The sequence below is a fragment of the Globicephala melas genome, chromosome 3 (assembly GCF_963455315.2).
Source record: "Globicephala melas chromosome 3, mGloMel1.2, whole genome shotgun sequence".
In the NCBI taxonomy this organism is placed as follows: domain Eukaryota; kingdom Metazoa; phylum Chordata; class Mammalia; order Artiodactyla; family Delphinidae; genus Globicephala; species Globicephala melas.
In genome coordinates this window covers 82,502,674-82,646,852 of record NC_083316.1, presented here as the reverse complement: position 1 = coordinate 82,646,852, position 144,179 = coordinate 82,502,674, and the positions used below count along the sequence as shown (strand labels likewise).

General features: G+C 36.3%; 1 protein-coding gene across 1 annotated transcript; it reads left to right on the top strand.

Annotated features, from left to right (window-relative positions):
• Window positions 1–26,508: 26,508 nt before the first annotated feature.
• Window positions 26,509–131,431, top strand: SLCO6A1 (solute carrier organic anion transporter family member 6A1). The gene is made up of 14 exons (XM_030843084.2): window positions 26,509–26,836; window positions 38,407–38,667; window positions 42,908–43,093; window positions 44,993–45,089; window positions 51,619–51,740; window positions 52,597–52,709; window positions 70,952–71,096; window positions 85,116–85,311; window positions 102,819–102,972; window positions 109,155–109,342; window positions 124,278–124,342; window positions 126,622–126,759; window positions 129,984–130,130; window positions 131,311–131,431. Coding segments are annotated over exons 1-14 (2,142 nt in total). The 3' UTR covers window positions 131,313–131,431.
• Window positions 131,432–144,179: the final 12,748 nt, after the last annotated feature.

The window sequence follows — 144,179 nt, the reverse complement described above, 5'->3', positions numbered from 1 at the left end:
GTAAGCACAACCTCAGTTGTCAGAACTCTTATTCTCAGTTGAACCAGGCACGTAGAGGCATTGATAGTTTTCTCTTTTCCTTTATGTTCTCTCGATCAGCTGTTGCTTTTCTTTCCTACATGGTCTGTGGATTTTAGTTTTTCAATGGCTTAGCAACTGTTATCTAAGTTTACAGACCATGTACCTGTGTGGAGAACTCAGGTTCTAGGTGGTAAATGCCATACTAAATACAGTGACAAACAGAAGATATGAAAGTTATACTATAATTTCAGAAACATCTGGGTAAAATTCTCCAAAGTATATTTTAATTTAAGGAATATTAAAAGTATACATTTGTTGTGGTTTTATTTTTGTTTCTTGTGTGATATTCTGGACAGGTTTTTCTCTTTTTCTTTCTAGTTCATGATCCATGATACCTATTTTAGCTTTATCTCTTATTTTTATCCCAATAAGTCAGGCCAAATTGAACATGTCATTAAATTCATAAGATATAGTCTGTATATCTTATTGTAATTTCTTACAAGTCTTCTTAGCTCCTGTGCTACAGTCTTTTGCTTTGCAAAAAACAAAACAAAACAGTAAGACATAAGTAAAAATAACCTATATCAAAATTTCAAAATTTATTTCCTTGAAACTCTATTTGCAAGATGATAAAAATTATGGAATGCAAGAAGACTTGGTAAAATCTCATATAATGCTCTTCTCAGTCCTAGTGAGGAACAGTAACCGTTCCATAAATTCACTTTGCTTCTATCAGCATCCTTACGTCAGGTTAAAGAGGAAATGTGCTAATCTTTAAGTTCCACAGTTTGCCCAAATAATTTGTTAAAAGGCACAATATTATTTGGTTTAGGGTATGATATATAGACTATATAAAATATCACAGAGTGGCCACTCAGTAAACATTTTTAATGAGCTTGTTTTGAAAATAAGAGTTGCGCAGCCCCTGTTGGCCTGTTGTTTTCCTTGCCCAGGAGGTATAGCCTGGCAGACTCAGGGCAGCTAATCAGGAGGTTTGTTCAGCCCTTTGTCCTTTCTTCTGGGAGATAATTCACATCTCTCCACAGCACTTACCAATGCAGTAAGGCATACCAACTACAATCAGGTTGGGAGGCTCCAGTGTGTCATTCTGGCTGCAAACATTTGTTTCTACTTGGGAACACATGAGGGGCAACAAACTAGGAACCCTCTTTTGATCCTTCCTCAGATTGGGCTTAAGGGAGTTTAAATCCTCCCCTGTCAGTGACCAAGAGTCACTGATTCCCTGTTCCCCTTTTTTCCTTAGTGTGATGGTTCTTTCAAACTTGGTTTAAGGATTCCATGGAGATGAGAAGATCAAGATAAAGTACTGGAAATTATACTTGAAAGGGTCTAAGTGGAAGAAGGAAGTTTTTAAGAATCCAGTATTTGTCCCAGATACAGAAACGTGGACAAAACTTAATGTTGAAGAAATTGTAGCAGAGGCTACAAAGCAAACAGTAAGCAAACAGTAAGATAGCAACTGGTTACTTTTTAAAAAAATTTTATTTTATATTGGAGTATAGTTGGTTTACAAATGTTGTGTTAGTTTCAGGTGTACAGCAAAGTGATTCAGTTACACGTATACATGTATCTATTCTTTTTCAAATTCTTTTCCCGTTTAGGTTATTACAGAATATTGAGTAGAGTTCCCTGTGCTATACAGTAGGTCCTCGTTGGTTATCTATTTTAAATATAGTAGTATGTATATGTCAATTCCAAACTCCCAGTTTACCATGCCCTGGTACCTTTCCCCTTTGGTAACCATAAGTTTGTTTTCTAAGTCTGTAAGTTTGTTTCTGTTTGGTAAATAAGTTCATTTGTATTTTGTTTTTTAGATTCCACATATAAGCGATATCACATGATATTTGTCTTTCTCTGACTTCACTTAGTATGATAGTCTCCAGGTCCATCCATGTTGCTGCAAATAGCATTATTTAATTATTTTTAATGGCTGAGCAATATTCCATTGTATATATGTACCACATCTTTATCCATTCATCTGCTGATGGACCTTAAGGTTGCTTCCATGTCTTGGCTATTGTAAACAGCACTGCAACGAACATTGGGGTGCATGTATCTTTTTGAACTATGGTTTTCTGTGGATATATACCCACAGGAATGGGATTGCTGAATCATAGGGTAGCTCAATTTTTAGTTTTTTAAGGAACTTCCATACTGTTCTCCATAGTGGCTTTACCAATTTATATTCCTACCAACAGCGTCCTACCACACCCTCTCCAGCATTTATTATTTGTAGACTTTTTGATGATGGCCATTCCGACCTGTGTGAGGTGATACCTCATTGTGGTTTTGATTTGCATTTCTCTAATAACTGTGATGTTGAGCATCTTTTCATGTGTGTCTAGATGAGTCACACAGAACGTTATTTTTTATAGAGAAGCAATACAAAGCTATGTGAAATGTATAGTTCAGGTTTTAAGACAGTGGTTCTTAGCCCTGGCTGCACATTAGAAATATCTGGGGAGCTTTTAAAATCCCTGATGCCCAGATTACACCCCACACCTATTAAATCAGAATCTCTGAAGATGCAATCCATGCATCTGTATTTTTTTTAAAGCTCTCTAGATGATTACACTGGTCATAACTGAGAACCACTCCTTCAGGAATAAACTGAGTTGCCTGCAGTAGTATGTCACTTAGAAAAACAATATAGTATTCCAGAATGTGTAAAACAAACAACCCCCCAACCAAAGAAATAGGTAAATATCATGTCTTAGACTTTTTTGTTAAAGAGGCTGTTTCTGTGTGGTGGTGGTAAAGGTTACACTAACACATTTGAAACCATCTTAGTAGTCAATATTACATTTAATGCCTTGCCAGTTCTACATTTGCTCTTGTTTTTCTGCCAGAAATAGGTAATTTTGAGCTTCAAGTTTTGTGATATTTCTGACTCATGAAACATCTACATTGATTAAGCATATTGAATAATCAGTATTGTTAAAGAACAGAGTTTTTTATTAATTTGACAGGATTTTCAGCTTGTAATATTAGAATGCACTTCTAGTAATTATCACTGGGTTATTTTTCATTAGAACTTGTGTTGTCTTTAATCAATTAATAATTTAATGATATTTATAAGTATCCATTTGGTTAAGCTTGGGCTTTTGTGTTGGACTTGTTTAGGTACTTCTTTTGCCCATGTAAAAAAATTAACAAATAGAAACCTCAATTAAATAGAGCTGGGAGACCAGAAGGGGGAGCGCTCATGCCCTCTGTGATAGCAGAGCCCAAAAGAAAGAAGAAAGACTCCTCTTCTTTCCTGGCAAGGACTCAGCCAACGAAAAGCCATAGATTTTTTGTTTGCTATAGCCCTCCCAACTTCCTTTTTTCCCTAGTGCATGTGGGGACTTGTATGCGGCTTGCCATGGTTGTAGACCCTAAGTGGTAATTCTCTGCTGCTACTGAATAAACCCATCTTTGCTGGAGAAATATCTGGCAGCTTATTTGTTTTAGGTCAACACCTCCTTTCCTTTATATCTGTGAAATCAGGATAATATGCGTGACTTATTCATAGATTATAGGATTAAATGACAAAGCACATGAGAAGTGCTTTGCACGGTGCCTGATAAATAGTAAGCACTAAGTAATAGCTATTATTTAATTTTAATAATATTATGCACATTGGGATAATCAGGAGTAAGTAAGGTTCTCATTTCTATATATCAAAGAAAGGAATGGGTATTTATTACGTATTTTGAGTAGCTAGAATATATCCAACTTTGGGCCAGAAGGCTTGTATAGATTTCTCATTTCATCCTCTTTGTGTGAAGTAGATCTTATTATCCCAGCTTTACAAATGGGAACTCTGATGGCAAGGAAGTTTAACAATTTATACTAATTTTATTCCAGTGAGCACATTTATTTAGCAACCACCTTAATAATGAGTCCCCCAAACCCCTTGCTCTTATATTAATTTAAATAGTAGAAAACGGTCATTGTATATTGTGGTCATTGTATGTTGTGGATTATTATTTTTTCTTTTTGTAGTTCTCTTTGTGATATTTAAACTTGGAACCCAGGACAAGAAAAGTCCAGCAAGTATGGGAATATCTCTATGAGTACCATTAGGTGTTATTTTTTCCCCCTTTGGGAAACAGAAGAGAAAGGGATGTGGAAATGTTTAGAATTCAGAAAAGGGGCACCATATATACAATAGACCCAGGAAACCCTGTACTGGCCAGAATGACCTAATCAGAGAAATAGTTTGATTTCTAATTTTAGTATTCTTTTTTCCTAAGAAAAGTAGTTCAAACGGACCAATAATAATTAGACCTGCTTGCTCTTTTTTTTTTTTTTTTTGCGGTACGCGGGCCTCTCACTGTTGTGGCCTCTCCCGTTGCGGAGCACAGGCTCCAGACGCGCAGGCTCAGCGGCCATGGCTCACGGGCCTAGCCGCTCCGCGGCACGTGGGATCCTCCTGGACCAGGGCACGAACCCGTGTCCCCTGCATCGGCAGGCAGACTCTCAACCACTGCGCCACCAGGGAAGACCCTGCTTGCTCTTTTAACTGTATCTTAAATGAGCAAAGAGAAATAACAGTCCCTTTGTGCTCCGGCTCCTTTTTTCTCTTTCTACTTTGTCTGCCTTAAAAGAGAATATCCATCACAAGCAGGCTTATTTTAAGTAATAGGAGTTAGGAGACAGTATGTGCAGGGGAAGCACAACATGTGTCTAGAAGTGGGGTGGTATGGAGAATATTTTACTTGATCTAATTATGCTTTGAGGCCCTACTTTTATGCTAGTAGATTATTCTCTGTAAAAACAAGATAAATCATTACTATGGAAGTCCAGTGTAGACTGGTTTTTGCCTAAGAGGCTCATAAACATAGTACTCATCACTATCCCATCTATCCTGAGGAAGAATATCCAGATGGTGAAATTCATTCTCCTGTGACTACAACCGTGAATACTTTCTGCCATTTCTATCTTTTTGTTTTATCCACAACACCTAAATAATGAGTCTCTTTTCTTTACTAGTGCTAGTACTTGATATTAAAGCTTCTTAATTTAGTTGAAATTTGATCTCATATAATTCTTCAGTTAGTCCATATCTTCATCTGAGACATTCTAGAAAGCAGAGCCAGAAAAAAAGGGTTTGTGTGCCGTGGTTATTTAGAAGGCAGACTTGAGACGAAGGTCAGACAAGGAGGCAGGAGAAACCAAGATGAAGGTAAGTTACTGAGATGGTCAGTGCTGTAGGTAACAGGGCTCCATCCTTCTGAGGAGGGTATAGAATACCTCTGAGCTGTCCTGAGGGTGTGCCTGAGGAAGCACTTGCCGTTAGCTCTCGTCCCGCATTGAGTGAGGCTTACCCCGTGTTATTACTCCCTAGTTGCCCTTGTGTGTGTGTGTGTGTGTGTGTGTGTATATGTGTGTGTGTGTGTGTGTGTGTTTGTGTGTGATGGGATCCTGCAGAACTTTCAGGGCACAGAATTGGAAAGGCCTGGGGCTGTCAACTTGACACAAGACACTGTCAGTACCAAGTGAGTCAAAGCAAGCCCTTCGCTGATCGCTAGTGCCAAGCATGGACTCAGAGGTAAGGCCTGAGGAAAGTGAGGTTGGGCATCTGAGTTAAGGCAAACTGAAACATTTTTGTGACAGACCAACCTGGATTTGAATCTGGACTCCATCACTTGCTCTGTGAGTCATTCTGAACCAGTTATTTATCATTACTATGTTTCAGTATACTCCTTGCAAAATGAAAAAAGTACGTGCTTCATAGCAAGGCTCTGATAATTAGCACTACTATAGGAAAAGTGTTTGGTGCAAATTGCCTGGAAGATACTAAGGCATATAGAAGAGGTGTTTTGCAATCACATCACATAACTTTAAAAAAGACAGATCAAAATTATTTCTGTTAAACCATACAGCAATCTTTACATTAAATAGGGCAAACATTGTATTTATTTCATGAGTAAGGACCTTGATACACAGAGAAATTATATGTTTTAACTAACATCTCTTACCTGCTAAGGGACAATGCTAGTTTTCTGCCTCTACTTCTAAGTGTTTAATTTCTTTCATTAATTTTTAGCAAATATTGAAACAGCTAAGTTGGTCTTCAGTTTGCAAATTATAATTTACTTACAAATACAATTTATGGGTCAAGGCTTAATTGCAGTGGACTAATATCTGTTTACTTACTGAACTTGGTAAGTAGCTCATTTCCTATCATTGATTTTACCGTTGAAAACTGCGCAAGGCTTTGCCATGTCATTTTCCCATGTCAGAGTTCACTGTGAAAGGGCCAGTTTAATTTTCTCCACTGACTTCTAGCTCTTAAGTAAATTACTGATTCCTGTAGTCGTCCTTAAATAAAGTTCTTAGTAAGCAATTTAGTTGTCAAATGATTCAGATTAAGTGTTCATATTTTTTAATATAAATTTATTTATTTATTCATATTTTTATTTTTGGCTGCGTTGGGTCTTTGTTGCTGCGCACCAGCTTACTCTTCGTTGCGATGCATGGGCTTCTCATTGCAGTGGCTTCTCTTGTTGTGGAGCACGGGCTCTAGGCACGTGGGCTTCAGTAGTTGTGGCACGAGGGCTCAGTAGTTGTGGCTCATGGGCTTTAGAGTGCAGGCTCAGTAGTTGCGGCACACGGGCTTAGTTGCTCCTAGGCATGTGGGATCTTCCTGGACCAGGGCTCGAAACTCATGTCCCCTGCATTGGCAGGCGGATTCTTAACCACTGCGCCACCAGGGAAGTCCCTAAGTGTTCACATTTAGATGTTATTTTAAAAAATACCTAAGTAGGGGCTTCCCTCGTGGCGCAGTGGTTGAGAGTCCGCCTGCTGATGCAGGGGACGTGGGTTCGTGCCCCGGTCCGGGAGGATCCCACATGCCGCAAAGCGGCTGGGCCTGTGAGCCACGGCCGCTGAGCCTGTGTGTCCGGAGCCTGTGCTCTGCAACGGAAGAGGCCACAACAGTGAAAGGCCTGTGTAACGCAAAAATAAATAAATAAATAAAAATACCTAAGTAACTGAAAAAAGTATATAAAAATAGCTTATAATTCAAAGAATCAGCGACAGAGTTATATAAACTTCATTAATCCAAAATTTACCATTTAACAGAAATGTTGTTAGTGACCACAATAACTTTATAAAGATTATTCTTTGAATTTGTTTATTTAATGAAAAGTATACTGTTGCTCTATACCACAGCTTAAAAATAGCATCATATTCTCTTAAACATTTGTATAGTGTTTATTATACTCCCAGCACTGCTCTAAGCTTCTTACATATACTAACACATTTAACCTTCATAATACCCTTACAAGATAAGAGCAGTTACTATACCCATTTTATAGAAGAGGAAACGGAGGCATAAAGAGGTTAGGTGACTTGCTCAAGGTCACATAGCTGGTAAGTGGCAAAACCTTGTTCAAATCCTTGTGATATGGCTCTGAAATCTATCACCTAATCACCTTGCGTATTTCCTCACATGATTCCTAAAAGAAAAAAAGAATTTATAATGAGTTTACCAAGCACAGGTAATGCTAATTAGGGACAGGAATTTTTGCTTCTCCCAAGACCCTATTAAGTAAGTATATATAGAACTTTCTATTGAAATGTTTAACAAGATATATGAAATGACTACTACAGATAAAATGTTCAGAGATGCTTGTGTTATTTTGTCTATTCAGTTGTCTTGATCATAATTTTCGTGTTCTAGATCATCTGTATTATATTTTGGTTGCTAGAGGCAGAAGTTCAACTAAATTGGTTTAACAAGAGAATGAAATTTACTGGCAAATATAACTGACAATCTTAATGGATAGTGCTGGTTTAAGACTGACTCTATCCAGGACATTTTTTCTTTTTCTCTTTCCATCTTTTGGCTCTGCTTTCCTCTATATTGGCTTCAGTCAGGCTTTCTGTATGTGGCATCAATATTGACCCTGGAAACACCAGAGTTAATAATCTTTAGAGCTCCCGATATCAGAAGGAGAGCTCCTTTCATCTAGAGTTTATATTTATTGTCAGAAAAGAACTGATTAGCCCTGCTTGGGTCAAGTGTCTGCTACTGGACTAGTCATTAATTCCAGAGGCATGTGGCCAACCTGGGCTGGTTGGGACTGATACATTGTTAGAATCACATCAAATAGGTGAAAAGCAATTCCCAAAAGAAAAAGAGGATTCAGTTACCAGAAAAGGAAAAGCAATCTGTGTCACTGGTAAGTCATGGCTGCTTGAGATTACAAAATCTTCAGGTCCCTTCCGATACTTCATGACAATGGCAATTATAATAGACATGGCTGGCCCTGTGTTCTTATTTCCCCAGAGAGCAAGATACTTAGGATGAATCATAGAGACACTTCCTTATTTACCATCTCCATTAAAGGGTCAGAATAACATGTTTTTTATTATTTATGGTGGATCCTAAATTGCTTGTGGTGATCTATGAAAGTATGCCATTTAATTTAAAATTAAAATACTATAATAACTCTTTGCAGCACATATAATCCTGTATATAAAACATGCCTAATGATATGTGTGAACTCACCTCTTCTTCTCTAGTCCCATTTTTTACTGTTGCTTTAGACTCACTTTATTCTAGTCATAGAAAAGTATTGGAAATTCCCCAAATGTGTTCCACCTTTTATACATTAGCATGCTTTTGTGTGTTGCTCTCTCTTCCTGCCATATCAATCTTTGTCTGCCACACACACTCTTGATCTAAGGAAATCTACCCAGTCCACAGCCCTTAGAGCCTTGCACTGACCTAACTCCTATTCCTATTCCCTCCCCCACCGCTCCAAAATAGCTTTTTAGACTAGGAAGGATGTGTGTCTCAATTAATATGGCAACCTCTCTGTGAGAGAGGCATGAATGTTATCCTTAAATTACATTTGAGGAAACCAAGGCACTGAAACATTACATGGAGCTGGTATATGACGTAGTCAAGATTCAGGCTGATTAATGTCCAAACTATGTTTTTAATCATTATATTATATTAACTCTTATTTAATGATGCTTATTGAATGAATGGATAAATGATTATTGAGAACCAGCCTGAATACTATGCCATGACTGACTGGAAAAAAAGAGTTAAAATTAAAAAGAAATCAACAGAGAAAACCATAATTCAAAAAGACACATGCACCCCAGTGTTCACTGTAGCACTATTTACAATAGCCAGGACTTGGAAACAACCTAAATGTCCATTAACAGAGGAATGGATAAAGATGTGGTACATATATACAATGGAATATTACTCAGCCATAAAAGGAACGAAATTGTGTCATTTTTAGAGACATGGATGGACCTAGAGACTGTCATACAGAGTGAAGTAAGTCAGAGAAAAACAAATATTGTATATTAACACATATGTGTGGAATCTGAAAACATTTGTATAGACGATCTTATTTACAAAGCAGAAATAGAGACACAGACTTAGAAAACAAACCTACAGATACCAAGGGGGAAAGGGGGAGTGGGATGAATCGGGAGATTGGGAATGACGTATATACACTATTGATACTATGTATAAAGTAGATAACTAATGAGAACCTACTGTATAGCACAGGGAACTCTACTCAGTGCTCTATGGTGACCTAAATGCGGAAGGAAATCCAAAAAAGTGGGGATATATGTATACGTATAGCTGATTCACTTTGCTGTACAGTATAAACTAACACAATATTGTAAAGCAGCTATACTCCAATTTAAAAACAAAGAAATCAAAATGGTTTCACTCAAAAAGAAGACGGAGTAGGCAACACTTTCACATTTCATTGATGTAATGTCTTTGGTCAAAGCCTTCAGAGTAACATGAGGATAGTTTTGTAGAGCAAGATATATGTTTCTGGAAAAAAATTTCCATCTATTAGAGTCATAGCATTTGATTTAAACACACACACACACACACACACATATACACACAATCACCTTTCCAGTATGTCCTATGAATTCAATATATACATTTAATATTTAATTTTTTCCTTGAGGCAACAAATTCATGGTAACCTACATGCATTTATTTTTTCTTGCACAAAGTGTCACTTAATGTTTGTTCTCTGACATTTTAGGAATAAGATCTTCTGACAGTGCTGCTGAATCTGTGTCTGCTTTGGCTGGAAATTCAACTGTGTGTAGTGAGGTGTGACACACAGCTGTCTGAAAACTGGCATGTGGTTACTTTTGCCAAATAACACTAACTTTCAAAGCAAACACTTGAAATGGATTGGATAATAATTAAGATGATAAGGAGTCTAAAGCAGAACCTAACACACCATTGTAAAGCAATTATACTCCAATAAAGATGTTAAAAAAAAGATTGTAAAGAATGGAAGTAAAAAAGAGATGATGGGTTCATGCAAAAAACAAAACCAAACCCATATCACCCTTAAAAGCAAGCCTCTGTAGGAGGAGGATTTTTGTCCAAAAGTCAATAAGGTTTAGACTCCAAATAGCAGAATTGTCAGCATATACCATATCTAGGATAACTTTTTCCTGTGTTCATTTAACAATTATCTTCATGAAATTCCAAATGTAATCTCATTTAAAAGATCATTATTCATCTTGATTTGTTGGCTCTTCCATAGTTAATGCTGGATATTCCTATTTTTATCTGAACTTTGCCAATTACCTTATGAATCTTTCACTGTCATTTCAAATGTATTATTCACTACCAAGAACTTCATTGCTTTTTCTTTATTCTTTAAATAAATCACTGTCTATTTTTGACTCTTCATATTATATTTTTTGAGATAAATTGCAAATAAGTAATTAAAGAAGAATAATTTTACTTAGGTGCTTTTTTCATCATCTTCATCAAATACTTAATATCAAGTCCTTAGAATCATGGTTCTAAACGCTTAACTTGTTGAAACTCAACATTTAAGGTCTCCTCGATCTGTTCACTTCACATAAGAGAAGCAGATATGAGAGAGACCCATGGAAAATTGTCGCCCAACACTCAGGGCTCTTTTTCCACTAAGTTCTCCAATGAATCCCTCATTATTTGGCTAATTCACCCCACTGCAAAGATATACTAGTACTGGTTGTCTGCACTATACTCACACATATATTCCTGTTTCAGTGCACTCACACTCCTTTCCCTATAGCATCATGGGTTTGTGACAATTCCAAGGATCCTGTTAAGGGTTGAATTTTATCTCACCCGTCACCAAATTCATATGTTGAAGTCCTAACCCGCAGTACCTCAGAATATTACCTTATTTGGAAATAGAGTCATTGCAGATGTAATTAATTAAGATGAGGTCATACTGCAATAGGGTAAACCCCTAATCCAGTGTGATTGGAGCCCTTATAAACATGGGTAATTTGGACACAGACATGCACAAAGAGAGAACATCATGTGAAAATGAAGGCAGAGATTGGGGTGAGGCTTTTACAAGCCAGCAAATGCCAAAGATTATGAACAATTAGATGCTAATGGAGAGCCATGGAATAGATCTTCTCACAGCCTCAGAAGAAACCTACTCTGCTGACACCTTGATCTCAGATTTCTAGTCTCCAGAACTGTGAGAAAGTACATTTCTGTTGCTTAAGTCACCTAGTTTATGGTGCTTCATTGCAGAAGCCCTAGAAAACTAATACAGACAGACCCACACAGACTTTTAGAAGACCTGATCTTAAGAGCACTGACACTTGATGGGAATCTTAAAGCCGTTCTCCAACCTGAGCTCATATTACCTCCCCACTGCTGCCCCTTGCCCCCTGGACTCACAGTGTTACCATTCGGTGAATCTCCCAAACTCAGCAGAGCCTGTACCTACAACCTAACAGCAAGAAAGTATATCACTAATCTCAAATGGCATTTTTAATGTTAGGATTTTAATGCTGAAGCAACTCCTCAGACCTGAACTATTAATATTATTTATGTGCCTCTCCTGAACTGCTGACTAAGTTTCCTTTGCTCTCAGCTCTTGTAAAACTCTGTCACAATTCTTCCCACTGCCTTCCTTTCCTGCATTTTATCTACTGGACTGTTCCTAAACCTTGCCTTAGTCATACTGTCATCATTATATAGTAAGATAGGTAGCCCTGGTTCTAGTGATCTGCACATGAACAAGGATGTGCACAGTAGAAAAATGACAAGGTGGAAGAGCTGGGCTACCATTTTTCCCTTCACAAAAGAACAAGGATTACTAATACATGGGTTCATGTGTGACAGACCCTGTGTGTCCAACTTAAATAACTTGAACAAGAAGTTCCCTGTCTCTAGAATAATAACAGCACCTTATGTACATTGAGTTCCAACTTTTTGTGTCATGTACTGCACCAGGTACTTTGCCTATGGATTTCTAGTTGATCCTAGTAATGTCCACCATTGTCGTCATTTACTGAGTACCTACAGTGTGTTTACACTGTAGTAGGTTGGTTTTTTTTTGCGGTACGTGGGCCTCTCACTGTTGTGGCCTCTCCTGTTGCGGAGCACAGGCTCCGGACGCACAGGCTCAGCGACCATGGCTCACGGGCCTAGCCGCTCCGCGGCATGTGGAATCTTCCCGGACCAGGGCACGAACCCGTGTCCCCTGCATCGGCAGGCGGACTCTCAACCACTGCGCCACCAGGGAAGCCCTGTAGTAGGTTTTATTACACTTAGTTTTAATTCATACCCAGTACAAAGTCAGCCAGGCATTATTCTCCACATTTTACAGATAAGGAAACAAGTTCAGAGATGTAAAATATTTACAGTGGCAAAGTGGGAATTTTGACTGACAAGATTAATGCTCTGACAATCTAGGACAAAGTTATAAACATGAAAAGACTACCCCCTCCCCCTCAAAAAGGAAATTTAATGGGCCATAGAAGTCTCTACTTACATTGTTTATAGTCAAAGGGATTTATTGCCCTATTGGACACACTAGTGATCAATACTATCTCAAATCTGAAAGTAATAGAAGAATGAGCTTGATTCTCTCTGTATATAACATGCTAAACTTTTAATGACACAGTTTCTCCACTTCAGGCTCAAAATGTTGTGTTTATTCCCTCTTTCTATCCCCAAGCATGGGCATGGTCATGGCCTGAAATGCCATGACAAGGGCAGACAGAATGTATAAGCAGTACTTACCAGTATGTGGCTCATACCGTTACTGTCCTTTTTCTTTTTTTCATTATCTCTGACAAGTGAGTCTTTACTGGAACTCTAAATGAGAGCTGATTTCTACCAAAAAATGTACAGTAGCCTGTTGAATTACTATTGAAATGCAACAGACTGTGGCTAAATCTACTGTCTTTGAGACTGTGGGAAATGGAGTTTCCTAAAGCTCATAAGGTTAATATTACTTGCAGTAAGATGATTTTCCCAGAGATGGTGTTTTTCTATGGAATACACTAGATTTATGGCACAGTTCCAATCTAGGTTTTGAATTCTTTCTACAGACACCCTCTTATAACTTTATGAATCAAAACACAAATTCAGAAATTAATGGAAACATGAACCTAAAGATCACAATTCCAAAAGCCAGCTTGTCTTTTCTTGTCATTCAGAAAAAAATAAATTACTCTCAGTGGGAATTTAGTTTAATTTACTGCTCAAGTATTCAATTCTAAGGATTAATGACTCTTTAAATGGATTCTTTCTAAAGTAGTTCATAAAAAATTTGTTGGGAGATTATTAAGAAAAATCAATAAATTAGATATGATACAAATGTAAGTAAAATGGTCATTTCTTATTTGAGAAGGAAAAATAGCAAGGAGCTGATCTACTTCTTTTCTTGTGAGTAAAAGAAAAAAAAATCTTCCAAGAATTGCAATAATATCGATTCAGGGATTCATATCTCCCAAAGACACTAATTGCACCTTTTCTTTATTTTTGCTCTTGAGACAGTGGAACAAATGTGAAACAAGAACTGGAAAAGAGAGATGCTGATTTGTGTTTGTGTTTTCCTTCCTGACAGCTTTTCCTGGTGCCAACAGGGAGGAAGTGTAAAAGATGTATTTTAGCAAATAGAAAAACTGTAAGCTCTAAAAATTATTACCAAAGGGTAGTACTAGAAAAACAGAGAAAAGTAAACCAAATGACATAATACTCCTGGTTACAAGTTTCTATGAATTAAATAAATATTAAATACATAGTATTAGATATTTAGAACAAATAATCTTTGAGATCATTAAAAATTTCCTTTACTCTGACTTAACATTAATTTTTCCTTACTAATTTTTTCTATGTGGCTTTAAAACAAGATGTTGTATATATGTATTTATTTGTATTTGTGATATGTGTAAGAGGTATTCAAGATAGTGCCTAAGAATGTGGGCTTTAGAGACAACTTGGATGTGAATCCTGGCTGTGCCATTTGGTAAGTTTGTGACCTTGGACAAGTGATGCTACATTTTTTTGTCCAAATGGTCTCATGAGTAAAATGGATTCATAACAGCAGCTACTTCATGGTGTTGTTCTAAGGAAAAAATAAGTTAATATGGTGGCCTAAACCAGGTGCATGAACACTTCAAAGAGTGTGGGCAGTTTTACAGGAATCACTTTCCAGATCCTGAACTCAACAGGGTTGTGCCTGAGAACTTGTGGCTGGAAAAGTGGTCATGTTAGAGCATCATGCCTGTTTTCTTCTCTTTTTTCACAACTCTTCTTTACCACATTCCGAAATAAGTACATTTCTTACCCTTCCAGAGTCTTACTGTGCTGCTTTCACTTAAAGTATAAATCCTCCAGTGCTAAATAAAGTGACTACAAGAAATAGTGTTAGTTCAGATAGTGAGTGGCACCAATGAGTAAAATTATGTTTTTTTGAAAGTCTGGTGATTTCCAGTTCTCTGTCTTCAACAAAACTGAAGGAAGACCTAATAGAGTTTTCAGCCGATAGATCGTTAGAAATAATTAAGGATAATAAGAACAGAGGATTCTTCCATTCCTATCTACCTCCGTCTGTGAACAAGTTTCTTAGCTTATGTGTCGTTGGTCACAATTTTAAAAATTATTTTAAATAAATAAACATATTATTTGTGTACACACACATGAATATGTATCTATTGAATTGGGTATGGTAGGTATCAAATTGCTTTATGACCTAGCCTCAGAAGGCAGACGGCGTCCCTCTATTGTAGTCATAGCCCACCCATATTCAAGGGGAAGATACATAGATTCCAACTCTAGGTGGAGAGCTGTGAATATCACATTGTGATGGAGCTTGTTGGGTTGGATGTATTTTTGCAATCATCATTGAAAAATACCTCATATTATGAAGGGGGAAATTCTACAATTTTAAAGTTGCAAGCAGTTTTTTTTTTTTTCTGTAAATGGAGAAGTTTGAATTTACCTTTGAAGTCAGCAGCCTTTATTTTAGACAAGAAATCTAAACAGTTTAATAGGGCTTTTCCTATGGGAATCCAATATCCCATTTTGAAGCGAAGAGATATAATACAGTGAGCAGTGAAATTGCTCTGCATTATAAATAAAAGTTTCTTTTTTTTTTACTTAAAAATGGAGTCACATCTCTGAAGTCCTTTCAGAATGAAAAACTCCCTGTTTTCTCCTTTTCTGTAGTCCTTGGGGAGTCCTAGTCTTAAATTCTGGGCAGGAGGGTCATGCTGAAGGACACATAGGTCAAGAGCTAAATCTAATGTGGCAGGGGGCTGGGGACTAAAAGAGAGATGTCCATAAGCACTTGCATTGGAATGGTTTGACCAGGGGATTCTAAGTAGTAGTTATATGTAATGTCTGGTTTTGTGTTCTTTGATAATTCTGTCTTCTGATATCCCAAAACTTCAGTAAAATTTTGGTTTATGTTACATTATATTGTTTTTTTTTTTCCTTTGTAGAATTAAGGGGATGGGTTTGTGTTAGGATAAACAGCTTGTCCTGATTTCCCCAGGATTTTCTGGTTTAATACTGAAGTCCCATGTCCCAGGAAACTCCTCAGATCCAGGCAAATAAGGATGGTTGGTCCCTCTAGCTGGAGTCTGCACTTGAAATTACTTGTTGGGAGTGAAGGGTAATAGCTTAGAGAAAGCTGGTTACAGGTCAGTTAGTGGTAACCTTCAAAGAGGTATGCCATATCTTCTTTGCTTGAATCAGGCAGCAATTTAGGTATCTAGTAAACGTTAAGAAAAAGTATCCAAATCTTAGAACTAGGTAAAAGAGATTACTAGGTATCTTTTCAGTGTCATGCTAATTATTGTCTAGCTGTTCCACAGAGGTATTATCTGAGTCTCTAGGAGTGAATAACTTTGTCTTTCTTGCTATTTTAATATTGATTAGGATATTTTATATCTCTGTAGAAATTATTAACTTGTAGAAGCTGACGCACATGATTATTTTCTGATAGCAATACAAATGAATTTTGTTTAAGGGATGAAATGATTTCTGGCTTGTAAAAAAGATGAACCTCAGAAGTTGTACTTTTATTGCCCTGTAGGATATTAACTAGTTTTGTATTTAAATTAGCGTTCTTATTTTACTATCTTTTCTATAAACCACTATAAATACTCTGATTTTTTCCAATTCTTTTTCAACCAGCCTCACCATCTTGCCGGTTCCCTCATTAATGAGGTAAAAAATACTTGACTTTATTTGGGTGAGTGATGCTTTTATTTTTTTGAAAATCATATTTGGATATTAGAGATTTGTAGAATGTGTTAATATTCCTTAAAAATATCCTAGAAGGGACTTCCTTGGCTGTCCAGTGGTTAAGACTTCACCTTTCAATGCAGGGGGTGTGGGTTCGATCCCTGCTTGGAGAGCTAAGATCCCACATGCCTTGCAGGCAAAAAACCAAAAAACATAAAACAAAAGCAATATTGTAACAAATTCAATAAAGGCTTTAAAAATGGTCCACATCAAAAAAAAATCTTTTTTAAAAAAAATATCCTAGATGGGGCTTCCCTTGTGGCACAATGGTTGAGAGTCCGCCTGCCGATGCAGGGGACACGGGTTCATGCCCCGGTCCGGGAAGATCCCACGTGCTGCGGAGTGACTGGGCCCATGAGCCATGGCCGCTGAGCCTGCGCGTCCGGAGCCTGTGCTCCACAATGGGAATGGGAGAGGCCCCAACAGTGAGAGGCCCACGTACCGCTAAAAAAAACAAAAAAAAAAAAACAAAAAAAAATCCTAGAAATTCTTGGAGGGAGTGAACCTGTAAAAGTCTGGGTTTACTACATCCTTTCTGCCTCCCAGGGTTGGGGAGACAATGAATATGATGAAGAGATGGGGTGTTCCTACAGTGAAGAAGCCTTCTGTCCCTCCATCTTCACTGTCAGTCCCCCCAGCCTTCTTCCATCTCCCCTATCTGCAGAGTCCCTCCTCTTAGTCAGTGGATTCTATTTAATATGGTGGGGTGAGGGATGGTGCAGATTCTTCAGAACATTCAAATCAAAATATCTTCCAGTCAAACCTTTCTCTTACCAAGATGGACCTCTTCTTAATGCTTATTTATACCACATTATGATCCCCAAAGAGTCTCTGTTACTTTCCTCAGTCTCACCAAAGATGCTTTCCTAGCAGGAAGTTGGTGATGGAATCAGAATCAGAAGCAAACTATATACACTCACCTATATGTGTATGCGTATATTGTATATGTTGTCAGGATCATAAGAGGAAAACATAACCCAGAGACCACTCTACAGTTTTTTTTAAAGAAGTTAATACCAGGAATTGGTCAAATAGGTTATGGAAACCAAACAGGGGACAGTGAGGCACTTCAGAAATTAGCAACAGAAGGAAGCTGCTCCACCCCTGGAGGGAGACAAGGAGAAGGCAGTGTTCCTGAAGCCCAGGGGCTGGAGTTAAATGGCAGAAACTGGATCGATGGGGAAGATGCAGCTGTTGCCAGAGAACTGCCAAGGCAGAGAGAGAAGGAGAAAAATATCGTGGTTTCTTCCTTCCTCCCACCTTCCCACTGGCCAAACCTAACGGGGAGCAGTGGATTACAAAGCCTGAGACTTGTAGCCTGCAGGGCCAGCGCCCTTGCGAGAAGAGAATAGCAGGCAGAGGAAGAAGGAGAGAGGAAATGGGCCAATACCAGTGCATTGTGTGGTCGGACACATAATAGGCCAACAAATGTTATATTTCTGTTCCTTCCAATTTTGTTTCATTGGCCTTTAGGTTCTTTATCTCACTACTAGAAGCTGTAAAGAAAAGTGCTTTTATAACATATTCCAGGATCTTGAATCAGGTCAAAAACTTTCTAAGAGTACAAAGGTCTGTCCTGCGCTGAATTTCTTGAAAATATCTGTATTTGAGGACAGTCAGCTTGGTTAAGCTAAATAAATGGTCACTCTCTCAGATCCTGCATTTACTTCAATACTTTTTCAGTAACTCTCTCTCTTGCTTGGCCTCCCAAAGATCTTCTTTCTCTATTTATGACTCATCCCCAAGAAAAAGAGAACTTCTACCATTGATTCCTCTTCCTCTAATTCAATTGTTGTCCTGTTCACACATACATACAGAAAACACTGGGCTTTGTGGTGGTACTAATTCCACCCCCCTTTGCCTTTGAGTTCTGAATACATTAAAAAAGATACAGAAGTGCAACACAAAGTAAAATACCAGCTGTACTACTGGAAAAGCTATATTGAAGAGCATAATTGGAACTTGAAAGTGAAATATACTTGTTCTTTCCACTGAATTGAGCTTACCATGTCATCATAGGTAGAGAGAACAGATAACTGCAGCCCAGTGTCCTGCAGGTTCAGTGTCCTTCCCCTATTTTCACCAGTTTGATAAATTAATCCTCCTTCTTGGGGGATAATCAAATAATGTGGTGATGGGAGTGACCAGAAGTAATCTTCAATGTTTCTTTCTGAGGAATATAGGAGACTTCTCTTTTTGTAGAAATGAAAGAAGAAGAGTAATAGATGTTTCCCCCAGTCAAATTACCACCTACATAAAATGTCAGTCAATCAGTTAAAAGCTAATTGTGGGCCAGTTTAGCCCCATTGGTTACCAATTTGTATGTAATCAATCCCTGCCTTAAAATTGTGCACATCAGGTATTCCTGATTAAAAGAATTTTAAAATACCGATTAAAATTTTTTCTTTAAAAATGTTTTGCTTTAAAACTCAAGTTTTACGAATATATTATGCACTGTTATAAAAGTTAGCATGGTATAAACAAAAATATACTGTTGTACCCTGAGTATAATCAGTAAGTCCAATTCAGCTCTCACAGAGTACTGGAGACATAATTAGGAACATTAAATCATTTTGTGGTTGAAAATATTTTCCTGAAAGAAAGGTAAGTAAAAAATGTAACAGCATGTTGAAGTCTATTTTAGATGTCTAAATACTTTCTTTTAAACTTAATATAAAAATGAAAGTATCTGCCCACTAGATGGCGGCAAATTAAATCTTTTAAAACGGCACTTCTGTTAAAGTAGAGGGGAAAGGAAGTCCCTGCTGGCAGTCAAGTTGTTAGGGAAGAAGTAGGAATTTAGACAGAAACCATGACTTGTAAAATGCACTGGCAAGTCAGATAAATTCTATCAACCAAATTGTGATTACAGACTATCTATATTGGTCTCCTAAGGTTAAATCTTTTTAACCCCAATTCCTTTGAACATATATGTTCTAAGAAAATAGCACAGAACAAACTGATCCAACTCCCCACAGTCTTCTGAGTTCTGAAAATACAGTCATTGACTGTGACAGAGACTGGCCCAATTTACAGATTCTACATAATGTTTGCCAAGATCACCCATGACTAACTCTTGCACCCCAAACCCTTTCTGTACACTTCCCTACCTCCCTCCTTTTGGTATTCATTCCCTCTTGCTTCAGTTAGACTTATAGAGGTGTTCCTGGTCATACTGGCTGATGAGCTTAAAGCTCATGTATCAATGAGACATGCTATTACCAAACTTACTAAGGAATTATTTTCAAAGTTGCTATAATATTGAAATAGATTTATTTCAGTAATGTAAGTCAAATGTTGTCAATAGGGAAGAAGCAAACCATTAAATATACATTCTGACGAAGACTCTCTCCTTGACCAAACTTTACACAAGTTCCTTTGTAGCACTCTTTTCAACTAGTCTAAGCCACTCTTAGTAAAGAATCTGCTAAGTCATCATCCTCCACCCTTGATATTTGATCACTTTTGGTATCTCATCAAGTTCCTCATCTGCACCTTTGATGTATAAATCCTTGGCCTTCCTTTAGCAAGAATCTTGTTAACAAGATACCCTTGATGCCTCCTTGGTAATTTTCCAACCACTGAAACCCTTAATCTACTCTTTGGATATAAATTCCCATTTGTCTTTGTCGTATTTGGAGTTGAGCTCAATTTCTTACCCCTATTACAGTAGTCTTGAATAGTCTTCCTTACTATTTTAACAATTGTGACAATAATTTAATAGTACATTTTAATTTTTTAATGTTTTACTTGTTTTCAAAAATTGCAATCTAGCAATTATTCTGAATGGCTTTAAACCTAAGTTATTTTTAAAGTGCTTTATTTCTAACAGGCATACATTTCTTTTTCTTCACCATCTCTCTTCTCATTCAGCTGTATATTACTTCACTCATTGACCTCTTAAATGATCTTCTAGTATCTTCAACTCCAATCCACTCAATCATCTTGAATTCCTAGGCTTCACTAGCTAATTAATAAAAAATTATATTCACTTTAACATAACACATTCTTAATCGAAGGGTCTCCGCTCTCCCAGATACTTCTGAGCACCTCTATTTCCACAAAAGTGTCAGTCAGGGAGTCATTCCCAGGTATCTACATATTCTTTTTTTCCAGGTCCTTCCCTGTCAGAGTAGTTTGCTGTTCTTAAAGCTGCTTCAGGGGACTTCCCTGGTGGCACAGTGGTTAAGAATCTGCCTGCCAATGCAGGGGATGTGGGTTCGATCCCTGGTCCGGGAAGATCCCACATGCTGCAGAGCAACTAAGCCCATGCACCACAACTACTGAACCTGCGCTCTAGAGCCCATGAGCCACAGCTACTGAGCCCACATGCCACAACTACTGAAGCCCACACGTCTACAGCCCAAGCTCCTCAACAGTAGAAGCCACCACAATGAGTAGCCCGCGCACCGCAACAAAGAGAGTAGACCCCCACTCGCCGCAACTAGAGAAAGCCGGTGCATAGCAACAAAGACCCAACACAGCCAAAAATAAATAAATAAAAATTTTAAAAGTAAAAATAATAAATAAAAGTCATCCAGTCTGTGTTTAAAAAAAAAAATCTGCTTCAGGAAACCTTAAAACTCATTGTTACAACTTTTTTTTTTTCGGTACATGGGCCTCTCACTGCCGTGGCCTCTCCCGTTACGGAGCACAGGCTCCAGACGTGCAGGCTCAGCGGCCATGGCTCATGGGCCCAGCCGCTCCGCGGCATGTGGGATCTTCCTGGACCGGGGCACGAACCTGTGTCCCCTGCATCGGCAGGCGGACTCTCAACCACTGCGCCACCAGGGAAGCCCTCACTGTTACAACTTTTAAGTTTCTTTCTAAATGTCTTAAACCTCATCTGTAATGTCTCTCACAGAAAACGTCAGTTTAGGCTATTCTGCTTCTTGAGAACATTATTACTTATTCTGCCACTTCTTTAAGGATAAGCTCAAGTGTTGCCCTCTCACTGTAGCCTTTTGTGAGAACATCTGCTCATAGATTCCCCCCTCAATTAAGTCAACTTCTATCCATTGATTGAGGTCTAACTTACAGAGGGCTACACATAGTAGGTACTTTTTAATATAAATGTTCATGATTCTAGTAACTTGATAAGTAATTATATTTGTTTGAATATCTACAATATGCCAAGAACTGTGCTAAACACTTTTAGTATGTTGCTTTTAATATTCACAATAATATATTAAATAGTATACTATCCTTCCTTTACAATTGAGGAACTAAGGGTCAGAATGTTTAAAAGACTTACCCCATACGTAATAACTAAGCAGAAGAGCTAGATCCAAAGTCTATGTTTCATTCACTATACATAATGCTTCTTTCATGCCACCTACCATTGTTTTCCTTTGGGTTTAAAAAATTATTTAGTGCTTCATTTATCCAGCAGTCACAGTCAGACTTCTAATCTCAGAAAACTAAAGAGATTCATGGGAAGCCAAAAAAAACAGTAAAATTTAAAAACCTGTAATCATTGAGAAAAGCAGTACTTATAGCACCTACATTTTTTTGTTTGTTTGTTTTGTTTTTTTGTGGTATGTGGGCCTCTGACTGTTGTGGCCTCTCCCGCTGCGGAGCACAAGCTCTGGACGCGCAGGCCCAGCGGCCGTGGCTCATGGGCCCAGCCACTCCGCGGCATGTGGGATCTTCCAGGACCGGGGCACGAACCCGTGTCCCCTGCATCGGCAGGCGGACTCTCAACCACTGCGCCACCAGGGAAGCCCAGCACCTACATTTTTAATATTTTTAGTGGTACGTTGCATTTATTTTCAGTGCAGAAACTGCAGATCTTAAATTTTGTGTAGAATATGTAATAAGTTTGATTACATAATTATGGGAGGCAACATATTAGAAACTGTAGCAAAAAGTCACTACTCTTAAGCAGAGAGGAAGCAAGAATCATTTACCAAGGCTAACCTAAGCAAATGACGGCAATTTACTGAAGGAGCAAACAGTTCTATATCCCTTAATAACTAAGGTCATTTCTGTATTAAACCACTTTACAGTAATTTGTACCATCATGTATATCTGCTTTATTGACTCATTTGGCAAAAAGAGTTTTATGAATTACTCTTAACAGGTTACTTTAGTGAGTAGTTCTTCCTATATACAAGTTTAGAGGTTTTAGCTGAAATAAATATTATATGGTGTATATTTAGCAGCACCTCATAAACATTCATTGTTTAATTCAAGCTGGTCTCGAAATATCTTAAGCTGTTGGATTGCTGAATTTATCAGGGACTGCTTTACTTGACATCTATATTTCAACGCCTATATTGAAATTTTATGCAATAGTCACTTGTTAACTTCTAGAAAATATGCAAAAGGATTTTAATATCCATACTTTTATAGATTCAAAGACAGTTTTTTCACATTTAGTATTTCCAAAATTGGGATATGTTTTATAAGTCTTATTTACATTTTCTATAAAAAGCTGTTTTAAATCAGTGATCTGTCTTTTAGGAAAATAGTCTACATATGAAGATGTTCATTTCAGAATTGTCAGAGCAAAAATTGGAAACAAGCCAATTTAATCAATATGGGAGTGCTTAAATAAATTATATTAAATTCATACGATGGAATTCTATGTAGACATTGTACCACCATATAAAGAGAATCAACGTGGATTGTTGAGTGTGATGTTTACTGAGGTTAAATGTGCAAGGCAAGAAAGAGCTACTATTTCTTCTTAAAAACTTAGGCTACAATTCTTGTAACTGAATGGCAGTGCCCCATTAGGTAATAAAAACCTTGTGATTAGACACTTCTCCACTTGAATAAGCACTACGATTAAAAAAGACACAACTAAATAATTTAGCTTGGCTTTAAAAAACAAATTTATTTATACAAATGGAAAAAGCCTCATTTTATAGTAAAATATAACAGATATAGAATGCCAAAGCATCAGTTAAATAATTAATAACTAAAAGAATTATTGTTAATTCTGTGATTTAAATAAATTCTAGTCCTAAAATTACTTACAGACTTAACTTTTTAAAACTAAAAGGAACCTCTGTCATTGCACTCTCCATTACAGTAGTTATCAGCCGCATGTAGCTTATTGAGCACTTGAAATGTGGCCAGTACAAACTGAGATATGCTCTCAGTGTAAAATACACACTAAATACTGAAGATTTAGTAGGAATGAAAGAATATAAAATATCTTATTATAGTTAATGGTTTTAAAATATTGATTACATGCTGAAATGACAATATTTTGAACATATTTGGTTAAAGAAAATATATAATTCAAATTAATTTGACCTGTTTTTATTTTTTATGGTGGGCACTAGAAAAATTTTAATTACACATGTGCTGACATTTTATATCTATTGGACAGCACCGCTCTAAAACTTTTATTTCTTAGAGACTTGGAAACTTCAAAGGTCTCAGTTCTGGCCAAAAGTAAAAAGAAGTTAGTAAGGAATCATTTATTACTTCTTTTTGATGCTCCTTTGGACTTAAAAAAAAAATTGTGATCAGAATAACAACCACAAAAAAGCCACGGGCAGAACTTCCCCGAGGACTTCATCTATCCCTCAGGATGCAGTTGTGCTAATAAGGTGTCATTGCAATGACCTTCTAACATATGCTGTCTCGTACAGTGAAAGGACATATCACTTTATGACTGTCACCTACTGCTTTCAGTAGTGATTTCCAGACTTAACATTCGTAAGGGGCTAAATCTTTTTTTTTCTCCATGGATACTTTAAACATCAGTGGGTATTTAAAATATGGCTACACGATCATACAGTTGTATCCTTGCATAAAGAATTACTCAGATGACCTTGGAAGCAAGTCAAAGATCAATAAATCAGAATCGGGAGGGGAGATCATCTCTGTCAGTTTCCTTGATAAGGTACTAGTGCTACCCAAGTAAGTAATGCAGTTGAGAATCTAGAAATATGCAGATATTAAAGGGTAAAATGTTATTTATAGAATCATAGCTGGAAGTTTAATACTTCTAGCTAAAAATGCTTCTTATAAAATCTTCTGTTCATGGAATGAATGTTCTTTGTTTTCTGCATAGGTTTCCCAGGGTAAATCAATCCAAGGACAATATTTCTCTGGTTTTATCTTTACCCTAGTAATATGCTCCATGCTCCTTTAAAGATTTCCCTAAGTATTACTAATAGTTTCCATTGGTTGTAGTCATTGTCTTCCTGTAGCAGCCAATTTTTAATTAGTTAATTAATTACTAATCAAATCTTAATAAAATTCTTTAAAGTGCTAAGCACTGTTCCCTCAAGATGTGTTCAGTTTGGTGGAGAAATATATATACAAATAACATGAGATGCTTGTTTTAATGGAGATTTATATGGTCAAAGTGAAATTGTAGCATGAAGTCTTTGGGAAGTCACAATGAACTGAGTAGAACTGGAACATGAAGACCAAAGTCATAATAAAGTCAGTCAGAAGGCAGTAGTCAAAGCATGAAGAGCCTTGCAAATTTCATCCTGAAAAATCACAGGTTTCCAAATAGTTTTTGAACTATGGAATCCTTTATTCAAATAAAATATTACATGGAGTCTCAGAGGGTAAGACAGGTAAATAGATTGCAGTACTGGAAATCCTCTTCTAACGCTGGGTCTGAAGAGTTCCCAAGAGTTAGGAAGAAAAATAAATTACAGATGACTACCAAGACTTCAGACTGAGAGGGTGATCATTGTATATGTATTTACGTATATTTGACAAATTAAGTTTCTTAGTATAGGCAAAATAACATTTCCATTCACCAATGGGCATATAGCTCTGCTGAAGAAAGCCCAGCCTCAGGTCAATGGTGGTGTCTCTGGTACCTTCCTTCCCAGTTCTTCTCGGTGATTTTTTTTCCCCTGGTCTACCAGCCCCAGTACCATTTTAGCAGCACAAAAACTTGTTGAAGAGCTGGATTGTTTTTGATAACACAACGTCTAATCCAGGGGAGGAAAGATAGTTTCATTTCTCCTGGAAAGTCATCCTCCCCATACATATGTCCTGAATAACTTGTATTTCTGCCTAAGAAAAGAAAACCGATAATAAATTGCATTTTTACATAAAAACACACGTTTCATATCCTGGTAATATTCTCTTACATTCTTTCTTTTCAGAAGGATTTTTGTGCCTGGGAAAGTATATTGTTTTTTCATCTTGCTGGTTTTCATCCATTTGCTGCTAAGTGAAGTGTTTTACACATAGAAATTATTGTCCTGGAAACTCTATCCCTAGTTAAAAACAGAAAGGATTATTATTTTCCTCCCTAAATAGGGGAATGGGAAAATGATTTACTTTCCCAAGTACAAAAACAACCCTACTCTAATGGAAAGGAAGTTTCTTTTTCATGTCTTCTGATTTCTCCTGGTCATTTAACAATTTTCAGGTTGTTTCTAGCGAGATCATCCAGTTCAAAAAACACCACGATAAAATAAGTCTGGGTAAACTGGGAGACAGTTCTACTGTCCCATTATTGAACATTTTTCTTTCCTTGCTTCCTAATGAGAAAGTATTAAATAAGTAGTAGCATCCTTTGATGCTAGTGGATCAAAATATCTAATGGATCCTTTGCATTAGAGTTCCTCTGGCGGCCCCTGTCTGTGTGAGCAGTTATCAAAATCTAGTCGTACTAGCTTTCGCTCCACCCCCCTCCCCCTCCCCACGTGGAAGCAAAGAAGGAAACAGCCCTGTAAGCTCTCCCAGGGCAACTGTCAGCCTCCCCGCGGGACGTTTGCCTCCTGCCCAAGGAGAAACGTTCCCTCTGGAGGTTTGGGTGGCCACCAGTTCCCCGACGTCCGGGCCCAGCAGGCTTTTCCGCTGAAGCAAGGAGAGCAGGCCGCACCGAGCCTGTGGGAACCGCAGCCCACGGCCCGCCCCGCCTGCGCCGCCCAGCGTCAGCCACGACCCCTGCCTCAGCGGGCCGCGGCGGAGCCATGCAAGAAGCCCTAGTGGAAGTGGAGCCCCGGGCTGCGCTGGCCCAACCTGCCGAGAACACTGTGCCCTCGGAGGCCGAGGCCGGGAAAGCCAGGGGAAAAAACCCGCTCTTCAGGATCTTTCCAGCTAACCTAATCAAGTTCGGAAGGTTCAGAGAAAGAGACCAGGCTGGGTCCACGCCTTCCAGTATCAAGAAGGTACGGGAAAAACAGAAAGAGAGTTTGGAGGGGCCCTGCGGCTTGGGCTGTATGACTTTTCCCCGCTGTCAGCGTTTCAACAACATCCGTTGCTTCCTGATTTTCTTCTGCATCCTGGTCATCTCTCAATGTAAGCCTGACGGGGGGCTGGGTAGAGGAGAGGTGGTTCTGGTGCGGGCCAATGCGGGGCGTCAGAGGGTTGCCTACGTTGGGGAGGCGGAAGAGGGACGAGGTGCGTGGGGAGAGCTACGTGTGGTGTGGTGGCCCCGCTTCGTGTGGCGGGACTCTCCAGCGTCCTCAAGGTACGTCTGGAATCAAAGCTGGTTAAACGGGCCACTGCCTGGTTTACTTCACCTCATCAGGCACCTGATGGACATAATCCCCCCTCCGTGTGTGAAGGGGGCCTGGCCTCCAGAGAGCCTGATGGAGGGAGGGTGGCGTTGAGTCGTTGAACCGTTGTTTGGTCACCAGCCCTGAGAAGCTCTGTCATTCAGGGCTGAATCACTTGGGAGATTAAAATAAAGTCGAAAACAGTATCTGTGATCACCAGGTTGTTTCTGCTTCTACCCACAATTTTGAGACACATTGGCCAAGCCACTTGTCTCCTGGATCTTGTTTCCTTATGTGTGGATTGAAGAGGTGGAGTGGGACCTCAAACTATATCAGAGAAACCAAACTCAAAGGTGTTTATCTTTGCCCACACAGTTTGAAGAAGAGTGTGAATTTGAATGCCTTTAGAGAAGGCATATATTTTCTACTTGGCCACAGCCCTCACCGCTCCCATTACACCTAGATTCTTTACTATCCTGTTTACACTGATGATATTGGAGTTTGCCAAACATGATCTGTTTTTGCTCTAAAATGCTGTGACTAAATAACTTCAATAAAAAGACTATATGTGATAAGTACCATATGAGAGGAACAAATAAATAGTCATCAGTTTGTCTTGAGAAATCATTAAAGAAGTTTCTTTGAGAAAGAAGCATTTGAATTATGCCTTGACAAATAGGTATAGTGATAGCTGGGGATGTAGAATATTTATTGAATAAGGAAATGAATGAAAGAGTGTTTTGGTAAGTAAACACTCAGTTACAGGAAAGCCTTGTTTTAGAATGGTGAGTGACAAGTTTGGCTGGATGATGGTTTCATCTAACCACCCAAACCGGTAATTATATTTATTTTATTCATCGTGTCTCCCCAGAACCTAATATAGTGACTGAGGCAGAAAAGACAATAAATATGTATTGAATACATAAGTAAATTAAAAAAGAAGAAAAAGACAAATTGTGGCCACATTATGAAGGTCTTTAAATATCTGACTGAGAATTCTGAAAGGATACTAAAAGTTGATTACTTCCCATTAATGTACTGGGTTAATAAGTCAGGTGCTTTACAAGCATCATCTCAATATAATCTCCCTATTCGGTGGGTAATGTGGAGCCAGTGAACGTTTTTAACAAGTGGTTGCAGTGAATGGTTTTTAGCTCTACTGCTTATTAACTGACTTCATACGGATCATTAGCACAGTTTGGGTATAAATACTGAGTCTTTCATTCATAAATGAATTTATGAATTTATTTAAATGAATTCTTCATTTTCCATTTATCAATTCATTTATTTACTGTTACATTTTAAACAATTTCAAACATACAGAAAGGGTGCAAAGGCAATACAAAGCATTCCTACCTCCCCTTCACCTAGATTCTCCAGTTGTTTACATTTTACCACATTTGTTCCTTCACCTTTTCTTTCCTATACTTATAGACTTTTTCAGACATGGTGCCCCATCACTGCTAAATACTCCAGTGTGCATCTTCCCAAAGTGAGGACATGCTGCTGCATAACCACCTTACACCCCTCCCAGTCAGGAATATCAGTGTGACACCACCATCATGTTATGAATTCGTACCCCCACTTACATATTGCCAACTGTCTCAATATTTTCTCCTTTCCCTTTTTGGTCCAAAATTCTATCCAGGAACACATGTTGCATTTAGTTGTCATACTTTAGACTTCCTCTTTAGTCTTCAACAGTTCCTCATTCTTTCCCTGTTTCTTATGTCCATGCCAGTCTTAAAGTATATGGGTCTTTCATTCTCTATGTTGAACTTTGACATGGTTTTTTTTGATCATTCCTTATGACCAGACTCAGGCCATACCTGCCTGCCTGCCACCCTCTCCCTCTCTCCCCGCAAATCTGTGATTTGCCTTTTCATTTTCTTGTGCCTTTTTGATGAAAAAGGTGTTCACTTTTGTTGAAGTCCAGTTTCTTAATTTTTTATGGTTCATTCTTTTTGGTTTCTATCTAAGAATGTATTGCCTAACTCAATGTCATGAAGATTTTCTGCTTTGTTGTTTTCTAGAATTTTTATGGTTTAGCCCTTATGTTTAGATCTCTGATCCATTTTGAATGATTTTTTTGTGTGTGTATGGAAAGAGTCAAAAATAATTTTTCTCCATATGGATACTTTATTCCAGCATGATTTATTAAACAGACTGTCTTTTGACCCATTGCATTACCTTGACACTGTTGTTGAAATTCTAATCTCTAGAGTCTTTTTCTAGCCTCTCTATTCTGTTTTATTGAACTAATATGTCTAACTTATGCAAATGCTGTATTGCATTGTTTACTCTGGTTTTCTTATATGTTTTGAAATCAGGTATTTTTATGACTTTGTTCTTTTTAAAAGTTGTTTTGGCTATCCTAGTTACTTTGCCTCTCCACATTAATTGTAGAATCAGTTTGTTTAATTCTGTAAAAAAACTTACTGGGATTTTAGTTGGGTATGCTTTGATTGTATAGGTTTGGAGAAAATTCACATCTTTTTTTCTTTTGATTTATTATAAGAAAGAATACAGAAATTACTATTGCTCAAAACAGTCATTCTACGGGAAACCTCAAATAGCAAATTAGAATTTTATATATATATATATAAAATTTTCTTTTTTTGAAAGATAGTTGCTAGGAGAGTAGATTTTCCAGACCCCAATGAAAGATTCATTTTGCAATCAGCTTAAGCCTATATATATATTTTTTAACATCTTTATTGGAGTATAATTGCTTTACAATGTTGTGTTAGTTTCTGCTGTATAACAAAGTGAATCAGCTGTATGTATACATATAACCCCATATCTCCTCCCTCTTGCATCTCCCTCCCACCCTCCCTATCCCACCCCTCTAGGTGGTCACAAAGCACCGAGCTGATCTCCCTGTGCTGTGCGGCTGCTTCCCCCTAACTATCTGTTTTACATTTGGGAGTGTGTATATGTCCATGCCACTCTCTCACTTCGTCCCAGCTTACCCTTCCCCCTCCCTGTGTCCTCAAGTCGATCCTCTACAGAAAACTGACATCTTAACAATACTGAGTGTTCTGATGCCTGACCATGGTGTATCTATTTAGGTCTTCTCTCCTGCAAGTTTGCTGTATTAATTTATTAGTTTTAGGAGGCTTTTGGCAGATTCCTTAGGATTTTTAACTACGTGATCATGTCAGCTGTGAATCAGGATGGTTTTACTTCTTTCTTCCCAGTCTGTATGCTTTTTATTTCTTTTTTTTGCTTTCTTGTACTGACTAGGACCTCCAGTACAATGTTGAATAGAAGTTCTGCAAAGAGATATTCATTTATTTTTCCTGATTTTAGGTAGAAATCATTTAGCCTTTCACAATTAAGTATGTTAACTGCAGGGTTTTTGTGGATACTCTTCACCAGTTTGTAGATGTTCCCTTTTATTCTTAGTTGGTTGGGAATTTTTGTCATCAATGGTGTTGAATTTTATCAAGTGTTTCTTTTCCTGTATCTACTGAGACCATGATATGGTTTTTCTTATTTATTCTATTAACATTATATATTGTGTTTTTTGATTTTTGGATTTTTAACCAACCTTGCATTCCTGGGATAAACCCTTATTGCTGGCCTATTATCTTTTTTTATAGATTGCTGGATTCAATTTGCCAAAATTTTGCTAAGAATTTTTTTTAATGAGAGTATTGGTTTGTAGTTTTCTTGGAATGTTTTTGTCTGTCTTTAGTATCAGGTTATACTGGCCTTATTAAATTAATTTGGATGCATTCCTTTCTCTTCTTTTTTCTGAAAGAGTTTATGTATGATTGGGTGCCTACACAAACTCTTTCAGAATTAGTTTGTCGATTTATTGCCTCTCTATATCAATATTAGTATCAGCTTTTTGCCTCTCAGCTCCAAACTCATCCTTTTTGCCTGCTCTGTGAAAATAGACCTGGGCCCTTTAAATATTTTTCTTTGTGAGCTGTCACAATGTTAAATTTTATCAGTAGAAGGTACTGGAGAGCCATTACACAGGAAATTTTACTTCTTGGTTCCAGTGTGTTTGCTTGACAAGCTCCTGCAGTGTATACAGATTTCTCTATCATCAAGCTGTTGCAGTGCTTGCATCTTCGCCAGTATCACTCTGCTGTAGTGCATGGTGTCCAGAAGCACTCAGTGGCTGGCAGCTTCCTTTGGCATTCCTGAGCTTTCCCCAGCACATAGAAGGAGAACTACCACAAAGTTTTAGAGTATAGATTTCCTGCCAGTTTTGTTAGCATGGCACCACAGTGACTTCTTGGTCGTTCAATAAGCCATGGCTATGCTCTCTTCAGCAAGGTGTGAATTTTAGCCCTTCAGTGCTCCCTTTCAGCCCTGGGGGAGTGGTTGTTCCTTATATGGGCTATTTCTATATTCTTTAGCATTCTCTTTACATCTAACTAGCTAATGCCTTGTTACACGAATCTCCTGTTATAGTTAATAATTCTTTATACTAAACTTTTCTTGTTCAAATTACTGTGTGGTTTCTCTCTTCTGATTGGATTCAGACTGTTATGGAATTGGTATCAGGAGTAGTCCCAGAAGATATACTCATAAAGTTGTAATTTTAGGATTGGTTTTGTTATGCCTTTAATCTTGAGTGAAGTGCTGAGCTCTTTGCCAGTGGAAGACGGGTAGTAGTTCTTGGCATGTAGTGGTATCATAACTAATCAAGCTATCACCTAGGCTTGATTGGGATGAAATGCCAAATGAAGCATGTACCTTGAAAGCTGAGTGGATGCTTAATTTACCTTATGGTAGTAATGATGACTATAAGGACTCTGGTGATGGATGGAATCTTTTGAATGCCCTTAAGCACTTATGAAGAGAAAATGACAAACTTAGGTTTGTTAACTCTCAGCTCATGTTATAGTCTGAGAATTCAAGGGCTCCCATCAAAGCCCTGAAGTAAGCTCTCATTTCTTTTAACCACAGAACAGATGTTTCTGGAAATCAAACGCAAAATGTAAATGTATGGATTGATGAATTATAATGACAGTTGAATTCAAAATCTTGTCAAATTTGCCCTGTGTCTTCCCCTCTCTTATGTATTCAAGAAGAGTGTTAATTTTTCAGTCTGTTCAGTTTGTTACTTACTAGGACATAGTGGTAACTTCTAAGCTCTTTACATGTGGAACTGAACTGTGTGTAAGTATTTGTGTGGACATATATTTTCATTTCTCTGGATTTATACCTAGGAGTGAAATTGCTCAGTCATACGATGCCTCTACAGTTTAATTTTTAAGTGTGCTCTATGTTTTCCATGTATGTACTTCAACGATTTGAAGAAGTTGCCTTTTATTCCTAGTTCATTGAGTGTTTTTATTATGAAAGGGGGTTAGATTTTGTCAAATGCTTTTTCTGCATTTTGATGTTCATGTAGCTTTTATTTTTTATTATATTAATTTAGTGAATTACAATGATTCATTTTGATATATTGAATTGAAATTAAGGAGGCCTGTGGCTTTGGGCACTTAAATTTGGTGAAACATTCAAAATAATCATAGAGACAACCTATTTAAAGAGGTTTGTCTTGTAAAGTATTTGTCAAAGAAAGATTCTCTGAATTGAGTATTTTGTCTGAAATATTTCAGTACAAAAATATAACTGAAGACATTATTTAGTAGTGTTTTCTTTGAGCTTATGGGATACTTGCACACTTATAAAGAGTGCTTTTTCAATGAAAATATTATGATCTGTAGTAAAGAGTCATTTGGAGGCTTTATCAACTTCAAATTTATTAACTATTATATTGGAGATGTCTAAGACCTCAGTCAGGCTAAATGATTCACTAGAAGGACTCAGAGAAAGATGTTATACTCATGGTTATGATTTATTATAGTGAAAGGATACAGATTGAAATTAACAAAGGGAAAAGACACATGAGACAAAGTCCAGAAAAAACCAGGCTAGGCTTCCATGTGTCCTTTTCCAGTGGAATTAATAGTAGGGATATGCTTTATACTCTCAGCAACAACGTGTGATAACACATATGCAAAGAGTTGCCAGCCAAGGAAGAGCATGTGAGCCTTGGTGTCCAGGGTTTTTGCTTTTGTTTTTGTTTTTGAGGGGGTGTCAGTCCTCTAGGCATGCAGCATCTGTGTGACTGACCTCAGCTACTCAGATTCTATTACTCCATCGCTCACACCCAACAAAAAAGGTATTCACCATAAAGCATGTTGTTAACATAAACTGTCTGACCAAAATGGAACTGTGTGGCTCAAGGCCTCCAGCATATAAAAGCACGCTTATATGGTAGAATATTCCAAGGGCTCAGAGTCATCTCCCAGGAGCCAACCAAAGACCAGTCTTGAAGACAGGCCTCTTTTTGAGCAACCCAGGCTTGAGTTAACTCTTTACTGCAAAACTATAAAAAGCAATTCTGAATTACAATTAATTTTTTTTTTTTTTTGCGGTACACGGGCCTCTCACTTTTGTGGCCTCTCCCATTGCGGAGCACAGGCTCTGGACGCGCAGGCTTAGCGGCCATGGCTCACGGGCCCAGCCACTCTGTGGCATGTGGGATCCTCCCAGACTGGGGCATGAACCCGTGTCCCCTCCATCGGCAGGCGGACTCCCAACCACTGCGCCACCAAGGAAGCCCCTACAATTAATTTTATAAGAACAATTAGAGATAAGATCATATTAAAATATATTCTTCAGAAAAAATATGAATTAACATTTTATTAGAGGTAAGTATGGCTAAGAAATTGGTTAAAGTATCTGAGTGTGTAACGAGAATAATATTCCTTTATTTTGTAAATATCATGATACATAGTATAAAGATATTTAAAAAGTTTTTGACCAAATTTTTACCTTCACTAATGTAATAAAACTAGTTGGTTTATAAATTACAAAAATTATGTGATTTTTTATGTAGTACTCCATACCAGGCATTGAACCAGGAAAAATACAAACAAAACAACCCTTAAAGATGGGAATCTGGAATTGGTTATCTCACCTGATTGGGCTTGAAAGCAATGAAAAAAGCAATATTTGTGCCTGTGGAAAATGGTACACTGGAAGTCAGTGGCATGTAGTGACTTAAAAGAGTTATTTAAAATGTTGCCTGGGATAAAGTTCTTACTAGAGGCAAGACTTTGGGAGACTAAGAGCTTCTGCAATTGAGTCCTATGGTGGAAGTTTTGACTACAGAGATTTTGGGGTTGATTGCTTCTCACTGCACTGAAAAATTCACAGAAAGAAAATGAGAAGTTTAGGGCATGATTAGAAATGCGTGAGCTTTTCTGATGGTGAATTTTCTGTGAGAATCTTATCACTTTTAGGCACATACTGCATATTTGGAACAGTACCAACCCGTATTCACACTTTCAGAATTACAACATAAGTTGAATTCATAAATTTATGAGATCACTTATGTGAGAATTGGGGCATTGATTGGAGAAGAGTGGAACCCTGAGAATTGGGACAAAGGCATTTGGGTGGAATTCTGTGAATCCGACAACTGTAAACTCTGAAATCCTGAACCTCCTTTCCCAGTAGGACCAACTATTCCTGCTATGTCTCAAAAAGAAACAATTCCTTGCTTGGAGACCCTGAATTTACTTCACCTGAGTTAAGGGAATGCTGATTGCCCTCATGACCCACCCTACCATCCCTGATTGCTACTAGACTCATAGCTAGAATCAGATTCCAGCCTTCCCAGAATGACTAACATAAAATCTGTCCTGGGAGATAATATCTTATATACCCAAAATTTGCCTGCCACTTCAGTGATGTCTCTAGGGACCAATTGGTATGGAGTGTGCAGGGCTACCTCTTCTCAAACGAAGGACAAGTTTTTCATTTCTACCACCCACTACTAAGAAAAAACATAACCTTTGGTGAACCTGTGGTTTTCTGAAGACGAAAGTCTGCTGTAGTATAATGCTATAGGAAGCATCATAGCCCTGAAAAACAGAGAAAAAAGGAAGTCCTTCCAGTGGGCAAAACATTGGAGAGTACATCTGATTGTCTGTATTGCCTAGATACCAGGCTGCCTTTGACTAATGGTTTGACCATTTGGTGATTAGGAAAGGGTTGTGTAAGTGATATGTCTCTGAATGGGCAAAGTTATCCTATGTGAATGTTCACCAAAAGAAATCCATTGCAGAGGAAGCTCTCAGTAATGAAGTAGATAGACAGCTATCCTGTGAATATTAATCAGCCTCTTTCCTCTGCCATTGTATGTCTTGTTCAGTGGGCTCATATTTATAGTGACAATCATATCAAAGATAAGAGTTTATATGAGAGCTGAATGCAAGGCTTTATCTTCACCAGAGCTGATCTGGCTATTGCATTTCGGAGTGCCTGAATTGCCACCAGGAAAATTCAACACAATCCAGGAAATAACTCCATTCCCTAGTGAAACCAACCAGCTATCTGGAAACAGGTTGATTATGTTATCTGCTTCTATTATAGAGTGGGCAATAACTTCTCATCACTGAAATAGATATTTATTTTAGATCTGGGTTCTTCTTTCATCACCACAGTTCTGCCAGAACAACTATAATTGGACTTAATGAATGCCTCATACACCATCATAATCATCTTATGTAGTATCACATTACTTTTAAGGAAGGAACTCGTTTTACAGCAAAAGAAGTACATCAGGAAGTTCATGTTCATGGAATTCACTGGTCTTACTACAGAGTTCAATAACCAGAAACTCTTGGCGTTATAGATAATTTTAATGTCCTATTGAAGACTCAGATAAGGCATCAGCTAGGAGACAGGAATCAAAAGTTTGGGTACTGTCCTGTAGAGTGAGGCATATGCTTTATGTTAGTAATCTATATATGTTATCTGAAATCAAGAGGAAGAAGAGAGGGTGAAATTTGGAAGGAGGAAGTTATAAATATCAACTGTAGTCTAATAACCATTTAGAGACATAAACACTGTAGCAACTATGCATTTTTCTCTTGTTTTAAATGTACGCACACACAAACATATATACATTTGTGTGTGTATGTATTTCAATTTTTAATTTTTTTCTCTTCCTCTTTCCCTTAATATTTTATAGAAGAGTATTGTGGAAGATAACTTTACAAATTTGTCTCTACAGAATATTCCTAAATTGGAAGAGGAATTAATACCCCAACCCAGAGACGGACACAGTTACTGACAGGACATTCTTTGCCTTGGCCAGTATCCTCCTTTGCCACATTTAAAATGAGAGTTGACAAAGTGAGAGAGTGGCATGGACATATATATATACTACCAAATGTAAAATAGATAGCTAGTGGGAAGCAGCCGCATAGCACAGGGAGATCAGCTTGCTGCTTTGTGACCACCTAGAGGGGTGGGATAGGGAGGGTGGGAGGGAGGGAGACGCAAGAGGGAAGAGATATGGGAACATATGTATATGTGTAAGTGATTCACTTTGTTATAAAGCGGAAACTAACACACCATTGTAAAGCAATTATACTCTAACAAAGATGTTAAAAAAAAAATGAAAGTTGAAGAAAATGCTTTTAGGTGCAGCAAAGTTTCTGTATCTTGTTTCTTGCTGGTTTTGGTCTGTTAAACTGCTGTGGTTCTGGGTCTGATTATGGTTTCTTCTGCAATACAGTTCCCTCACAGATTTAGTTAGGCCTACATCTTTGCTTAATTATTTATTTACTTATACCATTTATACCTTACAATTTAATTTTTATGTTAAAGAAAACCCATTCAGGTTTGTGATTCAACTAGAAGAAGGGTTAAAATTACCTTGAAATGGATATGGTGACTGATTGGACTATGTGTCTCCATTTTGGGGGAAAAAGTGAGAACATCTTTGTTTGTAAGAATGATAATCGCAACATGTTTGGCAGAAGCATGATTATGTTGCTGTTAATTTGGTATGGAAGTTTAAATATGGGAAGAAGGGTGAAAATGTGTCCTAAGTAGTCCAGAGGGTGAACTCTTCAAGTTATTTGTTGGCCATGCACTCCATTGTTGCCATTCTGGACTCACCCCTATTTCCAAGGGGACTGGCAGCCTGTAAACTACAGTTACCAGACTTCCTTGCCAGCTGGCTTCCACTTAGGTGTTGCCAGTAAGAGGCTGTGGCAGTACATTTGAAAAAGGGGCAATGGGAAGCCTCTCTTTTCTATCTCTACGCTGGTGATGATTTTGGCAGCAGCAGCAATACTGGGTAAGCGAAGGCTCCTGGATTTATAGTCAGGAATAAATAAAACTCCATCAGCAACAACAGTGGATGATGCAGCAGTACAGTGTTCATGGGCACTGGCTCAAGCAACTGCAAGAGCAGCAGAAACAGCAGGTGACTATGAGGTAGCTAAATTTCATAGCATTAATAGGTGTGTGGGTCCTGGCTTCCTACAAAGAGGTAGTGATTGCAGTTCCAACAGCAGTAGCAGCAGCAGTAGCTGTCACTACTCCAGCAACTTTAGTGGCATTTATATCATGAGTTTGGGGTTTTTTTGTTTTTTTTTTTTTTTCGGTACGGGGGCCTCTCACCGCTGTGGCCTCTCCCGCTGCGGAGCACAGGCTCCGGACGCGCAGGCTCAGCGGCCATGGCTCACGGGCCTAGCCACTCCGCGGCATCTGGGATCCTCCCGGACTGGGGCACGAACCCGCGTCCCCTGCATCGGCAGGCGGACCCTCACCCACTGCGCCACCAGGGAAGCCCTATCATGAGTTTTGATTAGTAACTATTTTTTCTTTTCACTCCAACAAATGTATTACTTTTGTAACCAACACCGATATCAATTTCTTTCTGTTTCAAATACTTAGTATGTTTATTTTTCCCAGTTGGATGCTGAATTATAGAAATACACATATATGATACCATTTACTTACTGTTCAAGAACACGACAAATGATACTCTATATTGTTAAAGGATGTATATATACATTGTCAAAAAAGTGTTAAAACGGCTCAGAAATGGTAAACTCCAAATATTGGATATGGGTTATAGAGTGAGAGAGAAGAATGTGTTTAGGGAGTGCATGTTGGGTTTCAACTATTTTGTTAACGTTTTATTTCCTATTCTAGATGGGAGATAAGCAAATATTCATTAGATTGTTATTTATTCATTTTTTAATAATTGAAACATAATACATTAAAATAAAGATCAGTACTGAGATGATTAAAAAGAGCATATTCTTCAGTATATTACTCATAAATATAGTTTAAAAATAGTTACAAAAATTCAATTAGCAAATATTTCATAGAGGTTAAGACATATTAGTGTTTTAGAAAAGGAACTATTATGTATTTATAGATCTTAAACATTCAGAGTAATGTAAAATAAACTTAAGTCATTGCAAATTGTTTTGTTTTTCAGTGATTATAATGATGATCTATTTTGTCTTTATAAAGATAATTTAATGCATATTATTGCTTTCTTTTTTTCTTTTTACATTTTAGGTATTGTGTTTGGTCTTGTAGATCTGAGCACTGGCAATTTTCAGAAGGAGAATCATCTGAAAACCACTGAGAATTTAGTGCTGTCATTGACCTATGATATTTCATTTTGCCTGGTAGTAGTGTTCATAGCATATTATGGAGGGAAAGGAAACATACTAGGATGGATTACAGTTTCCTCCTTTTTAGTAGGATCTGGATCACTTTTATTTGCTTTTCCATACTTTAGTGGTGGAAATTATAAAATGACGGTAGAAACTGAAGGTAAGATTTTAAAAGATACTATCATACATCAAATCATTATTCATTTAAGCCATTGGCTCTAGGAACTTAAAATAGACTGTGATATTTATGTGTCTGTACATTCATTCATCTGTATCTACTTATATGATCAAGTTTATTAAGCTAATTAATGGTAGCTCCCTGGTAACATGTATGTCATTCTCCCATCTTCTCATGATCATATACCCTTTCATCTAAGAGATGGGCCTAGTAACATGAAAGAATATTTTGGTTGATATTTGGGATAATATTTGGGATAATTATTTTGTGAAATTGGTTTTCTTTTATCAATTTTCATATATATTATAAATCTTTTGATTTATATCTTCCACAGTATACTTAAATTGATCCCTTTATTTTGACCTCAGCACACATATACACAAGTACAAAGGCAAAGATAACCAAACTTACACAGACACACACAAAAAGTCAGAACTTTTCTAGCTACTTCTGCCATTTCAAAATGGGTGCTGCCCTTTGACACAGGACTTCGAATCTGGAAAGATTGGAGGCTTCTTTGCTTTCTTCATTGTTTTTTTGATTTATTCCACAATTTTTTGCTACTCCCAGTAGATAAAAAGGCTATTTGAAGTCCGTAGCACTATTTCTGACACTTTTGTGTCAGGGACTTTCTTGTTATGCATAGGCTTATAAAAGTGTTGGAATGCATTTACCAGTTTTGGAAACTTTAAACTGGGCTTTAGCAAGAAATGATGGAAAAGGCATGAGGATGTCTCTATATGTGTGTATGTGTGTATATACATTTTTATGATGTTTAAAAGTATGTTTGTGATGTGTGTTTATGCTGTGTGTTTACAATGGAAATAAAAATAGTTCATATTAAATATAATTTATATAAGATATTTAGCTATATATACTATATAATTCATATTATAAATAATATACTGATATGTATATGATATATATCATATAATTTATGAAATCTAATATTCACATATATTTATGTTTATTATATTTGTAGACTATATGTAGAATAAATACATTTATTAATTTATAGAATATATTTGTAATATATTTATTATATTTGTATAATGGACAGCTAATTGAATTAGAAGATGACTTATGGGAAGAAGGGAATGGATAACACTTTACTCCTATCCTTCCCTTAATCCTTTTCTGGTGAGAAAAGGTGAAAAGTTAGGAAGCACTGCTTGAGACATTAAAAATGCTGCTTGATGAGTACTCAGGAGTAATGACAGTAGAAATAGTACAGTCTTTCTTCCTTTGTGTTTTCTTTATAGTATCTAGATTCTAGATATTTTATTTTCTGCTTGTGATTAAGAACGTGTAATTTATCTAACAACAAGCATTCAATGTATTTACTGGGTAACCCTCTGCTTGTTGTTAGAGAAGCAGAAATAGAGTAAATAAATGGTCTTTGCAGGTAGAAGTGCTTATTTCATACACACATCTATGCAGATATTTCACTCATTTTGTTGAAAAGTTTAGTTCTTACATAACTAATTTTCTACTCTATGTACATACTTCAGTTTATGTATGTATATATATTTAATTTCTGTATTTTCTTCTTTCATCCTTTTTTTGGGGGGGGTCCTTCTCTTATTCTTTTCTGAATATCCCTCCTATTCTATTCTCTATTTTCCCCAGTTACCTGCCATACCCATCTTCCTGTATGACTGGCCTGAACCTTGGAGCAGTCCATTTATCACCACCTTACACTCCCTTTCTCTGCCCCCTCAACCCCATCTCAGTTTTCTGTACTAATGACAAATTGGTCTTCAGTCCCTATGTGTCAACTAACATGTAGAAATCATAGTAAACCAAATCCTTGAGAAGTTAAAACTAATTTTCTCCTCTAGTTCATGCAAACAGTTGTATCACACTCTGATCTTTAGTTTCTAGATCTCTGCATATAACTGAACACCCAACATATCCATGGTTGCAGTGCACTGTCACATTACTAAGAACTTACTAAATATCTGTTATCTCACTGTCTGATTATATCCACTAATTCTTCTAACTCACTCATATAACAGAAACATCAGTTCTTTCCTTTCATTAGAACCTTTAGTGTATTGACATCTACTTTCTCCCTTTATCAGATTCTCCTTGTTGTTACTTTCTTTCATTTGTAGCTTATTTTATGTTCCTTAATATGACATGTTAGAATATTTCAGACATACTCTAATCATTATACTAAGCTCTCTGTCCCATTGTCCTTTCTTGTTCCTCGTCTGGAAAACTTTTGATCCAACCATATACCTTTCTTTTATATCTATATCTGGGCTGCTGATGAGTGTTTTAGAGAAAAATCACACAAGAGGACAGCTTAGTCCCACAATGAATTTGTTACTTTCAACCTCAATTATACTTTCAAATGGATCCATTCCCCTGATTTTTTTTTCAGTTCCCTTCTATAATTCACAACAAAGATTTTTGATTTTCCTCGTGTCTTAGTTAGTGTGGGCTGCTATAACAAAAATATCATAGACTGGTTGGTTTAAAAAACAGAAATTTATTTCTCACCGCTCTGAAGGCTGAGAGTCCAAGATCCAAGTGCCCTTCTTCACTTTAAAAAATCCCTTGTTTGGACTATAATTTCAAGAAGGGCACTAAAAGATTAGTTTTATCCTACTGGTAGAAGACATTTGTTTTCAAATGTTGGGCAGCAGGAATCTCAGGACCATGATCCTTAGGAGAAGGGAAACAAGTTGAATGTTTTTTTTTCTAGAAGGAGACAAGAGTAGTAGATTAGGGACATACTTGATTATCAGGAGGGTGAAGGACCTACCTGAGTTTAATAATCATGCATTCAAAGTGAGATTTGCATTGTTGTGTGTTTCCCTCCAGCCTCATTCAACTTTGAAAGCGTAGGTGTAGAGTAGGGAGAAGAGTTTAATTTGACCAGGGCTGAAGTTTTACTAAGGGATTGCATGATATGAAAGAGAACAAAGGATTTAAAAGTGTTAAGATGATAATGAGAGAAGTAAGGAGATAAAGGGGACATTGAGATCGTGAAAAGGAGCAGGATCAATGGACTGATTATAGGTCTTGGTGAGTTTTAAGGATTGTAGCAGCTGGGTTGCTAGAAGGAGTGATCTGGAAAAATAGAGTTTGAGTGTAGGATGCTTACAATTAAGGAAGGCTTGTAGTTATTGTTTCTGAAAGTTTAAAATGAGTAGCTAGGGTAAGTGGAATACAAGTACATGAACGGAGAGGAGTGCAAGGAACTAAGAAGCTAGGATGTTGGAAATATCAGATTGATACTGATATCACCACAAGTTAACATGTCTATATAAAATTGAATCAGTATTTTGGATCACAATTCTAGAGACCTCCTCGCATTTGACGTGGGATCAAGTTTCATTCTCTGTGGATACTGAACCACCTGAAAATTTCCATTTGTGTACTATTTTGCAGTCTATACTATTACCAGTTTTCCACTAATATTTTAAGAGCATTTGTTAAATTCCAATCAAAATAGACACAGTCAGAATGATCTAATTAGCATTACCTGGATCTACCAATCTAATGACAAATGTAATTCCAACAAACATTTATTTACTATTGATTTACAACCATGTGAATTTGAAAAAGCATAAGAAATACACTGTCACCTAAAGGAGTTTAAAATCTAGTACATTACCATATAATGACCAACAGAGAGAAAATTTTATTGTATAATGCCTTGTCTTTATGCACCTGTATTCTAGAAGTTAGTGGGTCTAAAATGGGAAACTATTTAGTAACACGAAGTTAATTTGAAGATTGCTGAAGAAGTGGATCTAGAACTAAACTCAGAAGGTAATCTTTAGTAATTCAGATAATTTAGGATGTTAGAAATACTTTTACCCTGGGGTCAAAACTCAGGGGTACCAGATGCCAAATTTAAGAGGAATATGTGTGTATGTGTGTGTATATACATATATGTATGTATATACTTATGCACACATAAGTATATATATACATATAATTATGCATACACATTTATATTTGGTTTATAATATGTGCATATTTTCCAGTATTCCCACAAATTTTCTTTTATCGTTGCTTTTTTTCTGAGAACATGATGATTGATTATAGAACTACTACATTCAATATACATGAGTGTTAACTAAAATAAAAGCATAATGGTGGAAATAGCTTATAAAAGGTAAAACATTTCATAGAAGATACTGCGTATTTGTTGTATGTTTAACTTTTGACTCATTTAACAAAAATATAATTATCTTTTCAAAAGATACTTGCCAAGAAATGAAGATGGTCAAGGCTTGCAAGAAAGCTTCATTATCATTCCAATCAAAATATATGACGTTCTTCATCCTTGGGCAGAGTGTGCAGGGAATAGCAGCTATACCTCTTTATGTCCTTGGAGTAACCTTTATTTATAACAGCGTTGCCACACACTCAGCTGGTATTTATCTAGGCAAGTTATTTCCCCTTCTAATATGATTTTTATATATTTTCATCCTATCAACCTATTTAGGCTGCAGTTCATTTCGCTGGGAAAAAAAATCTCAAATTACCAGATTAAATTGCTTGAGTAGTTGTATGTTTTAACTTTAAGGATACAGTGGGGTATCACTTCTCGGCCTTTTGGCTAATATCAAGGATATAGTGGGATGTTGCTGCCATAATATCCATAAGGGAGTAGAAATATTGTTTATGCTTGCTTAGAGCAAGATTCAGTGTGGTGCTGAAATAATCATTACTAAGCTCTTTACGTACATTAACACAATCGTTTTGGGGAGCTTTGATTTTTTTTTTTTTTTTTTTTTTTTTTTGTGGTATGCGGGCCTCTCACTGCTGTGGCCTCTCCCGTTGCGGAGCACAGGCTCTGGACGCGCAGGCTCAGCGGCCATGGCTCACGGGCCCAGCCGCTCAGCAGCATGTGGGATCCTCCTGGACCGGCACACGAACCCGTGTCCACTGCATCGGCAGGCGGACTCTCAACCACTGTGCCACCAGGGAAGCCCAGCTTTGATATTTTGAAGTTAATGAAAACATAATCTCATTCATCCTATCAAGGAGAGGAGTGATGTGCTATTTAATTAGCTACAGTGTAGTATCCTCTATTTATAATATTTCATGCTAGTGTATTGCACAATAAGTAGCCCTGGGGTACAGTAATCTGTACCTCTTTATATTGTAATAGCTTCTGGTCCTGGTAGATCATCTACTTATACAGGGTTATCTAACTATCATTTTTGGAAAAAAATTTAAAGTTGTTTTTACATACTTATTGTGAAGGTGACTTAACAGAAAATAACATTTTTCACCAAAATAATAATTTTTCCACCAGAGGTAAGGAAAGTCATATCAATGAACTAAAATAGATAATATTCATATTTATGTTTGTTTTTAGAAAAAAAATTGTAGCCATTCATTACCGTTGGCTGATGGTGGCAACAAATCTGTTTGTTTTACTTTTGATTCTATTGAATAGCAGTTAAAACACATGTATACACTACAGAGAGTAGCTTACTTTATTGCTACCTCCTGCCACCCTGGCAGCTAAAGTGAAGGATGCAAAGGTGATGTTTATGTTAAAGTATTATCTTGCTTTAGTACCACAAATTAAATTGAAATAAGACCCGTTGAATTTGTATTAAATATATGTGTATTTATTTATATTACATTAATATATAGATTAAATAAGGTACAGTGAATTACAAAATTATCTGAGTTTTTCTAATATGTGCATTGAATAATATGTATGATGATAAATTTTATGTGTCACCTTGGCTAGGTTATGGCAACCAGTTGTTTGGTCAAACACCAGTCTAGATGTTTCTGTGATAATTTTTAGATGTGACTAATATTTACAATCAGTAGACTTTGAGTCAAGCAGATTACCCTTCATAATATGCGTGAGCCTCTTCTAATCAGTTAAAGCCTTTCAGAACAGACTGAGGTTTCCCAAAGAAGCAATTCTGTCTCCAGACTACAGTGTAGAAACTCTGCCTGAGTTTTCCCATGCTGCTGGCGTGCCCTGTAGATTTAAGACTTAATTATGGACTCAAGACTATAACATTAGCTCTTACCTGGATTTCCAGCCTGCCAGCCTGCCCTACAAATTTGGATTTGCCAGCCCTACAATTTCATGAACCACTTCCTTAAAGTCTCTGCCTCGCTCTCTGACTCTCTGTCTCTCTCTGTTTCTGTCTCTCTGTTTCTCTCTCAATATCCTATTGGTTCTGTTTCTTTGGAGACTAATAGAATATTCCATGAAGCTTTCAGAAATAACTCATTGCAGTGAGATCATTTTTATCATTTTACAACAAAGTTGGGTTATGTAGTTTGATGTTCAGTATCCATTTTATAGGCCTTGTGGAAGCTGCAGGAATACTCGGATATGCTTTGGGATATGCAATAGGAGCACCCTTAATTAAGGCCTCTGTGAACAGTACTTTTGAGACAAGGTAGGCTGGTTTTTTTTTTCTCTTTTTTTTCTGTTTTACATTGTATAAAATATTTATTGGCTAGATACTGTAGCTTATAAATATATAATTTGTAATTACTATTTTAAAAATATGTAAATGTGACTGATATGCACATATGTATACATATAAATATATCTAAAATACACATTTTATCTTTGCTGTTTGAAATATAATTCAAAAAACAACTTATAATGACAACCATACTACTATTTCCACATATAGTTTTTTTTTTAATTGAGGTATAAAACACATAGTGTAAAATTTACCATCCTAACCATTTTTAAGTGTATAATATAGTAATGTTAACTATATGCATATTGTTGTGTAACGTATCTCTAGAATTTTTTCGTCTTGCAAAACTGAAACTCTATATCCATTATACAACAACTTGCCATTTCCCCCTTACCCCCAAGCCCTGGCAGTGATTCTTCTACTTTTTGTTTCTAAGAGTTTGACTATTTTAGACACCTCATATAAGTGGAATCATGAAGTAATTGTCTTTTTATGACTGGCTTATTTCACTTAACATAATGTCTTCAACGCTCATCCATGTTGTAACATATAACAGTATTTCCTTCTGTTTTAAGGCTAAGTAATATTTCATTGTATGTATAAACCACATTTTCTTTATCTATTCATCTGTCAGTTGACCTTTAGGTTACTTCAACCTCCTCTTGGCTATTGTGAATAATGCTACAATTAACATAGGTGTGCAAATATCTCTTTGAGACTCTATTTTCAATATTTTTGGGATATATACCCAGAATTGTTAGATGGTATGGTATTTCTGTTTTTAATTTTTTTGAGGAACTTCCATATTGGTTTTTTTTTAACAGCCATCCTAATAGGTATGTATGAGGTGATATCTCATTGTGGTTTTGATTTTCATTTCCCTGATGATTAGTGATGTTGAGCATCCTATCACATACTTGTGGGCCATTCATATATCTTCTTTGAAGAAATATCTATTCAAGTCCATTGCATATTTTTAAAATCAGATTTTTATTTTTGTTGAGTTGAGGCAGTTCTTTCTATATTCTGGATATTAGCCCTACTCCAGATACATGGTTTGCCAATATTTTCTCCCAGTCTATAGTTTTTCTGTTCACTCTGTTGATTGTTTCATTTGCTGTGCAGTTTTTAAGTTTGACGTAGTCCCATTTCTCTAATTTTTTTTGTTGCCTGTGCTTTTGATGTCATATCAAAAAATAATTGCCAAATCCAATGTCATGGAGCTTTCTTTGTATGTTGTTTTCTGGGAGCTTTATTGTTGCAGGTTTTATGTTTAGATCTTTAATCCATTTTGAGTTATTTTTGTATATATTATAAGGAAAGGGCCCAACTTCATTCTTTTGCACATGAATATCCAGTTTTTCCAGCACCATTTATTGAAAAGATTATCCTTTCCCTGTTGTGTATTCTTTTCATCCTTGTAAAAGATTATTTGTCCATATTTACGAGAATATATTTCTGGGATCTTTATTCTCTTCCACTGTTCTATATATCTGTCTTTATATCAGTACCATACTGTTCTGATCACTATAGCTTTGTAATATATTTTGAAACCAGGAAGTGTGAAGCCTTTGTCTTTATTTTTCTTTCTTGGGATTGTTTTGACTATTTGGGATCTTTTGAAATTCCATATGAAATTTTAGGATTTTTTTTTCTATTTCTGCAAAAAATTCTGTTGAGGTTTTGATAGGGATTGCATTGACTCTGTAGACCACTTTGGGTATTAAGGGCATTTTAACAATATTGAGTCTTCAAATCCATGAGCATGTATGTCTTTCCATTTATTTGTATCTTCCTTAATTCCTTCAGCAATGTTTTGAAGTTTTCAGTGTACAAGTCTTTGCCTTGCATGCTGCTCATTGTTAGTGTATAGAAACACACTTGATTTTTGTGTTGACTTTGTATCCTGCAACTTTGCTGAATTCATTTATTAGTTCTAACAGTTTTTTTGTTTGGAGTCTTTAGCATTTTCTAAATAGAAGATCATGCCATCTGCAAACAGAGGTAATTTTACCTCTTCCTTTCCAATATGGATGCCTTTTATTTCTTTCTCTTGCCTGATTGTTCTGGCTAGAATATCCAGTACTATGTTGAATAGAAGTGTTAAAAATAGGTAGGTGTCTTTGCCTTGTTCCAGATATTAGAGGGAGAGCTTTCAGTTTTTCACCATTGAGTGCAGTGTTAGCAGTGGGCTTTTCATATATGGCTGTTATTATGTTGGGTAATTTCCTTCTATTATCAGTTTGTTGAGAGTTTTTACAATGAAAGGGTGCTAAATTTTGTTGAATGCTTTTTCTGCATCGAGATGATCATGTGCTTTTGTCCTTCATTCTGTTAATGGGGTAAATCACATTAACTGATTTTCATATGTTGAACCATTCTTGTATTCCAGAATAAATCTCACTTGGTTATGATGTGTGATTCTCTTAATATGTTGTTGAATTTGGTTTGCTAGTATTTTGTTGATGAATTTTGCATCATTATTCATCAGGGATATTAGTGTGTAGTTTCCTTGTAGTATCTTTGTCTGATTTTGTTTTCAGGGTAATGCTGACCTCATGGAATGAGTTTGGAAGTATTCTTACCTCTTAATTTTTTGGGGAAAGTTTGAGAAGGATTGGTATTAATTCTTCTTTAAGTGTTTGGTGGTACTCTCCAGTGAAGCCATTTGGTCCTGGGATTTTCTTTGTTGGGAGGTTGTTTTTTTTTGTTGTTTTTGTTTTTTTTTTGCGGTACGCGGGCCTCTCACTGTTGTGGCCTCTCCCATTGCGGAGCACAGGCTCCGGACGCGCAGGCTCAGCGGCCATGGCTCACAGGCCCAGCCGCTCTGTGGCATATGGGATCTTCCCAGACCAGGGCACGAACTCGTGTTCCCTGCATCGGCAGGCGGACTCTCAACCACTGCGCCACCAGGGAAGCCCTGTTGGGAGGTTTTTGATTACTGATTTGCTCTCCTTATTGGTTCTGTGTCTGTTTAGATATTTTATTTTTTCATGATTCAGTCTTCATAGGTTATATGTCTCTAGAAATTTTTCCATTTATTCTAGGTTATCCAACTTGTTGGCATAAAATTGTTCATAGTATTTTCTTATGATCCTTTCTTATTTCTGTAACATCAGTTGTAATATCTTCTCTTTCATTTCTGATTTTTGTTATTTGAGTCTTTTTCTTGGTCTAAAAGTTGGTCAATTTTGTTGATTTTTTAAAAAAAATCAACTCTTAATTTAATTGATTTTCCCTATTGTTTTTCCATTCTATGTTTCATTTATTTCTTCTCTAGTCTTTACTATTTCCTTCTTTTTGCTATATAAATATGTATTTTAAAAAATTAATTAATTAATAATTTATTTTTGGCTGCATTGGGTCTTCGTTGCTGCACGCAGGCTTTCTCTAGTTGCAGCGAGCGGGGGCTACTCTTTGTTGTGGTGCGCAAGCTTCTCATTGCGCTGGCTTCTCTTGTTGCGGAGCACAGGCTCTAGGTAGTTGTGGCTCACGAGCTCTAGAGCGCAGGGTCAGTAGTTGTGGCACACGGGCTTAGTTGCACCAAGGCATGTGGGATGTTCCCGGACCAGGGCTTGAACCTGTATCCCCTGCATTGGCGGGTGGATTCTTAATCACTGTGCTACCAGGGAAGTCCCTAAATATGTATTTTTAAAGTTATATTTAATTATGTATTGGGAAGTGGTACTATAAGTGACTTATTGCCTTTTTTATTTCTCTCATTAAGATGACGGAGTTAATGAAGGAGATAAAAATCTACCACTACAAGAAAACAGAAAGGTCCACCCTCCATTTCTGAAACTCTGGTTTTATATAAACGTAGAACTAATTAAAACTGAGGTACAGAAGCCAACTAGCTCCTCTTATTTATTGCCAACTTGCCAACTATTTCCATAGTTATTTATTGCTACAGATAGTATGTGGAAGCTCTCCTCCTAGCTCCCCTGCCAGCTCATCTGGGTTCTTACCTAGCCATAGTGAAGTTTTGGTAGCTGGAAGGGGCAGGGTAGGTGGGCAGATAAAGTACCAGAGAATATGTGTTGGATGTATTTTTTTTGACTCTCTAAATTCACTTCCACCTTTCTAAAACCTTCTCTAGTCTCTTTTCTTCCCCAGGAGGCTATATTGAGAGCCTCAACATAATCCCTTGAACTCTGGATTTCAGTTGGATTTGGCCAATGAGAGGCACTGGCAAATGAGAGGGCAGGAGCAAATTAAGGCTAGGGTATTATCCTTCCAGTTTCTGCAGGAGTTGTATCCAGATTGGCTGTATTCCTATTCTAAAGATGACGCCTCCTTTGAGGCTTCCTTTTCCATTTATTAAGCAGTGTTCCACTTGACATTAAGGCTTGTCATAACAGTTTGCTACTGTACTGCTGACTCCATAATTTTGTGCTGTACCCTGTTCATTTCCCTAAACTCTGCCCACATCACTGGAAATGGTCTTCTTGTCCCTCTCTCTTCAAATTATCTCAGATGAGTACACCATCTGTTTCCTATCAGTATCCTGACTGATACTAAAAATAGTATCAGAAGTAGCTTTAGGATTCCAGAACTAGGTTGCATATTTGTATGCACAGATAACCTCCTTGCTGGGAGTACATTGAAGATAGTTACTAAAATGATCATAGGTTGTAGGATGGGATTAAGTTCAGGGAGGGCAAGACTAGGAAATTAAATAGTTGTATCATTTAATCACTGGAGGGACAGAAGTTATTTTAAGAGTTCTGGGTCATACAGCTTCTTTTAACAATACTAGAAAATATTCGCAGGGAAAAGGAAACATTTAATTGTGTGAATATTAAGTTCTCTCATTGAGATGAGAAAGGGGATGGCCACTATATTACAACTCCACTCAACAGTGGCCTTGAAATCAGGAGATCATTCTAGTGAGTAGAACTTCAGGCTGGTTGTCCACTTAGCATAGAAGGAGGGATGGCCTGAGGTATAAGTTTATACTAATTTATGGTTGGGTAGCCAAGGACTTAGAAAAAGATTTAAAAAAAAAGGTAACCAGGAGGATATGTGGATGAAACTCTTAGAACTGGCACATGAAAAGGGTATGTACTTTGGAAGAGGCTCTTTAATCAGCTGGACAAGATATCCCATCCTGTTAATGTTAGCCAGCCTCTCTCTTTTTTTTCTAACCACCCTAATTCTTCCTCAATAAGCTCATGTGAAAAGTGGCCATGGTGACAGTAATGGTGAGTTTGCATGAGTGCAGTAACATGGACTTCTTCACACTAAGGACAATCTCTCAACAAGAATATTTACTAGGATATGAGTATTCCTACTGCTGAGTATCCAATTCATCAGTAGTAGAGGTCAACCCTGAGTTCCCGATATGACACATTCATTGGGAGACAAGCTGTCATCAGGTTGATTACTTTGTTCTTAGGTTGGCCCTCTTTTAACATAGAGATTTGTCTTTATAGGGAAAGATACTTATTCTAGGCAGGAATTTTTCTTCTGTACTGTCTTAGTCCATTTGGGCAGCTGTAACAGAAATATTATACACTGGGCTTACAAAAACAGAAATTTACTTCTTGCAGTTCTGTATGCTGGGAAGTCCAAGATCAAGGTGCTGGCAAATTCAGTGTCTGGTGAGATCTTGCTTCCTGGTGTCCTTGCTTCTCCCTGTGTCCTTACATGGATGAAGGGGCAAGAAGTCTATCTGGGGTCATTAATCACATTCATGCAGACTCTACCCTCATGACCTAATCACCTCCTAAAGGCCCCACTTCCTAATACCATTACATTGATACAAAATAATGTCACAGCTGAGAAAATCCCCCACAAAATTATGGCCTGAGCATTACTGGAGACAAAGGATGTTGAAACTGCAAAAGAACTGTGAGTAAAAAGGGAAAAATCAACAAATCCCAGCAGAGGATCCTTCACATTTCCATCTCACCCTGCCCACTGCAAGGCTTTGTAGTTTGCAAAGGCCAACCAAGAAAAACCACAAGGAAGAAAGAAGACAAAGTTCTATCAAAGCATGATTAGGTATGATCACTAGAAGGGTAATACACACTCAATATGAGAGTTCAGAGAAGGGACTATAAGAAAAAGATTACCAAGTATATGTGATTTAAAGGGTCACGTACCCAGATACAGTGTTAGTTGTGCAACTTAAAGGGCCAGGCTTATCCTAAAGAATTGGGCACATGATTTAAAGGGGTAGGAATGATTTCAAAAAAGAGATGAGATTTAGAGTGATGTCTTCTAAATTCATAGCTTCTGTTGGAGAAACAAGTTTAAAAGGAACAGAGAATTACTCTTCGCCACGTGTATGGACAGGGGAAAAGTGGGGAAAGGAAAAAATTTAGTATCCTGCAGGACAAAAGAGAACCACATAATTGGAGAACTCACAACCACTCAATTTCAGCAAAACAATAACAAATTAACAGAAAATGCTCTTTCTTGCTCTGTTTAATCATGGCTTTGTTTGTATTAAAATATACAAAGTTGAAAATTTTCATTTTCTCTATTAAAGTGTTGAAGACAGTGATGATAATGAACGCTGGCAGCAGAGTTGGTGGATTCATTTTGTTATTATTGCAGTTATTGCATGGTCTACATTAATACCATTTTCATGCTTTCCACATGGTATTCGAGGTGACTATAAAAATATAATTCATTAAATTAAAGGACAGTATATTCTTCATCCCTACCAATTCTCAGAATATGGCTGAACTGCATTTCTTTCTGTGTACATTTCGTTCTGTCATGGACATACAGTGACATGTGCTAGTATTATTTGAACAAATAAAGCCGCATGTAGCCAAGTATTATTTATGTACCAGGCTTTCATTAGTACATGTTCTTGCTTCTTGTCATTCCTCTTTAAAAATGCTTTATATCTAAAATTCAGAAGTTTTCTTAAAGAAAGAAGCATATTTAAACCTATTTACCTATCATGATTTAAGGCATGTATTACCCCATAGCATTGTTGTAAGATAGAGTAATAACTATTAAAATTCTTCTGGAAACACTAAAATATACATGTAACGTTAGAGAAATCGAATACTCTCCTAATGGTAGTACATTTCATTGGCACAAAATATTTTTAATAATATCAAAGTTTGTGCTTTTATATTTTAGGTCTATGCTGTCAAATACTGTAGTCACCATATGTGGCTATTTAAGTTTTAAATTAAATTAAAAATCCATTTACTCAGTAGTAGGAGCTACATTTCAAGTATTTAACAACCACAGTACAGCTAATGGCTACAGTACTGGAGAGTACAGAAGAGTACAGATATGGGAAATTTTCCTTATCATAGAATTTTCTTTAGTACAGCACTGTTTTAGAAGAATGTGCCTTTTAGTTAGATTGACTTTAGCATGTTCAAAAACAGCTCACTTGCCATTTCAAGACAAACTGGGTGTATTGGGATGTGTATGTATGTTTATAATATGTGTTTTAGTTATTTGAACATGTCATAAGATTCTTTTACTTGTTAACATATAGGCACAGTGAGGATAAAAGCCGGAGAACGTAAACAGCCTCATTTGTTGGACAGAGAGCAAACAAAAGATCAGGAGTTTGGAGCTAGTATCAAGGATTTATTTGCTACTTTTGGGGTAAAGTAAAATTTTACATAAACAAGCAAATTAAATTGACATGTACAATTCTTTTGTAGTGGATTTAAGAAAATAACTATAAAGTATTCAGCTTAAATCTGAGTGGAACTTTTGAAGTCTTAACCTACTCATTTTATAGGTAATGGAAAATAGAACCCATTTCACCTAAGTGGCATCACCAAGAACTTGATTAGTGTCAAAGACTGGTACCAAGTATTTTTCTTTCTTCTATTGCTTTTAATTTGACTTTTATATTATATTGAGTTTATTTTCTCCCTGCATAAATAAATAAGCCATTTAATAAGATGACAAAGGGGGCTTCCCTGGTGGTGCAGTGGTTAAGAATCCCCCTGCCAATGCAGAGGACATGGGTTCGATCCCTGGTCTGGGAAGATCCTACATGCCGTGGGGCAACTAAGCCCATGCACCACAACTACTGAGCCTGCACTTTAGAGCCCGCGAGCCACAACTACTGAAGCCCTTGGGCTTAGAGCCTGTGCTCTGCAACAAGAGAAGCCACTGCAATGAGAAGCCTGCGCACCGCAATGAAGACCCAACACAGCCAAAAATAAATAAATTAAATAAATAAATTTTTAAAAAACGACAGAGGTATTAACGTTATCTTTTTACTATATTTAAATAACTTAGAAAAGAACTTTAGAAGTTAACAAATCTTCTCACAAACATCTTTTTTTTTCATTTAGAAATGTTTATCTTTATTTCAGAATGACGTATAGGAAGGACCTTACCCAGATAAAGGTCCTGTCAGCCCTTCTCACAGGTTATGACTGAGTTTTGCTTCTATGGACCCACCAGTCAAAGCAGCAAAACTAATGAACATCTTATTTTATAGAAAATAATCTCATCTGAGTATCAAATGGAGAAGAACTCTTCGTTTTCTGGGTGAGAAACACAGCCTACAGTACAGACATAGTGGGGTTAAAAAAAAGCAACTTCTAGTGATTCTTTATTCAATTTGGTTTTTCTTTTCCTATTCATAACTTCATCCTTTATGTTGTCTGAAGAACTGTGTTTCTCACATGTAGGTTTTATCAAGTCATTTTCCACAGTACTTGGCAGGTGAATTTCACACTCTTTCACTGGGACTTTGAAGACCCTTCACAATACCATCAACTGAATTTTCCTACCTCATCTCAGAAATTTATCCCTATCTCCCCCACTTGCTCTTTCCTGGATATATTGGGTACTTTTATAATTCTCTACCTTTGTAGATGTAAATCTCTCTACTTCAAATGTTCTTCTCTCTCTTCTCCATTTGAGAAAAGCTCTTTGTCAAATCTTACCTTACATTCCTAGGCAAAATGAGTTCCTCTCTCCTTAATGCTTTCATAGATGTTTGTTCAAAATATCATATATAAATGTATATATTGGATGTGTACAGATAGTACTTTTTATTATAATAGTTTAATTCTTAAAATGAATAGATTTGTTGTATAAAATCAGAAATTTTGTTTACTTGTTTTCATTCAAACACAAAAGTGTTTATTTTTTATCAAATCATGAACTCTTCCCAGTAATGGATTATATTTCATTCAGATTTTTATTTAATTTTAATTTTTACAAAATATTTCATGTGTATATTTTAACAGTACTGAAATAAGTTGGGTATAACTTTTTCACATTGTTAAAAATTAAAATACAGTTGTTAAAATATACTTTTCAGAAAATTTAAACATGATTTTTTTTTTTAAATTATTGCCAGGCAAGAAACAAAAACAAGCCAATTCCAATATTTCTTTCTTGGAAATAGAGTGCTTTGATTGCTAGTGTTAGGATACAAAATAATATAATGTCCAGTTAACAGTCTTAGACTTCTAACACCTGTCTGGGTGGGTAACTAGAAGATATCTTAATCTTTTTAAAAGTTTATTAGAAAGGACTTCCAGAATGTCAGAGTGAGGAGCTTAGAAATTCTTAAGCTCCAAAAAGCAGTAATTGAAACTGGCAAAATTGTCAACAACCATTTCAAAACTCTGGAAATTAGGATTACACTTTGAAAATCACTGATTTATCAAAGATTTTTCTACTTACCCTAATTCTGAAAGCACAGTTACAGAGCAGGTTCTGCACATGTCGTTGGCTTGTAAACTTAGTTTCTGATAGGTGCCTGTTCTAGGAAGAAGGAAGGTTACAAAAACCGAAAAGCACCTTGTGATATTCCTAACACACTGCCACAAAGTGGCCAAGAGCAAAACAGTAGTCAAAATGAAGTTTCCTTGCTTTGAGCCCACCTGGACTTCATATAAATAATAATTTGAAAAATTCTCATTTTCATTTATCAAGTACAAATTGGTGTGTAATTTAAATGGAATAACTTGTTACTCTTTTAAAAAGTTAAACTATTTTTTTTGTTACAACCTGATAGAACCATACCCATTTAATTTTTAAATGATTACAAGTTAACTGTTGTTGAAGCCCACCATTTAAAATGATTCTTAAATAGTTTTGGGGACGTTTATGTGCCTTAGTTTCTCTTCTATAAAATAATGGTAATAGTAGTGCATATCTTATATACATACTTAGAATTAAACGTATTAATAGATGTAAGGTGCTTAGAACAGTGCCTGGCGCATAGTAGTACAATATAACGGATTGTTATTTTAGTTTTTCTTATTCATCTCTTTTTAATTGTGTAGTGTCACTGTGTTTGGTATTTGTATGGTCAGGCCACTTAAGGTGGCTGTTCTCTGGCTCTCTGTACATTCCTCTGCTCCACCAGTGCCTGCTTCACCTAAACCCTACTCACCTGACTGACCTTTCTACACACTTGCCCCAGGCCCAGCTAGTGATTATTCTTATCAAAGGGGCAGTGAGAGGTGTGCCGCTCTGCTAGTTTCCATGGTAACCTGGTAAACCAACCTGACTCCCCCTATAACTGGCAGTCCCTGCCCCTCCTCCCCACCCCCGCACCCCCAGCAAAGCCTGCTGCCATGTCTTGTCTGCTGGACTGCTGCACACGATGAGATGTCGCTCCAGGACCTTGCCTCAGACATGTAAGCTCCCCCATCCATTAAACCATTGATGTCTCTGTCACTGACTCCAGGCTCTTTCTTCAGTCTTAAAGCTGGGCAGGCACTGGCCTTATAGGCTTGTGGGGTGCAGCCCAACAGTATTAAAGGTAAACTAGTAACTAATACCCATGTCTTTATGGAACTTACGGGTCTCAGATTTTTTTTTTTTTTTTTTTTGTGGTACGCGGGCCTCTCACTGCTGTGGGCTCTCCCGGACGCGCAGGCTCATGGGCCCAGCCGCTCTGTGGCATGTGGGATCCTCCCGGACCGGGGCACGAACCCGTGTCCCCTGCATCGGCAGGGGGACTCTCAACCACTGCGCCACCAGGGAAGCCCGGGTCTCAGATTAAAAAAACAAACAAACAAACAAAAAAAACCCCACAGATTAAAAACAACTGATTAACAACTGAGTAGAGAAAATTGTGTGAAACCTGTTTTAGATGAGGGGTAAAGAAGGCTTCACTGAACAGGGAGCATTTAAATGGAGGAACCTAAAGCATGAGAAGGAGTTAACCATGTGAAGAATGGTCGTTAAGAAAATTCCAAGCACAAGGTACACATGTGGAAAGACCTTGAGGAAGCAAAGATTTGGGTATGTTCAGTTTAGAGAAGACCTCTGTGTTGGAGCATAGTTACTTGGTGGGGAGAGTGATAGAATGATAGGTTGGGGAGACATTCAGACTCATGTCTTTGTGGGACAGGGTAAAAAATTTAGATTTTATTTTTAATGCAGTAGGAAGTCACTAGTTTATTTTAAGTAGGGGAATAATATGAACATAATATAAATTTTGTTTTAGGAACTTTTAAACTTTGTGTAAAAAATGGAATAGAGTGGATTAAGAATTGAAAAATCAGTACAATTTGAGTGTTGTTTCAGGAAGTTTTCCGTATGTGCCATAAAAAGTTGAATTTTTTATTCAGTTGTAGCATATGAGGACTCAATTTCAGGAGCCAATTAAAGAATCACTTGGCCTTCATAAAGTTCAGGGCTACTGATAATAATTTATGTAGGAAGAAAAAAGTAGACGTTCTAGGAAGCAACATGATCTGAGCTTCTGGAGCCATTACAAAGAAAGAAAAATAAAAAGCCTAAAATATGGGGAAGCAAATGTTCTAAAATCCAGGTACCTTATAGACATGTAATGTTAAGATTCAATAGAAAAGCCCATACATCTAGGCTCTTGCCTTTAACGTTATATAGCAGGCTTGAGTTTCAGAAAGAAAACAGAGAGATAACGGGCCTACAAGATTTTAAAAATTTGCAGTGTTTGCTTTCTTTCATAGTTTAGCACCTGCCAAAGATGAGTTTCTTAGTAGGGCATATCTTTTAAGCCATGTTGGTAAAATTAAAGTAAAGCATGTCTTCCCTGATGATAAAGGGTTAGCCAGTGTTCTCTGGTGGGTTGGTGTTTACTTGTGAGTCAGTCAAGCAATGAAGATTATAAAGGAATTCAAGTAAGCAAGAGCAAATTTGTGCAGTGGGTAATGGTTATAATCTCTCCTCAGGTAAGGGCTAGAGATTCTATGACTTTCTGGTAACAAGTAGAAGGTACAACTAACTGTGAGTTTATGCTTCTCTGTGGTAGATCTAATAGGCAGAGAGATTTTCCTTGTTAGGGTCTGTTATTTTCACCTAAGCCCAAAAGTCAGGTTGCACACTAGAGACTGACCACCAGAGAGTAGCATCCTATTTTCTTTGGTGAAAAGCCTTAAGAGAGAGCCAGCTATAGCCTTCTCTTTGTGTCCCACATATATATTCAAGAGTTAACAAGGCTAATGGTGAATCAGGTCTCCCCTTATCCATAGGTTCTGATCTGTTAGCAGGCCTACCTACTAGTGCGACCACTCAGTGGAGACAGTATATAGCATTTACTGCTGTTGAGACCTTATATTGATACAAGTACTTCTTTGATTCTGAGATACACTTTTTCCCCTTGACATTTTAACATCTTTGAAATTGGGTAAGATCTTAAACTGATGGAATCTTGAAATAGCTGTAAGTCAGAATGTAATTGTGACATAGTAGATATTGCCTGATATAGCAAACTTGGTCATGACTATTCATATTATTATTACTTTGAGTTATATACATTAGTGGTGCTGTCCATACTGAAAGAAACTGCTCTTTAACTCTTCAAAAAGCTAATGCAATATTTAAGCATTGAATTGTAAAGTTAATATATATGTAGAAAGACAGAAACAGCAACAGGATATAATTTTTGATACTAGTAAAGCAAATACTTGCTGTTGTAGGAATGATCACTAGTTCACATTTTCTTGCAAAGAAATAGTCAAGTGTTTTATGGGACTAAAGTAAAGAATTCCCACAAGTAGAGATAGCTTTATTGTTCTTTTATTGAGATAATCTGCAAAAGGATTGCCTCCCACATGCCAAGTTGTGTAGCTGAGCCAGGAAAACTTGGCATTATCTGCAAATGACCTGGATGATAATGGGTTAATATCTAAAATATATAAATACCTCAGAAAACTCAGAAAAGTTGACATTTTATCTTCTTAATAGATATAATGTATTTCAAAAGCTGGTGAGACTGAAATCTGAGTAACGTAGGACTTTCCGTAAGGAATTGTACCATAATGTGAGTGGTAGTGATTTTTTTTACTTAGAAGTACATAAAATAATGGTGTCTCTTACAGTAGATGGTGTTGGCATTTTAGATTCAATGAAATATGTTATTTCAACCTTTCTGAGCCTCACTTTCTTCAGCCAAGAAATTGGTACAATAATGGTACCTTCCTCATAGGAATGTAAAGTGTACAGATCAGTGCATAGCCCATAGTAAAAACTCAATAAATGCATAAATAATATGAATTGAGATATTGAGATATTTCTGATTTTAGATTAAGGAAGGAAAATGCACAAAAAAATTAGGGGAAAATGTCAGGACAAGATTTTCCTTTATCTTGATAAGTGTGGGTTATCAACTATAAAATAAGAAGATTAAAAAGACTGCTGTGAGGAACTTCATTTACTAAAGGCCTATTGTCTTTCTCCTCTATTAATCCTGTAGTTCAGTACCTCCTGGTTCATGACACTTAGTTGGTATTGTTTGCCTGAAGTTCAGTGACTAGAGGCTCCTGATATAAGGACTAATGGAAAATCATTCCAGCAAACAGATCATTCCAGCCAGTAAAATGTATCACCGTCATTATAAGACTTACTAAAGTTGGTTGAAATACACACTTCCTGATTTTCTACAGTTTTTTTTTTTAAGGTCTTCTTGTCATGAGTTTTTAATAAAGGGAGCCAGAGAAATGGGTATTTTTAAATGGCTCCCTACTATTACTGTATTTCTTGCTTGGCGTGATATATTTTAGAAAATTCAAGTAAGGAAAGAAAAGAGTTTTGTTAAAATGTCAGTAAAGATAATTTTTATAGCTTATTATTTTTATTGAAATGTAGTTGATTTACAATATTGTATGGTTTCACGTGTACAACATAGTGATCTAATACCTTTATAGATTATATGCTATTTGAAGTTATCATAAAATATTGGCTATATTTCCTGTGCTATATAATATATTCTTGTAACTTATTATATACATAGTAATTTGTACCTCTTTATTTGCTACCCCCTCTTGCACGTCCCCCTTTCTCCTCCCCACTGGTAATCACTAATTTGTTCTATCTGTAAACCTGTTTCTGTTATGTTATATTCATTTGTTTGTTTTAGTTTTTATTTTGCATATGTAAGTGATACCATACAGTGTTTGTCCTTTTCTGTCTGACTTATTTTACTAAGCATAATATCCCCCAGGCCCATCCATGTTGTTGCAGAAGGCAAAACTTTGTTCAATTTATGGCTGAGTAATATTCCATTCTAAGTGTATATATATATATATATATATATATATATATATATATATATATATATACCACATCTTCTTTATCCATTCACCTGTTGATGGACACTTAGGTTGCCTCCATGTCTTGGCTACTGTAAATAATGCTGTGATGAACATTGAGGTGCATTATCATTCTGAATTAGTGTTTTTGGATTTTTTTGGATATATACCCAGGAGTGGAATTGCTGGATCATATGGTAGTTCTATTTTTAGTTTTTTGAGGAACCTCCATACTGTTTTCCATAGTGCCTGCCCCAATTTACATTCCTAATAACAGTGTACTAAGGTTCCCTTTTCTACCCATCCTCGCCAACATTTAGTATTTGTGGTCTTTTTGTTAATAGCCTTTCTGTGGTGTGGTTTTGATTTGCATTTCACTGATGATTAGCAATGTTGAGCATCTTTTCATTTGCCAATTGGCCATCTGTGTGTCTTCTTTGGAGAAATGTTTATTCAGGTCTTCTGCCCAATTTTTAATTGGGTTATTTGGGGTTTTTTTAATATTGAGTTTTCTGAGGTATTTATATAGCTTGGATATTAACCCCTTATCATCCAGATCGTTTGCAGATATTTTCTCCCATTCAGTAGGTTGTCTCTTCATTTTGTCTATGGTTTTCTTTTCTGTGCAAAAACTTTTAAATTTAATTAGATACCATTTGTTTATTTTTGCTTTTGTTTCCTTTGCCTTAGGAGGCAGATCAAAAAAATATTACTGTAATTTATGTCAGAGTGTTTTTTCTCATGATTGCTTTAGCTATTCAGGGTCTTTTGTGGTTTTATATAAATTTTAGGATTATTTGTTCTAGTTCTATGAAAAATGTCCTGGGTATTTTTGTAGGGATTGCATTAAATTCTGTAGATTGCTTTGGGTAGCATGGACATTTTAACAATATCAATTCTTCCAATCCATGAACATAGGATATCTTTCCATTTTTTTGCATCATTTTCAATTTTCTTCATCAATTAATCTTATATCCTGTAACTTTACTGAATGCATTTATTAGAACTAACAGTTTTGTGATGAAGACTTTAGGGTTTTATATATGTAGCATCATGTCATCTGAAAATAGGGACAGTTTGATTTCTTCCCTTCTGATTTGGATGCCTTTTATTTCTTTTTCTTGTCTGACTGCTGTGGCTAGGATTTCCAATTCTGTGATAAATGGAAGTGGAGAGAGTGAGTATCCTTGTCTTTTTCCTGACTTTGGAAGAAAAGCTTTCAGCTTTTCATTATTGAGTATGATGTTAGCTGTGGGTTTGTCCTAAGTGGCCTTTATTATGTTGAGATATGTTCCCTCTATACCCACCTTGATGAAACTTTCTCATGAATGGGTGTTGAATTTTGTTAAATGATTTTTCTGCATCTATTGAAATGATCACACAATTTTTATGCTGTTTTGCTAATGTGATATATCACATTGATTGATTAGTGGACATTGAACCATTCTTGCATCCCTAGAATAAATCTCACTTGATCATGGTGTATGATCCTTTTTATATAGTGTTGAATTCAATTTGCTAATATTTTGTTGAGGATTTTTGCATCTGTATTCATCAGATATTTTGGCCTGTAATTTTCTTTTTTTGTGTGTCTTTATCTGGTTTTTGTATGAGGGTAGTGGTGGCCTTGTAGAATGAATTTGGGAGTGTTCCCTCCTCTTAAATTTTTTGAAATAGTCTGAGAAGGATAAGTATTATATCTTCTTTATATGTTCGGTAGAATTCCCCTGTGAAGCCGTCTGGTCCTAGACTTGTTTGCTGGGAGTTTTTTTTCTTACAAATTCAATGTCACTACTAGTAATCAGTCTGTTCAGATTGTCTGTTTCTTTTTGATTCAGTTTTGAAAATTGTATGTTTCTATAAATTTATCCATTTCTTCTAGGCTGTCAAATTTGTTGTATTCCCTTATGATTTTTTGTATCTCTGTGATATTGGTTATAATTTTTCCTCTTTCATATCTTATTTTGTTTATTTAGATCCTCTCTCTTTTTTCCTTAATGAGCCTGGCTTAAGGCTTATCAATTTTGTTTATCTTTTCAAAAAAACAAAACAGCTCTTGGTTTTGTTGATCTTTTCTATTATTTTTTGGTTTCTATTTTATTTATTTCCTCTCTGGTCATTATTATTTCCTTCCTTCTGCTGACTTTAGGCTTTGTTTGCTCTTCTAATTCCTTTAGGTGGTAGTTTAGGTTGTTTGTTATCGAGATTTTTCTTGTTTCTTCAGGTAGGACTGTATTGCTATAAACTTCCCTCTTAGAACTGCTTTTGTCACATCCCACAGATTTTGGAAATTTGTCTTTTTATTTTCATTTTTCTCAAGGTATTTTCTGATTTCCTCTTGGATTTCTTCATTGGCCCATTGGTTTTGTAGTAGTATTTTGTTGTCTGCACAAGTTTATGTTTTTTCCTGTAATTGTTTTCTAGTTTCATACCACTGTGGTTAGAAAAAATACTCAATATAATTTCTGTCCTCTTAAACTTGTTGAGACTTGCTTTGTAGTGTACATCTGATCTGACCTGGAGAACACTCCATTTGCACTTGAAAAGAATGTGTATCTGCTGTTTTGGGATGGAATGTCCTATGGATGTCTATTAAGCCAACTGGACTAATGTGTCATGTAAGACCACCATTTCCATATTGATTTTGTGTGTGGATGATGTGTCCATTGATGTAAGTGGAGTATTAACATCCCCTACTATTATTGTGTTATTTTTAATTTCTCCCTTTACATCTGTTAGTGTTTGCTTTGTATTTTTAGGTGCTCGTCTATTACGTGCATATATGTTAATGAATGTTACATCCTCTTCTTATATTGATCCCTTTGTCATTATACAATGACCTTCTTTGTCTTTTATTATGGACTTTTTTTTTTTTGCGGTACGCGGGCCTCTCACTGTTGTGTCCTCTCCCATTGTGGAGCACAGGCTCTGGATGCACAGGCTCAGCGGCCATGGCTCACGGGCCCAGCCACTCCACGGCATGTGGGATCTTCCCGGACCGGGGCACGAACCCGTGTCCCCTGCATCAGCAGGCGGACTCTCAACCACTGCGCCACCAGGGAAGCCCTGGACTTTGTTTTAACATCTATTTTGTCTGATATGAGTATTGTAACCCCAGCTTTCTTTTCATTTCCATTTGCATGAACTATCTTTTTCCATCCCCTCACTTTCAGTCCATGTGTGTATTTAGGTCTGAAGTGAGTTTCTTCTAAGCAGTATATAGATGGATCTTGTTTTTTTCTATCCAATCAGGTAACCTTTATCTTTTGATTGGAGCATTTTCCCAATGACATTTAAAGTGATTATTGATAGGTATTTACTCATTGCCATTTCATTACTTGTTCTGGTTGTTTTTATAATTCTTCTCTGTTCTTCTTATCTTAGTTTTCTCCCTTGTGGTTTTATGATTTTCTTTAGCAGTATACTTGTATTTCTTCCTCTCTAGTTTTTGTGCATCTGTTGTAGGTTTTTGATTTGTGGTTACCACAGGCTTCATATGTGTTGACCTATAACACTATCTACTTGTATTAAGCTGTTCTCCATTTACATTCAAACACATTCTAAAAGATCTACATTTTTACTCCCCCATACATGTTTTGTGTTGTTGATGCCATATTTACATTTCCATATTTATCCCATAACTCTTTATTATATTATAGTTGATTTTACAATTTTTGCCTTTTAATCTTTATACTAGCTTATTTAAATGGTTGATCCATAGCCTTTACTATATATTTGCCTTTCCTAGTGGGATTTTTCCTTTTTCATAAATTCTCACTTATTGTTATAATCTTTTCTTTTCCACTTAGAGAATACCCTTTAACACTTTGTTTAGGGTCAGTTTAGTATTAATGATTTCTTTTTGTTTTTTTCTGTCTAAAAAGTTCTTTAACTCTCCCTAAATCTGAATGATAACCCTGCTGGGTAGAGTATCCTAGGTTGTAGGATTTTCCCTTTTAGAAGTTTAAATATATCATGCCACTCCCTTATGGCCTGCAAAGTTTCTGCAGAAAAATCACTGATAGATCTATGGGGGTTTCCTTGTACGTGACTCTTTAGTTTTCTCTTGCTGGTCTTTAGAATTCTCTCTTTATCTTTAACTTTTGCCATTTTAATTATTGTGTGTCTTGGTGTAGATAACTTTGGGTTCATCTCTTTTGAGGCTCTCTGTGTTTCCTGTACCTGGATATCTGTTTCCTTCTTCAGGTTCAGGATGTTTCCAGCCATAATTTCATCAAATACATTTTCAACCCCTTTCTCTCTCTCTTTTCCTTCTAGGACTCCTATAATGCAAATGATAGTATGCTTGATGAAATCTCAGAGGTCCCTTAAACTGTCCTCATGTTTAAAATTTGTTTTTCTTTTTACTGTTCTGAATGGGTGATTTCCATCATTCTATCTTGTAGATCATTTATGCATTCTTTTGTATCCCCTAGTCTGCTGTTAACTCCTTGTAGTGTGTTTTTCATTTCAGTTCTCATATTCAGCTCTGACTGATTCTTTTTATACTTTCAATTTCCTTGTCAAAATTCTCACTGTGTTCATCTGTTCTTTTCTCAAATTCAGTTAGCATTCTTATTACTAATGCTTTGAAATCTTTATCTGGTAAATTATTTCTTTCTGTTTCATTAATTATTTTTTCAGAGTTTTTTCTTGTTATTTCATTTGAAACAAATTCTTTTGTCTTCTCATTTTGTTTAACTTTCTCTTAAATGTCTATGAAATTAGGTAAAACACTTAACTCTCCCAGTCTTGAAAGGGTGTCCTTGTGTGGGAGCATCCCTGTTCAGTCTGTGTGTTCCCAGTGCCTTTGGTGGGAGAGCTGGATCTAAAGTGTGCATGGGTCATGTATTCCGCCAGGGTGCATCACCTTGGTGGGAGGTGGGGCTGGAGATAGCATGGCTAGAGCCAGTCAGGGGTGAGCCAGGCCTTCTCCTATGCTCAGTGGCCATCCTCACCCTATCTGGGGTGAGGTTGGGTCCTGAGGTGCTGGAGGAGAAGCCCTGAGAATTGGGTCTGAGCTGGTTCTGTTCCCTGCAGGTGTGTGCTCTCCCCCTTCCCTGCAATGGCACCTTCACCCTAGAGGGCAGTACTGAAGCAAGAGGGGCCAGAGAAGGTGCCCATTGTGGGACAGGGCATGTGCTAAGGTGGTCTCTGCACATCAGTCAGTGTTCCAGACAGCTCCCGATCTACCAACTTTCATGAGTATCAGTCATGGCTACCCTCACCCCGTTCAGATGCAGTGCCAGGTCCAAGTCGGCTATGTCCTCACCAAGTGTGCACTGTCCAAGACAGTGGCAACCTTCACCCTAGTGGGGAACTGCGCTGGAGCTAAATGGGCTGGGGTACTCACTGGGGTGGTGACAGGAAACCAGCCAGAGCCCCAGGTAGTTTCAATCTGCTTCCACCATCTTTTCTGGGGAGTGAACAAGCATGTGCACACTCTTTACGAGTAGAGTCTCAGTTTCTTACAGCTCTCATGTAAGTTCCACTGGTTTTCTAACCAGCTATGGGGACTTGTCTTCCCACTATCAAATACCAGGGCTGGGATACTCAATATTTGGTTCAAATTCCTCACTCTCCAGGGAGGCTGTCTGAGCCCGTAATAATCTCTCTCCTCTTCTCTGTCCCCTCCTAGGAGTGTAAGTCCCAACCTGATCATTCTCCTCCCTTCCTACTTGATTGTGTGTGGATAGTTCTTTCCAGCCTTGGTTGTAGAAGAGTCTTTCTGCCAGTCTCCAGTTGTTTTCAGTGAGAAGTGTTCCACATGTAGATGTATTTTTTGATGTGTTTGTGGGGGGGATGTGAACCCAGTGTCCTCCTGCTCTGCTATCTTGATCTCTTCCCCAGTTTTTATACTTTTAAAATACATAAAATAGACATAAGTAAAATAAAAGATAAAAAGCTAGAAAAGAGACAAAATATTTAACATTTTTATAAAGTTATAATGTACATGAGGTGAAAAGTTGTAACTGTAAAAGTAAATGGGATTAAGCTTGAAGAAAAGAAAGTAGAACAGTGAATAAATTTAATATCTATTTAGCTATAGCTATAAAAATATAATGGACTAGAAACATATTTTAAAACAACAAAAACATAATACTTGGAAGTGAGGGAAATAAATCATGGAAAAGAAAAAAATAATGAAATTAACACTGGCTGCAAGCATGTAAGGAATAAGATTTCATAAGGGAAAAGCTCCTTTTAAATGTGTGGAGCAGAGAGATCAACACTTTCACCGTCCTTTTCTTCATCTCATGCTTGTCTCATCCCTTATTACCCAGGAAGACTTTTACATACTAGGACTCCAATGAACAGAGAAGTGTCAATGAGTATTATAATATGGAAGAACTTTGTGACTATAAAGGACCAAATGAATATGAGCTATTCTTCATTGCTTGTGTGACTGCTGATAGATGACAGAATATATCAAAGAAGATAATGTCCAAATTATTTAGATATTTTGGTAGTCAAATATTGGTAGTCAAAATATTGACTTTCCTTTGAAGGCAAATTAATTACTATTGTAGAAGACGTAATCAAATATATCACTTGTATTTATGTCAGGACATTATATACTGGTTTTAATCTCTGAGTTGTCTGCTAGGTTTTACTTAAAATAAATTGGTGTTCATAGAAGCAGAGTAGGTAAGATTCCAGCATGGGAAGCTGAAACATTTTTAAACATGCTATAAGCAAAAAGATAACCATTACTTATTTTCTATGGCAAATTATAGCTGTGTACCGTAAAGAATCAAGACCAGAGCAGGTGAGAAGTTAAATAATCAGGTAAGACACTTGAGAAGTTAAAAATTTATTAGTGTCCTCCTCAACTTACGTTTTCCTTCTATTTGTCCATAGACACCAAGGCCTTTTTACTGGCAGGATCAGTGTCTCCCATCATGCAACCTGGATTAGGGTAGGAAGTAGATTAATGCTTCTACCACATGAAAGAAAAAACTTCCAGAATTAATTGCAACATCATATGACCCATCTTCAGGAACTGTTTCCTCTTTGCAACATTCCTCTACAGTAATTTCTTCATTAACATTTGTATCCCACTGCTACTTGATCCCTCTCCTGAACCTCAGCCTACTTTTCTGAGGCCTCTATACCTAATACTTTATATTTTGTTGGTCCTGCTCTTGTTTCAGACTCCAACTAAGTAAGCACATATCGGAGTACCTAACCTAGTTTGAAGTTCCAGACCAGCATGAACCTCCTCTGGTGTAGTAAAGACCCTAGTTGTTGACAAACTCCGTGATGGACTAGGGCTAAGATCCACAGTACTGCAAGATCACACAACTGTCTCCTACTGTGCGGAACTAATTCAGTTTCTCCCTTTGTGTATCAACAACTACCAGAATTAAGCCTAATTTTGCTACATGAAACCACTTGGATACCGATTTGTATATCTGGCCTTCTTCTTTGCCTCCTGTATTTTATATCTAAGAAAAGAAATGGGTTGATTTTTTTTAAGCAGGAACACCTGGAAGAGAATCCATGGTATTCTGAGTATTTGCTATGCTCACAGTCCCTTTCTGAATAAAGTGCCCAGAAGTGTTTCCTTGTGCATTAGTTGCCTTGCTCTGTATGATATATTCCAAATGTCCTAGTCAAAAGTAGATCTGGGATCAGCACTTGAGTCCAAGACAGTAATCTTTAGATTTCCCCAAAACCTATTAAATATCATATCTTGAGAACAATGACCAACAGAGACACCTTGCTGTAAACTAACTAATCTAGTCAGTTCCTCTCTCTTGGGGAGGATATACATAGGAGAAGGAACTCAAGCAACATAGCTTTGGTAAATTTACATAGAGAAAATGAATGAGCAAAGGCCATTGAGATAAAGAAGAAAATGGAGAGAGAATAGTAGCCAAAATAGAAGCAGACATAGATACAATAAGCTGATAGAAAGAAACAATATTTGGGCCTTTGAAGCAATCAAGATAAAGCAATGGAACTCCCACTACTGAGCAGACAAGATAGGCTGCCATCTTATTCTGAATGATGGTTCTGTTTCTTTACGAGATCTGAATTGTTTAGCTACTGAGAGAGTGTTTGGGCTTTCTTACTTTCTGTGTAACATTATGATAAGTTGCATCAACTGAATTAGCCACTGAGTCTGTTCATTTTAATCCTAAACAGCATAAACACAAAAATTATCTCATGCATTGGTTCTCAGATTAACATCATCATCATCATTTGGGAATTTGTTAAAAATGTAAATTCTTAGGCCCCATTCCAGACCTACTGAATCAGAAACTCTGGAAGTAGGACCTTGCAATACATGTTTTATAACCGCCCTCCAAATGATTTAAGGCTAACTAAAGTTTACAAACAACAAATTTAGTAATCTCATGTGATTACTCTTATAAATTATCAAACTGATGCATATTCTTTACTGGGCACCTACTGTGTGCCAGAAATTATATAAATTATTGCATATATGCAATTCTCATAATCACCATAAATATAGATATTATCATTCTACTTTACAGATGATGAACCAGTAATTTAAAGAGGATGAGTAACTTTTCCAAAGACATGTATATCTTTGGACACACACTTACATACACACACACACACACACACACACACATACACATATACAGCTGGCCGAATTGAGGTTAAGAATATAAGAATACCTCATGTATTTTACTCTCAGGCCATTGCTCTTTCTACTATTACATAATACTTGCTGAAAATGAGATATGTAGAGATTGTGATTTGCTTATTGTTGCTCCAAAAATCAGTTGCAGAGCCAAGACAAAAAACCAGATTTTCTGTTTCTTGTTTTGCTTGTTATATCTAATACAGACTTCCATTTCATACAACATCATGGAATATTGCTATAACTTTCATTAGAATAAGGACTGTGCTTAATATTCAATTCTCAATAATTATTATGAATAAATCAACATTTGTGAACTAGAAGGACCTCTAAAAGAGGTGTAATCCACTAACTGAGCAGTATCTGAATGTGCAACATAAGAAATGTAAAATTAAAAAAATAAAATATTCAAATTAGACTTCATAAGTATCTATTTTTAAAATTAGATAATAAAGTAAAAAGTAATCACAAAACTATAAATAATTCAGAACTACTCAAGAACTTCATGAAAAAATTTAAAACTCTATGTGACAGTATTAGAGGAGACTAGGATAAGTTGAGAGATATACAATTTAATGAATAAAATGACAACTTTCATATATGTGATTTCTTTCTCAAATCTATGAATTCAATGTGATGTAATCAGTACTATGGCAAGAATTTTATTTTTTTAGTAAATGACAAATTGATTCTAAAATTATTATGGCAGAATAAGGGCATGAATAGGTAAAACAAAGAGTGTTGATCCTAGTACACATTAAGACAGGCTATAAAGCCTTAGTAGTGGAAAAAAAAAAAAAAGGTAGCATTTTCTCAGTACAGATAAATAGGCCAGTGGAACAGAATAAAGAACACAGCTACAGATTAATGTATCTAAGAACTTGTCATATGATGGAAGAGGCACTTCAAGGATAATTGTTCAATAGGTGTGATGACTAACTTCGTTCTCTATTTGGTAAAATGAAGTTGGCTCTCTACTTCACATTATGCAAAAAGGTGATTTCTAGGTTAATGGAATGTGACTAGAAAAAAGTTAATGTTTAAAATGAAAGAAATACCTTGTGACACAGAGGTAGGAAAAGGTTAGACAAGATTCCCAATAGCGTCAAATATTGGCTTATAATTTATGAATTAGATTGCATTAAGTCAAAGATTTCTGTTCAATGAAGGAAGCTATAGACAGTGCTAAAAGGTGGGCGACAGATATCTAAATCCAACAAGAGATTAATATTTAGAATAAACAAGGAATTCTTGGAAAATCTACACAAGAATTTCAGGAAGCCTAGTAAACATACAAATAGCCAGTTCATACACACAAAACAGTCCTAAATAGCTAAGAATGATATCAAGAAATGCTCAGTTATATTTGAAATTAGAGAAATACAAAATATAGCATTGTAATAATGTACATTCATCAGCATGGAAAAATTTTGAAAGCCAGCCAATATTAAAGTGTTTGTGATTATGTGGGGGTGTGCCAGTTATCTATTGCTACATGACAAACCTCCCCAAAACTTAGTGGCTTAAAATACTAGAGCATCGGTATTGCCCATGATTCTGTGATTTGTGCAGAGCTTACTCTTCTCAGCTCTACTTGTGGTCAGTTGTAGTGAACTAAGTCTGGGGGATGGAGTCATCTGAAGACTTGTTCACTCAGATATTAGCTTTTGATCCTGGCTGTTTGCTGAAATGCCCACACATCGCCTCTCCATCTGGCCTGGGTTTTCTCATAACATGGTAACCAAGTTCCAAGGCCAGAGTCCTGAGAGAGTGAGAGTTCCCAGCAGAAGTCATATTATCCTTTTATGACCCAACCTCAGAAGTCTTGCAGCATTACTTGCTTTGCTGAGGCAGTCGTAAAGCCCTTTCGAAGTTCAGTGCCTCTTTCTTGGAGAATAGCAAAGTTCTGGAAGGGGATGTGAAGTCAGAAATATTGATCTGATGAATTTTAGAAAGTATGAGTTGCTACATGAAGAAAATGGAACTATCTTGTATTATGGTGGGACTATAAACTGATAATTCTGGAGAAAAGATTTGGAGAAATAATGGAATGAAGTATACCAAATTCCAATGCCCTAGCAATCCCCTTCTAGGATATATACTTCCAAAGACACTCTATCCTATTTCCTTAAGGGTTGCACAGGGATGTTTAATGTAGCCTTGTTTGTGCCAGTAGGAAGCTGAAGTCAGCCTAAGCATTTAACCCTATGGGAGTGGATAAATATTGTGGAATTACACTATGTAATGTTAAATAGCACTCAGAAGATGAATTCAATGAATATGCAGAAAATGATTAGATTTTAGAAATTGTGTTTAGGGCTAGAAAAAGAAATTTTAAGTTTGTTAAAAAATATATACAAATACAAAACACCACTAAATAGTTTCAAAGATATATACATATCTAGGAAATACAGAAATTAGTTTGAAGGTTAATGTTTTAGTTCTAGCAGTTCTAGCAAACTGCCAGATCCCCAAATAAAAATTATAGGTGGTATGGAGATCAAATAACAAATAAAAATGGTTAAAACACTACATGTCTTTTATGGTATGTGTATATTGGTGAATTTTAAATTTATATTTCAAGTTTTATATACATATATATGTATTTTCAGTTAAGGTTGAGAAAGCTAAACTTTTTGTGGATTGGTCATTAACATACGAGTGGGTATATCTATTCCTCTTTACCTAACAAAATAAAATAATTCACATGTAACTTATTTCTATTTCAGATTCTGATCAAGAATCCAGTGTTTGTGTACCTATCCCTGTCCAGAGCTTCAGAATATTTAATTATCATTGGAGCATCTGAATTTTTGCCTCTATACGTAGAAAATCAGTTTATATTAACACCCAGTGAAGCAACTGCACTTGCAGGTAGACATTTCCATTTGTACTCATTATGAAATTTTTATGTAAAGTTTTCTTATATGCATTTATGAACTATTTCAAATAAGCAGAAAGTAGAAGGAGTAGTAGCATTTGCTTAAACTTTAAATATCTAAGGTCTGCTTGCTGAAATTTTTAAAATATGAGCACTTTGCCATCATTGCATCATTAGTTTTTAACACATAAAACTTTTTTTTTTTTTTAACATCTTTATTGGGGTATAATTGCTTTACAATGGTATGTTAGTTTCTGCTTTATAACAAAGTGAATCAGTTATACATATACATATGTTCCCATATCTCTTCCCTCTTGCGTCTCCCTCCCTCCCAACCTCCCTATCCCACCCCTCCAGGCTGTCACAAAGCACCAAGCCAATATCCCTGTGCCATGCAGCTGCTTCCAACTAGCTATCTACCTTACTACGTTTGTTAGTGTGTATATGTCCATGACTTTCTCTCGCCCTGTCACAGCTCACCCTTCCCCCTCCCCATAACCTCAAGTCCGTTCTCTAGGAGGTCTGTGTCTTTATTCCTGCCTTACCCCTAGGTTCTTCATGACATTTTTTTTTTCTTAAATTCCATATATATGTGTTAGCATACGGTATTTGTCTTTTTCTTTCTGACTTACTTCACTCTGTATGACAGACTCTAGGTCTATCCACCTCATTACAAAGAGCTCAATTTCGTTTCTTTTTATGGCTGAGTAATATTCCATTGTATATATGTGCCACATCTTCTTTATCCATTCATCTGTCTATAGACACTTAGATTGCTTCCACGTCCTGGCTATTGTAAATAGTGCTGCAATGAACATTTTGGTACATGACTCTTTTTGAATTTCGGTTTTCTCAGGGTATATGCCAAGTAGTGGGATTGCTGGGTCATATGGTAGTTCTATTTGTAGCTTTTTAAGGAACCTCCATACTGTTCTCCATAGTGGCTGAACCAATTCACATTCCCACCAGCAGTGCAAGAGTGTTCCCTTTTCTCCACACCCTCTCCAGCATTTATTGTTTGTAGATTTTTTGATGATGGCCATTCTGACTGGTGTGAGATGATATCTCATTGTAGTTTTGATTTGCATTTCTCTAATGATTAATGATGTTGAGCATTCTTTCATGTGTTTGTTGGCAGTCTGTATATCTTCTTTGGAGAAATGTCTATTTAGGTCTTCTGCCCATTTTTGGATTGGGTTGTTAGTTTTTTTGATATTGAGCTGCATGAGCTGCTTGTAAATTTTGGAGATTAATCCTTTGTCGGCTACTTCATTTGCAAATATTTTCTCCCATTCTGAGGGTTGTCTTTTGGTCTTGTTTATGGTTTCCTTTGCTGTGCAAAAGCTTTGAAGTTTCATTAGGTCCCATTTGTTTATTTTTGTTTTTATTTCCATTACTCTAGGAGGTGGGTCAAAAACGATCTTGCTGTGATTTATGTCATAGAGTGTTCTGCCTATGTTTTCCTCTAAGAGTTTGATAGTTTCTGGCCTTACATTTAGGTCTTTAATCCATTTTGAGCTTATTTTTGTGTATGGTGTTAGGGAGTGATCTAATCTCATACTTTTACATGTACCTGTCCAGTTTTCCCAGCACCACTTATTGAAGAGGCTGTCCTTTCTCCACTGTACGTTCCTGCCACCTTTATCAAAGATAAGGTGTCCATATGTGCATGGGTTTATCTCTGGGCTTTCTATCCTGTTCCATTGATCTATCTTTCTGTTTTTGTGCCAGTACCATACCGTCTTGATAACTGTAGCTTTGTAGTATAGTCTGAAGTCAGGGAGCCTGATTCCTCCAGTTCCTTTTTTCGTTCTCAAGATTGCTTTGGCTATTCGGGGTCTTTTGTGTTTCCATACAAATTGTGAAATTTTTTGTTCTAGTTCTGTGAAAAATGCCAGTGGTAGTTTGATAGGGATTGCATTGAATCTGTAGATTGCTTTGGGTAGCAGAGTCATTTTCACAATGTTGATTCTTCCAATCCAAGAACATGGTATATCTCTCCATCTATTTGTATCACCTTTAATTTCTTTCATCAGTGTCTTATAATTTTCTGCATACAGGTCTTTTGTCTCCTTAGGTAGGTTTATTCCTAGATATTTTATTCTTTTTGTTGCAATGGTAAATGGGAGTGTTTTCTTGATTTTACTTTCAGATTTTTCATCATTAGTATATAGGAATGCCAGAGATTTCTGTGCATTAATTTTGTATCCTGCCACTTTACCAAATTCATTGATTAGCTCTAGTAGTTTTCTGGTAGCATCTTTAGGATTCTCTATGTATAGGATCATGTCATCTGCAAACAGTGACAGCTTTACTTCTTCTTTTCCGATTTGGATTCCTTTTATTTCCTTTTCTTCTCTGATTGCTGTGGCTAAAACTTCCAAAACTATGTTGAATAAGAGTGGTGAGAGTGGGCAACCTTGTCTTGTTCCTGATCTTAGTGGAAATGCTTTCAGTTTTTCACCATTGAGGATGATGTTTGCTATGGGCTTGTCATATATGGCCTTTATTATGTTGAGGAAAGTTCCCTCTATGCCTACTTTCTGCAGGGTTTTTATCATAAATGGGTGTTGAATTTTGTCAAAAGCTTTCTCTGCATCTATTGAGATGATCATGTGGTTTTTCTTCTTCAATTTGTTAATATGGTTTATCACATTGATAGATTTGCGTATATTGAAGAATCCTTGCATTCCTGGAATAAACCCCACTTGATCATGGTGTATGATCCTTTTAATGTGCTGTTGGATTCTGTTTGCTAGTATTTTGTTGAGGATTTTTGCATCTATGTTCATCAGTGATATTGGCCTGTAGTTTTCTTTCTTTGTGACATCCTTGTCTGGTTTTGGTATCAAGGTGATGGTGGCCTCGTAGAAGGAGTTTGGGAGTGTTCCTCCCTCTGCTATATTTTGGAAGAGTTTGAGAAGGATAGGTGTTAGCTCTTCTCTAAATGTTTGATAGAATTCGCCTGTGAAGCCATCTGGTCCTGGGCTTTTCTTTGTTGGAAGATTTTTAATCACAGTTTCAATTTCAGTGCTTGTGATTGGTCTGTTCATATTTTCTATTTCTTCCTGATTCAGTCTTGGCAGGTTGTGCATTTCTAAGAATTTGTCCATTTCTTCCAGATTGTCCATTTTATTGGCATAGAGTTGCTTGTAGTAATCTCTCATGATCTCTTTTATTTCTGCAGTGTCAGTTGTTACCTCTCCTTTTTCATTTCTAATTCTATTGATTTGAGTGTTCTCCCTTTTTTTCTTGATGAGTCTGGCTAGTGGTTTATCTATTTTGTTTATCTTCTCAAAGAACCAGCTTTTAGTTTTATTGATCTTTGCTATTGTTTCCTTCATTTCTTTTTCATTTATTTCTGATCTGATTTTTATGATTTCTTTCCTTCTGCTAGCTTTGGGGTTTTTTTGTTCTTCTTTCTCTAATTGCTTGAGGTGCAAGGTTAGGTTGTTTATTCGAGATGTTTCCTGCTTCTTAAGGTGGGCTTGTATTGCTATAAACTTCCCCCTTACAACTGCTTTTGCTGCATCCCACAAGTTTTGGGTCGTTGTGTCTCCATTGTCATTTGTTTCTAGGTATTTTTTGATGTCCTCTTTGATTTCTTCAGTGATCACTTCATTATTAAGTAGTGTATTGTTTAGCCTCCATGTGTTTGTATTTTTTAAAGATCTTTTCCTGTAATTGATATCTAGTCTCATGGCATTGTGGTCAGAAAAGATACTTGATACAATTTCAATTTTCTTAAATTTACCAAGGCTTGATTTGTGACCCAAGATATGATCTATCCTGGAGAATGTTCCATGAGCACTTGAGAAGAATGTGTATTCTGTTGTTTTTGGATGGAGTGTCCTATAAATATCAATTAAGTCCATCTTGTTTAATGTATCATTTAAAGCTTGTGTTTCCTTATTTATTTTCATTTTGGATGATCTGTCCATAGCTGAAAGTGGAGTGTTTAAGTCCCCTACTATGAATGTGTTACTGTCGATTTCCCCTTTTATGGCTGTTAGTATTTGCCTTACGTATTGAGGTGCTCCTATGTTGGGTGCATAAATATTTACAATTGTTATATCTTCTTCTTGGATCGATCCCTTGATCATTATGTACTGTCCTTCTTTTTCTCTTTTAATAGTCCTTATTTTAAAGTCTATTTTGTCTGATATGAGAATTGCTACTCCAGCTTTCTTTTGGTTTCCATTTGCATGGAATATCTTTTTCCATCCCCTTACTTTCAGTCTGTATGTGTCTCTAGGTCTGAAGTGGGTCTCTTGTAGACAGCATATATATGGGTCTTGTTTTTGTATCCATTCAGCTAATCTGTGTCTTTTGGTGGGAGCATTTAGTCCATTTACATTTAAGGTAATTATCGATATGTATGTTCCTATTCCCATTTTCTAAATTGTTTTGGGTTCATTATTGTAGGTCTTTTCCTTCTCTTGTGTTTCTTGCCTAGAGAAGATCCTTTAGCATTTGTTGTAAAGCTGGTTTGGTGGTGCTGAACTCTCTCAGCTTTTGCTTGTCTGTAAAGGTTTTAATTTCTCCATCAAATCTGAATGAGATCCTTGCTGGGTAGAGTAGTCTTGGCTGCAGGTTTTTCTCCTTCATCACTTTCAGTATGTCCTGCCACTCCCTTCTGTCTTGTAGGGTTTCTGCTGAGAGATCAGCTGTTAACCTTATGGGGATTCCCTTATGTGTTATTTGTTGTTTTTCCCTTGCTGCTTTTAATATGCTTTCTTTGTATTTAATTTTTGACAGTTTGATTAATATGTGTCTTGGCGTATTTCTCCTTGGATTTATCCTGTATGGGACTCTCTGTGCTTCCTGGACTTGATTAACTATTTCCTTTCCCATATTAGGGAAGTTTTCAACTATAATCTCTTCAAATATCTTCTCAGTCCCTTTCTTTTTCTCTTCTTCTTCTGGAACACCTATAATTCGAATGTTGGTGCGTTTAATGTTGTCCCAGAGGTCTCTGAGACTGTCCTCAGTTCTTTTCATTCTTTTTTCTTTATTCTGCTCTGCAGTAGTTATTTCCACTATTTTATCTTCCAGGTCACTTATCCGTTCTTCTGCCTCAGTTATTCTGCTATTGATCCCATCTAGAGTACTTTTAATTTCATTTATTGTGTTGTTCATCGTTGCTTGTTTCATCTTTAGTTCTTCTAGGTCCTTGTTAACTGATTCTTGCATTTTGTCCATTCTGTTGTCCATTCTATCTCCAAGATTTCGGATCATCCTTACTATCATTATTCTGAATTCTTTTTCAGGTAAGCTGCCTATTTCCTCTTCATTTGTTAGGTCTGGTGCATTTTTATCTTGCTCCTTTATCTGCTGTGTGTTTTTCTGTCTTCTCATTTTGCTTATCTTACTGTGTTTGGGGTCTCCTTTTTGCAGGCTGCAGGTTCGTAGTTCCCGCTGTTTTTGATGTCTGTCCCCAGTGGCTAAGGTTGGTTCAGTGGGTTGTGTAGGTTTCCTGGTGGAGGGGACTAGTGCCTGTGTTGTGGTGGATGAGGCTGGATCTTGTGTCTCTAGTGGGCAGGTTCACGTCTGGTGGTGTGTTTGGGGTGTCTGTGGGCTTATTATGATTTTAGACAGCCTCTCTGCTAATGGGTGGGGTTGTGTTCCTCTCTTGCTAGTTGTTTGGCATAGGTTGTCCAGCACTGTGGCTTGCTGGTCGTTGAGTGAAGCTGGGTGCTGGTGTTAAGATGGAGGTCTCTGGGAGATTTTCGCCGTTTGATATTATGTGGAGCTGGGAGGTCTCTTGTTGACCAGTGTCCTGAAGTTGGCTCTCCTACCTCAGGGGCAGAGCCCTGACTCCTGGCTGGAGCACCAAGAGCTTTTCATCCACACGGCTCAGAATAAAAGGGAGAAAAAGTAGAGGGAATTAGTAGAAGTATGAGGAAAGAAAGAAGGAAAGGAGGGAAGGAAGGAAGGAAGAAAGAAAGAAAGAAGCAAAGAAGGAAAGGAAGGAGGGAGGGAGGGAGGAAGGAAGGAAGGAGGGAAAGAAGGAAAAAAGACAGAAAGAGAAGATACAGTAAAAATAAAATAAAGTATAATAAAGTTATTGAATTAAAAAATTCTTATTTAGAAAAAAAAAGGGACGGATAGAACCTTAGGACAAATGTTGGAAGCAAAGCTATACAGACAAAATCTTACACAGAAGCATACACATACACCCTCACTAAAAGAGGTAAAGGGGGAAAAATCATAAATCTTGCTGTCAGAGACCACCTCCTCAATTTGGGATGATTCGTTGTCTAAAGGAGGGAAGGAAGGAAGGAAAGAAAGAAAGAAAGAAAGAAAGAACGAAGGTAAAGTATAATAACGTTATTAAAATTAAAATTGATTATTAAGAAATAAAATTTTTTTAAAAAACCATGGACGGATAGAACCCTAGGACAAATGGTGGAAGCAAGACTAAACAGACAAGATCTCACACAGAAGTATACACATATACATTCACAAAAAGAGGAAAAGGGAAAAAAATCATAGATCTTGCTCCTAAAGTCCACTTCCTTAATTTGGGATGATTGGTTGTCTGTTCAGGTATTCCACAGATGCAGGGTATATCAAGTTGATTGTGGAGCTTTAATCCGCTGCTTCTGAGGCTGCTGGGAGAGATTTCCCTTTCTCTTCTTTGTTCTCACAGCTTCCAGGGGCTCAGCTTTGGATTTGGCCCTGCCACTGCGTGTAGGTCGCTGGAGGGCGTCTGTTTTTTGCTCAGACAGGGCGGGGTTAAAGGAGCCACTGATTCGGGGTGTCTGGCGCACTCAGGCCGGCGGGGCGGGAGGGGCACGGCGTGCGGGGCGGGCCTGCGGCGGCAGAGGCCGGTGTGACTTTGCACAAGCCTGAGGCCCGCTGTGCGTTCTCCCGGGGAAGTTGTCCCTGGATCCCGGGAACCTGGCAGTGGCGGGCTGCACAGGCTCCGCGGAAGAGGGGTGTGGAGAGTGACCTGTGCTCGCACACAGGCCCCTCGGTGGCGGCAGCAGCAGCCTTATCGTCTCCCGCCCGTCTCTGGGGTCCGCGCTTTCAGCCGCGGCTCGCGCCCGTCTCTGAGGTCCGCGCTTTCAGCCGCGGCTCGCGCCCGTCTCTGGGGTTCGCGCTTTTAGCCGCGGCTCGCGCCCGTCTCTGGGGTTCGCGCTTTTAGCCGCGGCTCGCGCCCGTCTCTGGAGCTCCTTTAAGCAGTGCTCTTAAACCCCTCTCCTCACGCACCAGGAAACAAAGAGGGAAGAAAAAGTCTCTTGCCTCTTCGGCAGGTGCAGACTTTTCCCTGGACTCCCTCCCAGCTAGCCGTGGTGCACTAACCCCTTCAGGCTATGTTCAAGCCGCCAACCCCCGTCCTCTCCCTGCGCTCCGGCCTCAGCTCGCAGCCCCGCCCGCCCCGGCGGGTGAGCTGACAAGCCTCTCGGGCTGGTGAGTGCCGGTCGGCACCGATCCTCTGTGCGGGAATCTCCCCGCTTTGCCCTCCGCACCCGTTGCTGTGCACTTCTCCGCGGCTGCGAAGCTCCCCCCTCCGCCCCCTACAGTCTCCGCCCGCGAAGGGGCTTCCTAGTGTGTGGACTTTTCCTCCTTCACAGCTCCCTCCCACTGGTGCAGGTGCCGTCCCTATTCTTTTGTCTCTGTTTTTTCTTTTTTCTTTTCCCTACCCAGGTACGTGGGGAGTTTCTTGCCTTTTGGGAGGTCTGAGGTCTTCTGCAAGCGTTCAGTAGGTGTTCTGTAGGAGTTGTTCCACGTGTAGATGTATTTCTGGTGTATCTGTGGGGAGGAAGGTGATCTCCGCGTCTTACTCTTCCGCCATCTTCAAGGTCCCCCCACACATAAAACTTTGTAAGACTTCTGTACCTCTTCTTTATCCCATTTCTCTCCCTCCCCCCCGCCATAGGTAACAGCTCTTCTAAAGTTAGAATTCATCCTTCTCTCACATTTAAATATTTTTACCTCTGATGTACCTATGTGCATACAATCTGTTTCTAAAATTCATATATCATTTTGTATGTACTCTTCTGTTACTTTCATCTGAAATTATGTTCCTCGATTCATGTTGATCTCTATTTAGTGCATTTTAACAGTGCTGTGGGATTCTATTTTATGAATACTGTTTATTTATCCATATCATATAAAAGGATATGAAGTTGCCCCCAACTTTTTCACTTTTCCAAACAGTGCAGTAACAAATAGACTTGTACACGTCTCCTTGTGCACATTTGTAAAAGTTGATCTATATTTAGACGTTCAAGAGGCATTGCTATTGTGTACATCAGTTTTACTAGATATTGAGAATTGGCTGTCCAAAAGAGGTTGCAGATGGAATTAAATGTTTTACAGTTCCAGCATTAATGGAAAGATGGTAAATGTGATCATTTATTTTATGCTATAAAAAGTCAGAGATGCATACTGTAACTTGCAGGTAACCAGTAAAAGGATAGTAAGAAGAATAGTAAATGAGTATATTTATTTGAAAATTTTTACTAATAATTTAAAAAAATAAGAAAGGAAAAAAAGAAGGAACATAAAACATGTGGGCCAAATAAAAAACAAATGTTAAGGTGTGCAAAAACATTGACTATCAGCCTATTATTGAGTAGATTTTGTGATAAAGGGCATGCCACTGTCAGACTGCACATAGTCCAAAAGCCAAACATGACACAGTTTCAGGGGCCATGACAGATTTTTCCACAGGTATACCACATTGTTTGACACTCTGATTAATTAATAGAGATAGGGACTAAACCCATTCAATTTGTTTCATAGAGTATTTAATTAAGGCTCATATCAACAGGACTCCAAAGAACAGGATAAGGCCACTTGCAGTATTGGCCTCAATCATGCTGGCAAATTCCTGGACCAAGCCAGCTGAACAAATTTCTTGACCCTCAGGGTCTACCTTAGAAAGCAAGATGGCTTTCTCCTAAAGTTTCCATATTGACCTTTCCACTTAGCCTGAGGTATTAATCCAGGCATAGAAGAATGCATTAGCAATTGCATATATTCTACCCTGGCCTGCAAGGATGAAGTTTTGGTCAATTCTGTCATCCATAACAATGATGATCAGTGACTGAGGCTGACCAGAGTGCTTTCTGGGGATGAGGTGTCATTGATTATTTCAACTAAAATTAGGGACAAATTTTGTACCACCTTTTCTAGTTGGATTACTCTTAGAGTAATAAAGATAACTGCCCTCAGGGTACATATAAATAATGTATCAGTAGTCCCTCTGGAAATCTTCCCTGAGTAACCAAAAGTAAGTACATTTAAGAGATTTCCACTGTCTTCTGAGGGCTCTGTGATACTGGTGGTGTTTCTTTAATCATGTGAAGATCTCTTGTGACCCACCCCCATGGCTTGAACACACCAATTCCAGTTGACAAGTAAGGCTTGTCAAATGGTTAGTGGTGAGTCTGTTTTGGTTCATCTCAAAATGAGAATATCAGTCCACAGAATCACAAAGTCTCTGTGGGTCAGAGCTTTGGTTGTGACAAGGGGTCAGTAGTAAGCTGAGTTGCTTTTAAATGTACCTGTTTCAGGGAGTCGGTGAGTCCTATACAACCAACGATGCTTCTGAGTGGGGACTTCCTCCCTTCTCTATAGGCTCCAGCAAACAAAATCATCAGTCATGGAGCCTTGTAGCTCAAATAGGTTATTAGGTTTGTGGTACCTCAAAGTAGGGAGCATACCACAGCTTGCGGATTAGCATCCAGTGTAGGCCTGTGGGTTAGCTGTTATACAAGACCAAAGAGAATGCCCAAGTGAATTGGCTACTGTCTCTAATACTCAAGAATCCAAAGTGATGCTAGGCTGGCTTTTGGTTGGGGGAAGGGAGACAATTTTTCCTTAACCTCCAGAGTGATAGAGCATTGTGATTTTGTCTGCAGAATCCCCCCAAAACTCGACGAGCAGACTTCTGGATTTTGTTAGGCTTGATCAGTCACCCTTGCTGGTGATGGTGTGCTAATACCAGAGTCAGAGCCATTGAGTCAGGCTTCTGACCCTACAGCCAACTGAATAACGTCTGTCACTGAAAGCTTTGGGCATCATAGTGTAGTGGTAGTCACAATAAATTCTGACCTGCCCCCTTGTAGTAAATAGAAGAGGAATTTAGGTACTCCTGAGGGAATACTGCAAATGTATATTTGTGGCCTGGTAGCATGAATGAGAATTAGTCTTTTTCTTTGGGTGCTAGAGGGATGCAAAAGAAGACTTTGGCAATGTCCCGGACAGTGTATCCAGTGCCATCGGTCTGTGCCAAAAATTTAGTTACATCACAGTGTATGGAACGTCCAGGGCTATAGGAACAATGGAATTCAATTGGTGGTTAATCCACTGTAAACCTCAAGCCCCTGGTAATTTTTTTCACTGAACATAAGGTCTGTTGAATTGAGATACTGCAATTCTTACTACTTCTGCTTCATGTGAGTCCATAATGAGAGTTGGGTCTTTACTTTGTCCTCCTGAGATTCTATGTTGTTCCTGTTGGACCATACTTGAGGAGCAAGGGTAACAATTTATGTGTTCCAGTATCACTTTTGGAGTTTAGAGCATATACAGTACAAGCCTAAAATAGGTAAAAAATAATTACCTATTTTATATTTTGAAATTGGAGCCACAGCATTAGTATAGTGAAGCCACAACAAAAGTGCTCTAAAAGGGGATCTATCTGGTTTATCCAAGCATGTTCACTATAGAAATACCCTAGAAAATATGAAACAAAAAGCAGTCAGTACTTCTACTTGTAGGATATACAGCATCAGAGGGTAGTGGAGAATTGTTGCCCAATAAATAGAGTAGTAGTTATAGTACATTTAAATAAAGACAAATCTTGACCTCTACCTCACTACATACATAGATACCAATTCTAGATGGATTGCAGATCTCAATGTGTATGGTAAAACAATAAAACTTTTTAGAATAAGGCATAGGAAAATATCTTCATGGCTTGGAGAGGACAAAGATTTATTAAACAGGACACAAATTACATAGTCATAAAGAAAAAAAATGTGCTGTTACATTAAAATTAAGAACTTCTGTTCATCAAATGTCAGCATGAAGAGTGAAAATGCATGCAAAACAACCTTTTCAATAGAAATATTCTACAAAGTGTTTGTGTCCAGAATATGTAAAAAATCTGACAATAATAAAAAGGCAGATAATCCAATAAAGATGGACAAAAGACTTGAACAGACATTATATAAAAGATGATATCAATTGGCCAATATTCATGTGAAAATGTGCTCACCTTCAGTGGTTTTTCAGGGAAATGCATATTAAAATCACAATGCAATACTATTACCCATTCACCAGAATTGCTAAAATGAAAAAGAAAGATATATGTTGGCATGGATGTGGAGCAATTGACATTTTATCCACTACTGGTGAGAATGTAAATTGGTTTATCATTTTATAAATCTGTTTGGCAGTATCATAAAAATCTGAACCTATACATATTCCCTCACCCAGGAATTCAACTCCTAGTTATATACCCAACATAAGTTCTTCTCTTAAGAATATACCCAACAGAATGCAAACATTTACAAAATGACATATACATGAATTTTTAAAGTAGCAGCACAATTTGCAACATCACAGTGAATAAATAAGTTGTATTGTACGCATATACTAGAATGCTATTCAGCAATGAGAAGGCATGAACTATTGTTACATACAAAAACATGGGTGGATTTTTCAAACATCATGTCCAATAAAAGAAGTCATAATGTATGCATACTTTATGATTCATATTTTATAAAATCCTATAGGTGCACGAAAGAGCCTCTGGCCTTCTGGTAATGTTTGATTTTTTTACCTGGGTGTGGTTACGTAGTTATGTTCACTTTGAAAATTCATCAAATGTGTAATATTGATTTGTATATTTTTCTGTACACCAATAAAGTATTTACATAAGAAGTTTATTGGAAGTTCTGTGCTTTGCAGTTGAATTTTCAACTGTTTTATGTCCTTTCAGGGTAGTCTTTCATGGACCCAGCTATTTAATTTTTGAACTCCCAGTGTCCAGTATTTTCTTATTGCCTAAGGCAATAAGCCTGACAGCCAATACTTTCTCAGCTGAGTTGTGTTCTCAGTTTTCTGCTCACAGATGTAATTGGTTTTCTTAACTCTATAGTTGTTGGGTTCAAACTGAATAAACCTAGGGTTCTCTGGCATTGTGGGTAGGGATAGGAATTGGGGATCAAACATTTTATATAGACGGCCATCCAATCCTCTTGTTTTTTAAGTCTACCTCACTCTTGCTTTCAGTCATACCTACTGCCCTTAATTTCTGAGATTATGAGGTAAAATGTGGTTTACTTCTTCTTGACTTCTTAACTGCAGCCTTGTTGCTCACCCTCTGATTCTCTTCCAATTCCCATAATTTTCTTAATAAACATTACCACTACACTATTTGTACTTCTTTGCTTTCTAATAAATGAATTTGTCTGTAAATTCTACCTTTTAACAAATACTCATATAATGTTTACTATGTGATTATACACTGTTCTAAGCACTTAAATATTAACTCATTTAGTTCTCCTAACAAGTTATAATGGAGGTATCGTTAGTTATAGATTTTTAGTAGCATCTCATACATTTAGATGTATTTAATTTGTATTATTGTTCAGTTCTAAGCATTTTTAATTCTCATCAGCGTATTTTTACTTAAGCCATGAATTATTGAAAAGAGATTTTTAGTTTGTAGAAATAGGCTCTTCTCTTTTGAAATAACTGCTTGTTCAAATCAATTAATACTTTCCATATCTTTAATAGTGTTGTAAGCTAAGTCTCTGTCTCTGAGAAAGCTGAGTTAGAACACTTTGTTTATAGATTTTTAATTTTCTTGAAATCTAGGCAGTGTTTACATAATTTGTTTTATGCATTGTCATTAGGTATATACATGTTCATGATCTACATTTTCATGGTACATATATTTTCACTGCTTTATTTTCAAGCTTTCCTTTTTTAAAAATATCAAATTTGATACTCTATCTTTTTAATAGTTGTTTTGTCCATTTATCATTATTGTAAATTCTGACATATTTAAGTAATTTTTAACTTTTTAATTGTACATTTTGTTTATTACACTTCTCTTTTGCTTCTTTTCCCCCCCCCCACTATTCTGTCCTCTCTCAATGGACTCATTTTTTATTCATTTTATCCCCCTCGGTTGGTTTAGGAAATTTTCACTACTCACTTTCAGTTTACTAACCCCACTCCTCAGGATTGTGTATGTGTGTTTGGTCTAGGTTATTAATTTTATCTTTTTAAAAAATTAGCTATAATTATAATTCTTTTGCAAGTTACAGGCTCTCTGGCAGCTTTTACAATTTACACTTTAATCTTGATGTTATGAAGTTTCCTTACCTTATGTGATTTAATATTTATTTATTTTTACTCTTTCTCAGTAATTGGAGTGTACTTTTATTCCCAGGACTAATATTTCTTTCTTTTTTTTTTTTTTTTTTTTTTTTTGCGGTACGCTTGCCTCTCACTGTTGTGGCCTCTCCCATTGTGGAGCACAGGCTCCGGATGCACAGGCCCAGCAGCCATGGCTCACGGGCCCAGCCGCTCCATGGCATGTGGGATCTTCCCAGACCGGGGCACGAACCCGTGTCCCCTGCATCGGCAGGCAGACTCTCAACCACTGCGCCACCAGGGAAGCCCATATTTCTTTAATTATTGAAATTTCTCATTCTTAGCTACAAATTTTCAAATGTTGTTCCTCTGGTATGCCTTTTATTGTATTTCTTCTCACAACTGCTGTAAAACATTTTGTGGAGCCTCTTATTCTAGGTCCTTTAGGCCTATAGCTTCAGCCCCACTCACAAATTTGTATTTCTCTTAGGGATCAGGGTTTGTTCAGGTATTTATTAATATCATGGCTTTAAGTTTTGTCTCGGTCTCTTAGTTAAATCTATGTTTGCTCTATGTTTAGAGCAGAGGGGATTACCTCAAAGTATGAATTTCTGTACTATCTTTAGCTATTTTTAACTGTGTTTTCTCTTCCTCCTTTCTTTTAGGACTTGTTTTAATTCCAGGAAGTGCTCTTGGCCAGATTCTGGGAGGTATCATTATTTCCAAGTTACAAATGTCTTGTAAAGGCCTTATGAGATTTGTAATGGTTACATCTGCTGTAACACTTGTACTCCTTGCATTTGTAATTTTTGTACACTGTGATTCAATACCATTTGCTGGGATCACTGAAGATTATGGCGGGTAAATATAATTTTATGTATATGAGATTTTTACATCTAATCCCAACAATATATTTGTTTGTCGATTAATAATTATTTATCCAGTAAGCCTAATATGCTCATATCATTCTTGGCATTATTGAACATGTAAAAGAAACATAAGGCATAGTTTCACCTTTCACTTTAAAGGCAGAAATATCATAATGATAGCTTGTAGTATGACTGCTTATGCATTCATTCTAAAGAAAAAAAAACATATTGAAATTAATCAGCACCCAGAAGTAGAAATCTGTATTAAAGTGAGTAGCAACTAGGAGACCATACTGTCTGTACAAAGCCAGTCTTACCTTTGTTTTTGAATTGGTGTGTCTGCCTTCTTATCAAAGAATGGAACTGAAGACATCTGAAAGTATGCATGAGTAATGTCTCCTTTAGGTTAAACATGCAAAAATTCAAAGAACTGGGCAGAGATTGATGTTAAAGAAGAGAAAAAGAACTGGAATTGGAAACCAAAGGACTAAGCAAGTAAAATAAGTATAGAAAACAAGACTTACACTTGAGCTACAATGAAGTGGCTTATGGCAGACAAATGCTCCCACTGAGAACACCTAGAAAAGCTGAATAACATTTTAAAAATGTGTTTAAAGGCATCAGACAGTTGTTTAGGCAACTAGGAATTTAAAGACCAAAATCCTGGAGAAAGGCAAACCTTGTGAGGAGAAGCAATCTTCTGCAGTTGCATTTTACCCTGAGTATATTTACTATTTCTGGACATTGGCAAGAAGCTGGCAATTCCAGCAAAGTGGTCAAAACGCATCTAATAAGATGACAAAAAACTGGCACAGATTTTTGACTGACCTTTGAGCCTAAAGAGACAAAAATTAGGACATTAAAAAGAATACCAGATGAAAATATAAACTACACAAAGAAGAGCAAAGGAAATTGTAACTAGGTAAATCATTTTTTCTTATTTAAATCTCTTTAAAAACAATTGTTTAAAACAGATTAACATACAATATGGGTTTACATGAAGTGCTGTCATATGTTGGTAGCCTGTATTAAGTCAAAATGTATAGTGTAAACCCTGAAGCAACCACTAAAAAACAATAAATATAGCTAATAAGCCAACACAGGAGTTAAAATAGAATTTTCCAAAACTGTTTGATCTCAAAGTAGGCAGAAAAGTAGAAAAAAGAGAACAAAGAAGAGATAGAATAAATAGAAAACAAATAGAAAGAGGATATATTCAAACCTGACCACATTAGTAATCACATTAAATGCAAATGGTTGTAGTATCTTAGTTAAAAGGAAGATAATCTTCAGTTTAATTTCAAAAAAGCAAGACTATATGCTGCATGAAAGAAATACACTTCAAATACAGACACAAGTAGATTATGTGTAAAAGGATGGGAAAAGATATAACATGTTAACAGTAGTCAAAAGAAAGCTCATATCAGTGACCAAGCAGATTTGAGAGCAAACAATATTAGCAGGAAAAAATAATGTCATTATGTACTATAAATTGGCCAATTCATCAAAAATTAATAACAATCCTAAATGATTCTGAACCTAATGAAAGAGCTTTAAAATATGTGGAGCAAAAACTTATACACTGCAAGGAGAAATGTAGAAATTCACAAGTGTAGTCAGCTATTTCAGTATTCCTCTCTTAGTAGAAGTAGGGAAAAAAAAAAACAGTGATGATAAAAAAGATTTGAATAACACTGTCAACCAACTTGACCTAATTGACATTTGTAGAACATGTCATGTAACAAAGCAAAATATGCTTTCTTTTCAAGAGTGCCTAAAATAGGGGCTTCCCTGGTGGCGCAGTGGTTGAGAGTCCGCCTGCCAATGCAGGGGACACGGGTTCGTGCCCCAGTCCGGGAAGATCCCACATGCCGCAGAGCGGCTGGGCCCGTGAGTCATGGCCGCTGAACCTGCGTGTCCAGAGCCTGTGCTCCGCAACAGGAGAGGCCACAACAGTGGGAGGCCTGTGTACGGCAAAGAGACAAACAAAAAAAAGAATGCATAAAATACTTACCAAAATAGACCATATTCTATGAAACAAAACTCAGTAAATTTAAAGGATCAAATAATAAAATGGAAGTAAAATTTCTGACCATGATGGGATTAAATTAGAAATAATAAAAAAAGATTTCTGAAAAAGCCCCAGATATCTGGAAACTGAAAAAACCTTCTATATAAACTTTGGGTCAAATAATTTCTCCTAAAGGGAAATTGTAAAATATTTTCAAGTGAATGAAAATGTAAACACACATTAAAAAATTTGTGGGAGGCTGTTAAAGCAGTATGTAGGGCAAAATGTATAGCATTAAAAGTCTGTATTAGAAAAGAAAAACGTCTCAAACCAGTGACATTTGTTTCTACCTTAAAAAACTATAAACATCAAAGCAGACTGATTGTAAATTAAGTAGAACAAAGCATGCAGTTGAGATCAGAACAGAAATCAGTGGAGTAGAAATGAGAAAAACAATGGAGAAAATCAGTAAAATCGCAGGTGTTATTTTGAGAAAATTGATGAAATTGCTAAACCACTACAGAGAGAAAATTACCAAAATCAGAAGTTAGAGATCTGTTTTTAGTATAGGTTCTACTCATATAAAAAGGTAATAGGTTAATATTATGAACAACTTTATGCCCATAAATTTAACAACTACCATGAAATGGGTAAAACCTTTGAAAGACAAAAACTCACTTAAGAAGAAATAGCTAATTTTTGTATCTAGCAAATAAATCAAATTTGTAGTTAAACACTTTCCCACAAAGAAAACTCCAGGCCCAATGTTTTCATTGGGGAATTCTACCAAACATTTTAAAAAATCTGTTCTTATACAAATTCTTCTAGAAAATTGAAAAGGAATGGATACTCCCTAACTCATTCTGTGAGACCTGCATTGTCCTGATCTCAAAACCAGACCAAGACATTGTAAGAAAGGAAAACTATAGACCTATATCACTCATGAGTATAGATGCAAAAATTCTTAACAGAACTTTAATAAATGGAATCAAATAGTATATTAAAAGGAAACTAAATTATGATCAAACAAGATTCATATAGAGATGCAAGGATAGTTTAATAGTTTAAAAATCAATTGATACATAATCTACCATATAAATAAACTAAAAATGAAAAAAATTTATAATCTCAATAGATGTCAAAAATGCTTGATAAAGTGCAACATCTATTCCTGATCAAGTACAAAACTAATAATGGAAGGGATTCTATGAAAATGTACAGCTAACATCATACTTAGTGATGATTATAGACTGAATGTTTGTGTTTCCCCCTCCTTCCAGATTCATATGTTGAAGCCCTAATCCCCAATATGATAGTATTATGAGATGGAACCTTTAAGAGATAATTAGGGTTAGGTAAGATCATGAGGGTGGACACCCCATGATGGGATTAATGTCCTTCTAAGAAGAGGAAGAGGCCAAAGCTTTCCCTCTATTGACTGTGTGAGGATAACAATGAGGAAGGTGATGTTCTGCAATCCAGGAAGACAGCCCACACCAGACACCAAAGCTGCCTGCACCTTGACCTGGACATAGCTTCCAGAACAGTGAGAGATAAATGTCTGTTGTTTAAGCCACACAATCTATGATATTTTATTATAGTGGCTTGAGCAGACTAAGACGATGAAACATTGACTAACCAGGAATACAAGGATATCTGTTTTTAATATTTCTATATTAACATTGTTCTAAAGGTTCTAGCCATCCAATAATGTAAGAAAAATAAACAAAAGACATTACAATAGCAAAAGTAGAAGCAAAACTGTGTTTATTTGAAGTAAACACCATTGTCTATATAGAAAATCCAAAAAACACTCTAACTAATAAAATGAGTTTAGCAAGTTTGTAAGATCAAATCAACCTACAATAATCTATGGTATTTCTATATGCTAACTACAAATGCAGAAATCAATATTAAAAATAATATTGTTAATTCCCATAAGGCTATCAACTGACTTTTCAGCAGAAACTCTGTAGTCCAGAAGGGAGTGTCATAATGTATTTAAAGTGATGAAAGGGAAAAAACTTATAAACAAGAATACTCTACCAAGCAAGCCTTTTATTCAGATTTGATGGAGAGATAAAAAGTTAGATAAGGGCTTCCCTGGTGGCGCAGTGGTTGAGAGTCCGCCTGCCAATGCAGGGGACGCGGGTTCGTGCCTCAGTCCGGGAAAGATCCCACATGCCGCGGAGTGGCTGGGCCCGTGAGCCATGGCTGCTGAACCTGCACGTCCGGAGCCTGTGCTCTGCAACGAGAGAGGCCACAACAGTGAGAGGCCCGCATACCGCAAAAAAAGATAAGCAAAAGCTAAAATTCTTCAGCACAACCAAACCAGCTTTACAAGAAATATTAAAAGGACTTCTCTGACTGAAAAAGAAAAGGCCATTACTACAAACATGAAAATTATAGAAGGAAAAAGCTCATTGGTAACAGCAATATGAAGGAAAGACAGTAAATCAACCACATATAAAGTTAGTATGAGGACTAAAAGACAGAAGTAGTAAAATTATATCTATCTACAATAAGTAGTTAAAGGACACACAAAAAGATGTAAACTAGGTCAAAAACAGGAGACGTGGGTGGAGCAAAAATGCAGGATTGTTAAAATGTGTTTGAACTTAGATAACTAACTTAAAATGATGTGTGTGTGTGTGTGTGTACCTACATCACGGTAACTACAAATAAAAAATCTATTACACACTGAGTAAAAAAAGGAATCGAGACATAACATTAAAGATAGTCATCAAATCATAAGGGAAGAGAACAAAGGAAGAGAAAGGAAAAAGAAAACACCTATAAAAACAACCCCCAGGGAGGAGCTTCAAGATGGCAGAAGAAGAAGACGTGGAGATCACCTTCCTCGCCACAAAAACATCAGAAATACATCTACATGTGGAACAACTCCTACAGAACACCTACTGAATGCTGGGAGAAGATCTCAGACCTCCCAAAAGGCAAGAAACTCCCCATGTACCTGGGTAGGACAAAAGAAAAAAGAAAAAACAGAGACAAAAGAATACGGACGGGACCTGCACCAGTGGAAGGGAGCTGTGAAGGAGGAAAGGTTTCCACACACTAGGAAGCCCCTTCACGGGCGGAGACTGCGGTTGGTGGAGGGGGGAAGCTTCAGAGCCGCAGAGGAGAGAGCAGCAGCAGGGGTGCGGAGGGCAAAGCAGAGAGATTCCAGCACAGAGGATCAGTGCCAACCAGCATTCACCAGCCTGAGAGGTTTGTTTGCTCACCCGCTGGTGCGGGCCGGGACTGGGAGCTGAGGCTCGGGCTTCAGTCGGATCGCAGGGAGAGGATTGGGGTTGGTGCGTGAACACAGCCTGAAGGGGGCTAGTGCACCCCAGCTACCCGGGAGGGAGTCCAGGAAAAGGTCTGGAACTGGCGAAGAGGCAAGAGACTTTTTCTTGCCTCTTTGTTTCCTGGTGTGTGAGGAGAGGACATTAAGAGTGCTGATAAAAGGAGCTCCAGAGACGGGCGTGAGCTGTGGGTATCAGCACGGACCCCAGAGACGGGCATGAGACACTAAGGCTGCTGCTGCAGCCACCAAGAAGCCTGTGTACAAGCACAGGTCACTATCCACACCTCCCATCCTGGGAGTCTGTGCAGCCTGCCACTGCCAGGGTCCTGTGCTCCAGGGACAACTTCCCCGGGTGAACAGACGGTGCGCCTCAGGCTGGTGCAAGGTCATGCTGGCCTCTGCCACCGCAGGCTCGCCCTGCATTCCCTACACATCCCTCACCCCAGCCTGAGTGAGCCAGAGTCCCCTAATCAGCTTCTCCTTTAACCCTGTCCTGTCTGAGCAAAGAACAGATGCCTTCAGGCGACCTACACGCAGAGGCAGGGCCAAACCCAAAGCTGAATCCTAGGAGCTATGCGAACAAAGAAGAGAAAGGGAAATCTCTCCCAGCAGCCTCGGGAGCAGCGGATTAAATCTCCACAGTCAACTTGATTTACCCTGCATCTGTGGAATACCTGAATAGACAACGAATCATCCCAAATTGAGGAGGCGGACTTTGGGAGCAACGATATATAGATAGATAGATAGATAGATAGATTTTTTTCCCTTGTTCTCTTTTCGTGAGGGTGTATGCATATGCTTCTGTGTGAGATTTTGCCTGTATAGCTTTGCTTTTACCATTTGTCCTAGGGTTCTGTCTGTCCTTTTATTTTATTTTTTTTTAGTATAGCTTTCAGTGCTTGTTATCATTGGTGGATTTGTGTTTTGGTTTGGATGTTCTTTCTTTCCTTTTTTTAACTTTACTTAAAAATTTTTTAATAATTATTTTTTGTTTTCTATTTTAATAACTTTAAAATTTTTTTTAATCTTCTTCCTTTCCTTTTCTTCTCCTTTTTATTCTGAGCTGTGTGGATGACACACTCTTGGTGCTCCAGCCAGGTGTCAGGGCTTTGCCTCTGAGGTGGGAGACCCAAGTTCAAACATTGGTTGACCTGAGACCTCCCAGCTCCACATAATATCAAACGGCGAAAATCTCCAAGATATCTCCATCTCAACGCCAAGGCCCAGCTCTAATCAATGACCAGCAAGCTTCACTGCTGGACACCCTATGTCAAACAACTAGCAAGAGAGGAACACAACCCCATCCATTAGCACAGAGGCTGCCTGAAATCATAATAAGGTCACAGATACCCCAAAACACACCACCAAACGTGGACCTACCCACAAGAAAGACAAGATCTAGCCTCATCCACCAGAACACACACACTAGTCCTGTCAACGAGGAAGCCTACACAACCCACTGAACCAACCTTAGCCACTGGGGAAAGCCACAAAAAACAATGGATTCAGAATAATGATAGTAAAGATGATTCACAATTCTGGAAATAGAATAGAGAAAACACAAGAAACGTTTAACAAGGACTTAGAAGAACTAAAGAGCAAACAATCATGAACAACACAATAAATTATATTAAAAATTCTCTAGAAGGAATCAACAGCAGAATAACTGAGGCAAAAGAATGCATAAGTGACATGGAAGATAAAATAGTGGAAATAAATACTGCAGAGCAGAATAAAGAAAAAAGAATGAAAAGAATTGAGGACAGTCTCAGAGACCTTGGGGACAATATTAAATGCACCAACATTCGAATTATAGGGGTCCCAGAGGAAGAGAAAAAGAAAGGGACTGTGAAAATATTTGAAGAGATTATAGTTGAAAACTTCCCTAATATGGGAAAGGAAATAGTTAAGTTCAGGAATCACAGAGAGTCCCATACAGGATAAATCCAAGGAGAAACACACCAAGACACATACTAATCAAGCTATCAGAAGTTAAATACAAAGAGAAAATATTAAAAGCAGCAAAGGAAAAACAACGAATAACATACAAGGGAATCCCCATAAGGTTAACAGCTGATCTTTCAGCAGAAACTCTGCAAGCCAGAAGGGAGTGGCAGGACATATTTAAAGTGGTGAAGGAGAAAAATCTACAACCAACATTACCCAGCAGGGATCTCATTAAGATTCAATGGAGAAGTTAAAACTTTTACAGACAAACAAGACTAAGGGAATTCAGCACAACCACACCAGCTTTACAACACATGTAAAGGAACTACTCTAGGTAGGAAACACAAGAGAAGGAAAAGACCTACAATAACAAACCCAAAACAATTAAGAAAATGGTAATAGGAACATACATATCGATAATTACCTTAAATGTAAATGGATGAAATGCTCCAAGCAAAAGACATAGACTGGCTGAATGGATACAAAAACAAGACCCGTATATATGCTGTCTACAAGAGACTCACTTCAGACCTAGGGACACATACAGACTGAAAGTGAGGGGATGAAAAAAGATATTCCATACAAATGGAAATCAAAAGAAAGCTGGAGTAGCAATTCTCATGTCACACAAAATGGAGTTTAAAACAAAGACTATTACAAGAGACAAAGAAGGACACTACATAATGATCAAGGGATCAATCCAAGAAGAAGATAGAGCAACTGTAAACATTTATGCACCCAACATAGGAGCACCTCAATACATAAGGCAGATTCTAACAGCCATGAAAGGAGAAATCGACAGTAACACAATCATAGGGGACTTTAACACCCCACTTTCACCAATGGACAGATCATCCAAAATGAAAATGAATAAGGAAACACAAGCTTTAAATGATACATTAAATAAAATGGACTGAAGTGATATTTATAGGACATTCTATCCAAAAACAACAGAATACACTTTCTTCTCAAGTGCTCATGGAACATTCTCCAGGAGAGATCAATACTTGGGTCACAAATCAAGCCTTGGTAAATTTGAGAAAATTGAAATTGTATCAAGTGTCTTTTCTGACCACAGCGCTGTGAGACTAGATATAAATTACAGGAAAAAAATCTGTAAAAAAATACGAACACCTGGAGGCTAAACAATACACTATTAATAACCAAGAGACCACTGAAGAAATCAAAGAGGAAATCAAAAAATACCTTGAAACAAATGACAATGAAAAGACGATGACTGAAAACCCATGTGATGCAGCAAAAGCAGTTCTAAGAGGGAAGTTTATAGCAATACAATCCTACCTTAAGAAACAGGAAACATCTCGAATAAACAACCTAACCTTGCACCTAAAGCAATTAGAGAAAGAAGAACAAAAAAACCCCAAAGTTAGCAGAAGGAAAGAAATCATAAAAATCAGATCAGAAATAAATGAAAAAGAAATGAAGGAAACGATGGCAAAGATCAATAAAACTAAAAGCTGGTTCTTTGAAAAGATAAACAAAATTGATAAACCATTAGCCAGACTCATCAAGAAAAAAAGGGAGAAGACTCAATAGAATTAGAAAAGAAAAAGGAGAAGTAACAACTGATACTGCAGACATAAAAAAGATCATGAGAGATTACTACAAGGAACTCTATGCCAATAATTGGACAACCTAGAAGAAATGGACAAATTCTTAGAAATGCAAAACCTGGCAAGACTGAATCAGGAAGAAATAGAAAATATGAACAGACCAATCACAAGCACTGATATTGAAACTGTGATTAAAAATCTTCCAACAAAGAAAAGCCCAGGACCAGATGGCTTCACAGGCGAATTCTATCAAACATTTAGAGAAGAGCTAACACCTATCCTTCTCAAACTCCTCCAAAATACAGCACAGGGAGGAACACTCCCAAACTCATTCTATGAGGCCACCATCACCCTGATACCAAAACCAGACAAGGATGTCACAAAGAAAGAAAACTACAGGCCAATATCACTGATGAACATAGATGCAAAAATCCTCAACAAAATACTAGCAAACAGAATCCAACAGCACATTAAAAGGATCATACACCATGATCAAGTGGGGTTTATTCCAGGAATGCAAGGATTCTTCAATATACGGAAATCAATCAACGTGATACACCATATTAACAAATTAAAGGAGAAAACCCATATGATCATCTCAATAGGTGCAGAGAAATCTTTCGACAAAATTCAACAGCCGTTTATGATAAAAAACCCTCCAGAAAGTAGGCATAGAGGGAACTTTCCTCAACATAATAAAGGCCATATATGACAAACCCACAGCCAACATCGTCCTCAATGGTGAAAAACTGAAAGCATTTCCACTAAGATCTGGAACAAGACAAGGTTGCCCACTCTCACCACTCTTATTCAACATAGTTTTGGAAGTTTTAGCCACAGCAATTGGAGAAAAAAAGGAAATAAAAGGAATCCAAATCGGAAAAGAAGAAGTAAAGCTGTCACTGTTTGCAGATGACATGATCCTATACATAGAGAATCCTAAAGATGCTACCAGAGAACTACTCGAGCTAATCAAGTGAATTTGGTAAAGTTGCAGGGTACAAAATTAATGCACAGAAATCTCTGGCATTCCTATACACTAATGATGAAAAATTTGAAAGTGAAATCAAAAAAACTCTCGCATTTACCATTGCAATTAATAGAATAAAATATCTAGGGGTTAACCTACCTAAGGAGACAATAGACCTGTATGCAGAAAATTATAAGACTCTGATGAAAGAAATTAAAGGTGTTACAAATAGATGGAGAGATATACCATGTTCTTGGATTGGAAGAATCAACATTGTGAAAATGACTCTGCTACCCAAAGCAATCTACAGATTCAATGCAATCCCTATCAAGCTACCACTGGCATTTTTCACAGAACGAGAACAAAACATTTCACAATTTGTATAGAAACACAAAAGACCCCGAATAGCCAAAGCAATCTTGAGAAAGAAAAACAGAGGTGGAGGAATCAGGCTCCCTGACTTCAGACTATACTACAAAGCTACAGTAATCAAGACAGTATGGTACTGGCACAAAAACAGAAATATAGATCAATGGAACAGGATAGAAAGCCCAGAGTTAAACCCACACACGTATGGTCACCTTATCTTTGATGAAGGAGGCGAGAATATACAATGGAGGAAAGACAGCCTCTTCAGTAAGTAATTCTGGGAAAACTGGATGCTACATGTAAAAGAATGAAATTAGAACACTCCCTAACACCATACACAAAAATAAAATCAAAATAGATTAAAGACCTAAAGGTAAGTCCGGAAACTATCAAACTCTTAGAGGAAAACATAGGCAGAACACTCTATGACATAAATCACAGCAAGATCCTTTTTGATCCACCTCCTAGAGAAATGGAAATGAAAAGAAAACAAATGGGACCTAATGAAATTTCAAACTTTTGCACAGCAAAGGAAACCATAAACAAGACCAAAAGACAACCCTCAGAATGGGAGAAAATATTTGCAAATGAAGCAACTGACAAAGGATAAATCTCCAAAATTTATAAGCAGCTCAATAACAAAAAAACAAACAACCCAATACAAAAATGGGCAGAAGACCTAAATAGACATTTCTCCAAAGAAGATATACAGACTGCCAACAAACACATGAAAGAATGCTCAACATCATTATTCATTAGAGAAATGCAGAACAAAACTACAATGCAGTATCATCTCACACCAGTCAGAATGGGCATCATCAAAAAATCTACAAACAATAAATTGTGGAGATGGTGTGGAGAAAAGGGAACCCTCTTGCACTGTTGGTGGGAATGTAAATTGATAAAGCCACTATGGAGAACAGTATGGAGGGTCCTTAAAAAACTAAAAATAGAACTACCATACGACCCAGCAATCCCATTACTGGGCATATACCCTGAGAAAACCATAATTCAAAAAGTCATGTACCACAATGTTCAGTGCAGCTCTATTTACAATAGCCAGGACATGCAAACAACCTAAGTGTCCATCAACAGGTGAATGGATAAAGGAGATGTTGCACATATATACAATGGCATATTACTCAGCCATAAAAAGAAACGAAATTGAGTTATCTGTAGTGAGGTGGATGGACCTAGAGTCTATCATAACAGAGTGAAGTAAGTCAGAAAGAGAAAAACAAATGCCATATGCTAACACATATATATGGATTCTAAAAATAAAAAAAAAAAGTCATTATGAACCTAGAGGCAAGCCGGGAATAAAGACACAGAACTAGAGAATTGACTTGAGGTCATGGGTAGAGGTAGAGGTGAGCTGGGACAAAGTGAGTGAGTGGTAGTGTATATATGGATATATATACACTACGAAGTGTAAAATAGATAGCTAGTGGGAAGCAGTAGCATAGCACAGGGTGATTAACTCGAGGCTTAGTGACCAGGTAGAAATTTGGGATAGGTAGGTTGGGAGGGAGGTGAAAGTGGGAGGAGGTATGGGGATATATGTATATGTATAACTGATTCACTTTGTTATAAACCAGAAACTGAAACACCATTGTAAAGCAATTATACTCCAATAAAAATGTTTAAAAAAAAGAAAAAACCAAACGTAACAAAACGGCAAAAAGTACATACCTATCAATAATTACTTTAAATGTAAATACACTAAATACTCCAATCAAAAGATATAGAGTGACTGAAAGAATACAAAAACTACTAGAGTTTATCAATGAATTCAGTAATGTTCCAGGATGCAAAATTAATACACAGAACTCTGTTGCATTTCAGTACAATAACACCATAGTATCAGAAAGAGTAATTAAGAAAACAGTCCTATTTACAAATGCATTACAAAAAACAAAATACCTAGAAATAAATGTAAGAAGGTAAAGGACTTGTACTCAGAAGACTATAAGACACTGATGAAAGAAATAGAAGACAACACATGCAGATGGAAAGATAAACCATGTTCATGGATGGAAGAATTAATATTGTTAAAATGATCATACTACCCAAGGCAAGCTTCAGAGTCAATGCAATCCCTAAAAATACCAATGGCATTTTTCACAGAACTAGAATAACTAATGCTAAAATTTGTGTGGAAACAGAAAAGACCCCTAACAGCCAAACAATCTTATGAAAGAAGAAATCATGCTCCCCTGATTTCAAACTAAACTACCAAGCTACAGTCATCAAAACAGTATAGTACAGGCACAAAAACAGACACATAGATCAATGGAAATGAAACCACTCTTATATGGGCAATTAAGCTACAATAAAAGAGACATATACAATGGGGCAAAAAACAGCTTCTTCAACAAATGGTGTTGGGAAAACTGGGCTGCTACATGCAAAAGAATCAAGCTGGACTACTTTCTCACACCGTGCAGAAAAATAAATTCAAAATGTATTAAAGACAAATGTAAGACCTGAAACCATAAAACTACTGGAAGAAAACATAGGCAGTACACTCTTTGACATCAGTTTTAGTAATATTTTTAGATGTCTCCTCAGGCAAAGGAAACAAAAACAAAAATAAATGGGACTACATCAGACTAAACAGGTTTTGTTCAGTAAAGGAAAGCATCAACAAAACAAAAAGGCCTACTGAATGGGAGAAGATATTTGCAAAGGATATGTCTGATAAGGGGTTAATATCCAAAACATACAAAGAATACATACAAATTCCACTCCTGGGTATTTACCCGAAGAGAAGAAAAGCACTAATTAGAAAAGATATATGCACCCCTGTAATTATTGCAGCATTATTTACAATAGCCAAGATATAACCCAAGTGCCCATCAATAGATGAATGGATAAAAAAGATGTAATATACATACAATGGAATATTACTCAGTCACAAATAATAATGAAATCTTGCAATTTGCAACAAGGTTGGAACTAGAGAGTATCATGCTAAGTTAAATATGTCAGACAGAGAAAGACAAATACTGTATGATTTCACTTATATGTGGAATCTAAAAAACAAGTGAATAAGTATAAAAAACAGAAACAGAGCTGTAGATACAGAGAACAAACAAGGGCTTGCTGGAAAGGAGGGAGTTGCAGGGAGGAATTAAATAGGTGAGGGAGTTTAAGAGATACAAACTTTCAGTTGCAAAATAAGTGAGTCATGGATATGAAATGTGCAGTGTGGGGAGTATAAAAATAACTATGTAATATCTTTGTGTGGTGATATATTGTAACTAGACTTACTGTGGTGATAAGTTTGAAATGTACAGAAACACCAAATCACTATGCTATGTAACAGGAACTAACAGTCTTGTAGGTCAATTATACTTCAAAAACAAACAAACCAATTAAAGATGATACAAACAGATGGAGAGATATACCAAGTTCTTGACTGGAAGAATCAACACTGTGAAAATATCTATACTACCCAATCTACAGATTCAATGCAATCCCTATCAAACTACCAGTGGCATTTTTCACAGAACTAGAACAAAAAATTTCACAATTTGTAAGGAAACACAAAAGACCCTGACTAGCCAAAGCAACCTTGAGAAAGAAAAACGGAGATGGAAGAATCAGGCTCCCAGACCTCATAATACACTACAAAGCTACAGTAATCAAGATAGTATGGTACTGGCATGAAAACAGAAATATAGATCAATGGAACAGGATAGAAAGCCCAGAGGTAAACCCACACACATATGGTCACCTTGTTTTTGATAAAGGGGGCAAGAATATACATTGGAGAAAAGACAGTCTCTTCAATAAGTGGTGCTGGGAAAACTGGACAGGTACATGTAAAAGTATGAAATTACAACACCATACACAAAGATAAACTTAAAATGGATTAAAGACCTAAATGTAAGGCCAGACACTATAAAACTCTTAGAGGAAAACATAGGCAGAACACTCTATGACATAAATCACAGGAAGATCCTTTTTGACCCAGCTCCTAGAGAAATGGAAATAAAAACAAAAACAAATGGGACATAATGAAACTTAAAAGCTTTTGCACAGCAAAGGAAATCATAAACAAGACAAAAAGACAACCCTCAGAATGGGAGTAAATATATGCAAATGAAGCAACTGACAAAGGATTAATCTCCAAAATTTACAAGCAGCTCATGAAGCTCAATATCAGAAAAGCAAACAACCCAATCCAAAAATGGGCAAAAGACCTAAATAGACATTTCTCCAAAGAAGACATACAGATCGCCAACAAACACATGAAAGGATGCTCAACATCACTAATCATTAGAGAAATGCAAATCAAAACTACAATGAGGTATCACCTCACACCAGTTAGAATGGGCATCATCAAAAAATCTACAAACAATAAATGGTGGAGAGGGTGTGGAGAAAAGGGACCCTCTTTCACTGTTGGTGGGAATGTAAATTGATAAAGCCACTATGGAGAACAGTATGGAGGTTCCTTAAAAAACTAAATACAGAACTACCATACGACCCAGCAATCCCACTTCGGACATATACCCTGAGAAATCCATAATTCAAAAAGTTATGCACCGCAATGTTCACTGCAGCACTATTTACAATAGCCAGGACAGGGAAGCAACCTAAGTGTCCATTGACAGATGAATGGATAAAGAAGATGTGGCACATATAAGCAATGGATTATTACTCAGCCATAAAAAGAAATGAAACTGAGTTATTTGTCGTGACGTGGATGGACCTAGAATCTGTCATACACAGTGAAGTAAGTCAGAAAGAGAAAAACAAATACTGTATGCTAACACATATATATGGAGTCTAAAAAATAAAAATGGTTCTGACAAACCTAGGGGAAGGACAGGAATAAAGACACAGACGTAGAGAGTGGACTTTAGGACATGGGGAGGGAGAAGGGTAAACTGGGATGAAGTGAGAGAGTGGCATGGACATATATACACTACCAAATGTAAAATAGATAGCTAATGGGAAGCAGGCACATAGCACAGGGAGATTATCTCAGTGCTTTGTGACCACCAAGAGGGGTGGGATAGGGAGGTTGGGAGGGAGACACAAAAGTGAGGAGATATGGGGTTATATGTATATGTATAGCTGGTTGACTTTGTTATAAAGCAGAAACTAACACACCATTGTAAAGCAATTATACACCAGTAAAGATGTTAAAACCAACCAACCAACCAACTAACTAACTCATAGAGAAAGAGATCAGATTTATGGTTAACAAAGGCAAAGGGTTAAGGGATCGGGAATTAAATGAAGGCAGTTGAAATGCACAAACTACCAGTTATAAAGTAAATAAGTACTAGGGAAGTGATGCACAACATGACAAATATAATTAATACTGCTGTATGTCATATATGAAAGTTGTTAAGAGGGTAAACTCTAAGAGTTTCATTACAAGGGAAAATTTTTTTCTCTTTAGTTTTGTATTGATGTGAGATGATGGATGTTCACTAAACTTATTGTGATAATCATTTCATGATGTATGTAAGTCTAATAATTATACTGTACATCTTAAACTTATACAGTGCTGTGTCAATTATATCTCAATAAATTCTGGAAAAAACTTTAAAAAATAATGTTAACAATACTATCAAACAAAAAGAAATACTGTAGAAGAAAAGATTAATATATAAGATTCTATGACATTTTATATACTACCTACAAACAAGTTGAAATTTATATTAAACAACAATACTATTAACAATAGTATCAAGAAAAAAAATTCTTAAGGATAAATATGATAAAGATGTAAAATCCCTTTGCACTGATTACTGTAAAACATTGCTGACAGTAATTAAAACCTACATTTTTAAATGAAGAGATATCCCATATTTGTGGGTTACAAAACTCAGGATCTTTAGAATGTTAATCCTCCCCAAATTGATGTATGTATTTGATGTAATCACAATCAAAATCCCAGCAAGCTTTCTTTTTTAGATATTGGAAAAATGACTTTTAAATTCATATAGTTATGCAAAGGATGTAGAAAAACCACAAACAATTCTAAAGAACAAAGGTGGAGGACTAATGCTATTTGATTTCAAGACTTATTATAAAGCTACAATAATCAAGAAAGTAGTACTGGTGTAAATATAGACCAATAAGTCAGTGGAACAGAATGGAGAGTCCAAAAGTAAGCACACACATATATAGATAATTAATTTTTGATAGGGTGCATATGCAATTTAGCAGAGAACATACAGTCATTTTAACAAATGATGCTGGAACAATTAGATATCTGTATTTAAACAAACTTTGATCCATATCTTATACCATGTAAATAATTAATTCAAAATGGATTGTAGATGTAATTGTGAAATATAAAATTCCAGGAATATGAGGAAAATTTATGTGAACTTGGGTTCAGCAAAGATTTCTTGGTTATGACACCAAATATGTGATACATAAAGAAATATATTGATAAATTGGTCTTCATTAAAATAAAAAGCATCTGCTCTTTGAAAGATCCAATTAAGGTAATGCAGAAACAAGCCATAGACTGAGAAGATATTTGAAAATCATATCTCTAACAAAGAACTTGGTTTCTAGAACATATAAAGAACTTTGAATGCTTAGTAATATCCACAAAAATGGGCAAAAGATTTAAACAGATACTTAACCAAATAATAGAAACAGATGGAAAATAAGCACATGGAAAGATGTCCAGCATCAGTCATTAGGGAAATACGTATTAAAAACCACAATATGAAGTTACTGTATCCTTGTTAGAATGTCTAAAATTAAAAAGACTGACTATTCCCAGTGTTGACAAGGAATATAGGAAGCAATTGAAATCTTACACACTGCTTGTGAGAATGCAAAATAGCACAATCACTTTGGAAAACTGTTTGACAGTTTCTTAAAAAGTTAAATGAACACCTACCATATGATCCAAACATTCTACTCCTTAATATTTATCCAAGAGACATGGAAGCATATGACCATACAAAGACCATGTAAAGACCAGCTGCATGAAAGAAGCCAGACAAAGAAAGTGCACCTAGTGCACTATGAAATTCCAACTAATGAACAGTTTCAGAAAGTAGATCAGCAGATGCCAGGGGGTGGAGGAATTACAAAGGAGCATGAGGGAACTATTGGGGGTGATGATTATGTTTGTTAACATGATTGCAGTGATGGTTTCACAAGTGTATGCAGATTGTATGCTTTAAAAATGTACAGTTTATTGTATATCTGTTGTACCTAAATCTGTTAAAATTATTTAAATAATCATATTTCATTGATCTCATTGATATCTTTGTGTATACATTAATAAGGATAATAGTTGTATTATAATTACATTCAATCTCTTCTTTTACAGAACAGGGCAGTTGGGAAACCTGACAGCTCCTTGCAATTCTCATTGTAAATGCTCATCTTCATTTTATTCTGCTACATGTGGAAGAAATGATATTCGATATTTTTCTCCTTGCTTTGCAGGTTGTACATATTCTAAAACATTAAAGAATCACAAGGTAATTATCTTTTTCTCTGCTTCGTCCTCTCCATTAAGAAGTGCAACTTATAGATGATGTTTATATTTTACTCCTGCTGTCTATAAAATCCTTTCCCCCTCTTATTTTCCGTTTCTTAAATTTTTCTTAAATTATGGCTTCATGTGATAACAATACATAGGACTTGTGAGAATTGGGAGTGAAGTAGGGACCCAGGTTTTAAAAATTCTGCGTTTCTCTTTCCCCTCTCTTTGTCTAGTCTGTGTGACGGGAAGAGAGCAACAAAGAGGATATTTCCTGACCCATGGGCATTATATCATCTTCCTTAGCAGGCAATAAAGTACTTTATTAGTACTTTATTTATTAGTATGTACATAACAATATTCTTTTTCCTGTTACACAGATCATTTTATCACAGTATATTAGCATGCCTGACCAACTTTAGTTCCTCGTTGTCATATTTTCACTGGCCTACTATTTAACAATATATCTTCAGTTTTTAATTGAATATTAAAAAGATTATATACCCTTTAAAAATTCTTTCTTCTTAAATGTTTAAAATGAGTCTTTAAAATTTTTAAATTTAAAATGGTTATTTATATGTATTATGTATTTTAAAAACTATTACATGTTTTAAATGATTTATATATTTTAAAATATATTTAAAATGATATTTAAAATCTTTAAAATATATTACTGTGGGAAGCTTTAAATGTAATAGAAAACCAAAATGAACTCCCATATGTTAGTTACCCATCCTCAACAATTTATTAACTTATGGAAAATCTTAATTTACACTCCTGTTTACTTCCTCTCCTCCATTTTATTTTGACAAGTAAATGATTTTTTAAATCTCATGTTGTCACCACAGAATAAAGCAGAACTGCTTGACCTTGGCGTTTTGATCCGTGGGATATTCAAGAGCTAAAAATGCCAGCCACTATATAGCTTCCACCCATCTTTCTTTTACTGGGAAATCCCTTTTAGGGATTTGTTTCTATTTCATAAAAATCTTTATAATTTCCTTTCATTTCTCTAAGGAATAATTAATAATGAATAATGAAATAATTCACAAAATAGTGACTCAAACTGTGTGATAACATTTGATGCTGAATAAAAATTGAAAGAATAAAATATATTTGAGAAAAATTAGATCTGTTACGAATTACCCAGGACAATTAGCCTTGAAAGAAATAATGGCTCTGAAGGAAAACTCACAATAGCAGAAGTTATGATTAGTACAATTTGATACAGATGAAACCAATTAACGGATAAAATATACATTAATTTCAAATGGGAAAGAACTGATGCCAGTAAAAATAATTTTAACAAAATGAAAATTAGAGAAATACCATATACAAAAAATTATTGTGTCTAAATTGTGTTAATGGAATTCCCTCTGGAAAATTTTTTTCAGTGAAACTATGTCAACTTTGAAATAATTCTGATTAAATGTTCGTATTCAAAATATAAGGGTCAAATGTATTAGAATTGAGTGCTCTTCAATTACACTTATGCAAAAGTTTACAAGAGGAGTGGTAGGAAATACTACACCTTTGAAGATTTCTAAGTTTCTATAGAAAATCACAGCTTTACCAAAACTGAAAATAGATATCTGCTCTTCATGTTGATAATATTCCAAGTGTTTTGCCTCATTGAGACCCACATATTCTTATCCATGCTATCAAGATCTTCAAATTTCCTTATATAGATACGAAAGAAATCTTGGGATTTCCTTCCTGATCTTCTCACTGGGACTAGCTCTTTTCAGCAGCTGTTATGGCTTTCAGTATAAAATAGCAGTATCAGGGATCTTCTTCCAGAGACTGCTGTAGTCCAACAGGAGCCTCATTCTACATATCTATAGAGAAGGGAAGTCAGTCTCATCCAAAGCATTAAGGATTACAAGAAGCCAGTCTTCAGGATCTCTTCCAGTTGAAACATCCCTAGAATATTTTACCTTCATTTACTGATTTCCCACCTTTGTGCTATTTTTGTCATATATTTTATTTCTCCATATATTTTAAAGGACACATACTGTTATTTTTTTGTACAGTCAGTATGCACTTATATTTACCCACTTCCTTGCATTTCCATGTTTTCATATGAGATTTTTTTTTTTCCTTAAGAACCATATTTCACTCCCATTTCTGAAAAGAAAAACTGTCTTCACTTGGTATGGAATTCTGTATTGGCAGTGATGCCCACCTGCCACCCCACCCCCTAACTGTGGCCCGGCGTTTGAAAGATGTCATTATATTGTCTTTATGTCTCTGGCTGCTTAGCTGCTTTTAAGATTTTCTCTTTGTTTTTGACTTTTAGCAATTTTACTTTGATATGCCTGGATGTGGTTTTCATTATATTTATTTTGCTAGGGTTTCACAGAATATCTTTAGTCCGTGGATTTATGTCTATCAGTTGGAAAATTCTCAGCTATTATTTCTCCCTCACTTTCTCCTCTTTTATTGGTTGTGGAGGAGGCACCATATATTAATTTAATATTGCTGCATAACAAATTACTACAGCCTTAGTGTCTTTAAATAATACCCATTTATTATCTCACAGGTCATAAGTCCAGATATGGCATTGCTGGTTCCTCTGCTCAGAGTCTCACAAACTGAAATCAGGGTGTTGGCTGAAATGCATTCCTTTCTGGAGGCTCTGGGAAAAAATCTACTTCCAAGGTCATTCAGATTTTGGGCCAAATTCAGTTCCATTGGGCTGTAAAAAATGAAGTCCCTATTTCCTTGGTAGCTGTCTGCTGAGGGCCAATTTTAGCTCTTAGAGGCCACCCCCATTCTTTGCCACATGACTCCTTCCATTTTCAAAGCCAGCAACAGAATCTCCCTTGTGACACATGTTTTGAATCTCTGACTTCAGGAAAAGCTCAGTTCCTTTTATATATTATCTAATTAGGTGAAGTTTACCTCTGTCTCTTAAAGTCAGCTATGCCATGCAACATAACTTAGTAAAGGGATTAAAATCCACCAATTCACATCAATCTAGGGATTATGCAGGTTTATAAAATAGCAGGATGGGAATCTTAGGTGCCATCTTAGTATTCTGCCTAACAGCAGACTACAAATAGACCTTTCTACTGTATCCCATACTCTTTTGCTCTTTTCTCTATTTTCCATCTCCTTTTATCTGTTCCATTCTAACATTTATGTTTCTGTAGAATCCAAGTCCCTGGTGAAATTCCACATCATTTAAGATATTTTATCCATTTACCCTCTATTTTCTGGAAAATATTAATCATAACTATTTAAAGTTCTTGCTATTTAGTCTACTATCTGTAGTAGTCTACTTATATTTGTCCTAATTTTAAGCCAATTATTCTTGTCATTTTGCATACCTTGTAATAGTATATGAAATTCTGAACATTATATATGAAAAATGTATCTTAATATAATTATACAGTTGTCTATTTCTCTCTTTATTTTGACTTCATGTATTTTAGACCCTCTAATTGTGTGCATACACATTAAAATTGTCACAGCTTCTTGATCCTTTTATCTTTACAAAATGTCCCTTTCTATCTCGGGTAATACTCTTTGTCTTGAAGTTTGTTTTATATATTAAACAGTCACTGTAAGCTTACTTGCTGTTTTCATGGTTTATCTTACTTCTATCATTTTATTTTCCAGCTGTTCATGTCTTTATGTTTAAAATGTCTCCTGTAGCCAAGGTATAATATGCTTTTGCTTTTTCCTCAATTCTGTTAATGTCTGTCTTTCAATTGGAGTTTTTAGACAACTGACATTTATTATAATTATTGATATGGTAGACTTAGATCTATCTTCTTCTTTTATTATTTGAATTGAATATATTTTACTATTTCATTTTAATATAATTTTTCCTATTTTGGTTGTATCTCTTTGGATATAACTCTACAGCTCTTCAGCCCTTCCAGAGCCTAATATCTTTTGATTCTACCATCTGTTCACTAAAGTTTCTTCACATTTTCACTTTTCCCCTTAGTCATCTTAGGTTCTATGGTCTGCAATTATTTGTTGTACTAGATATCTTTTTTCTGACCTCCAGATCCACTTTTCACCTTCTCTACCCTCTCACTGTTCCAAGAGACCAAACTATAGGATGAGAGTTCTATTATCATATATAATCTATTATCATATAGACTATGATAATAAGGAGTCTTGATAGAAAGTCAGAAAGATGGGGGGAAAAAGTGAAGTCGTTGTGTTTATTTTCTTGGTTCCCTCTCTGAGCCATGGACTGACTGCCTCCCTTGCCTGCAAGTCTTAACTTCTTTCAGGGAGGCCTTCTCCATATGACCTTCTCTTTCTGGTAACCATTCTTACCCTAGGACCCTTCAAATCTACTTTCAAAATACATGCTAGATCTGACTATCTTCATCATTTTCTCTGATACCCGGGCCCCAGTCACCAATGACTTGCATCTTACTTTAAGAGCTTTTTAACTGTTTTCTCTGCTTTTACCCTTGCTTTCACAGTTCAGTAGCCTCAATATATCAGCTAGAGTGATCTTTTAAAAAATGTCATTTATACATCTATCCCTCTAATGGTTTCACATTACTAAGAATAAAGACTGAAGTTCTTAAATTGCTCTTGCAATTACCTACCAGTTTCTATATAAATCCTTCCCTCATTACTCCAATTTCATTTTCTCTTAGTTTCCCTCATGTTCACTCTGATTCAAACAAATTTTTCTCCTTGCTTTTCTTTGAATTTTTCAAGCAAGCTCCAGTCCCAAGGCTTTTCAATTTCTGTTTTGTTTTTCCCACCTGGAATATACTTCTTTCAGGTAACCACATGGCTCACTCCCTTACCTTCTTCAAATCTCTGCTCAAATATCACTGTATCATTGTAGCATTACCTGTTCATGTTAAACTCACCCCTATAATCCCTGTTTTTTTTCCTTACTTTATTTTTTCCTCCATAGTATTCGTCACCATGTGCTCCATTAAAGGTTCTTTTTTTTAAAAAATTGCCTATCTCATGCTAGCAAAAAATTTCCTACATGAGGGCAGGGATTTCTATTGTATTGTTTACTATGTTTTCACAATACCTAGAATGATGTTTGGCACATAGGCATTATAAAAAAAATATGGTAGAATGAATGATTTGCTATTTAGATATTTCTATTTTTCTTTAATATATCCAGTAACCACTTAGCAGCTTCCCTAAACAACGGACATGGTTTTTGTACCATCATTTTCTGAATCACACAGGTTCAAGCCATCTTTATTTCCTCTTATTCCTTCACTGGTAACTTAGTTTAATATTTCTACTGAATTTTAAAAATTATTATTATTATTTAATTTAGAATCTTTTCAACAGATTAACAAATTGCTAACTGGTCTCTGTATCTCCAACTCTGTTTATCTCTTCTTAGAAAATACCACCTATTCATCTTCCTTGAGTTATCAATAATAATATAACAGCCCCAAGTTTTCCTTCGTTCCCATTAGGGACTACATTATGACTTATGTTGGCTTTAGGCACTTTTGCCTTTTTAAACCCCTTCCTTCACTTAAAAAAAGAAAGAAAGAGAGAGAGAGAGAGCGAGATTTAATGTACAACTACTTTGGCATAAAGACAAATATGATCCAGGCTGGATGCATTATAATATATTCATTATTATGATATTTATTTTTTCTCTGATTTTAAAAGACACTAAAATTAAAACCTTTTTTTTTTGGTTCTGAAAGTATTGTGGGTCCTAGGTACACTGTGCCTACTCTGCCTAATAGATAACAGCCCTGTCATCATCACATACAAAATAAAGTCTTGCCTTTGCAGCATAGTTCTAAAACTGTCTACGATTGGGTAACTCTCCATATTTCAAATTCCAGCTAAAATTCCACTTTATTCATTACATTTTCCTTATTTGTCCTTAATCTATATCTCTCTCCAACAATTATTTGTACAATTAAATGTAAATATTTTTAGTGAAATTTCTTAAATTAATAGAATTTTTCCTAAGTAACTATAATTATATATACATGTACACAATTCTTTGTTAGGTAAAATACCTTGATCTTATTTATCATTAGTGGTTCATTTGTAAGTTATGAATGGCAGATTTAATATAAGGATATTTACTAATAAAACTGCCTAGTCTCCCTGTAGTTATTGATTTAATTTTTATTTTACAATTATAAGAGTTTTTGTCTTGTGACTATATTTCTAAAAGATTGTTTCCTGTCTTCATTTTCATAGACATATTACAATTGTTCTTGCATTAAAGAAGGATTAACAACCTCAGATAATCAAGGTGACTTTATTGACGCTAGACATGGGACATGTGATCCAAAGTGCTATAAATTACCTTTGTTCATTGCTTTTATCTTTTCTACAATTGTATTTTCTGCTTTTGCTGGTGTACCAAACATCCTGACCATCCTTCGGTGTGTATATGTTATTCATAATCATTATTCATTTAATACATATGAAAGACAAGTTTAGGAAGGTTTTAGAATATTGTAGTAAATGATTTATGCTTTTGTTTCAAGGTAGCAACTGCTAGAGGGGAAAATTGTTATATTTTCAAAATTCATGTATATGCTTAATTCTCTATTTTAACTAATTTATTTGCATAAAGTATGTATATAGATAACACATTTAGTTTAACTTAAAACTAAATTTATTTACTTAATTTAACATACCTGGAAAATTCATAAATATAGGAAAAATCTTAATTATAACACATGTGATTACAATGTTGATTCATTGGTTATAGATATTTATTGACTATTTACTTCTATATTAGCCAGTTTGACTATGAGAAGACATGTGTCATCAACAAAGGAACATAATAACTTCTAGAATTTTGGAATTTCAATACATAAGTTTATTATTATTCTAAATTAAACCAACATTTGTTATTCATTTGTTCTTCCTGAATATATGAAATATATTTAATATTTGTTTTTACCATAGTAGCAGAATAATTGGTCATTATTTTCAGATTATTTTTTTCAAAAGACTAACATAAACCTTTAGGTCATGAGGAGCAATTTGTTGTACCCTAGGAAAACAGACTAAAAAACATGAATAAATATATGCAAAAGAAATCTGAGTTGGGCACACATGGTCTCTGACTTCAATGAACTTGCAGTTTAGATGGGAGACAAAACTTTAACATATCAATACAGTGAAGCAGGTTTTTACTTATTCACCTAGATCTGGCACTGAAACTACAAAAACTAATAAAATATGGACCTTGCCTAAGCTGCTTAGAGTTTACTAGGGGGAGAAAAACACATAAAAAGGAGTGCAGGGAGGGCTTCCCTTGTGGCGCAGTGGTTGGGGAGTCCGCCTGCCGATGCAGGGGACACGGGTTCGTGCCCCGGTCCGGGAAAATCCCACATGCCGTGGAGCGGCTAGGCCCGTGAGCCATGGCCACTGAGCCTGCGCGTCCGGAGCCTGTGCTCCGCAACGGGAGAGGCCACAACAGTGAGAGGCCAGCGTAAAAAAAAAAAAAAAAAAGAGTGCAGGGAGTTCTTAGAAATGCCATGATTAAGACTTGTACAGATTGACCTGGGAACAAAGTGGAGAAAATGGTCATTTTTATCTAGGATGATTTGGAAATGCTTATAGACAGTGTGGCACTTGAACTTGAGTTGTGAAGATAAGTGATTTCTCACAATGCAAGCAAACTGGGGGCAAGTTCTTAACAGGAAAAATTAGTAGGAAAAGTAGAGGCAAAAATGTGTGAAATATCTTGGCAAGGAGTTTGTTATGACAAGAGTAGCATGATTGTAAATTGGACAGGGAGATTTGAGCTTGGTAAGGGCCTGGTCATGGGAGGCTTTCTTTGCCATGTTAACGTGAATGATGTTATCCTATATGCATCTAGAAGCCATTGAAAAGAGTAAACCTCAGAAGTAAAAGTTATCAAATATGTGTTTTAGATAGATTAGTTTGAAGATAGTGTGGATGATGAAGCTGATAGAAGAAAACAAGAAACAAAGGAAGGTACTTAGGAGACCAGTTTAGAATTTATCTCTATTTAGAGATAGAGAGAATAGAACATAATAGAGAAATATTTAGTTTGGATAAAAGGGCAAGGTTATTAATTTGATGTTCCTGGTATAAAATGTGGAAAAATCTAGAATTATGTCCAGTTGTCCAGTCTGGGGAACTAAATGAATTATAATGTATTAACTGAGATAAATTCAAAGAGAAGAGAAAGCTCAGATTGAACATAATCAGTACAATGTTGAGCATGCCTTAACATTGTATGAAACTTCTAAGCAAATATTCTCAGCAGTGAGATGAGAAAGATGATAGTAATACTCCAGAAGTCTAGTTCTGAATCTTCTCATGTCTCCTGGTAACTGTAGAGAGCAATAAGTAGAATAAAATATAACATGCATGCACACACACATAAACACACATGCACACATATACTGTTTCAGTACAATTATGAGATCAACAAAAAATGACAGAGTTGTAATTGCATATAAATATTGCCAAAATTGAAGTAGAACAAGGAACCAGCTTGTAGATTCATAAAGATGTTACAAAGAATAACAGGGAATGTGGAGAGGGTCTCAGGATTGACAGATCTCAAATATCTCCAGCATATATTTCTGCTCAAGAAGAGAGGATGGTACCTTAAGATGGAAGTTCTGGGAGTAGGACCGAGGTAGATAAGTCAAAGCAGAGTATTTTTGGAAAGAATGGGAAAAAAGTTTTGCAAAATGCCAAGGGGGTCCAGACATAGCAGATCTAAAAAAGTGCCAGCAAAATACCATCTACAAGTGAATACATAACTTTGGAAAACAATAAATATGAAGAGATCTCGAAAGCCCAGATCTGGCAGTACAAGTTCTTTTGAAGCAGGCCAGGTTTGCAGAAGCAGAGAAGGTATAACCACACATAGGGACTATATTTAACTCCTCTATGTAAACAGAGAAGATAACTCTTCAGTTTTGAAGCTTGGAAAGCTGGGTGCATGTTCCATTCCCATAACTTTCTGCCTCTAGTTTAAGAAAACCCATCTCATTCAAAATGATTAAGTAGAAAAGGAAAAGCTTCTGCCTACCTACCAAATAATTATAGTGAGAGAAATGAAAATTATTAAGCATTACTTTACAAAGGACAGTGAAAACTCACTAGAACAATGTTACCATGAATCAGATAAAAATATAAATGTAACTATATGTAAGTTTAAGTTAAAAAAATTAAACAATCTTGGCCACAAAACAAGAGAAAAATAGCTAGGTGAAGGAGGCTATGGAATGAAAACTGACAGAACTCAGGAAAGAAAGAAATGGGAAAAAATTTATAGATGAAGACTAAATTATAAAGCACACAAGGAAGAAAAGACAACATAGAAAGCATGTATGTGGCATAGAAGAGGGAGAATGGAGAATATAAAATAAAAGTAAGAAAAAGTATTAGAGAAAATAGGCAAATTTGGAAGATAGGAAAAGGAGATCCAAAATGCACATAACTGCAGTCCCCAAAGAAGAAAACCAAAAAAATAAATATTTAAATCTGTAGCTAAAGTTTACTGAAATAATAAATAATGATAATTAATGAATAATTAAATAAAATAATATTTGAACCTACATATTGTAATGGCACATCAAGTGTCTAGGGAAATTGATCCAGAGCAATCAACACTGAGATGTACTGTGGTAAAATTATTGGATGTAAAGATGCAGAAATAATCCTTTTGTCATCTAAAAGAAAAAAGGAAAAACAAAAGTTTGGCATCAGGTTTCTAAACAGCAGCATTCACCTCCAGAAGACTGGAGAAACACTTAAAAGATCCTCAAGGAAGGAAAACATGAGCTCATTATTTCGTCATCAACAAACTGCCCTACAGTTATAAACAGTTTGGATATGGAAGTACCCGGGATATGTTGATATCAGATACTCCTTAAGAACTGACAACAAGGCAAGTTGTAACCAACCAAGATATGATTGGGGAAATTTTGATAAAAGGTCTGGCGAGGGACTTCCCTGGTGGTACAGTGGTTAAGAATCTGCCTTGCAATGCAGGGGACGTGGGTTTGATCCCTGGTTGGGGAACTAAGATCCCACATGCCATGGAGCAACTAATCCCACGTGCCGCAACTACCGAGCCTGTGCGCCACATAGAGAGAAGCCTGCACACTGCAACGAAGAGCCCACACGCCACAACAAAAGATCCTGTGTGCCTCAACGAAGATCCCGTGTGCTGCAACTAAGACCCCGCGTGCTGCAACGAAGACCCAACGCAGCCAAATAAATAAATAACTAAATATTTTCAAAAAAGAAGGTCGGGTGGCAAGCATCAAGTATGTTAAACTACTTAGATTTAACTACCTATATTTAGCTAATATATTTAACTAAGTGCAATTAATTTATGCTAGAACTGAGGCAAATACTAAGCTAAGCATAAGGGTGGCAAAATAGAATGAAATGTAATATGCTTTGATAAAGTAGAAATTGTACAACTAAGAAAAATGGGAGAAGTAAACAGGGTAGAGATCAAAAGAAGGATAAGCTTGATGGCTGCCTAATAGATAATAAATGGAGAGTCAAGGGATATTATTTTTATAGACATTTTATTGAAGCATAATATGTTTTCAGAAGAGTGCACAAATTGCAAATGTAAATTGATGGATTTTAACACAGCAAAGACACCTATGTAACCAGAGTCCAGCCCAAGAAACGGATAATACAAGTATTCCAAAAGCCCCTCCTCCACCTCCCTTCTTGTCTAAACCCTTAATGCCTAAAGATTACCACTCTCCTGACTTCTGCAGTGAATAGGCTAATTTGTTCTGTGTTTGAACTTTATGCATACACAGGAGAATACAGCACATAGTCATTTGTGTCTGCATTTCGTTACTCAACAACGTGCTTTTAAGAGTCATTCATATGGTTGTATATAACAGAAATTCATTTTCATTGCTCTGTAGCAGTACTATCCAATCAGATTTTGTAAAATGATGGAAATGTTCTGTATCTCTGATATCCAATATAGCCTCTAGCCACATGTGCCTATTGTGCATTTGAAATGTGGTCAGTGGAATGAGGCACTGAACTCTTAATTTTATTTAATTTTAATTGACATAAATTTAAGTAAGCACACATGGGTAATAGTTAACCATATTGTACAACATAGTTTTATAGTAGTCCATTGTGTGAATATACTAAAATATATTCATTCTGTAGTTAATGTTGTTTCCACTTTAGGGCTAATATGCTGTTTCTATGAACATTCTTTTACTTGTTTTTTGGAAAACATATGAATATATTTCTATTGAGTACACATATAAACAGCAGAATTGCTGAGTCATATGTATGTTAAGCTTTTTAATAAATTTTTAAAGTATTTGCACTAGTTCATTCTTCTAGCAGTCTATTGTTAATTGTTCTTAAACTCAAGCAATTTTGATAGGTGTATAAGTGTTGATATTTCATTGTAATTTTAATTTCCCTATTCAGAGGATTAATATTATTGAGCATGTTTTCCTTTATTCATTAGCCATAGGAATGTGCAATTTTGTCAAATGTCTTTTCTGTTCTTTTGTCTATTTTTACATTGGGTTGTCTGTCTTTTTTATTATTGATTTGCAGAATTTCTTTATATACTCCAAATGTGGGAGTCATTTGACATATATATTCATGACAAATATCTTCAACTCTATGACTTGCCTTTTCACTCTGATAATGGCATCTTTTGAGTGAAATAAATTTTTAATTTTAATGTCCTGTTTAAGAAATCTTTGCCTGATCAAAGTCATGTGGACATTTCTTATGTTATTTTAATAAGAGATTATAAAATCAGTAATTCAACTGGGAATGATATTTTTTGTATAAAGTTGGGACCCAGGTTCATCATTTTTGGATGGATACTAATTGACTCACCACCGTTTATTCAAAGGCTGTCTTTTCCCCACAGACATGCACCAGCAGACTCTATATATGTGGTTCTATTTCTGCACTCTGTTCTGTTCCATTGGTGTATTTGAGCATCCCGGTACCAACATTACACTGTCTTAATTGCTGTGTATTTTTTGTGAATATTTACATCAGTCTTTGTTGTAAGTCCATCTTTGAGATTATCTTGGCAATTCTCGGCGCTTTGTATTTCTAGGTGATTAAAATCACCTAGTTAATGTCCATAAAAAACATGCTGAGATTTGGATTGGAATGTCTTTGAATCAATTTGGGAGCATTGCTATACTTACCACACTGAGTCTCTTGATCAATCAATGAAGTATGATTCCTTCAGTTATTTAAATCTTCATTTATTTCTCCAATAACGTTTCATAATTTTCTTTTTCAGAGTTGAGGTCTTAAACCTCCTTCATTAGATTCATTCCTAGGTAACTGATGTTTTTGATATTTAGTATAGCATAGTATAAAATAGTTGTTTATTACTGGTATGAAGGAAATGCAATTCATTCTTATTGCTTTGACCTTGTATTTTGTGACTGTGTTCATATTAATTTCTAATAGTTAGTTGGTAGATTACTTCAGATTTTCTATGTAATAATGAACAAAATTCACCACATCAAAGCTGCAAAGAAATAAAGGCTTTATTTGGCGTCTGAGAATTCCAATTCAGGAGACACTGATCTGAGCAAGAGTTGAAAATGTGTTCCAAGGAGGAGATAAAAGACAGGGGTTTATAAAGGCAAAAAACCCAACAAGGTTGCAAAAGTTGTTTCAAAAGAATTATAATTGGTACTGGCAAGCCAAAGCTATTCTTATCTTTATGTGATTGGTAGCAAAAGGCTACCACTAGAGGGAGGGAAAAGTTCATTACTGTGACAGGTTGCAGGTTTTCTTGTAGAGTCCTTGGAATATTTGTGGTTTGGCCCAATTCAAAAGTTCATGGTTCCAGCTGGTGAGGATGTGCGTAAGCCCTGCTTCCTTAATGGCCTTCCAGCTCCATTTTAAAGAGCTCTCTTAGCAATATGTTCTCTCTTTTTTTTTTTTTTTTTTTTGCAGTACGCGGGCCTCTCACTGTTGTGGCCTCTCCCGTTGCGGAGTACAGGCTCCAGACGCACAGGCTCAGTGGCCATGGCTCACGGGCCTAGCCGCTCCACGGCATGTGGGATCTTCCCGGACCAGGGCATGAACCCACGTCCCCTGCATCGGCAGGCGGACCCTCAACCACTGTGCCACCAGGGAAGCCCTGGTATTATTTTTTAATTAAATCTTTGGAAGAACTCAGTTGTCATGTACCTGGCCTAGAATTTCTTTGTGAGAATGTTTTAAATTAAAAATTGAATGTCTCTGTGTGTGTGTGTGTGTGTGTGTGTGTGTGTGTGTGACTAACAAATCTTTCTGCTTTTATCTTTATAATTTCTATCATTTTACTTCTATGTTTTTAGTATTTTTATTTTATTCACCTATATCTTCTGTCTATTGGTATATATGCCTTTTCTATCCAAGTATAAATTTAGCTGCATCCCAGAAGTCTTGATATATATTTTTACTCATACTTTCAATTCAAATATGCCTTTCAATGTATTTTTCATTTAAACCATGTGTTATTTAGAAGTGTACAGTTGGTGCAAGGTTGGTTCCTTCTGATGGCTATGAAGGCAGGGTCTGTTCCAGATATCCATGGCTTGTAGATGGCTATCTTTTCCTGAGTCTTCACATTATCTTCACTCTGTGAATGTCTATGTCCATATTTTCTCTTCTTACAATGACACCAGTTATATTGGATTAGGGCCTACCCAACTGACCTCATTTTAACTTAATTACCTCTGTAAAACCCTGTATCCAATATGATGGCATTCCAAAGTACTGGGAGTTAGGATTTTTGGCATATTAATTTTGGAGGGAACAGAAATCAGTCCATAACAGTAACAAACCATCCCAGGTTTAGTCACTTAACAACAACAATTTATCCTTATCTTTCATGGTTCTGCGAGTTGACTGGGCTCAACAGGGTAGTTCTTGCTTAAGGTTTCTCTTGAGCTTGTGGTCAGATGGCACATAACATTTGAGTTACCTGATAGCATGACTGGGTTAGATTTCCTAGATGGCTGACAATTTAGGCTAAATTTTCCTAGGAGCTTAGGTGGAGCTGTTGATTGGTCATAGAGGCTTCTTTGTGTAACTTAAACGTCTGCTAACAAAGTGCAAGAATTCCAAAAGGGAACATCCCAGGTTTTAGTGTTCTAAGAGACCCAGGCATAAGGTACAAGGCATAAACTGCAAGGCTTCATTAGACCTAGGCTGAAAGTCCAAGAATGTCACTCTTCTGCATTCTATTTGTCAAAAAAGTCATGTTTCAAAAGAGGGTGATTAGATTCCATCTCTTGATGTCAGGAGCAACAAGCATGTATTGGGGGAAAAGAGGAATCAATGATAGCCATGTTGAGTGATTATCTATCACAGTATCTTTCATTGGTTTTGGAAAATATTTAACTATTCTTTCTTCAAATATTGCTTCTGCTCTATTCCTTATCTACTCACCTTTTGGATATCAGTTACACATATTGTAAACCTTTCACTATATCCATGTATCTTTTATTCTTTTTTACTTTCTGTTTTCATTTGTTTTTATGCTCTGTGCTTCAGACTAAAGTTTTTTCACTGATCTCTAATGTATTAATAATATTTCCACCTGCTTTTCCAGTTACCTGTACTCTAGTTTACTAATTCTACCATCCCCTGTGTCTAATTAGTTGTTAAATTCACCTATGAGTTCATTATAATTAGTGTACTTTTCTGTTATAGAATTTTATTTCTTTTTAATAGATTCTAGTTCTCTGATAATATTCTCTTTCTTGTCATCTGTTTTCTTGGACATATTAATCCTCTAAATTTAAAATGTCTGTCAGATATCTAGTATCTGAATATTCTGTAGTACTATTTAAATTTCATTTTTTTCTCTTGACTCTGTCTCTTATAACTCCTATAATTATTTTTAATCATGTGAGATTTTGTGTACCAAAAATAATAGAGACTCTGAACATTAATAACTCCAAAAATATTTTACAATAGCTTTATTAAGGAAAGTAGAATAGGAACAGTTCTCTGTAAACCAAGCAGGAATTTAGCTGATTTAAGGATAGGTTTAAGTTTTTTAAAGACCTTATCAATTTTCAGATTGTCCTTTATCCTAGAGTATCATCTTTCAAGAGGTCCTGATTGAAAGGTATGTTGAACATAGGATCCTTCACTTTTGGTGACATTTGAACTCCAGTATTTGTCTACCCAGTCACAGTAAAACTTCCTAGAGCAATATTATCAGTTCTTTTTACATTGCATTAGAAATAATAGGACTTCCCTGGTGGTGGAGTGGTTAAGAATCCGCCTGCCAATGCAGGGGACACGGGTTTGAGCCCTGATCTGGGAAGATCCCGCATGCCGCAGAGCAACTAAGCCCATGAGCCACAACTACTGAGGCCCCGTGCCACAAATACTGAAGCCCATATGCCTAGAACCCGTGTTTCGCAACAAGAGAAGCCACCACAATGAGAAGCCCGTGCACTGCAACAAAGAGTAGCCCCCACTCTCTGCAGCTAGAGAAAGCCCACACACAGCAACGAAGACCAAATGCAGCCAAAAATAAATAAATTTATAAAAAAAGAACTAATAGCCAGTACATTTAGCTAACTATTTGGTAAGGTAACAGCATATAAAAACTAGCAGATATATTGAGCTATACACACACACACTCACACACAAACAAATTCAGTTAAAAAAATTTAACGTATATTAACTGAAAAATGAAAACAAAATAAGGTCTGTAGTCTGGTTAACAGCAGCAAGCCAATGTCAGTTTCCTTGTTTTAATATTATATTACAGTTCTATAAGATTTCACCATTTAGGGATGCTGGGTGAGGGTACCCATGATGCTTTGTACTATTTCTACAACTACCTGTGAGTTTCAAAATAAATAATAATTTCAAAATAAAAATAGTTTCAAAATAAAATGAAACACACTTGAATGTCACAAAAACTGACTTGAACAATTTGAAAAGATATATCTCATATTATTGAATAGGAAGACCTAACACCACCAATGGATCAGTTCTCCTTAAGTTAATTCATAATTTTAATGTGATAATGAAAATACTAGTGGAATTATTGAACTATAAAACCTGATTCTAAAGTTTTTATGGAAAAATAAGCAAGAGTAGCTTGGGAATCTGAAACAAAGAAGCACAGTAACAGAGGCTTAGCCTCATAAGCTAAAATGCACCATAAAGTCTCAACACTGAAGCAATATAATATTGACTTATGAATAGACTGACATTAAGTCTAGAAATAGATCTCAACTCATATAGGAATTTAATATAATGAAAGTAAAATTCTAAATAAGTGCATCAAAAATGGACTTTTAAGAAAGTGGTTTGGGTATAATGGGGATAGACTTTGGGGAAAAAATTATATCCAGAGCCCATATGATACAACAAGAAAAACTCAAATGGGACAAAGATTTAAATGTAAAAAAAATTAAATAATACAAGTGGTAAAAAAATCAGCTAATTTCATTATTATTATTATTTTAGATGTTGGGGGTAGGAGTTTAGTAATTTATTTATTTATTTTTGCTGTGTTGGGTCTTCGTTTCTGTGCGAGGGTTTTCTCTAGTTGTGGCAAGCAGGGGCCACTCTTCATCGTGGTGCACGGGCCTCTGACTATTGCGGCCTCTCTTGTTGCGGAACACAGGCTCCAGATGTGCAGGCTCAGTAGTTGTGGCTCATGGGCCTAGTTGCTCCGTGGCATGTGGGATCCTCCCAGACCAGGGCTCGAACCCATGTCCCCTGCATTAGCAGGCAGATTCTCAACTACTGCACCACCAGGGAAGCCCTCATTATTATTTTTAAAAGGTGAAGTTATTTGTTACTATGACTAAAAATCTGGAAGTCATAAGGGAAAGACTGATAAATTTTAGTCCATAAAATTAAAAATAATAAGCAAAGTCAAAAGCCAAGGAACAATGAATTTATGCAACTCATATTCTATAAAAGATTAATTCCTCTAATAAGTAAAGCTCTCCTAAGATTAACATCCCAATAGAAAAGTGGAAAAGCATCAAAGAAAACAAAATACAAATACAAATATGAAAGGATGTTCAGCCATATCTACAGTAAAGGTCATAGAATTTAAAAATTTTATGTGATAGTATTTCTTATGTACCTAGTTGACAGGAATAAAACATTGATAATAGATCTGTTTATGTGGCTGTATAGAAAAAAGTACTTTCATATATTGCTTGAAAGAGCACAAAATGGTGCAACTCTGATGAAAAGAGTATCTTTAATACTTCAAAAAATTGCAGATATGTTTACCCTTTATGCTAGCACTTGTACTTGAAATCCTTTTTGCAGATATCCTGCAAAAAAATAGATTTACATCCATAAGGCTATCTATATTACATAGAACCACATATTGTGTATGTACTATATACATGAAACAACAAACACTGGGAAAAAACTAAGTGTGAAAGAGCAACAGACAGGTTGAGTAGATGATTTCATTTTTGCACAATGTAATATAATGAAAGTGAAAACAAATAGGGAGGGGCTCTATGTTCATATAGGAGGGGATCTTAAGAATATATTGTAACATGAAAAAATCAGGTACAGAACAGTCAATATATGGGGTTCACCAAAAAGTTCATTCAGGTTTTTCCATGAGATGTTATAGAAAACCTGAACAAACTTTCTGGCCAACCCAATAGTTTGCTACTTCCTCTGAAGAAATGAGAGTATAGAGGTATGCATTTATAATCATTTGTATTTTCATAAAGAAATACTGTGAAGGTATAAACAAGAAAGTGATGAAAATGATAACCTAAAGGGATGGGATAGAAATGAGAGTAGATGAGAGCAGGGGTATAAGTAAGCATGTCTCTCCAGCATGTGCTGTTTGTATAGCTTTCCAAAATATAATCAAACTTCAAATTCAACAGAGTTTAATTTTTTAAAAAGTACAATAAAAATCAAAACCAAATACATCAATTGTGAAATCATTATCAAGTGCTAATGTCATGGAAGTGGTGTGGGATGGAATAGCATTGCAGGCCAATGCTCCTACAAAGGATAACTAGAAAAGCTGGGTTAAATTAACAATCATATATTTAAAGGCACAAAGTGGCAGAGGACTAGAGGGATTAAAATTCCAGAGAGAGCAGAAGCTTTTAGAGATGAAATAGGGATCTAAAGCTGTCCCTGACATTCTTGTCAATTCTTGATGAGGGGTAGATGCTGACAACATGGACTAGGTCTAGGTAGAGTGTCGCACTAGGGGGCAAGCAAACTGACATAGTTTCTGGTGACCAAATGGGGCCAGGAATGACACCATTCTTTTTCCTCTGGAGAATTATGATGAAATCCGAAGCTGTGTGAGGCTTAAGTCTAAACAGAAAAGTATCAATATCATGATTTGTCAGTTCTCACTCCATCAAGGTGATCATTAAGAAAAATTAGTTCTTCATTTCTTTCCCTTCCATCCCTCATTATTTAATTAATTAATTATTATTATTATTATTATTTTATTTCTTGTGGCACATGGGCTCTAGAGTGCAGGCTCAGTGGTTGTGGCGCACAGGCCCAGCTGCTCTGCAGCATGTGGGATTCTCCCGGACCAGGGATCAAACAGTGCCCCCTGCACTGGCAGGCAGATTCTTAACCACTGCGCCACCAGGGAAGTCCCCATCCATCATTATTTTAATATGTGTATGTATTCTCACCTGTGATAGTTACCATGGATTTAAACAAGAAGGTGGATGAGCACTTTAAGGGAAAAAGGTGAAATAAAAGAGGAACAGAAGTGACCAGATTCCTGCTTCTCTGATGGACTTTGGAGGGTGGCACAATAGAAAAAAAAAAATAGTTTCACTAATAAGTTTTCAATTGTAATATTAAAACGTACTGCAAAAAAAATGTAGAAGAATGCCAAGAGAGAATTATGGGACAATCTAAACTAAATCTCCTCTCTGGGGATTCAGAGAGGGTGTCCTTAAGGAAATCATATTTAAGCTAAGCCCTAAAAGATGGGGGATGAGAATTTCACACAGTGGGAGCAATGTATGCAAAGACTCTGACTCTGAGTGCAAGAAATAGCTATATAAGAGTGTTGTATGACAGAATGTCGTAAACAAAGAAGGTGGTAAAGGCAAAAGTTGTGAGGTGGCATGCAATGAGACTGATGAGCCATTGAAGGTTCCTAGTGGGTTAGTGAAATAATCAGAATTTTACCTTAAAAAAATCACTTGTGGCTCTATGTGGAGAGTGGACTGCAGGGATAAAAATGGTTGTTGGAAGATAAGTTAGGAAATTGTTTTATTTTCTTCAGGCAGAAAATACACGCTTGGAATAGGCCAGTAGAATTAGAGATGAAGAAAATCAGAGAGAGATATAAAAAAAGTTATTTATAAAAATCACAGTATTTTATTATTGATTGTCTGTGGTGAATGAGGAAAAGAATACTCCTTCAAGCATGCCTCTTTCCAGGTTTTGGGCTTGAAAACTGCATGGGTGATGATTCCATTTCTTGTGACAGGAAGCACCAGGGGAAGAGCAACTTTTGTGTGTGACAGGAACTTAAGTCTAGAACTCAAGAAAGATATGGACTGAAAATATATATTTAGAAGTCATAAGAGATAATTGGAAGCTGTCTTTTACATCTTGGAAGAGTACTAACCAATAGTTTGTTTATTCCATGAAATTCTTAAACCATACCATCATAGCCTTACTCCTTAGACAAAATACCAAAAAAAATCACTTTATTCTTAAAACATAGTAATGTTTTTCACTAAAAAATTGTGTTTTATGAATATTATTTCTTGTTTTGCTGTTCATTTAACTGATTTTGGAAAATTAGGGAAATCATTCATCTTTTCATCTTTTTTTGTATATCAGAAATAAAGTTATAATCAAACTGAAGATACATAAATATTTGTTAATAATTATGAGTTATTGTTAGCTCTTTATATACTTCAGAGAACACCATTATTATACTACATATAAAAAAACTGCTTATGCTAAATGAAGCAGAATACTAAATTTTAGTTAGGCATATGACCCACATTTCTATTTTATACCAAAAACTTTATCCTAAAGTGTGGTTCTAAAATGTGACACTTTACTTCCTTTATATGTCTTTAATGAATCTGCTCATAATAAAAGTTAAATTATGTTTCATTTAGAAACATCACTATCTTTTAAGAATTGGTAAATATGTAGTAAATATTTGAGGAAAGAACATATATTTTTACCAGGTTGATACAGGTGGAATTATCTCACTTTTTACAAAATAGTCATAAAGTACTGAATATGCTACATTTTAATAAATTGAGTCATTTTGGATGACAATATTGGTCATACTTGTTTATTATTCAAGTTCCAGAACAAGGAAATAAAGGGTAAGCACAGGATTTATTTAAAATATCCATTTAAAATGTAGCTTTTATTTATTTACTTTTTAAAATGTTCAAGGGTTGATTATTTTTTGTTGTATTTTAGTTTATTTTCCAAAATACTAATATGTGATTTTTATACATTATTTTTCTTTTTAAAACAAATACTTGACGAATACAAAATACAGAGATCTTCATTCTTCATATTTGAGAAAGTTATTTCTTATTTATTTTAACTTTTGAATAGTGAGGGTAAAAGTCAGAGGTCCAACCGAAAAGAGATGGCACCCTCAAATTAGGACAATTCAAGTAAGGTTGAATGATGTGGCTATTTAAAATGCGGGCAGGGTATAAGGAATCCCAAAGTATAGTGCAGTACTTCAGGTCTGTTACCACCCAACACCCAAAGGGAAACAAGGGTAGGAAGAAGAGAGACCTGTAGAGGGTACTGCTTTGCCTAGTGACCCAGTCAACTTGGGTAACTGCAGAGAGGGAGCCTGGGAATGAAGACCTGAACTTCACCTTCCTTTCTCACTCTGGAGCACCCTATTGGCATAACCCAATCAGTAGCCAGAGGCAAGAGAACCCCATTGATGTAGTGCATTACCTAAATGGAGAGCAAGGTAGAGAAAGGTAGAGAGTAAGTTTCACAGGGACAAAAGGAAGAAATCTGAAACAATGGATGTGCACCACAGAATGAAGAATGAGAAGTATGAAAGGTAGTGCTAAATTTTTTTCAGCCAAGGCTGGGGCAGAGAGTTTGGGCCATAAATGCTTCCTCCTAGTGAAGCACAAGTAGCTTTAGAATTGGTTGGCAGTGGGCAGAATATGGAAACATGGGAAGAGTTGCAGTTAATTCACCCAGATTGAACTCTGTCAACTGGCCAAAGATCCTTAGTCTAATGGATGCACAGGGAAAAAAATTACCCCTGAGCCTAGCAAACATTCTTTACAGCTAATAATAATGATTTTTCATGATATCATTGCTATTTGCTTGCAGGATTGTATCTGACAAACAACGTTCTCTGGCCATGGGTGTGACCTTTGTGATTTTGAGAATATTTGGTATGGACTTTTGGCAATCTATTATTACATTGAATTGAATGGTTTCTTTTTTGATTTATACATGTGTCAACATGTATATTTAGAATTTCAAATGAATAATTATGATAAACTGACACAAAACAAGTGAATGGGGGAGCTGCTTTACAGAATTTAGGAGACAATACTTAGTGTAAAAAAGATAATACTTGGGGCTTCCCTGGTGGCACAGTGGTTGAGAGTCCGCCTGCCGATGCAGGGGACACGGGTTCGTGCCCCGGTCTGGGAAGATCCCACATGCCGCGGAGCGGCTAAGCCCGTAAGCCATGGCTGCTGAGCCTGCGCGTCCGGAGCCTGTGCTCCGCAACGGGCGAGGCCACAACAGTGAGAGGCCCGCGTACCGCAAAAAAAAAAAAAAAAAAAAAAAAGATAATACTGTAAAGCCTATCCTGTCATATAAAATATGCATTAATATTATATTCAGTTAGAAGAGAATCTTTTTGATCAGAAGTATATTCTTCAAGCTTGCACAAGTGGTTTGGTAAGCTGAAACAAAGCACATATAAGCATAGAAACTATATTTTCCATTGCTTGCATGTTTGAGAAGTCATTAACCTAGACTAGTGCTTTAAAAATTTCTCATTACCAAAGACACTGAATCTGATGTTTTAAAAGATTTATATCCAAAGAACAAATTGGTTTTGCTGAGGGTGATGCACTGTGTACTTCAGGCTTTCTTATGCAAAAAATAGCTTTCAAATCCACATTATGACTATATTAGGAGCTCTGATTCAAGAAGTTGATTAAAATTATTGGTGGGGTAAGGAAACAAGATTAGACTGGATTGAAGACTGAAAGCCATATGATAAATGGAGTCAAGAAAGTAGAAAAATTTAAGTGTGGCTCTAATGGGGATCAGAGAAATTGTTCTATAGCTAGATCAATATGCAGGGTTTAAATTAGCTTTTTTAACTGAGAAAAATTAGAGCATATTTTTACGGTCAAAAGTGATCCAGTGGATAAGGATGGATTCTTAGTGGAGGAGGGAGCATAAGAAACAGCAAGTGCACAGTTTCTTACCTCAGAAAGGAAGCCAGTGAGGCTGAGGCAGTTTTGAATGGGAGAGGGTGGAATAAGGTGATGATATTTTAGATACAACTGTCTCTACATCTTTCAGGGTTTTGCCATCAGAGAATTTAAGCAGAGGGTAGATATTATCTGATTTACATTTAAAAGATAACTCTGCTGCTGGAGTGAGAAATGTTTATCAAAGATAAATGTGGAGGAAAAGAAAAAGGAGGCTTTTGCTGAAGTCTAAGTCAGAGTTATATTAAATTGGATTCTGGGGGTTGTAATGAAAAAGAGAAATCAACTTATCCAAGGTGTATTTGGAGTTAGTGTTACACTGGTTTATCATGGATTAGAAAAAATATGGTGGGAAATAGAAAAAGATGAGTAGTAGGCCTAGGTTTTTCACTTTGAACAATTATAAACAGAGTACCAGCACTCACTGAGACTGGGAAATCTGGTGATGGGCAGTGGTCTTTGACAGGAATCAAAAAGTCATGAGGCATGAGCACTCCGATAATTTCTTAAGGAAGATGGTCAATCGTTAGATATGTTAGTTCTGAAAACCCAGTTCTAATGCCTTTGGAGTGGCATTTATTTAGTTATTTGTATTTTTAAGACTGCATTCACTTTTACCTGAAAGCAATGCTGTTGCTGAGGAAGTGTCTCTGTGAGTATATAGAGATTTCCCTCAGGCAGCACACAACTATTCCTCTGCATATGAGGTCTTCTGAAGCTAGGGCTGCTACAAACATGCCAAAGCATTTACATTTTCAGTTATTTTCGCAATATCTTGATACATAACAGGCATACACTGCATTTCAAAACTAAATTTTCAGTCATTGAAAATTTCACAATTTGAAATCTTAGGAGATATATGGAGTTCACAAAATCAATATTTAGTATCTCTGTTTTAAATACTTTCTCCTAAGTTTTTCATTTAGAAATTAACAAAATGTTGAGATGTCAACTAAATAACAACATGCATATCATTCTAAGAAGATGAAAATCTGCTAGCTTTTTTTATATCTACAGGGATAGGGATTTTTGAAAACACTCAATTACGTTTTCAGTTTTTAACAATCCTATTGATAAGCAACTTCTTAGATAACTTTAAATGATATGTTTACAGTGATGATGACTAAATATATAAGTTTACATTTAGGATTAAAATCATTCTGATCCCAACCTACAGTGTTTTCATGGTGAATTTTCAATCATTGCTTTTTTCATAGGGACTATACCTGGACCAGTAATTTTTAAAATAGTAGGAGAAACTTCTTGCATCCTTCGGGATACTGAGCGCTGTGGAAGCATTGGAAGTTGTTGGATCTATAACAAGACAAAAATGGCCTACCTGTTGACAGGAGTATGTAAGTGATATCTATTGAAGAATATTGAGAAGTAAAATTGTTTTTATTTAAAATTTTTTTAACATCTTTATTGGAGTATAATTGCTTTACAATGGTGTGTTAGTTTCTGCTTTATAACAAAGTGAATCAGCTATACATATACATATATCCCGATATCTCTTCCCTCTTGCGTCTCCCTCCCTCCCACCCTCCCCATCCCACACCTCTAGATGGTCACAAAGCACGGAGCTGATCTCCCTGTGCTGTGTGGCTGCTTCCCACTAGCTATCAGTTTTACATTTGGTAGTGTATCTATCTATGTCCATGCCACCCTCTCACTTTGTCCCAGCTTACCCTTCCCCCTCCCCCGTCCTCAAGTCCATTCTCTGGTAGGTCTGCATCTTTATTCCAGTCCTGCCCCTAGGTTCTTCATACCCTTTTATTTTAGATTCCATATATATGTGTTAGCATATGGTGTTTGTTTTTCTCTTTCTGACGTACTTCACTCTGTATGACAGACTCTAGGTACAAATTGTTTTTAAAAACGTATGGTTTAGAGTAAGTTATAGTCATAATAAACTAAGAACAAATGGATACTTTGATTATTAAAGAAGCATATATTATTATATACAAAATATTTTAGAAACTAATTACTATAGAACTGATGTAAATATTTGAGACATTGCATTAACTACACAATTGTTTTATGTTATTCCTGAATAAAGGGTGATGATTAGAAGAATTTCAATTTGGGAAAAAATTTTGCCTGTATACATATACAACTAAGTTGCTTGACCTTATGACCCTTTCCATTTCTGCAGTAAAAGAGATTGGATAATTTAAAAAAGAAATTTTACACCACTGAAAAGTATCAAAATACTCTTATCCCACTTCAATGTAAATTTCACATCGTCTCTTTTGCTCAGTGATAAAACAGGGCCGACATATAGCAAACATTCAGTATTGTTGAATAAATAAGAGATATAGAAAATTGGGATGCTATAGTGATATGGTCAAATTGTTGGGGAAAGCCTCGATATGCTTGTATTACTTCGGGAAATTCACTAGATCTTCTTGTGAAATGAAGATGTTGAACTACATAATTTCTGAAGCCTTAATCAGCATTAACTTTCAGTGGTTTTATTGTATAGATACTTCTGGTGTGCTAAACATTTAAAAGTGTTTATATGTTTTGTGATTTTACTGAGTGGGTTCAGTAATTCAAAGAACCACATAATGATAGACTCTAATATTTAACAGTAACAAATATCTGTTTGATAAACAGTATTCAGCAATGCCTTCTAAATCAGAAGTCAATTGTCCAGTGAGCTTATTAGTCAATACTGAACACTAAGTAAATTTTTAAAGATTTTAAAAAGTCAAAAATGGCATTTAAGAAGTCAAAATTAATTTCTCGGAGGTAATTCAACAAAACTAGGCATTATTCTTAAGAAAGTCTGCTGAACCTTTTAGTTTTCATTTTAGATATAACTGTAATGTGCTTAGCTATTTTCAAACGTGGCATATAATTGAGAAAATAGATGAACTATTAGAAATCCTACTAGGGAGCTACTAAAAGGGATAATGATAATACAGAACATAGGGAATTACAGTCAGAAAGGGCAAATACAGGAAACTGAAATAGGAATATACATTTGCAGCAATTTAGTGTAAACCAGTATTTAAATTTTATTCCATGAGTCACTTGAATCAGAATCACTTGGAGTGTTTGCTAAAATGTAAGTTCTGAGGTCTTTATTTAGAATACCAAGAATTAGTGGTAGGAATGTATATTTTTAATAAAGCACCTCAGGTGATTTTTATCACAGTAAACTTTGAAGACAGCTATGTGAGAGATCCTGGAGCTGCAGTGTCCAATATGGTAGACATTATCTGCACATATCTATTTAAATTTAATTTAATGCAATTAAACATTCAGTTCTTCAGTATCAACAGCCAAATTTCACTTGCTTAATGGTCACATTTGACTATTCTATGGGACAGTGCAGATGTAGAACACTGCCATTGTCACAGAAAGTTCTATGCATACCACTACTCTAGAGCAAGGCTTATTCAAGAGGGATGCATGAGCCCTAGGAGCCCACATTAAATTTTAGTGTATTTTTGGAATCCTAAAATTCTGTTTGTAAAATTGTATGTCTTCTATAAAGGAAGGCTGTGACATTCACCAGATTCTCAAAAGTTTTATCAACTCAAAAAAGTTAATAAAAAATTTATCAGTCTATCAATCACCTGTGGAACCAGCACTCAAAAGAAGCTATAGAAATTTCTCCTATGCCCCTGGCTAGTCAATTTCCCTCCCCCACAGATAAACCCCTTTCATGTTTCTATTAAAATATGTTGGTTTTGCCTGTTCTACAAATTATGCAAATGGAATATAATACATGCTGGTGGGGTTTTTCACCTGTCTTGCTTAATGTTATGCTTTTGGGAGATTCATCCATGCTATTCTATAGCAGTAGTTTGTGCTTTTAAAAAATTTCTGAGTATTGTTTCACTTTATGAATATGCTATAGCTTATTCATGCTCTTATTAATGGACATTTGGGTTGTTTGCAGTGTTCAGCTGTTATAAATAAATGTTTGAAGTATTGTATCATTACAAATAGCTCATTAATGTTTCCTATTTTATCTTTGAAACCACTGTAATTGATAGTGTCAGATAACTGATATTGTTGCTGTAAAATATTTTTTACTTTAATGACCAGGGTTATTTGCACCCAAAGTTCAAGTACTTTTATATAATTCCTGTAATATATTAACTTTCCAAAACTTGAAAAATGAAAATGAATTTAAAAACTTACATAGTCAATTAATTTTTCTGAAATATTTCTGATGGCCTTTGGAAAATGATGAATATTTCAAGGAGTAAAGCTGCATGAAGTTGTTTAAAAAGGTTCCAGTTTCTGCTGATAATTAAGTTCTGAAAGTAGAAATATATTTTTATGTTTTAGAATTAATACATTCTGTGAAATAGTAACACACTTTGCATTTGTCTTGGGCTATTTGTTTAAGACGGCTAAAAGATTTTGTAAACATATTTTTAAAATTTCCTTTAAGTAATTTGACATAAGTTTATGACATTAATTGCATTCTACAATTTGAAAATTGGTACATTTATAGATGAAATATACTTACCTTTTCTTTGGTAGATGGCTCTTTCCACAAACATTTTTGCTCTAAATAAATTGACACATCTGATGGCTGTATTTTTTTCGAATTCAGGTTTTATTTGCAAAGTAGTTACTATCTTCTTCACTGCTATTGCATTTGGCCTATATAAATATTTACCACAGGAAAACAGTGACATCCGGCCTACAGTTGTGAAGAATCTAAAAGTTAAAAAAAAGGAAAGAACTGGATCATCATTATGTAAGAATTACACATTGTCAATCTATCAATGGGATATTATTAATAAAATTTAAAATGATTTAATATAACTATATGTTTAATAAGTGAATGTGATTCGTGTGATCTTATAAGCTTTATTATATTTTGAGTATAAATATAATAATATAGTCTCTGTGTTTTGTACTTTTAAAGGATATTATAAGATACATATTTAATACTTTCAATAGAAAGGTAATACTTTGAAAGAAAAGCATGAAGTGGAAATGGGAAAATACACATAAGTTAATTCTGACTGCAATGATATCGTATATATTAGTTATTGGTCTTTGGTTATGTAGGCTTACTTAGGTTTCATATAGTTTATTCTTATTACTTTTCATTTGGGCTGTGGGTATTTATTTCTCAATAATTTTTCAAAGTAATATTAGATGTGCCAGTCTAGTTCATATAATAAAAATTTATATGAAGGTCATATTTATTCTCCAAAAGGAGACATTTTAAAATTAACATTTATCTCTGTTAATGGAGAGGTTTCCTCAGAAAATTTCTCTGGTCAATTGGCCAGTTTGCAATACATATTTTCATGCTTCTTTAATTTTTGTAGACATAAAATTCAATTTGATCATATACCTCTCTATTTTTACCTTGACTTGAATTTTATTGATAAAGACTACTGGTACCTAAGTTGATATCCATTTTTGTGTTTTTGTATTTAATTTCATGATTAATCGTAATTATTTCACTTAAAGAAATGTTCAAATTCGAATGCAGAAAATGTGTCAACCATTTGTGGAATTTTTCTTAAGCTTAAATGTGTTTCTATAGAACAATTTTGATATAATTATTTCATACATGATTCTACATCTATCCAAATTATATAGCAATCTTCCAAATATTGAAATTAAAATCAAATTGTTCTGAAACAAAAACTTCTCTGCAGTGTTTCTTTTGTTCTCTTGGGAGAATGCATAACTGACAAAATTTCTTCTTTGTTATTCACATTAGTCAATGACCCTATGTGTAAGGGCAGACATTGCCCTATTCATCTTGGCTGGCAGAGGGAAGTGAGAAGCGGGGAATATTCATATCTTACTATATGTTTTTCTTACCTAACTTTAACATGCATTTATGAAAATCTATAAACCAGTCTTTATGTGAAACTCTACTTGACAGTTTGACTCTTCTCTGTTTGAACCAGCAGGATGGCAGAATATCTGAGGATCAGAGTGTGAAAACAGAATCTTTAAAGATTCTACAAGATCTGTTGCTGTGTCCTACTTTCAGAAAAGGGGAATCACATGTGACGTTTACCAAAGTAGTAGAAATGTATCTGTGGTGATTTGTATTTTCATAATAAAATACATTCTTATAAAGCATTTCTCATATGTTTTTAATGTATGTAGGATTTTAAACATCAATGTACAATACAGGTTTATCTAGAATTAAAGATTAATAATTTTAGGTTATTTATATTCTTCCTTAATATTCTATTGTCTAAAAATATTTGAAAATTTATGCAACTAGGAAATAAGATAAAACAATAATATTCAGATCCAATTTGAAGGTGCTTATAATATATTTCTGTGTATGTGTAAATATCTACATACTTCTTTTTTGGTTTTTTTTGGAAAACAAACCAGCAAAGGTATAATAAAGATTATAATAATTTGGAGAGTAGTGTTAAGACTTAAATTTGCATATAACTTTCTGCTACAATAGACCATGTGTTTCTATGTCACAAACTATTATAGTTCATAGAGGATTGATAAATAGAGAAAATACAACCCAAAGTCACTGGTTAACACCAATTTAGCAGCTTTTGAAACAATCAGAGGAAGCTTTCTCACTACTAATGAGAAGACCTTAAGAAGACGTCTTAAAAAAAAAAAAACAACAGCTAAAAATCCTATTGAAATACCTTCCTTTGGAGTCAGTTTTGAATGTTTTAATGCTAACAAGGATCATTACACTTTCTACGTTAATGTATCTAGTGAAGCTGCAAGTGCAGATGAAGAATCTGCAAAGACACTTTTAAGTATCAGATTTTAAATTTTTGATGAAACTGTTCTCTATTGAGAATTCATGCCCTCAAGGAACTACATCTCAAAGGAGGGAGGTGAGCCCCCCAGCATTTAAACCTACAAAGGACTGAGTGACTGTGATGCTGGGTGAAAATGCTATGGAGATTTAGTTGTGCTAAGATTTATTAAGATGTTTTTGTTTTCTTTGGATATATACCAAGAAGTGGAATTACTGGATTATATGGTAGTTCTATTTTTAGTTTTTTTTTGAGAAACCTCCATACTGTTTTCCCATTTATTCACATCCTCACCAATACTTGTTATTTGTAGACTTTTTGATGATAGCCATTCTGACAGGTGTGAGGTGATAGTTCATTGTGGTTTTGATTTGCATTTCTCTGGTGATTAGTGATATTGAGCATCTTTTCATGTGCCTGTTGGCCATCTGTATGTCTTCTGTAGAAAAAATGTATATTCAGGTCTTCTGCCCAATTTTTAATCAGGTTGTTTGGTTTTTTGATATTGCGTTGTATGAACTGATTATATATTTTGGATATTAACCCCTTATTAGCCATATCATTTGCAAATATTTCTTCCCATTCAGTAAGTTGTCAGTGGTTTTCTTTGCTGTGTAAAACCTTTTATGTTTAATTAGGTCTGAATAGCTTATCTCTTTTATTTTTTATTTTGGCTACATTGGGTCTTCTTTGCTGCGTGGGCTTTCTCTAGTTGTGGCGAGCGGGGGCTGCTCTTCGTTGTGGTGCACAGGCTTTTCATTGTGGTGGCTTCTCTTGTTGCGGAACATAGGCTCTAGGCACGCAGGCTTCTGTAGTTGCTGCACAAAGGCCCTAGAGCGTGTGGGCTTCAGTAGTTGTGGCGCACGGGCTTAGTTGCTCCACGGCATGTGGGATCTTCCTGGACCAGGGGTAGAACCCGTGTCCCCTGCACTGGGAGGTGGATTCTTAACCACAGCGCCACCAGGGAAGACCGAATAGCTTATTATTTACTTTTGTTTATTTTGTCGCAGGAGACAGATCCAAAAAAATATTGCTACGATTTATGTCAAAGAGTGTTCTGCCTGTTTTCTTCTAGGAGTTTTAAGATTTTAAGGCTTACTTTTAGGTCTTTAACCCATTTGAATTTACTTTTGTATATGGTGTGAGAAAATGTTCTAATTTCATTGTTTTATGTGTAGCTGTCAAGTTTTCCCAGCACCATCTATTGAAGAGACTATCTTTTATCCATTGTATATACATGCCTCCTTTGTAATAGATTAATTGATCATAAGTGTTTGGGTTTATTTCTGGGCTCTGTATTCTGTTCCATTGTTCTGTGTGTCTGTTTTGTACCAGTACCATGGGGTTTTGGCTACTGTATCTCTGTGGTTTAACCTGAAGTCAGGGAGCATGATACCTCCAGCTTTGTTATTTTTTTTCAAAATTGTTTTGGCTATTCTGTATCTATCATGGTTCCACATAAATTTTAGGATAATTTGTTCTAGTTCTGTGAAAGATGTGATGAATATTTTGTTAGGGATTGCATTAAATTTGTAGATTGCTTTGGGTAGTATGGGCATTTTAACAGTATTAATTCTCCCAATCCAGAAACACAGGATATTTTTCTATTTCTTTGTATTATCTTCAATTTACCTTATCAGTGTTTTATAGTTTTCAGAGTATGGGTCTTCCACCTCTTTGGTTAAGTTTATTCCGAGGCATTTTAGTCTTTTTGATGCCATTTTAAGTGGGATTGTTTTCTTGCTTTCTCTTTCTGATAGTTCATAATTAGTGTATAGTAAAGCAACAGATTTCTGTATATTAATCTTGTATCCTGCAACTTTACTGAATACATTTATTAGTTCTAATAGTTTCCTTGTGCAGACTTTAGGGTTTTCTATATATAACATCATGTCATATGCAAATAGTGACAGTTTTACTTTTTCCCTTCCAATTTGGATGCCTTTTATTTCTTTTTCTTGTCTGATTGCTGTGACTAGGATTTCCAGTATGATGTTAAATAGAGGTGGTGAGAATGAGCTTCCTTGTCTTATTCCTGATTTTAGAGGAAAACTTCCTGCTTTTCTGCTTTTCTCCAGTAAGTCTGATGTTAGTAGTGGGTTTGTCATAAATGGCCTTTATAATGTTGAGATATGTTCCCTCTATACCAACTTTTATGAGAGTTTATATCATGAATGGATGTTGAATTTTGTGAAATGCTTATCTTGTGTCTATTGATATGATCATGTGATTTCATCCTTTATTTAATTTTGATTTGCAGATATTGAACTATCCTAGCATCCCTGGAATGAATCACACTTGATCATGGTGTATTATCCTGTTTATATATTGTTGAATCCAATTTGCTAATATTTTGTTGAGGATTTTTGCATCTGTATTCATCAGAGATATTGGCCTTTAATTTTCTTCTTCTTCTTTTTTTTTTCCAGTGTCTTTGTCTGGTTTTGGTATCAGGGTAATGATGGCCTTGTAGAATGAATTTGGGAGTATTCCCTCCTCTTCAATTTTTTGGAATAGTTTGAGAAGGATGGATATTAGCTCTTCTTTATATGTCTGGTAGAATGTCCCTGTAAAGCCATCCAGTCCTGGACTATTGCTTACTGGGAGTTTTTTTAATTAAAAATTCAATTTCACTACTTATGTTTGGTCAGTTCAGGTTGTCTATTTCTTCATGATTTGGTCTTGGAAGTTTGTATATTTCTAGAAATGTTTCCATGTCTTCTAGGTTGTCCAATGTATTTGCATGTAACTTCTAGTAGTATTCTCTTGTGATTTTTTGAATCTCTGTGATATTGGTTGTTAATTCTCTTCCTTCATTTCTTATTTTGTTTATTTGGACCCAGTTTCTTTTTTTCTTAATGAACCTAGCTGAAAGGCTATCCATTTTGTTTATCTTTTCAAAAACTGGCTCTTGGTTTCACCAATCTTTTCTATTGTTTATTCTCAATTTTACTTATTTTCTTTCTGATCTTTATTAAGTCCTTCTTTCTGCTGACTTTGGGCTTTGTTTGCTCTTCTTTTTATAATTCCTTTAGATGATAGGTTAGGTTATTTATTTGAAATTTTTCTTGTTTCTTGAGGTAGGACTGTATCGCTATAAACTTCCCTCTTAGAACTGCTTTTGCTGTATACCATAGATTTTGGAAAGCTGTGTTTCCATTTTTATTTTTCTCAAAGTATTTTCTAATTTCCTCTTTGATTTCTTCATCGACCTATTCCTTTATAGTAGCATGCTCTTTAGCCTCCACATGTTTGTGTTTCCATTTTTCTTCCTGTAACTTATTTCTAGTTTCATACCATTGTGGTTGGAAAAAATGCTTGATATATTTCTGTTCTCTTAAATTTGTTGAGACTTGTTTTGTAGCCTAGCAAGTAATCTATCTTAGGATAGACTAAGCTAAGAGAATTCAGCACCACCAAACCAGCTCTACAACAAATGCTAAAGGAACTTCTCTAAGTGGGAAACACAAGAGAAGAAAAGGACCTACAAAAACAAACCCAAAACCCCAAATCTACAACTCTGATGGGGAATGTTGATAACAGAGGAGCCTCTGCATGTGGAGGACAGAGGACAGAGTTTATATGGGAAATCTCTGTACATCCTGTTATTTATTTATTTATGTATTTTGCTATAAACCTAAAACACAGCTGTAAAAAATAAAGTCTATTATAAGATAAAGAAAACTTACTCTTGTCCCATCAGACTTTTTTTCCAGATAATTACCCATTTTTCCTTCTTTTCCTTCTAATATAACTCTCATAGCATTTAACTAAAGACACTTTTCTGCTTATTTCATGCTAGGTGTAACTAGTTATCCCTTTAGGTGTATGATTTTATCACTCCAAATAAATGTTATGCCCCTTGAGGGAAGGGATTTTTCTTCATTCTTTGGAATATTCTCTCTTCTGAGTACATGCATACCTTGCTCTCTATATGGCTGAAAATAAAATATAAGAACAAGTTCATTCTGTAGAAAATGTTCAAAATGTATTTTTCCTTTCACTTTGCATCCAATATTCTATAATTTTTCTTTCATTCAGCAATACTGACATTATTATTCTATTTTTGATTAATGTACATAAAACTTTTTGTTCTAAAATCATTGGAAGCAACAGGGAGCACTTATTTTAAGGAGAAATAAATTATAAGACTACCTAGGAAAACAGGATTCACTTGCTTCAGAAAGTGATACTGAAATGCATATAGCAATATATTACTGAATTCATTTTTCTTCTTGTCTCTAAGACTAAAAGGAAAACATGTAGTTTTACTTTGTTCCTATGAATTGATGAAAGGGAGTTTTTACAGTTTTTTAAATGTAAATTGTTTTTTTTTTTGGCCGCGCCACCTGGCATGCAGTATTCTAGTTCCCCGACCAGGGATAGAACTCATGCCCCATGCAGTGAAAGCTCGGAGTCTTAACCACTGGACTGCCAGGGTAGTGCCTTAAATATAAATTTTATATAAAAGTCATTGCTTAACATAATAAGCAGCATGCCAAAGCTGCACATATGTTTTTCATATCCTACTTTGATAGGCAGAATGACAGCCCCTCAAAAATGTCCATGTCTTGTCTCTGGGGCCTGTCAGTATGTTAGAGTATGTGGCAAAGGAGAAGGTTGCAGATGGAATTAAAGTTCTAATCAGCTGACCTTAAAGTAGAGAGATTATCCTGGATTATCCAGGTTAAATGTGATCATGAGAACCCTGAAATGTGGAAGAGGGAAGCAAAAGAGTCAGTGTCAGAATGGTGTGATGTGAGAAAAATACAACTGTCCATTTCTTGCTTCGAAGATAGAAGAAGGAAGGGGACCATGAGCCAAGGAATGCCAGCACTTTGATTGTAGTCCAGTGAGACCCATTTGGATTTCTGACCTTCAAAGACTAAGGTAATACATTTTCATTGTTTTAAGTCACTAGTTTGTGGTAATTTGTTAAAACACCTATAGCAAACAAGTGTATCTATCATACTTGTCCTCACAAATGTATAGGAATGATACTGTCACAGAGATAATATTCATCAAATATTCTATTCCCTACCCTCACTTACATTTTCCAGTCCCCTTAAAGTTAGATGTTAGTTGTTCTGGCCAGTGAAATGTAAGCAGAAGTGAAATGGGTCACTTTCAGATCAGATTCTTTTCTACTGCCATGTCCATATGGTTTAGATGGTACAACTACAAGATGGCACCTCCTCAGTCAAGCTGGGCCCCTGAAAGCCTATGTAAAGCGCAGGAAACACTCTCAAATCCTCTTTGAACATGTAGTGGAGCTAGAAATAAATTTTTTTTTATTACTTTAAGCCACCACAGTTGGAATGGTAATTTGTTACTGCTGTTTGACATGGTTTATCCTAAAAAAAAAATACAGATACTAAATATAACTTAGTAAAAATATTTCTGTCAGGAACTAAGTTTCTCTAATTTCTAGAGTTCTGTCTTAAAGAGAGAACTTGCAGAATTTAGAAGACTTCATGGCTAACATTGCCCTTAGACTGTAACATCTCATCTATACTTTTAGCACACAAGATTTCCAATTCTAAGTTGTGCTCTCTGGCCAGTGACTGGAATGAAGACTGTGTACCTTATTGAAAAGAGTCATATGTTCCTTACGGATTATGGTCAATAGCAGAATAAGATGCAGTTATACAAATTAAAGAAGTTGTTTTATTTTTGCTCAGAGGTAATCCGTAATCCCACCTCCTCATGGAGGTGCCTGGGACAAGAGTCTACAGTAATGCCTGGAGAGGAGCCAGGATTTTTCTCAAAGAATTTTGAGCCTCTCATACGCCTGAATAATACTTCTGTGGCAGTGCAGAGTTACCTGAGAATTAAAAGTTATGGTTTTACTTTAGCTGAGAGATTTTTAAAGGCAAGTTGTTCCTATTTGACCTAGTTAATTACAGAAGAACTTTAGTGTAAATCTGTTTTATAAATGAACCAAAGATGTCCCCTAGGCTGTTTATTTCGTCACAGCAGACTGTGTCCTGTTAGCTCAAAAGGTCACTGGTGCCAAAGTAAAATTTTTACACTTTGTTTTCAACATAGCCCAAATAAACAGAATTTAGTCATTTTGAGTCTGATTGCTTTGTGTATCTTGTGAAGCTATGCCCAACATCTGCTGGCCATGGATAAAATAAACCCTATAGCTACAAAAGCAGAGCTGCTGCTGCCCTTTGGAACTCTCTGAACCAGATTCCCTACTGGTCTCCTGAATGACATCCCCTAAACATGTAAGCCCCCTCTCCCCTGGGAGTTCACTTGTCCCTCCATCCCCTTCTAGATAGTGCTTTAGGCTCCAAATACTATCATGCCATGAGGGACTTCCCCCACATGCAAACCTGTCAAAGTGTTGCTGAAATAATGCTCATATGTACAACAGCCACTTCATGGTCATATCTTTTCCCTTGTTCAGCCCTGAAATCCCTCAAACTCACTGCAGAATCTTACAGAATGTCTGATTTTGTCTATCATTGCTGGGCTCACTAAATGTTAATTGCCAAAAGTACCTCCAAGTAGCTGTGAGAATTCACTAATTAAATGGGATTACTTAATTTTTTTTTTTTTTTTTTTTTGCACTACGCAGGCCTCTCACCGTTGTGGCCTCTCCCATTGCGGAGCACAAGCTCCGGACGACGCAGACGCAGCGGCCGTGGCCCACGGACGCAGCCGCTCTGCGGCATGTGGGATCCTCCCGGACCGGGGCACGAACCCGTGTCCCCTGCATCGGCAGGCGGACTCTCAACCACTGTGCCACCAGGGAAGCCCCGGATTACTTAATATTATCCATTTGTATTATGGTGAGTAATCACTCTCAAAAACTCATTGTTTTACTTTGACGTTGTTAGATGTTAAAGCCTATTTTTTTCTTAAATTTATTTGGCAATAGGCTCAGATGATTTTTAAAACTTTATTTTGTTTTGGACCAATTTCATTAACAGAAATATAACTGCTACTGTAAGGGACCTTGTGAGCACATTATAATGTAGTGATTAAGATCATAGTCTTCATCTCTGATAGAGCAGGGTTTGAATTCCAGTTTTGTTGCTTAATTGTGTAAATTTGGGCGTTACCTAACTTCTTTAAGCAACTTTTCTTTTTGCAAAAACAGGAATAATAATTGTATAGAACCATGGGTTTTAGTTATCTATTACTGTGTAATAAGTTAATCTAAAATTTAATGGCTTAAAACATTTATCATCCAGTTTCTGTGGGTCAGGAATCTGGGGGCAGTTCACCTGGGATCTGTGGCTCAGGGTTTCACAGGGCTGGGTCAAAGTGTCAGCTGTGGCTGCAGTCATCTCAAGTCTTACATAGAGAAGAACCTTCTTCCAAGTTCAGTCATATGATAATCATACTGTTGTTGGTAGGATTCAGCTTCTCAAGGTATGTTGGACCAAGGGCCTCAGTGACTCCACCAGCTTTTTGAACAGAAGTTTTTTGGCATGTGGGCCTCTCCATGTGGCTCATATCATGAAACTCACTTCATCAGAGCCGCAAGCAGGAAGAGCCCAAGAGTAAGTGCAAGCCAGATGGAAGTTGCAGTGGTCTATAGCGTAGTCTCGGAATTGACAGCTCATCACTTAAAAAAAAAAACCTAATCTACAACTTTATTCAGATTTCAACAATTTTTCCACTCAGGATCCTATTCAGGGTTATCATGTCTCCTTAGTCTCTTTGATCTGTAATCATTCCTCAGTATTTCCTTGTGTTTCATGATCTTGACATTTTTTTGGAAGAACTTCTAATTATTTTGTTATTTTGTAGGACTGCCCCTCAATTTGGATTTGTTGGTATTTTCTCATGATTTTGTTGAGGTTTTACATTATTAGAAGGATAACACAAAAGTGATTTTCCCTTTCCATTGTATCATATCATGGGTACATGATGTCAGTATATATTGGCAGTGTTATTAACTTTGATAAATTGGTCAAGGTTGTATGCATCAGGCTTCACTTCAATGAAGTTACTATTTTTTTTTAATCAATCTGGAACCACCACCACTTTTGACATATTCTATTTGTTAGAGACAAGTCGCTAAGTCCAGCCAGTACACACAAGGAAGGAGATGATATAATGGAATAAGTATCAGGAGGCAAAGTTCATTGGGAGTCATTTCAGAAGTTGCTCATCATACTATGAAAGGTAAGGTAAGTAAATGTCCATCAACAGATGAATGTATAAAGAAGATGTGGTGTATATATACACAATGGAATATTACTCAGCCATTAAGAATGAAATAATGCCATTTGCAGCAACATGGATGGACCTGGAGATTATCATATTAAGTGAAGTAAATCAGACAGAGAAAGACAAATATATGATATTGCTTATATGTGAAATCTAAAAAAAAATGATACAAATGAACTTATTTACAAAACAGAAACACTCACAGACTTAAAGAACAAACTTATGGTTACCAGGGGGAAAGGGCATGGGGAGGGGAGGGATAAATTGGAAGTTTGGAATTGACAAATACACACTACTATATTCAAAATAGATAACCAACAAGGACCTACTGTATAGCACAAGGAACTTGGCTCAATATTCTGTAATAACTTAAATGGGAAAAGAATTTGAAAAAGAATGTATACTTGTAGGGGTATAACTGAATCACTTTGCTGTATACCTGTAACTAACACATCATTGTTTATCAAGTATACTCCAATATAAAATAAAACTTTAAAAAAGTAATAATAATAAAAAAGGTAAGGATACAGTTGTAAGTAAGGTAAGGATATAGTAGGTAAGGTAAGGATACAGTAATGCACATAAAGGACTTAGCATGTTACTGTATAAATGGTAGCTATCATAATGATAATTATGATAATTATTTTGTGGCTCTCTTTCAAATTGATTCATTTGACAAATGTTTATTGAATGCTTATAATGTTAGAAATGGAAATACAAAACTATTTGGTTTAGGGGAGAAATAATAATAAACAGGTAAAGAAAATATTTGTGAATTTTTGAAAAATAAATTTATTTATTTATTTATTTATTTATGGCTGAGTTGGGTCTTTGTTGCTGCATGCAGGCTTTCTGCACGCGTGCTGCGAGCGGGGGCTACTCTTCATTGCGGTGCGCAGGCTTCTCATTGCGGTGGCTTCTCTTGATGCGGAGCACGGGCTCTAGGCACACAGACTTCAGTAGTTGTGGCACGAGGGCTCAGTAGTTGTGGCTTGCAGGCTCTACAGCGCAGCCTCAGTACTTGTGGAGCACGGGCTTAGTTGCTCCACGGCATGTGGGATCTTCCCGGACCAGGGCTCAACCCTGTGTCCCCTGCATTGGCAGGCAGATTCTTAACCACTGCGCCACCAGGGAAGCCCAATACTTGTGAATTTTGATGAATGATATAAGGAAAGCTATCAGGACAAGGTGATTGTGTGTGTGTGTGTGTGTGTGTGTGTGTGTGATGATTGTTTCAATCAAGACAGAGAAAGCCTACTTGATATGATACTTATGCTGAGATTGAATGTTCAGAAAATATCAGCTTTACAAGATCCTGAAAAGTAATATTGTAGGCAGAGAGATTAGCAAGTTCAAGGACAGTGAGGCAGAGAAGAGTTTGTCATGTGAAGGAAATAGGAGAACCTTATAACTAAAGTATACTGAGCAAGGGGTAAAGTGTTATAATGTCGGTGAGGTAAACAGGGGCTAAATTATATAGGACCTTGTAGGCTGTGGGAAGGATGTTATTTTATTCTAAGTATGATGGAAAGGATTGTAGTGTTTTATGAAAGGTAATGATAAAATCTTATTTTTAAGCTTTTATTCTAAATTTATTCTAAATTTATATTTCTACAAATTATAGAAAACTTGCAAGAATAGTGTAAGGAAGTTCTGTATATGTGTGGTGAAAATTATAACAATGCCAGCTCTCTCTGATTGAATCTATTGTCTTCAAAACATCTAAAATGGTATACTGGCCTTTACTTTTCTAGTATTCAAAGAAGACAACATTTCTGTACCTACTATATAAGGACAAGGAATCATTATAATTAGGTTATTTTCTCTTTAAATATTCAGATAATAAGTACAAAATGTTTGGAGACTATTGAAATTATCTCTAGTGTTTAAGTTTGGGACAGTCATAAAATGGCATCTACTGACTGGTAGGAAACTATTTTTCAGATCAGTCTGGTGTTGCAAGTATCCTGTGGGCAATTTTATTTTACTGTTTGAATTTCACCTTAGGATTTTTGCCTTTACTCTTGACATTTTTTTTGTTTTGTTTTGGCAAGGAAATATAGGTACAAGTTTCTGAACCATGGACATTTTAAAGGAATGTGTAACTGATCCAAAACTTTGACACGAACAACGGTGCTTGAATATTATGGCACATACATGGTAGTACCTAATTAACACTTGTGCCTACAGTGTCTCCATGCTCATAGCATGCCATTCTTACTGATTTTTTACACTTGCTTTAGAAAGTGTTGCATGGCATTCATTCAATATACCTTTTCTATTCAGGTTCATTATTTGGTAAAGTATTTGTTGGTGTACAATTATATGTGCTTTACTGTTTTATGACTCATCCCACTCCATGGATGACCTCAGAACTATGTAGTATTTCATCTGGCTTCTTTCTTGTTTTCTTCCCACCCACATCTCACAACTGAATCTTTCTTTCTTTGCTAACATGTACTTTGAATGCCTTTGACACAAATAGAAAACAAGAGTCATGGTAAACAGCACACCAGAAGTCCAAGAAATCTATTGTCTATTCAGTCAAGGAGTGCTAAGAAAGGAAGGTGGTCACAACCAACAAACATCTTATCTGGTGAGCTCATGAATGGTTCTAGTTAGAATAGAACACAGTCCATTTATTTGCCTGGCCAAGGCCTGGAAGTAAACATAAGGTTGCTAGGTATGGGAACAGGATAAGGGGAAGAAATAAAAGTGGTTTAGTAGAAAGACGACAGAATTCTAAGTATGGCTCTGACACTAAATAGATGTTAGATGAAACAAATTTTACTTAAGTTTATATTCTGATCAGTATTTTATGAAATTACTGGATTACTGAGTTTTAGCATCATTCAATTTCAGATTTGGAAAGGGGTTCAGTGGTTGGCTAATCCAAATCTGTAGTATAAATGCCTCCCACAATACCCCTAATAACTGACCAGCTGGCTCCTTCAGTGAAAGAGAATTCAGTACCTACTGAGGCAATCTATCCCATTTTATATAGCTCTAATTCAATGGGTCTTAAACTTCTTTGTCTCAGGACCCATTTATACTGTTAGAACTAACTAAACATCACAAAGAGCTTTTTGTTTATATGGGGTATATCTATTGATAGTGATATTAGGAATTAAAATGAGGCATTTAAATAATTAGTTCATTTAAAATAGCAACAATAAGCCCATTAGATATTAGCATAAATGTTTTAAAATTTTAATAATTTTGAGCTAGGCACAGAAAAACTTCTACTACATGATCTCACTTATATGTGGAATTTTTTTTTTTTTTTTTGCGGTACGTGGGCCTCTCACTGTTGTGGCCTCTCCTGTTACGGAGCACGCGCAGGCTCAGCGGCCATGGCTCACGGGCCCAGCCGCTCCGCAGCATGTGGGATCTTCCCAGACCGGGGCACAAACCCGTGTCCCCTGCATCGGCAGGCGGACTCCCAACCACTGTGTCACCAGGGAAACCCCTGGAATTTTTTAAAAAGTTTAATTCATGGAGACAGAGAGTAGTATGGGACCAGGGACTGGAAGAGGTGGGGGAAAAGAGGAGATGCTGGCCAAAGAGTACAAACTTTCAGTTATAAGATGAATAAATTCTGGAGACCTAATGTACAGCCATAGTGACTACAGCTAATAATAATGCATTGTATACTTGAAATTTGCTAAGAGAATAGATCTACAGTGTTCTCACAACACACACACACACACACACACACACTGTATAAGATGATGGGTTTGTTAGCTTGATTGTGGTAATCATTTCACAATGCATATATATATATATATATACACATATATATATATATATAAAGTATGTTGTACACCTTAAATATATACTTT

Bases quoted from the DNA above. Each gene is read 5' to 3' on its own strand.
- SLCO6A1 (XM_030843084.2), top strand. From the start codon at position 26,509: ATGCAAGAAGCCCTAGTGGAAGTGGAGCCCCGGGCTGCGCTGGCCCAA. The intron at 71,097-85,115 runs GTAGACATTTCC...CCTTTCTTTTAG, and splicing joins TGAAGCAACTGCACTTGCAG to GACTTGTTTTAATTCCAGGA. The intron at 126,760-129,983 runs GTAAGTGATATC...TTTCGAATTCAG, and splicing joins CTACCTGTTGACAGGAGTAT to GTTTTATTTGCAAAGTAGTT.